The sequence below is a fragment of the Aythya ferina genome (assembly GCF_964211825.1).
Source record: "Aythya ferina genome assembly, chromosome: Z".
Lineage (NCBI taxonomy): Eukaryota > Metazoa > Chordata > Aves > Anseriformes > Anatidae > Aythya > Aythya ferina.
The window spans coordinates 13,328,100-13,472,278 of NC_140299.1; the positions used below are offsets into that span (position 1 = coordinate 13,328,100).

The window sequence follows — 144,179 nt, forward strand, 5'->3', positions numbered from 1 at the left end:
CTGTGCTAGAGCTGCGTGCATGGCCTCACTCGGCACAAATGAAACCAAGGCATCCATATGCTGTACATTAAGAGAAAGAGTGTTTGATCTGCAGTGAGCCCTGGAAGCCTCCTGCTCACTGGCTCACTGCTCACATACTCCCTCCTCCTCTCCTTAGCAGTTTTGAGGAGTTCACAGAGCCCGGTGTCAAAACCTGTAAATGCATGTGTTTATTGACACTATGATGGGAACTGCAGCACTTAAAACTGTTGAGAAAAAGCTGTTGGCCGCAGCCATAAAACCTGCCCTCATCTTTTCCATGATGGTGGCGGAAAAGAAAAATTCAAGTGGTATTTTCCTATTTAAAGAAGAAGGGAAAATGACTGCCAAAGTGGATGGAATTTAGTCCAACTGATGCAACGCCTGGGTTAGAAAAGCAAAATGCAAATCTCCCCTGAGCACAGGAATGGCAGCCGTGCATAGCCAAGGCCACCACAATGATGCCGCAGCCTGGCACGGGCAGGGCACAGCTCGGGTAACGCCGGGCTTCAAGCCTGCCACCCAGCCTGTTATTGTGCCACGTATTTTGGAGATGCTTATTACAGTCACATCACTCATTGATGTTATGTTTTACTAAGAGGTTACAGACGTCTCTGACTGACTGATGGTGAGACAGAAGAGGAAAGCTCCCCTGCAGAGAGGACTTCTTGTTTCTCCACACAGCTGGGGACCGGGCAGTGCTCTAGCTCAGAAGTGGTACAATGAGGAAGAAGCACAAGCAACAGCCAGGTAACAATAGAAATGAGTTTTATTTTGTAAAAAGTTATAAAATGAATATTGTACAAAAATAAAGTCTGTAGAGAACTTTGGTTGATTAACACAAATGACTGACACATAAATCGCAGGTGAAGTAAAAAACTCCAGAGAAGCACACTCCTGTTTTCAATAAGGTCTAAAAAAAAAAAAATCACAAACTTTACCCTTTTGTATTTTTAACATAGTGATTTGCTTTGGTGGCAGCCTCTTTGAGCTGCGCAGACAATGCTGTGGGGGTAAGTGCTGAGCAGCAGGGGCTGCCCTCCCCCGAGCACTGCGCGCAGCCAACCACCCCGCAGGGCAACTCAGCCCTGGCCTGGCAGGTTGGGCTGATAGTGCCCAAATCACACCGATGCCAATGGTGGCATCTCAGCTGTGCCCTGCCCAGCACAGGGGCTGAGGTATCCCCATGACCCTGCAGGTGGTCTCTGTGCTGCCTCCATCAGCCCAAGAAAGCTGGGGGGTTGGACCCAATGATCTCGTGAAGTCCCTTCCAACCCCTACAATTCTGTGATTTTGTAAAAGCAGCGGAGGTCGCGGATGAATTATATTTTGCAGACAATGCACATCTTTCTAGGTGTGTTCTGGACTTTTTTGTCCACTAGAGTCTTCTTGTCTGGTGCCCGAGGGGCCCAGGGCAAAATGAGTGAGGAGAGTCAAGTCATTGCACGCATGAGATAAAAGGTTGGACCATCCTTTTTGTTTTTCAATTGGGATTTTTTTTTTCTTACTTTTTTTTTTTCTTTTTTGGGTTTTGTGTGAGTTGATGCTTCACCGATTGTCAGGTATGTCTAGAGACCTGCACTGCTGCTCCTTCTAGGAAAATAGTCTCCAGAACGAGCAGGCGGTCAGGTACAAATGCCTTTGCTGTACTATCCCCTTCACTGTAAGGAAACTCAGACTGCTTTGCTGCATGGGTATGATCCTGTAATGTTTCAGTAAATTATATAAAACTCTTTGGTTATTTAACACAATTGTTTACCTGCAGACTATATTAAATCCAGGGCTAACTAATAAGAGGGATTTAACTTTTTCTATATGGAAATACGGAAGGAAAAGCTTAAATAAATACAACAAGAAATTATAAGGCTAAATGTGATTAATTTCCATTTGTCAATAGTTATATGAGGTCAGTTGGCAAAAAGTGTGAGAAAAAAATGTGGCTACATTTTAAATATGACTAGAATTAGTTTGTCTATCAAATGGCTAATGCTGAGCCAAGTGCTGCGACCCTCACTCATGTAGAGCCGTTTGCTCCTCCACTGGTATGACTGCAGTCACTTTCAGAAGTGTTGGTGAACAGGAGAAAGGGCTGCAGACTTTGGCACTACATTCTGTGAACATAATCAGGTTTTTGTTTAAAAGCAAAAAAGGTAAAGTAAGTGATTTTTTGCATTCAAGTTAACACTTTCAAAAGCATGGACCGTTGTTCCCAACTTATTTGTCTCTCTGTATCTTCCAAGCACCTTCTACTTTGGCACCTTTGAAAAGAAACTTTAATAAATAAGGAAAGGAGACTCATTACCGAACTGTAATAAATAACAATAACTTAATCTTAATAAATATCTTCTGTATATTTATGTCTCTGAATGGATGCATTGCATCAAGTAGTCTCTGCTCACTCACAATGACCAAATACAAATGTAGTTACCCAAGTAACATTAGTCCTTTGTAAACCAAAAGAAACACGTTTTGTGTAGGCCAGGCATGTTGTTTCTCTTACTATACTAGGAAGAAGTGCTTAAAAACTCAACTTGTTCTCATAGGTAGCAGAAGAATGAAATCCTACACTTGCTTTGAAGAAACACGAGATGGAAATAACCAAACTTAACCAGTAAGTGGAACTGTTTTGCTTTATACCGATACTGGCCCTGCAGAACTTGAGCCTGGGAATTTTGATTTTTGCCCGATACCATCTTAGATTAATCTCATTATAGTTTAGAAGTGGTCCTAAGTGCTGAGGAACCACCCTTCAACGAGCAACAGCGCAACGTGTCTTTTGGTAGAGCTGAGGGCACAGGGGATGAGCAGGGTACCCATAAGCTGCTCCTCAGCTCAGCTTCCTGGTGCGGGTGGGAGTGACCACACCGCAGTGTGGTACTGCAGGGTTGTGTTTTTAAGCACGTTCCTCATGGATCCGAGTCTCACTGGTGGTGGACTGTGTCAAATGGGAACGGGAGTGCGAACGCCATCCAGCCATTGGCTCTCCACCCAAGCTTTTATTTACTTTCCTGTAGGACTTCAAAAGCCTCCATCTTTTAGGCAGCCTCGCGCTCCCCTGGGCTCCCACGCCCCCTCGCTCTGCGTTCTTGGTCCTCTTTTCTCCATTCTGAGCAGAAGCTTCCCTGGGAACCTTGGTCCCTTTCTTTGCATCATGGCAGGAATGCAAAACTGGAGCTGCCTCCAGTGAGCAAGTGTCAGACACATCCACACCTTTTCGCGGAATGTTTTTTCAGTATGTGGTAAACCAGGTTATCGTCCAAAAAGGACAGGTCGTCATCAAAGGCTGTGGGTCTGCAACAAGCTTGCCTCACTTTGTCATTGACTAGTTTTTTCTTTCGGGTTAAGTTTTTTAAAATTTTGTCATATGTAGTCTCAGCTGCATCACAAGATCCACTGCAATACCGGAAGATGAGCTCTTCTTTGGTTTCGTATCCCAAATCCAAGTCAGTCACATTTAAATGTATTTCTGTTAAGACACATCCCCGATTTTTGCCCTTTTGATTCCTCCTTCCCTTTTTGCTGGAATTCTCTATGTTCATGGCTGCATTTTGCCGGTTCCTCTCCCGCCTGGAAAAAATTGGAGTCTGTTTATCTGGCGACCTCCTCAGTCTTTTAATGGTGGCTTGGATAAAGTCCACTACCTCATCAAACTGATCTGGATAATCCTCTGGCATATTAGCTGTTCGAGAAAGAGAGAAAATGCTTTGTCACATGTCAGTTGTCATGAAGAGAAGTTTGTCAGTTTGTGGCTCAAAAACACAAGACACATGCAAGCTGCCCTGCCCTCTACTTCAGACACGCTAAAACTAAAGGGAATTTGGAAACTCATTTGAAAACTCATGGGGAAAAAGGAATGAGATATGTATGTATCTCTGCAGGTGTCTGCTTATGCTTGGTAGCACTCTGGCTTGTCTTTCAGTATTGGATGAACCTTGTCAAAATTGAGGGAAAGAGAATCATGTCACGATATGAATATTAGTTGTTGGGTGGATGAAGCTACTGTGGAGAGTTACACAAGCTCTTCCTAGCAAGCAGCAAAGGGATGAGGTTTCTTTGAGGCAATTTTGTGTTTGTAATTGTTAGTTGTCTTTTCACACCAGCAGCGGTTAGTATTGCCAAAGCCACCTATTGATAAGGGTTTGGGGCAGGACAGAAGGAGAAATTTCCTGGGGTGCCAGGCTAAGCTATTATTCTTGGCTGGATGCCTGTTTTTTAATGCTTTTAGAGGATAATTACTATCAGAGCTTTTGAAAATTATCTTGTAGAACTATTTTGTATCACCAGATGCTTATTAGACTGAGTAGAAATAGGTTGGAAAAGAAGTATTATGTTAATTTTCAAGGGAAATTTTATTAATGCATTTTCTTTCTATGAAGTTAAATTACCTATTTCATTTTTCACTTGATATGTACTCTACCAGAGACAAATTATTCAAGTAAATTAAATGTTAAAGGCAATGAAATGTTTTGACACTAGTAGAACGAACCTCTTCAAGGAGGGTGAAATTGAATATGTTCTTCTGAAATGTTCTGAGATTTCAGTTTTTTCATCATGATTTGGAATAACATCATATCTGAAATCTTCCCATGGACTAAATGCCTCAGTGTGATTTGTTTTAGTGAAGACAGTGATTTAATGACAGGTCAGGCTGTCAGGGGCCCATATCTAGATGCCTTTATTTTGTATTATTAATGAATGTATCTTAAATACTTAAATAACATTGCAGTATTAAGATTTTTTTCTCCCATTCTTATTGCCAAAAATTGAGTCTTTGAAGACTCACTTCTTTTGCCGGAAAACGTAAGAAGATGCTTCTTTCTGTACTTAACTCCTAAGTGCGTACCTGCATAGTAGACTGGTTTCACACACCACAAGGGTCTAAAAGGGCTCCAGAAGGACCTCTACAAATGTCCCACGAACTGCAAATACTGGGAAAAAATATGCCTGATGTGTTGTTCCTGTCACACAGATGAGACAGGAACAGCTCTGCAGGCAACAGCTCTGTGCCACATTTCCCTAATGAGCACTATAACAGACAAGAGCCCTGGTGGGAGACCAGGCAGCAAATGTTCACAGCCCAGATGTGAATGCATTGACCCTGTTCACAGAAGTGGGGAAGGCACAAGGCTGCCTCCCATTGCAGCAAGATGTGAGCTCTGTTAGTGTAAAAGTCTGCTGAAACACAGCGTGTCTGCACTTAAGGATGAGTACAGATCCTTTCCCAAAGCAGCCACATCCCAGTGGCACCCTTCACAATCACAGAGGGATGGATCAGAAATACACAGCTTCTCATGGGTGGCTTCCACAAAATAGTGCAGATTGGTAAAAGAGTAATGAAGGCAGGTGATCGTGTACCTTCACATAAAGAGGGTGACACATGGGAAGTGGGATGCTATAAACTGAAGAGTTTGGAACCGGGAAAAGTGAATTCCACTTTGCTTTACAGGTATCCTTGCTAAAGGCAACAGCCACTAACACCTGTGGCTCTGAAGAGATGCAAAGAAGGGATATCTGCTAACCTACACAGCCATATGGGACCTGAACAAGGCAGGGTCCTGTGCCAAGCCCCATAGTCTTGTCCACCAATGGCAAGTGCACCCTTTGGGCACTCCTTTGCTGCTACCTCTGTATCAGGTACCAAAACACCCACTGATAGCCATACCTACTGGAGGGGGTAGCATGGGTAGGTGCATCCATTGAATGCACTGCCTGGTTCTTGCAGGACAAGCTGGTCTGTCCACGCCATATGAACACAGCCCTCCTGAGCAAGGTCCTGATCAAGGTGGTAGGTAGGCTACATTCCTTAAAGGCAAGAGGAGGTAGACTCCATGCTAGACCCAGTCAAGAAAGACAACCCACTTGGAACTGGCCCAACGTCCAATGATGAAATACAAGGATGTCCCTGGCACAGACGGATGGAGAAGGCTTTGGCAGGAGGCACTTGCTCTTGTTGCTGTGAGACTGGGCAGCTTCTAGGTTTCTTACACAGAATCTCACTTATAACCCATGGGGAAAGATCTCTCTCCCTGATGAGATAGCTCTGGCTGTGCCATTCTCTACTCTCACTCTGAAATTACCCCACTCGTACTACTGTGACTACCCCAGCCCATACATCTGCCACATACTCCTGTCCCAATCCTTGTAGCAAATGTGACATGAGACCAAAACACAACAATCAGGGAAGCATACCAGGGTTCAGCAAAACCCATGCAGCAGTCAACCATCAGGAAAAGGATGGGAGATTGTTACAGGGAAACCCAGCCTGGAGATCCTTGTCTGAAACCTTCAGCCTCATACTTATCTCAAGCCTGGTATGCTGCTGATGCAGCGTGGGAAGTGTTTCCTCCCATCTAAGAAGAGAGAAGCAAAACTGTGGATTACCTGAATAAATAAAACCCAGCTGGGCATACTGTTTTTAAACTGCTTGCAGTTCAGGTGCAAAGATGTCACTCACCCCTGTGACGGTGCTATGTGCAGGAGTCTACTTGGTTTACTAATGTTAACCTGATGGCTATAGGGTTGAAGCACTGTCCTATTCAAGCCAGTGAAATACACCCTGGAGAGCAGACAAAGAGGGGAAAAGGCCCATGCTGTAGACTGTGCCCCATTTGGAGCCCATGCTGTCACTTGTCCTGGTTCATGCAAGATGACGACCCCAGCTACAACAAGGGAGCTAATGTCACTGAAAGCCTTCTGCACTGTAAAGTGGTCTGTGATATTAAGAGGGAGGAAACATGCCGTAGAGGAGACCTATGCAACACTAACGCAGGCATGAGCTGTCAACACAGGAGAAGGTGGAAGCAGAAGAGAAAAAGTAGACAAATAACCAAGCCAACTGAGCAACAACTAGAGGAGCCCTACCTATGCACATGGACTTGCTGCAACCAGAACATGGGGTAATTAGCAGCATGACTGACTCCACTGATCTCACCAGGGCTCTAACATAAACCACACAGGAAGAAGGACTCTGAGCTGCAATCAGGGATGAAGTGTGCGTGGCCAATGCAGATAAAGGAGCTGGAGATCCCTGCTCAGCTCATCCCCTCTTGCAACATCAGGCCACTTGGGAGACTCACTGGGAGGGCTGCCAGCACTGTGAGTATGATGAATGCCAATATGCTGTCTCAGGGGTGGACTTCCCCTTCAGCCCAGGGAATTGGAAAACATCCCAAGCAGATATCCAAATCAGTCCAGAGGACTCCTGCAGTGACCATCAGTATTTGGGAATTACATCACCGGAAGAAGGAGGAGGCATGCAGGTGATATTTGGGAACCTGTGGGAATGGTGGGCACGTAGCCTTCCTTGAGGAAGTGTGCTGGACCTGTCAGCCCTGGACAGCGTCTGCCTACCTACCACTGCACATGCTGTTACAGGACTATGTGTCTACATGATTTTAAACACAATGGCAGCTGTGTTACCGGGCCATGTGGTGAATCCTTGCAAGCTGTCATAAGCAACAACACCCTCTACCTGTGGAGCCCAAACTTGTCACTATCAATGCAGTGATGTGCCTTTTGGCATGGACCTGTGCTCTTGGCACAGCATCAAGTGCAGCTGGACCCAATGACCACTAAGTGATGGGCCCAAGCAGTGGTAATTACACTGACTGGAGTGGCTTGGTGCTAGTTTTCTGCATATCCACTAAGAGTGGCTTGCAGGGTTTTGACAGCCAGGACAGCCTGTAAAAAAAAAAGCTGAAGTAGGATGCTGGGCAACCAAGCAGAAATGCTGTCATTAACAAAAACTGTGATGGGCTGAAACAAGGCACTAGAGGTAAGTGCTAAGTTACCACCAGATATCATACATGAATAAACAATAACCACTGACCAAGGACTAAGAACCATACAAGGCTAACAGCAGGGAAGGCAAAGAAAGACAGTAGGACAATCCCAGCCTGAGGTTCACTCAGTAGATGTGCTCCAGAGATGCTGAGAGAGCTCACCACACCACAGCCACTGCATGATGAGCACTTGTTTGGTCCATGCACTGCATAAGTGATGCTGGAGGTGAAGGGGTGCTGGGCTGTGCGGCCAGAGAACACCAGCACACTCTGAGGGGCTGCCTTGGCATCTAATGCTGGTTTGTACCCTGAAAACAGGCACTCGATTCAGACATGATCTCCTTTAGTTAGTCACCCCTCTGTTGCAAACAGTTTGAAAACCATTTATAGTCTCAGAACGAAAGTCTACAGCCTGGCAGCTTTGCTTCTCTAATGCACAACACTGCATAGACCGTGCTGGCTTAACTGTGCAGTAGGAAGGGCTTTCTGTGGGGACTTCACATCCCTGTGAAAAAAAAAAGATTATTATCCCTACCTATAAAACACACAGTTGGCACGTGCATTTGTGTGTTATATTTGCACATACACATGTACAAATACATATAATTACATACACACACATTTTTTTCAAAACAAACTGATTTACTGACAACACCTCCCTTCTGGTGGAAAAGCTGAGAGAACAAACATGACAGATGCTTGTCAAGCTGTACAAAGTGCTAGCAGAAAATGCTCAGACACTACGGCAACAAAAGCAGCAAAATCTTTTCTGAGCAGCAGTCCCTGGTCGCTGACTCCAGGGTGTAAAAGAATCAAAATTAAAAAATCTGAAGCCATCTAGGATAGGATAAAGTGGGACAGGATAGCCCACAACAGCATGTGCTCAATACAGGTTAGTAAGGTTGGCCCATATGTGCATCGCTGTGACAAACCTCAAAGCAGGCATTCCCTGGGGGAGAGACATCCTGGACATATAAAATTTCCCTTGGGTGTCACTTGGCCTCTGTGTATCTTGCCCACAGCATGGGAGAAGGGCTCACAGACCCCAGGGGGCAATGTGACAAGGCTGAGCCCCACTGTTTACAACAGGGTGCCACGAAGACTCACAAGACTGGTGTAAAGTCATGAGGTTTTGCTTGGGGTTTACACCATGTTTTTGAGAGCCGCTTCCTGACTGTTGACCTCTCGGAATACCAGCCTGCTGAGTCTCTCCTTCCCATGGCACTAAACCTCTTGTCCTACTTACTCTGCCCTTGACCCTCTCACATTCCAGTTACAGACATGCTTTAGCATCACCACTGCCTAGCACCCTGTCAGCAGGAGCATGGGGCAGGCAGCGGTGCCCTGGCAGGAGCTGTGGCAAAGTGCATGTGTCCTGCTCCTGCTCACAGTCACAGAATGGTTTGGGTTGGAAGGGGCCTTAAACATCACCAGTTCCAGACCCCTGCCATGGGCAGGGACATCTCCCAGGACACATCCCACCAGACCAGGCTGCTAAAAGCGCCATCCAGCCTGGCCTTGAACACTTCCAGGGATGGGACAGCCACACTTCACTCTCTTGCAGCTACCTCTTTCAATGCTGTCCCAAAGACCTGACCTCTCAGCTAGGAAAAGGCAGAGACTTCTCCTCTGCTGGCAACCACAGCATGAGTGTGCCTTCTACTGCTGGAGTGTCAAGAGCAGGGGCTATGAATGGCAGCCACTCTGCTTTGAGGCAGCTCTGTCTTCCATGTCCAGATGAACCAGGGCTGTTGATCTGCCAGAAGTTTCTCTAAGGATCAGAAAAATAGTAAAAATGCAAAGAAGGAAAGAATGAAACACCATAGGACTGCTAAACACAGGCATCTGGAAAGTGACCAGGCTGGGAGGAGAGCTGGTCAACATCAAATATCCCAAACCCTGGGAGTCAAACAAAAGTAAAGATGTGAGACCCATTTTAAGTAAGATGCTTAGAAAACAAGAATATTTGCACCTTCTGTTTGCTGTCTGCAAGCTGTCTGCTTTCTTTTTTAACCTTTAGGTTCAAAACACTTAGGACACAATCAGATTACAATTTTGACCCAGGTTAGGAACTTCCCAGTTGAATGCATGATGAAATTCTTGCCTCGCAGCTGCTCCCCAGAACCTGAGGCTTTGACCTTCCTGTCTCCAGCATGGTCCCGTGTCCCCTGGGCACAATAAAAGCTGGCAATGGGTGCAGGCTCCTGCAGCAAACACCCCCAGAGCTCCCCACCAGTCCCTGCAGAAAGCCAACCCATAACCCTGCATGCAGGGAAATGTGCCTTCCTCTGGGCACTTTCTCTGCTGCAGCCCCAGAGCCTGCTGTTGCATTTCCAATTAATTAGAGACACCGTGTGCCAGCGGGGCAGGGATCTGGTGCCTGCGCTTTTTAGAACACTAAACAGTGGTCAGACAGACTCACACATAAGGTAGGTCTAAATGAATATCCAAAGCAAGCTTGTCACATTCTAAGGAACACTGTTTCCATTAAGGAAAAAATGGACATTTTATTTCTTTCTGTTCAAATGGGATCAAAATTACATTTTGTAAAACTATTCCTTTGGTTTCACTAGCAACAGATTTATTTTAAAGCCAAATATTCCCCTGCAGTGGCAGTAACCCAGCATGGTAGAGCAAGAAACCCTCGGTTTGTACCTGACCACAAATTGGTTTCAGTGGGAACAGATGGATCTTCAGCTTTTGAGAAAAAAAAAAAAATCCAGTTACTCATTTTGGTGCCTGGTTATGGATTTAAAAGGCTAACTACAGTCTCTTCTAACCATGCTGTTTATTATGGCTTACAAGAAAGTCTGAAGTTCTATTAACTGCAAAATAATAATTATAGAAGCAGGTTTTCCTTTTTATTCCCAATCTCATAAAACTTGAAGTTTAAAGGTATTGGGAACTGTATTTATGGAATCATTTTCTCTACTGATCTTTGGAAAACATAATCATGTCACTGCAGGATCAGCTGACACTCTGCATGTCCTGAGTAAAAGTGATTGAATAAAACTCACATAAGGTATACTAAAAATGATAAAATTGTACTTTTGTTTTACATTGTATCTTTTATGCATATATTTGTGGTATTGTGTAACGACTACATCAAAACATCATGCTAAACATTTAATACAATTACCAGGATAATATTTCACTTAAACACAGCTGTCTTTCAGTTAGAGAGGTTCAAATAGCAGCATTCAGACTCTTGTTTAAAGTAAGATTTCAAAGTCCAAGGGATTTAATCCAGCTAATTATAATGATAAGCACTATTTAGAAAACCCAGATCCAGATCTGTGTTAACATCAAATGGCCCTTTTTCAAAAACAGTTCTGGTACTTTCATCTGGGCCCTTAACTAAAATATTTTAATTTCCTTTCTTTCCTGGTTAATTTTAAGTTTCCTCCAAAGTTATAATCACAAAGATGTTTGTTCTTAGATCATTTGTTGGTGGGAAATATACAAGTCATGTGCCTCTAATTATAACTGCAATGAACCAGCCTCATGTTTTCACTGCTTATGAAGATGACTCTGGTATACCATTTATTCATTAATTATTTTATTCTTAGCTTGCTTTGTTGCAATTTTTTTCAGGTACTTATCATAGTGGACAAGCCCTACAACACAGAGTCTCTCCATCTCATACTACAAAGGCATATTTTAGGAGACCCTTGGGGTAATCTGTTTGTGGAAGTGTGACCTTAGCGAGCCAAAAATACTCATGTTATGATCATTCTTCTTTGTAAATAAAATGTGAACTATGATGGGGATGAAATATGTATTTTACTGAAAATTAAGTACTTGTGAAAACAAAGCTTATCACGCAGGCTTTAAATGAAAGCCAGTTGCTAAAACTAGTTACACTAAAAAGTTTTCAGGATTTAAACAATTAAAACACCACTTCTTTGAAGAATGACTTTGCTTTCATGCCTTGCATGAAAATCTGTAAGGCATAATTGCCTTGTGAAGTGAAATGGAAACCAGTTGGTTGTGTCCATTAGGTAACAGAGCATCAAAGACAGCAGGTCACCTCATCTCTAAATGTTTAATACAGTTCTGGTTCAGTGCCTTGCTCCCTGCCAGCTCCCAGGAAACACCACGTCCCTGCTCACATGCAGAAAGGTCTCAGAAATGGAGCCTGCCGCTGGTGTCACTTGTCTCTCATCAGGGCAAAGGGCTAAGTAACTTGGCTAAGTAACCTGGCGCCACTCACACCAGTCAGGTATGATAAGGCAGTACTAGAAACAGGCACGGGGTTCAACAAGATGTGCTTGTTCCTCATGGAGCAGACAATTTTCTGTTTGTAGCTCACCAGCTCACCCTGCCAATTCCCATATGTTGGTCACAGTGCTGAACCTCCAGAGTACTTCATATTTTCACATTACCGTGCTTGGTGCTTCCCCTTGCATCTTTTTTCTTGCTTTCTCACATGTATGAGATGCTCAGTCTCCCCAGGGAACCTCACTCTGTGGTTCCCAGCAGGAGAAGATAAGGTAGGAACAACAAGACCATCACAACTGCTGCCAGTGGGGGAATGGTTTGGTAACAGGAAGAAAAAGCGAGGCCAGGTGAATTGGTTGAGGTGAAGGAAGCTGTCTTGCAAGCTGACCAGTCCACCAGTGTTTCTTACTCCTAATCTGGTCCAAATGGGAGTCATCCATAAATTTCTGCCTGACCTTGGGGCTGAGCACATCCTCTGGCCTCTCTGGGGGTGGTCAAAGGGGTGTCACATCTTGCAGTCAGGTAGCAAGGGACCAGCAGGTGGCTGTGGTCTCACCTCTGACTGAGAGCTTTGAACAACCAGCTCTGAGGCACCAAGAAACAGACAGCCCTTCATCACTTGCTTCCCAGGTTTTGATACAGCTCCTGCAGTAGCAGCTAGGACTCTGTCCTGGTCTTACTGCACAAGGACCATATTCAAGCACACAAAAGGCAGTCTCTGCACCTGACAAAGTTACAGCACAAACTGTGTAAAAAGGGAAAAAGGAGACAAAGTGGACACCCTCTGCCTGAAGCCAGTGACGGAGCAGGAGCCAAGGCTGGGTGAGGAACATACCTGACCTATTCCCCACCAAATCTCCTCACTAAGGCCTCGTACACCTCCAGATCTGTACCATGCTGCAGATCTAGAGCTTCCCTTGTAAGTTGGGTTTATGCTTAACTCTTGGTTCTGTTCCATCACTGAGACAGTCTTAAAGAAGCCTTAAAGAAGTACTGGGACATGAAACTTGTGACCTCTATTAGTAACAGGGCATGCAGCTAGCTAAGAGGCATGGCATGGAGACTTAAATGGAGGAAACACTGCTGGTAATAAAAAGAAACTCTCTTTGGCACTACTGGGCAGAACTGATCCAGGTCAGCCCTCACATGTCACTAGTAAAACTCCACGTTGGTCACACTGCACCACTTCGGTGCCAGCTCTCTGAACCTGAGCAGGACAACTGATCCAACAGCAGGGGCACCGCTTCCACAACAGCTCAACACAACTCTGACCAAGCAGCTGCACCTGGGATGCTCCTACACTGCATCTCCTGGCTTTAGGGCTGTGCCAAGGAACAAACACGGGCAGCAATGCAGCAGGAAGGGGCCCTGTCCCAGTCTCTGTCCTGGAGCAGAAAAGCACAGCCATGTGATCAAAGCCATGACTGATGAGCCTGCAAGGACAATCTCTGCTGTGGTCAGATTTTGATTTGGACTATAAGTAATAAATTTGCTTCCTGTATTTCGACTTTTTTTTTTTTTTTTTTTTTTCCAATAGGCATGATATGTAAAGTTTTAACATTACAGTTTTGAAAATGTTCTTATTATATTCATCAGTTCATGGATCTCAAGCAGGTGCTCCTGCTCTGCTGCAGGAGATGTCACAGTGGGACTCATCAGATGGTGTCAGTGGCTGCTCAGAGACAGCAAGGCTCTGAAAAGCTCTGCCTCCTTCCAAGCCACTATGCTGGACACATGCCTCCTTGTCAAAAAATTTGTAAGCTGTTGCTGGTTTTGTCAAAGAAATCTGATCTGTTTGGGATGGGAGCAGAGATAGTCCAGATATTTGTCTGTAGCTTGTTAGATGAAGGGGATAAGACCAGCTTGCCTCAAAAAATGTGGCCACCTGAGAAGTTCTGGCACACCTGCTGTACCACTGCCTTGCCCACATGCAGAAAAACAAGTATTTTGCAGAAAAACAAGTATTTTGAATCCAGTGTTTGCTTCTTTCTAAGACTCAATAATCATTAAAGCATTTGTACGAGTCGCACTGAATTCAAAGAAATGTGCCTGCAGTTTTCAGTGTAAGCGCTGTGCCAATAGATACAGACCAAAGCAAAAGATTAAATATCTGCTAAGTCATACACTGTGGCTTTTTTCCTTAAAAAATTGCTGATATTTGAAATGTCTTACATAATTCATTTTCTGTCCTTGATCTTAAAACCAGACATATTTTGTATCTTAATGCTTTGTTTGTACCTGCCTCAAATATATCTTTTTGATTCTATTTTCTTTCTTCTCTCTGTAAGCAAGACTGGATTGCCAAAAATCATTGAAATCTTTCCTTTGGTTCCCCTTACCAAGTAGTATTTGCTCAGAAACTACAGCTGTTTTTGTCAAAAAAAAAATGACCACCCTGCAGTGTTAACCATTCTACCAGCACTAGTGTGTCAGTGGACTCATTAGATGTCTGATGATCCTGAACATTGTTATGCCACAATATTTAGTATTCTCACTTATTACTTGTCATTAACATATTGCTATGGAAGTACGAGAATCTTCAGCAAGTGTCATTACGTGGGGTTTGGCCTGTGTACTCCAAGTTTTAAGTTACAGTTTCTTGGTAGTGTGTGTGTGTTGGGGAGGGACGAGGACTGGGTATTTGCACTAGATCATAGAATCATAGAAACATTAGGGTTTGAAAAGACCACCAAGATCATCTGGTCCTACCACCACCCTACTACCAATGTCACCCACTAAACCATGTCCCTAAGCACCACGTCCAACCTTTCCTTAAATACCCCCAGGGATGGTGACTCTACCACTTCCCTGGGCAACCCGTCCCAGTGCCTGACTGCTCTTTCTGAGAAGAAATGTCTCCTCATTTCCAACCTGAACCTCTCCTGCCACAGCTTGAGGCCATTCCCTCTAGTCTCATCACTGGTTACCTGTGAGAAGAAGTCAACCCCCAGCTCCCCACACCTTCCTTTCAGGGAGCTGGAGAGAGCAATAAGGTCTCCCCTGAGCCTCCTCCAGACTAAAAAACCCCAGTCTCCTCAGCCGCTCCTCACAGGGCTTGTGTTCCAGACCCTTCACCAGCTTTGTAGCCCTTCTCTGGACATGCTCCAGGGCCTTGATGTCCTTATTGTACTGAGGGGCCCAAAGCTGAACACAGTACTTGAGGTGCGGCATCACCAGAGCTGAGTACAGGGGGACAATCACCTCCCTGGTCCTGCTGGCTGCACTGTTCCTGACACAAGCCAGGATGCCATTGGCCTTGGCCACCTGGGCACACTGCTGGCTCATGTTCAGGTGAGCATTGATTTTGATGGGTGGGACTTGATGACTCCAACAGCTTCTCTCAGCTTCTGTAACTTTAAATATTCTATATCTGCCTTATGCAGGAATACTAAAACTTACAAGTCACTGCAGCCTATCATTTTGAGGATCCTGTTCTAGTGGACAAATACTGACTCTCCCAGCAATCCATCAACAGTCATCACAGAGCTGACAAGGATTTCTAAAATACATTCAAGAGGCCTATGAAAGGTGACCAAGAAATGCATGTTGAGGTATGTTATCTAGCAACCCACATCTGCAAAACATCTAAAAGGATCCACACTTCTACTGGAAAAATTTTGAGGCCCCTAAAATGAAAATGAGCAAAGACATAAAACTTTAAACAAAGGATAACTGTTAAAATGAGAATAAAACCAGATTCTCTTGCATTTCAATCATTTTCTCCTTAGGTCTCTGAACACCCTTCAAGGGAGTATATTCAGGAGATACACGTGACTGCAGCAAGAACAGCTTCTAGGGCTACGCGCATCTGGATTTACCCAGATGTGCCCTAGAATATGTCTTCTAGAATTGTGCACATGAAAAGAAGACAACTTTGAATGCTTGAGATTTCTAAATGCCTAGAAGACCTGGGCGTGCCCATGCACAAACTTTACTATATATATGCTGGCCCAGTGACATACGCGCACTCAGTCTGAGAGTGGCTGGATGCACCGGCTGCACTGGATACACACAGATCGAATGACAAGTGTGGCACCTGCTCGGCTGGGGCAGACAAAAACCTCTCTGATGTATTGCATTTACTGTGCAGGGGCAGGTTGCCTCTGTGGCTTATGGGTGTCTTGCACTAAAGCACATCTGCTGCACTGTGAGGGTTTGGGGCAGGAAAACCTGGACTGAAACATGAGAGTTCTGATTTGTAACACAAACTCTGTCTAATAAATACTGTAGGGAAGGAAATACAATCATTTGGAAGTATAATTTAATATTGTTTTTGCCTTTAGAAGCCTTATAATAGCACTGTTCATTCTAGATACTTCCATTCCAGCTAAATGCAGAATCTTAACATTAAATGCCCCTCGGAGGGGATATGAAGAATGTTTAACAGAGGTATATCGCACTTATAACATGGTGTGCTATGCTATAGCATGACAAAGGAACTCTCAACAACAGTTCACCATCCTGTGGCCATGGAGTAACTCAGTCATTACAATTCAGAGAAACATCTTCTCTGTCTATTAAAAAGAGATATTTTTCATTGATTTTTGCATATGTACTGCTAGTTCTTACTCAAGATGCCCACTAGATCAAGAGACTACATGTCATGTCCTGCATCTTGGGATACTCCAGCCCTCACACATGTGCTGATTATGGCTATACAGGGGCAAGCAGTTACAAAACGTATTTGCTGGGAAACACATATAAGACAAACTAAGTTTTTTTTTTATAGTAATTTAGTTTATATTTGTTCTGTTCATACTCACTATTTAAGCTAACTATGTCCTTCTAACTGCAGACTGTAGCATGAGGGTAACAAAGGAAGTGTTTTCTAACGTTACAAACTCCCCAAGTACTCTTCTTCATGTGAAATAAGCTGTCCCATGAGCACGGATGCCTAAAACACTTAGAAACACTGGGATCATCTCAAATGCACTAGAGTTACAGAGGCTACTCTCACCCCAGCATCCAGTCCAATGAAAAATGCAGAAGACTGCAATTGCCAACACTCTCTGCCCTCTCTAATTACTGTCCTGAACAGCAAAGGTCAGCACATTACACCTGATCAGCCTGGGAGGTTAGGACCTTGCCTGTAGGCTGGAAAGAAGGAAGATTTCCAGCCAACCTGAAAGAGATGGGGTAGCATCAGGTGACCTCAGAGTACTTTGCAGAGAAAGCAATCCCTTTAAATGAGAATGCAGAAAGGTGTCGAGAGCCTGGGAAAACAGATCTGTGCTCCAGCAAGGTGTTTGGCCTTCCCCTCAGAGTGGGGCTTGATCTCACAACCCACCACTGCCCGTGGCATATCAGAGACCTGAGCTACCCCACCCAGCCTGCATGGGGACCACTATAGGGCAGAGCTGTGCACCCCTCTTCAAACACCATAATGTGGCACCCCGTCCTGCTCAGCTTTGTGAGCTGTCTCCCAAAGATGCCATGCTGGCTACCAGCCCCCAGGGGTACCAAGGCATGGCAGGCCCACCAGCAGGCTGTGAGCATGCCTGACGCTGGAAGGAGAAACCAGGAGGTCTATGCAACACAGCTGCCACCCCTCTTATGTACATTGTTCTGTCTCTTCCCCGTTCCAAAGGGTGTGTGGCACTGAATGGTGAGCAGAGAGGAACAAGTGCACCAAGGGCAGGGCTGTGGTTACTCCAACATGGCGCGTAGCCCTTGTTGGCCTGGATGGGATTGGTCTCGCAGGCTACGTGCTTGCAGCCAGCTCTTCAGGCACCACACGCTTTTAAGTCAACAAAAACAGTGTGAAAATGAATCGAAGTATTTCTATGCTTTCTTACAGCTGCCTGTCTCCCCTGACTCACTCGGTTTGGCAACCTGGCTGAGAGCAGAGTCTCCAGCATTTGGGCAAGTGTGCCGTGCTGCTGCTGTGCAAAGATCACAGGAACAGCCTGCGTTTTTCTCAGCTTCTGCTGTGAAGAGCAGCACTGGTATTCTCCCCTCACAGCCAGGCCCATTGGATCCAACAGGATCCACATTAGGAGGTGGAGGCCGAGCTACCAGTCCTTTCTGGAAGGACTGTTCTAGTGGTGCCTAGGAGCCCCCTCTGTCCTGGAAGGAGAGGCTTTGGGACAAGGCTGGCTGTTCACACAGCCACCACACACGTTAACACAGCCCATCTTCCTCCTTGCTTACCCACTCCACAGAAAAAAAAAGGAGGAAACAGTGACAAATTCTGTACTGCTAGCCATACCCTCAAGCTTCTGGCGAGACACCAGCTCATGAGGAACTGTATTCCCAGAGGTAGCTTTTAAGATAGAAGTGGTATTGCATAAATACATCCTCCCTGGAAAGAGGGAGCACTAATGATCTCCTGCCCTGTGCTGCCTCCTCACTAGCACTCTTCTCACCAGAGAGCTGGTGTTGCTGCCAGTCTGTGCTAAAATCACCAGCACAGCACCCACAAAGCTGATCTCTGCCTCTGGTGGGACTACTCAGCACATCAGTACCTTCCCCACCATGGCCGAGCAGCAGGGGACTGGGGTTGGGATTGGAGAGGAGGTGGCAGCCACAGGGGGAAAACACAAGCAAAGAGACAACACAGAGGAGACCAAGTGGAGAACAAGGAGTGGGATGCTGGAGGGCAGATGCAAAGTGGAGCCACAGGGTACAATTCCCTGCTCAGCACCTCCATGCTGCACTAACCCAGCTGCTCCCAGGGAAATCAGCACGGGGCTGCCCGTGGTCAGAGCTGTGACAGCCGCAGGGAAGGACATACCTCCTGGTAAGGAGATAAAAATGAGCCTCGGTCATTGGATTCTCTCTGCTTCGAGCTAGAGGGAAAGGGATGAGCAAGGGCAAAGGGAACAACCTCCAAGCTGTGTCTCTGCCTTTGCCAAGTGGACATCCCCACAATCTGTGTGAGTATCTTGCCGCTTCTTATTGAGCCATATTAATTCCCACTTTAAAAAGCCACCAGTGTTAGCGTAACACTTGCATACCACTGTTAACATCCTGCATCTGCTATTGTAGGAGACCTATTATTAGCGAGGCATTATTATTATCTGTCATTTGGACTGTAAGCTGTCTTACTGTGAGCTAGTTCATGTGGATTGCTCTGCACCAAGCTCCTATCCCCACCACTGCTACTCTTCTGTAAATTTCCACACGGAAACACTGCTTTTGGGATAAGGATCCAAGGAGGATTTAACAAAACTAAGCTGCACTCCAGGATGTGTACAGTGCCTTGCAGCACGGCGCAGTGTCCACCAGGACCCGTGCCCACTGCAGACAGTGAATAACTGCACTGGCAGCCCTGAGCAGCGAGAGGAGGCTGAAGTGGTGGGGAGGGAGTTTCAGCGCCCGCATCACACGGTGCTTGACCCTCCCATGGCTCCTTTGCACAGAATTAACTTCCCCATGTCTCAGGGTTTTTCAAGCAAAGGAATCCTAACACTGCTGGGAAGGAAGGGCTGGACAGGGGGTCACTGCCATCTCCAGCTCCAAGATTTTTAGTATGACTGGGATTGGAGCTGCTGCAGCCAGACAGAGCTGGTGCCCCTGCCTGGGAAAATGCGAGGAGGAAAGCAGGGGGGGGTCCCTTCCTCACCCTGATGCCTGAGCAAAGGGGAGCGGGTTTAGCAAGACAGACAGCGGTGGCTACAAAGGGGAATGTTTCTTACAGTCACTGTGCACAGCATAGGGAGGCGGCAGGCTGATGGGGGAGAGATCGTCTTCAGGCCCCTCTACCACTGAAGGGGGCCCCTCGGGAGGCATCTTACCGGTGGGCAGGGGCGAGGTGGAGACCGTGTTGAGCAGCACCACGCAGACAGCCACAACATCCCATAACTTCATCTTAGATCTCCTTCCAACACGGGCCCCTGGCAGGGAGGAGAGGACGGGTTAGCTCCCAGCTGCTGTGCTCCCCCAGCCCTGTCCCTTCCCTGCCAGCCCTGAGACACCCGGGGGACTCAGCAGGGGCCAACAACCTGCTTGCAGCTGTGCCCCCCCAAACCCTCCTGTCCCCATCCTGTGGGATCTTCTGGTGTGGAAGCGGGGCTGTGGGGTGGCCACCATCCCCTCTAAGCCCAGGCATGCTGCCTGGGGGCAGGCTGGCAGGTCCCAGGGGCCTGCGCCCAGGGCCAGGTGGGTGTCACCATGTCCCCATGCTGGCAGCCAGGTCACCTTGTGCTCATCATCCCCCGGCACCAGGGTACCTGTCCCAGGGCTGAGACAGGGCGGACCCGGCTGGCCTGTGGTGCAAGGCTGCGCAGCTTTGCTGTGCTACGGGCAAACTTTCATTTCCCTCCTCTCTCTGTCCCCAGTCTTTTTCCTTTGCTCTTGCCTTTTAATTTTCCCTGTCCCCTTTTCTTTTTCCCTTTCCTGCTCTCTTTTCTTTTTCCTCCTCACTTTCTCCCCTTTAGTTTTCCCAGTCCACTTTGCTTTCCCCTTTCCCTTTTCTTTTCCTTTTTCTCCTTTCATTTTCTCTGTTCTCTTTCCTTTCCCTTTTCCTGTTCTCACTCTCTTCCTCTTCCCTTTTTCTCCTTTCCTTTTCCTTTACCCCTTATCTTCTTTCCCTTTCATTTTTTTCATTTCCTGCTTCTGTTCCTCTTCTTTGCCTTTCTCTTCCAGTTTCCCTTTCCCCTTCCATCTCCACATTTTCTTTTTTCTTTCCTCCTTCCCTTCTTTTTTTTTTTTTTCCCCCATTTCCCTTTCCTTTAATTTTCCCCTCCTCTCCATTTCCTCCTTATCGTTCTCCTCTCCTTTCCCTTTCCCTTCTCCTTCCCCCGTCCTTTCTCCCTTTCACCCCTTTTTCCCCGCTCCCCCTGCACCCCGACACCCACCTCCCGGAGCCGGCAGCTGCCCCGGGACCGCTTCAGCCCGGCCCGGCCCCGCTGGGCGGCAGCGGAGGGGTCTCACCGGGGGGCTCTGGCCGCGGGGCTCCGACCCCTGCCCGCCGCCGGGGCCGCTGCGCGGAGCCCGTCCAGGCTCGGGCGCTGCCCTCGCACCTCGCCGGCACCGGGGCGCCCCGGGGGGGCGGCCCCGTATCCCCCATCCCGACGAGGGTACCCCTCCCGCCCCGCCGCGACCCCCGCCTCGCCCTCACCTCCGAGCTGGTCTCGTCGGACCCGAGATGGACATCAACGCCGGGGAGCCGAGCGGCCGGACGGGCGATGCATGGGGGGCCAGGTCGGGGTCCGGCCGCCGGGACCCTCTTTTTGCGCGGTGGGGGCAGGCGTGGGGAAGGGGGGCGAGGTCGCGGGTCTGGGTGGAGGCAGAGGGGAGCCGCCAGCACAAGCCAGCCCCGGCGGCCTCCCCCGGCCGCCGCAGGTGCTGTGTCCGCGGCCGGTGCCGGGGTCTGTGCCCGCTGCGGCCCCGGGGCCGCGCTCAGCAGCGGCGGGAGCGGCCCGAGCCGCGGGGAGCGCCGCCTGGCAGCGGGAGCTGGCTCTGGGTGCTGCTCTTGGGACCCTGCCTGGAAATCTGAGAAAGACACTCCATCAACAACTGCGGGGAGTCAGATGAAGACATCAGGGCTCCTGTAACGCCAGCTGGTCCAGCACCGCGGGGAGCCGCGCACCGCTCGGACACGCACGCAACGGCGGGAAGGAGAAAAAAAAAAAAAAAAAAAAAAAAAAAAAAAAAAAAAAAGAAAAAGAAAAAAACGGGGAAAAAAAAAATAAGAGCAGCTGAGGAGGAGGGGAGGGGAAAAAAAATTAAAATCGCACCACCCCCCTCAGCCTGCTGGCAGAATCAGAGGCCGGCGCTGGGATTTGTAGCGCCGGTAGCAGCAGCAGCAGCAGCAGCAGCAGCAGCCAGGCTTCCTCCTGCAGAGCGGGGGTCCCGTCGCGGCGAGAGCTTAGATCCAAGCGGGGAGCGGCGGGGGGCCGGGCCGGTGCCGGGGCTCTCCCCAGCTCCCCGGGAGCCGCCGGGGCTCCGCGGGCGGGGTCGGGGGCGAGGCGAGGCGAGGCGCGGGGGGCTCCGCACCCGCGGGCGGAGGGGAGCGCGGAGCCGGACGCCGGGGCTTTGCCAGGGCGACTCTGCGCCGCAGATGGATTTATAGGGCCCTTTGGCAGTGACGCGCCCTCCGCTGATTCGCTTTCAGACCCAAACACACGCTGGCCCCCCGCACCGGACCCCGCGGAGCCTCCAAATATCTCCCGGCTGAAGTCACCGGCCCGACATACCGTGCGCTGCGCGCCCGGCGGCGCAGCCCCGCGGACACCCGCTTGGCCCCGCAGCGGCCGTGCCGGGCCGTGCCGGGCCGGGGTAACCCAACACCAAGCCTCGGCGGCTGCAGGGGCTCCGGCACGGCCCGGCACGGCCCCCCCCGGTCCCGCCGCCGCCCCCTCCTCGCCCCCCGCCGGCCGCAGGTGCCCCGGGTGCGCTGCGCGGCCCCTGCACGGGGGGCGGCGGCGGGGGGACGCGCGGGAGGCCGCGGCGAAAAGTGGCCGTAAACAGTCTCGGCTTACAGCCCCGCGCCCTGTATTTATGACTCACCCAGTTGTCCGGAGGTATGAGGTCCTCATGTCGCCGGTGCTATGAAATTAACGCGGCGGGCGGCTGGGGAGAGCGCAGGGATTGCGCGCCGGCCAATAAAGCGCTCCGTCTGCACTGCGCTTCTTCCTTTTTTCTTTATGATTTTTGTTGTTTGTTGTTGTTGTTTGGTTTGGGTTTTGGATTTGGCGTGCGGATACGGCTGGGATGGGGCGGCGGGACCCCGCGGGGCACCGGAGCCCAGCAACGAGGGACACCGGGGGGCACCGGGGGGACGAGCCCGGCGCCGGGCACGGCCGGGCCGGCGGCAGAGCTGTCACCGAAAGCTGATGCCCGGCCGCGGGATCCTTCCAGCCTCCCCTCCGCGGGGTGTGCGTGTGGCTCTGGCTCCGCATTCACACGGCTGTGTGCGCGCCGGATCGCCCCTCTCTACCGGGGAAGGCAAGAGGCTCCCGGGACCCCCCGACGGGGATCGTGCTCGGCCCCACACATCCCCACGCATCCGCACACACCCAACATCCCTGTCCGCCGGGGTTGCTGCGGTGGGGACGGCCACGGCAGCTGACGGGGGTCCGGCAGGGCAGGGAGGGGGGTACGAGGACCTCAGGTTTCCTTTCCTTTCTCTTCTCCCTTCCTTTCTCTTTTCCCTTCCCTTCCTTTCTCTTTTCCCTTCCCTTCCCTTCCCTTCCCTTCCCTTCCCTTTTCGCTTCCCTTCCCTTCCCTTCCCTTCCCTTCCCTTCCCTTCCCTTCCCTTCCCTTCCCTTCCCTTCCCTTCCCTTCCCTTCCCTTCCCTTCCCTTCCCTTCCCTTCCCTTCCCTTCCCTTCCCTTCCCTTCCCTTCCCTTCCCTTCCCTTCCCTTCCCTTCCCTTCCCTTCCCTTCCCTTCCCTTCCCTTCCTTCTTCCCCCCCCCTCCAGCACAGCCCCGGACCGCTCCCCTGCCTGCCCCGGGGCCAGCTGCACAGCCCTGACCCCTTGGTTAGGAAATCAGATGAGGTCCCTGGGCATGGGCTCCAGAGCCTGTGGGCACCGGCAGGGCTTGCTGGCTTTTCCTTCACCAGCGTGCAAGGTGCAGATGCCCCAGGTCTGGTGGGGATCTCAGACTGGGGGCTGCAAAGGGGATCACGGGTACCCCACTGGGTGAAATGGGTACGAGATTCCTTCCCTGTGCCCTCTGCAGTCTGCAGTGAAGTTCTGGAGTCATATTAGGGGAAATTCGGAGAGGTCTGCTAATGTCATTTGGACGGGTTATCAGGACACATATTTCTGAAGGTGGCATCTTCTAAATTCAGATGACCAGAGGGAGAGACAAATGCAAAACCTCCCCCTGAAGCCCATCAGGCAGCATGGCTTTTCCATTGCCATGGTTGTCAGTGCGTGAAGGGGGAATTTCAAAACTATCGTGAGGGATTTGTGATGAAGGGGGCAGCATTCCTTGGGAATGTGCCCCCCGCTCCACAGGAACAATGCACTCACTACTTGAATAATGTCTGAATGAATTATTTTATTAAATTTAAAAATAAATCAGGCTATTTATTTTCATAACTGTGCTGTTTGGGGTAGGATCAATTTGCACAACAGAGATGTGTCTAAGAACAGAGGAGTGAAATGCTTCCAGAATATGTAAACTCCAATTGTAAATCTGGAACAGCATTGCACATCAGCAGTCTTAACATCAGTCACCGTAACTTCTTTTCAGTACAGATAACCCAGTGGTAGGCACCTGGAATAAAAGTTTATGAGTGCAGCCTCCTCACAGACAGCAATGCACTGGTGGAACATGATGGAGTGATGTGGGAAGAAATGGTATATGTGGTATCCGTACAATAAAGACATGGGCATCTGATAAATGCATCTGTTTGTATATATGTGCATGCCAGGCATTACAAGAAGCAGTGGCCTGTTTGGCTCAGCAGCACTGTGCAGGTTGCGCTTGCCCTGCCCTGAAGGTTTTTTGTGCATGGCTGTGATGTGGGTGATGGCTGCACGTGCCACATGCTGCTGGAGCTGCACGCAAAAAGCGTCCATGCCCAAAGTGCTGGATGCACAAAAAGCTGGTCCCAGCTCCCAGCTGGAACAGAGAGGTTTTCAGGGATGGATGCGATGGACGCATCCCCTTCTGTTAGGGGTCAGGGACTGGGAAGCACTGAACGTCTTGATTACCCCAACACCCACTGAGACAGGAGTCCCGGTATTTTAACTGAGAGACCATTAGCTAAACCCTCGCTGCACGTACTGGATAAAATGAGCTCAATGTGTTATTCCTTTGTGTGGGTTTTGTCAGTGCAAAGCCACTAATTTCCTAAAAATAACATCAGGTGGCGAAGCCAAGACAGAGACTGTGTATCTGTAATACTGCAAGAGTTTATTTTTTTCTTACTATTGTAAGCTGCCGAGAGCCCAGTTTTAACATGCGCATTATTTAGCTCACGTGAGTCATGGCAAAAGGAAATGTTATGCAGATGTCCTTGCTGTGCTGATAGGACGGTCTAAATAAATGGGGAGCAAACCTGATGGCTCTTCATCACACCAGTAATGTACCTGCTTCCCCTGCACCGCCTCTGACAGTCCTGGGGCTTAGGAGGGTGACTGAATGCCTGGCGCACTCCTTCTTCATGGAAACCAGCGTAGTTGCTGGAAAATGTCCATAGTTCTATTAAAAGCTAACAGAAGATACAAAACCAAACCAAACCAACCAAAGAAACAAACAAAAAAACCTCTTGAGAACAGATTATATTTTTTTGCATAGAGAACATGAAGTTTTAAGCACAAGTGTTTAGGAGCTGCTTGAGATAAAAAAAAATGGTGAAGAAAAGAAGGAACTGCTGCTGTCAAAAAAAAAAAAAAAAAAAAGGAAAAGAAAAATGACCCATTCAGACCTAAATAAAGTGTGTCTTTACATTGTAAAGGTTGCCTCTTTTAAAACAAGCTAAAAAGCTGCTTGATATTATGCAGTATGGTCTCATTTTTTGTTTATATGTGTCAACATGATGTATAGAACTCTTAAGATGTCAAGCGCTCCACATTGTAATTTCCAAGTTACCTTTGAAATATGAAGCATGATTTCCTAGTCGAAGCATGATTTCCTAGTCATAGCATGACTGCTCGGGCAATAAGCAGTTGTTCCTTTGGTATCAGGAGAAGAAGAGGTCATTGCACTGCTGTTGAAGTGAGTTCCCCTGGAAGTCGCCCCAGGAACAGGGAGATGTGTTGAGCAGATTTGGGCTGCAGCTGCCTCAACCTGCCTGATGCCGAAAGCCCTTGGTCATCCCTCGACCTGCAGGAGCTCCTGTGGGATCAGGCCATCACCATGAAAGTCAGTTTTGAGCATTTATTTCCTTTTTTTAAGGTGATTCAGGTATGTATAGAGGTAGGTGTTCTGGGGACATGGCTGGTCATCCTGCTCCATGCTGACACCCAGTGCTGGACCTGCTCCCATGTACCTTTGTTTTGGGGACTCACTACCAGCAAGCAGTGAAACCTTCATTTAGGTAAGAATAGTGACCTAAATAGACCTTCATTTAAACAAGAAGCAGAGTGACAGCCTGGTGGCACAGACACCCTCCTGGCAGCACATGCCTCTTGGGGCCCTGAGGCTTTATCTGGATGCCCAGCCTGTGCTGCAGCCCAGACTACCTGCTGTTGCTCAAGCGACCTAGTTAAGGCTGGGGCTAATTGCTGTGCTTATGAGAGCTTCAGTGAGTGGTGCCAGGGCCTGTTCTTTAGCCTGAGGGCCAAGTGCAGCCGTTTGACCACATCCGTCCTGATCCCACCCGGAGAGGGGCTCCCGGTGGATGCCCGCAGCCACCCAGGGATAGGACTGCTGGCACAGCACAGGCCCCAGCATGCCAGTGGCCGCTCTCCCAGCCTGATAACATCGGTGGCTGGGCCTGGCAGCATCCCTCGTTGGTGTTTATTTGTCTGGGATAGGTGCAGCTGGCGTGCCTCCACCTGCTTCGTGCAAAGGAAACAGGCTCTGAGCAGGGGCTCTTCTTTTGCTGCAAGGAGGAGAGAAGACATCCTGTGTCTGAAATTGGTCTGAGACGTGGCAAAGCAGGCTTAAAGCAACCTTAACTTTTATTATCTTTGCTAGGTATTTGCAAAACTTTATTGAAAATACCTGCTTGCAGAGTTTAGCTTCTCTTTTCATAAAGAAGGTTCAACATTTATTACTGGGATAGGAAACACTCTAGATAAATTGTGATCCACTATCCCAAGTGGGGATACTTTGGGCAGTGTCCTGTGCTCAAATTACTGCCTTCCCTCCCTTCCCCAAAAAGTTCAGGTTCTTTTGTCCTTTAGGGGGAATTTTTTAGGGAGACACTAGCAAATTGAGCAAAGTTTTTGTGCTAAAGCCCTTCGTGCAGTAGTTGCATGGCAGAAGGCTACTCCGCAGAGTAAGGGGATCAAAGGTTCAGGGCCCACTGTTGCTGCATACTTCAAAGATGTGCCTGATAACAGAGTGTATAAAACTTGCTAATTAAATGTAATTGTAAACAGCTGTCACATGCTGCTACTGTTTTAATTGGCATTCATCACAGCTGCATCTGTACTGTGTTCCCACTGGGATCCTGGTGCATTTGCTGTAATCTCAGAATGTGTCACCTTCTGAGAGATTAGGAGATCATAAAAGCATGAGGGCAACATATTTGTCAGGGTTGAAGGTCACTAATCTGTGCTGAAAGCAGCCAAGAAGAGTGAGCCATGCAGAGGGACAACTGGAATCAGCAGCAAGGTTTTGTAAAACGAGTGAGATTTTCCATCCAGATCCCCCCCCAAGGATTCTTTCCATATTTCTGAACTTGTATCTCAGTGCCAGAAGTCAGTGGAAGACACAACAAAGGTCATTCAGAAGTATTCATTAGCTTGTTGAACTTAACTTCTGCCAGGCCATGTTGTCAAAAAAATCATCAGATTTTACAAGATACGTAGCAGAAGCCTGACTTTTTCAGCCGAACATCCCTTCTAGCCTGTTACTAAGGATGGAAATAAGAAGCATCTCCATGGTCTGAATGACTGCAGATGCATTTGGCAGAGTATCTGGCTGTTTGCTTATACCAGACTTGCAGCTGTAATTGCATTGTCCTTGTAAATCACTGGAATGTCAGATAGCAGTGGTTATCCCTAGCCTGGGTGGTGAGGCAGATGTTTCTGGCTGGGTGAGCAGAGAAACAGGGTAATTGAGATCCCTTACAAGAACAACTAGAATCTACATCTTCTGATCCTTGCTTAAGTGTCCTTCGTTATGTCACAGACAATTAAATGGTGCTCCTACTCCTCCTCTCCTTCTTGTGTGAATGTGGAATTATGGCAACTTTTGTTTTAAAATAATTTATGTAAGACAGTTATAATGTGTGCAGACTGTCCGCTTGCAATGCTTAAATGTGCTGGTTTACATTGAGAAAACTCTGGTATTAATGGAACTGGAAACATTTACTTGGTGTCTGTACTTAGAAAGAGGCATTCCTGAGTATACTTTCAGAGCAGAAGACTTATGATGTCTTCTTTCAAATTCAGAGGAAATAGCCCCCATGCAAAATAGGTACATCAATGATTAATAGGGCTGTGAACTTCCCCATCTGAAAGTCATCTTCAGCTGTTAGGAAAAAAAAACTCTGAAAACTCATGGCTGTAATCTGGGACAAAAATGCAAACTGATATATTTTATTTATAACAGGTTCATTTAAAAGTCACTCTGTAAGAGCCAGTCATTTTCACTTTGATTTTTGTGAAGTCTTCACATGGGTCATGCCTAGACCTCTGCCTCCTTCAGCAAGGAGAAAAATGGGGTACCGTACCATGCTCTTGTCTATGTCTCTGAGCTCTCCATAATCAGCAGGACTTTGAAGAGAAATGATGTAGATGATCTTCAAGGAAGTTCCTCCAAAGACTGCATTCAGCATCTCAATTCAGCAAAGCACTGAAACGCTGACTTTGAGCCAGGGATGATTAACATACTTAGACACATGCAGGCTTCCTGCTGAATTGGTTCCTGCATCTTTAAGTGTCTCAGCATAGAGTTATATTTATGCTGCTTTTGTGAGGGTGAGTGGGAAAAATAGACAGTATTAATCAGCAAACTGAAATAGTGTGCAACCATTGAGGAACGTAGAGGTGAGCAAACACATGAATCTGTGAAAAAATCCCAAATGCCCAGGAGAGTTGTCATCAGTTGTTTTTAGGCTGGAAAGAAATGTCAGAAAATTTGCAGTTTACAATGCACCTTCTAAAAAAACACAAAAGCAAAAAAAATCAGATTTTGATATCATACCATCCCAAGATACACAAGGCTTAACAGATAACTGTGGGTTATCTACAAAGCTTTCCAGCTATCTGCTGCCTTACATCTGTAAAAGTCAATACACAGTCCATATTGCGAACTCTCTCTGCTGTTTCTGCTCTGGCAGTATTTCCATTGGCTTCAGCAAGATGATTTCCTGAAAGACTGACTGCTGCCAGAGGGATGAGGGACAGCTTCAGCAGGCTTGGACAAAAGCTATTTTCTATGGAGAATTACTGTTCTCTTGAGCCATGTTGCCCCCTTACTCCTGCCCTTTCCTTTCCAGGTCATTTCCCAACATTGCTCTTTCTATACAGTATCTCTTTTATACAGTCCTCTCTTAATCAGTGTACCAGGCTTTTGAGAACACCTGGTGTTGCTGAAGGGATGGAAATGAGATATAGACACATTAAGACATTTTTTATTTTTGAAAGAAGAAATTCACTTTTGTGCAGGATTTAAGACTGTATCATAATTAGCTAAGGTCCAGGGGAATTCCATTTTCTGGGAATGGGTAAAAGGGGAGTTTCCCCACAGATTTCCCTCGTTGTTTCCCTTTGCATTTTTTCTTTTGGGACACTTAGAAAGGAGCCAGGGTAAAACTGGCAGATCTCCTCAGGAAGAGCATGTGGTATGGTGGGGGGGAGCTGTTAGAGGTTGTTGGTTCAAGGAATCAAGTACTTAACTTGTGTGTTTTACAGACACAGTTGCATTTTTAGAGGTGAGATGAACCCATATTGTAAAACACTTGCTTTGTTCAGAAAAGAAACCACTGCCTTTTGGGGTGTCCTTTGTGTGTTTATGTGTTTGTGCATGTCAGATGTTAGCCCAGCACAATGTGCGGGGGAAAATCTAGGAAGGTTTTAGTCAAGGTAGCTTTTAATGTGAAATCAGTTCATCCAAACCATCAACAGGTTCCTTAATTCAGAGACCCTTCCAAGATATCAACATTTTTCTTCTTGAAAATGAGGAGTTTTTGGCATTGTGACCACCCAGGACACAGGATCAAGCCCAGGTCTCAGTCAAGATCTCAGCAACGTCTGGCTCCTGTAGTAGACCACCCTTCCCATCTGTGCCCCTCTGCACCACCACCACATTCCCGTTCCTGCCTCCTCCAGGCGCTGCGAGCAGCACCTCCTCCCGTTCCTCCCTCCTGACCACCGCATTGGTTTTTCACCCATCCTTTTGTACGACATCCTCTTGAAGCTGTGCCTAAAATTTGATATTTCATCCTCTCTCATCCAGTCTTCAGCCTTTGATGATGCACTGTTTGGACAAGGTCCTTGGCAACATGCTCTAGGGGGCTTACTTGAGCAGGGGGGTTGGACCAGATGGCCTCCAGAGGTCCCTTCCAACCTCAGCTGTTCTGTGATGCTGTGAACTTCTGTCCAGGCCATGAAGGGCTTGTGTCCTGGGGCTGTTGGATATCAGGAACTGGCCAGCACGGGTGCAGCTGGGGCTACCTGTAGCCCTACTCATGGAGGCATGGGGCAGGCACAGGTCCTCTCTGCTCACGGCTCTGCTGGCAATACGAGAGGGAGCAATCATTAAAAAAATAATAAAAGATGTTTAGTACTGAATCCTCTGAATGATTCATTTCTGTTCTGTTTATGGGAATTACAACGGTCGTTGTCACATTCCCCAGTAGGTACCAAGGTAGCAACTATTTTAATGAGGTATTCTGTTCTGGTGTGTGGCTTTTGATTTTGTTGCTGTTGTTTGTTTTTGTGAATGGGGTGTAGTGGCTTTGTCCCAGCAGGCAGCTGAGTGCCATACGGCCACTCAATCACTCTTTTCGCAGTGGGATGGGGGAGAGAATCGAAGAGGTAGAAGTGTGAGAACTCATGGGTTGAGACAAGGACAGCTTACCAGGTAAAGCAAAGCAAACCAAGGAACCCACTCACTGCTTCCCATCAGTGGGAGGTGTTCAGCCCCTCCAGGACAGCAGGGCTCATCACCTGTAATGGTTTCTTGGGCAGACAAACGCCATCACTCCGAACGTCCCCCCTTCCTCCTTTGTTACCCCAGCTTTTATTGCTGAGCATGGCACCACACAGTGTGGGATATCCCTTTGGCCAGCCCGGGCCAGCTGTCCTGGCCCTGTCCCCTCCACCCCCAGCACCTTGCTGGCCGGGCAGCACAAGGAGCTGAAGCGCCCTGGGCTCTGTGTGAGTGCTGCTCTGCAACAGCTAACACATCAGCATGCTATCAACACTGTTTTCATCAAAGATCTGAAACAGCATCATATAAGCCTCTATGGAGAAAATTAACTTTATCCCAGCCAAAACCATGAGATGGGGGAGAGGAAGGAAGGGAATGGAAGTAAAACAGAGATGCTCATTTCCTTTTGCACCTTTCGCCTTACTTTATTTTTGTAGGAGCCCACTGAAAGAGGTTGAGGTGCTGCAGGTTAGCTGCTCCCCACCTAACTTTCTGCCGGCAGCTTTGGTGCCCACATGAAAAGCTGCTTTGTCACGGGTTTTTTCCACAGCCGATGGGGAGGAGGTGGCCTCTGCTGAGGCAACCTGAGGCCTGAGCAGCAGCTCTGTGACTTCTGCTGGTGCTGGGGGAAGCCATGTCATGGCAGGATCATGTCCACAAATGAGCTCAAATGAGGACAGATCTATGTGATGTGAATGGGGCATGAGGACCTGTCTTTGACTCTTGGACAGGTGTTGTTGTCCACAACACCTGTCGGTGTGTTTTTCCACAAAGAACATTCATTCTGTGTCCTGGGCTGGCTGATATAAGCACTTGCATACATGAGGAAACTCACACATCTGATGCAGTCTAGATTCCCTTCCCTTCCCTTCCCTTCCCTTCCCTTCCCTTCCCTTCCCTTCCCTTCCCTTCCCTTCCCTTCCCTTCCCTTCCCTTCCCTTCCCTTCCCTTCCCTTCCCTTCCCTTCCCTTCCCTTCCCTTCCCTTCCCTTCCCTTCCCTTCCCTTCCCTTCCCTCTCACAGCACCCTCCCAGCCCTCTGGGTTTTGCAGGTGTTTCCCACCTCTCTTTCTTCCACCACTATCCCTGAGCAGTGCCCTGGGATGATGCTCCTCCTGCCTGGCCATTGCTGCTTGCATGCACTGCATGTGCACATGCAATATACAGGTAGCATTTCCTCCATATTCCCTGGAGCTCAATGGACAGGGGGAACTTTGTGCTGCTTCTGGCCTCGGCATTGTCAGCTCTCCTTAGCAGAAAGCTGGCAGGCAGCTTCTCATAGAAAAAGAAAGGTAAAACATGGATTTTGACCTAATGGCTCATTCCCTGGCAGCAGGGAAACACATCACAGGTGCTTGGAAAATGCAGGGGCACTGTGCACAGCAGGAATCACTTAAGAACCTTAAGAACCACCAGGTTTAGTGATGTCTTGCTCAGCTGGTGATACCTCAAAAGACAACTGCTGACACTGGTGCTGTGAGCCTGCCACCTCTCAGGTGTGGTTCCCAAGGACATCAACTCCCAGCCGATAATGCTGGGAAGGAAGGGGAGCACCTCCAGCTCTGGGCAGGCATGGTCCCGATAACTGGCTGTACAGGCCAAAGCCGAAACAAGCTCTGCGTAACTTCTCTGGCTGCTCCCTGTGTATCTGCTGCAGCTTGTGCTGACTAGGAAATGGGAAACACATGGGAGTAGCCCGCCCCCTTGGCTCCATCACAGCTATATCAGTTTTCCTGCAAGACTTGGAGTTAACTCAGCACAAGCAATTTTAGCAAACTTTAATACAAACCATGCGAGGGTATTCTTGTCACTCCCTGCCTGTGAAGAGAGGGAATGACTGCAAAGGTAATGGTCTGAAAGAGCTGATCAGGTTTTGGAGGTGACTGCACAGGTTGGTTAATAGGTGGATTTTTACTGTTGTCTGTGGTCATTAATGATAATACTAAATCCTACTTTAAAACATGGTGAACAGCTGTAGTCCTGTTGTTGTCTTACTCAGGAAGAGACCTAAACCCAAACTTCTGCAGGGGGAATTGCTCTGTAATGAAGCCTTTGGAATATGGAAAATCAGGGATTGTGTGAGGGCTGTTTTTTTGTTCTGAGGATCCTGGGGCAGAATTCAGAGGAGCTGGTTGCTCTTTGCTGTGAGTGTTACGTCTGTTTCCCTGTGGTCTGGAGCATCCTGTGTTGGGAGGGAGGTTTGTTGGCTGCCCTATGTGTGAGGACCTGTGCCCTACCTGCTTGGCTTCTGCTCTCAGATCTAATTGTACTTCACCTAGGAAGACTTTGTATGTTGATATGGTGTTAGCTGGTATTTATTTATGAGCCTTTGTGTGGCTGTTTGCATTTCAAAACCCTTATTTTTTTTCTGCACTGTCAGGGACTAGAGCGCCTAGAAATTTGCCCTTGGTTTACATCTCCAGCTCCTGTTTGGGGATCAGGACTCCTTTTCTACTGTCCTGTGTCTTTGGTATAGTCTCCTAAGCCTCTATACCATTGAAATGCAGCTGTGGGAGGAAAATAATGTTCAAGTAATTGTTTTTCCTTAGTACAATCTCTGACTTCAACCTTTTTAGAAATATCATTGCTCTATCTCCTGGACCTGCATCTCTTCCATTTGAAGTATTTAACTCTGTATTTCTGTCATTTGGATACTTTGTAGTAAATGAAGCTGGCTGAAACTCCTTCCATACAATGGAACAGTAATTACTTTGACTAAGATAAGAAGATGGCTTTCAATTATATTCAGTATCTGGTAATTCTTGAAAGTGAAACAATAATTGCTTTTGCTAGCTCCTGCACTGAGAGCCTTTAAGCAGCTTGGGCACAGAAGTATCATGATAAAACAATCACCACAACGAGTAAGCCTTTTATTTCAATTGGAGTTTTCTCACAGCTGATAACTAAAAACTATTTTATTTTATTTTTTTTTAAAGGGGGATTTTCCCAAGCTGGATACAAGTTAATGAAATGCTGTTTATCTTGTCAGCGCTCTCTTCTCCAACAACAAAATTTTTTATTAAATGTTTCTAACCTCTTCTAACCATGATGCCTTTTATGCTGCCTTCCTGCACACACACACAAAATGTCATAATTTCTCTTGCACATGCTTCCAGGGCTGCACCAGCTGCTAGCAAATACTAGTCTCTTTCTCTGCTGGTGCTCATTTTCAATATTTTATCTGAGGCAATTTGCTTTTTGCTGACTCTACAAAGCCCTTCATGGCTTGAACTCTTTCTCCAATCACACCTCTCAGCCTCCAAAGGGCCAGCAGATAGCAGCATGCTTGTATCACTAGCTCTTAAATTTATGCAGACTGGGCAGCTGCTTCTTCATCCCTGCAAGCCCCTACCCAAAGATGCCAGAGATACTGCTGCCCTTTCACTCTTTAAATCAAAACTGAAAGCTTCTATCCCACCTAGCTCTCATCTGTCAGCTGGCAGCTGCGTGCTGAGCTATTGTATTGTGGATCACTTGGAAAGCATCTCCTGGCCGAGGTCCTCGGAGGGGTTGAGACCCCCCTCCCCCCCCAACCGTGACCTTTGGAGGGGGCTGAGAGGGCTTTGCAGGGATGAGCCCTGTGCAGGGTGCTGGAAGCTGTGTCAGGCTTCCCCCTGACCTAAGGAGGAGCAGGGCTGAACAGGTCCCTGGCTTTCTGCTTGAATGCCAAAGGTAGCTCATGATCAGGGTGTTTTTGAGAAACATAGCTATTAAAGGAAAAAAGTGTTTCATTGTTGGGCACAGGTGGCAAGAAAAAGCAGCCCAGCCACTCTTCCATTTTTAAGGGCAATTCCTTTAAAAAAATGTTTGCTGTCTTTTTGTGGTGGTGATAAAATCCTGAGAACTTCTTGGGATAACACTTGGGGTCTGATTTTCTCGATTATAGGGCAGTAACTATCATGTTTGTGGGTTTTCAAAGCATCACTACTGTTATAAACCCAGCAGGCTAAGTACTTTCATTTGGACGAGATGCATTTTTGAGCACTTAAGTTTTACTCATTAAATACAAAACCTGATGCAAACTGACCTTTAGCTCTCGATTGAGTCCAAGCCATTAGAAATTCAACAGTTACGCGTCCAGTGACGAAATTAATTGCCAAATGTGCTGGAATCACAGACACACACATACACGCACATGTGGATGAGAGCCTGTCTAATGCAGTGGGAGCTGCAGGATGGATTTTGTTAAGAGGAGAGGTATAGGGCTGGTCCCAATCCAGTGAGTTTGTTTATTCATTCTGCAACGAGATCAAAACAGTTTTAGTAACACTGTCAGCACGCTGCTGCTGCTGTTGACAGCAGGAATAAACACCACCTGAAGGGCATGGGATCTGCTGCCGTGCCCCACTGCTGCGGGAGGCAGGATCACCCCCATTTCTCCATCCAGGATCTGCATGGGAGAGCTTGTAGGCTTCTCTTATACTAGCTGCTATGTGACAACAGAGGGAAGAGATAGACAGTCTAGCTGTTGTTAGGGTGTTGTCTACTTCTGCATATTTAGCATAAGAATGTGTCTTATGGTGTGTTAAGAGAGAATCTGATAGGTTTTGGAAGTTCCTGGTCTGACCTTGAATGCTGGCCCTAGCAAGTGTACCAGAGAAGCTGTGAACTGGAGCTCTTGATAACTGTGGTGGTTAACCATGGGATCATACCCTCATTTTATTTATTTATTTTGAGTAAAACTGTTTGAAAACTATGTTAGCTAAGTGTTTTTTTTAACAAGCAGAGAAATGTCTGGTGGGTCTGGAACATGACACCAAAGCCAGTTGTATCACTATAATCAATTATTTCACATTGTGGTGAGAATGGGTGAAAAGGAAGGAGAAATGAAAAGTAAAGAGGAGCTCTGATTTGATGTGTGATGTTCCTATCTCTATTCTGATCAACTTCATACACTTGAAAGAACCCTGGTGGACAACCAGTGACACATATTAATGACACTAGATGTTGAAGAGATATTTTTCTGCATGTAGAGAAATCATTTTAGAGAAGTGATGAACTTTGCTGTTCTTCCAGACTTACCAGAGGTCCAATCATTATGCAGATGTTATTGGGACCAAAAATTTAGCCTGACTTGATCTGGTGTAGCACTACTGTCATACACTTTTTTTTTTTTTTGTGGAGTTTTTGCAGAAATTCCCATGTTTGTCTGCAACTGTCTTGAGGAGTAAGCCCTTAGCTGCAGCCACAACTTAGGGTGCGAAGACACCGCAGCGCTTGTGCACAGTGGCTGTGTGCTTGGTTTGCCCCCCATGACAGAGGAAGTTGCTGTCTGAAAACTTTTGTCTCTTAATTAAACGCAGGCACAGCTTGAATTCTGTCTTTTAAAACTATTCCCATGGTGGGGAAAAGCGTTGTTTGTGTGTGTTTGTTTGTTTGACTTTCACATTTTTGGTGCTTTTAGCTTATGGCAGTGCTGACTGCTGAATTTTGGAACAGGGCCTACATGCCTTGGATGGACACAGAGGAAAGGGATAAGGGGATGTGCAGGTGGAGAGCCATGCCGTGGCCACAATTACCATATTAGTTGTGTTCCTTCCCCTAAGTGTGGGGAGGAAGGCTGGCCAGCAGCAGCTTTGCTGGAAGTGGAGAAGGGAGATGGTGAAGGGATGTGTGTGTGCTGCAGCTGGAACCGGCGTGGGGTGGGAATGTAGCTCAAGACAGAGGATGTCCTGTCTGGTTACAGGACATATTACCGAGGCTCATGGATACTTCCTAATGTAGTGTCTGGTATCTGTGGATGTTTTTCCTCCTGAGGCAATGTATTTGGATGGAAAGATAAACACTTGAATACTTTCTACTGGGCCTGGGGAGGTGTCCTCCCGTCTGTTGTGGGCAGAGGGGTGATGTGATGCTCTGATCAGCCACTCCAACCTTTCCTTCCTCCTGCTCTGATGTGCTCAGCCTTGGTGCTGCTGAGAGCCTGGCCAAAGCAAAACCAGCCAGGGATAGTCTCTAAACAGAAGGAAGTGTCGGGGCAGACTGTTGATGGGCAGGGGTAAGCACTCCAGAGAGTGGAAAATGTGATTTTCACTGCCGTGGGGGCTGTGAAATGAAGCTCTGTGAGGTGAGTGATCTTGGCCAAGGTTGCAACATCTCCGTACCAGAGCATACTCGTCTAAACTCTGCTTTGCCTTTGTGTAAACTATCCCCTCTGGAGCAGCCTGCACTGCTGCAGCTACACGTTTGCTTTCACAGACCCTAGACTGTCAAGCAACCTCACACAAGCATGCGTTGAGCTCATGTGATTGAGCTACATATGTTTACTTTGTTATAGGTCAACCACTTGAGCCTACCCTCAAGATGAACTTAATGTTTGCGGAGGGAAGGCAGCAGCTATGTAATACGGGAACAGGCAGAAAACAGAATCATAGCTTCGAACAATGGGGAAAATGCTGGCTGGCTAAACTGGTTATATTATTGCATAAAGGTGTATGCACCTTTACAGAAAATTATTGCAATCTCCTGCAGATCAGAATATGTGGAAATCTATCTGGTAGAGGAGGTAGGAATCCCTTATAGCGCTGATTTCTCATAACATTGGAAATGGGATGGAGAGTGAATCTGATAAATACCATGGGAAAGGATCAAAGATCAGCCATTTGTAATAACTATTATTTTTGGCCTATTGAATACGTCTAAACTTTGCACATGCTTAACTGCTTTACCTGCAGCGGCTGAGTGTGACTGAGCCAGGGGCTGAGGAATGAGTTATGCAGTGGCAAACCCTCCTTGACATGAGCCTGACTGGAAATACAAATAAAACTCTCAATGGGTCTAAGTTACAACTACACTGAATTTAAGACTCTTTTAATGCCACGGGAACAGTGGTGGGGGATTTGGTATGAATTACAAAGTTGTAGGGAGAAAACTTAATATAAACTCATCTTGGTAACACAAATCTATTTGTTCTAAAATGTTGCCATTTTTACTAGGGAGAGAGGCTTAGTTAAACAGACAATTCCTGCTCTTTCATCTTCCAGCTTTAAATGGAAGAGTTGAAATGACACTATGTTGACTGGCTTTCTCATAATTAAAAATCACAACATTTACTACTGCAAACAGACGTTCAATCTCTTTCTATAAAAACCGCCGCAAAGATAAACACTGCTCACTCTGGTAGCTTTTCCTATTTCCATTCTAGATTTATAAGTAAGAAAGTGAAGATTTGAGAAACAAATACTAAAGTCTGAAGAGAGCCCATTCAAACAGCCCTAAGAAATGAGTACGGATGAAAACTTCCCCTCTTCCTAGGGCTCTGGGGGGAGAAAAATCTGCTGCATGAGGTTAGGAACAGAAGCCCTGGTATTCTCTGTGCAAGCTGCTTCACAGGCTTCCCACCCCTTGCTAGTCCATAACCCTTTGCAATCGCCTCCTAGCTGACCCCACGTGTCACCCCATCTCCCTGCATGCCCCATTCCTGGCACGGCGTGGTGACCCTACAGAGCCTGGTGGGGGCATGAAGGTTCCCTGTGCTGGGCTCCTGTGGCGCCTGTGGGAATGCGGCGCTGATGCTGGTAGGAGCTCCTGCTCCAAAGCGGCAGGGATAAGGCCCGCATTGTGCCCTGTCTGGCTGGACAGTGGAGTGCAGCCTATGTGTAACTTTTAGTCAACACAGGCACGCACAGATAATGGAGCATTTCAGCTGCCTCTGGGGAGCGTCTGTTATGATCTGCCAGAAGATTCTTTCTGTGGTTTAAACTTTGGCATATGAGGAACGCCAATACTTTATATACACAAAATGTCAGTTATGTGCCCTCAGGCAGCAAGCTAAAAATGATATTACCCTGATGATGGATCTTGGTCTAGATAATTTCAGCTACAGTAAGCTTCTTGATTTAAACTCTGTTGATGGCCGTGCCACTCAGCTAAAGTAAAAACTGCAGGGTATCATCGGTTTTTCACTGATTTCAAAGTGCTTTAGATAAATCACCAGCAAGGAAAGCCACTTTGTTGCAGGAGATATCACCCTGTGCACCAGCATTGCACAGCCAGCGGGCCTTGTGTAACGCAGTGGGGTGAATGAGCTCCTGCCCGGGCTCTGCTGACCTAAAGCCCATCCATGGTCCCGCTGGCTTCAGTGGCATTTGATTGTGCAGTGTTACTGCGTCTGCTGCCGGCATTGGCCCGTAAGAAGAAACCACTTGGTGTCTGCGGTCTTCGCTGCTGCACAATTGCTGCTGCCCTGGGGGAAAACTGTGTGCAACAATGAACTGTCAGGAAACACTAGTGGTGCAGTGCTGCTGCCAGCATAGCATGCTCCGGGACAGGCGGAGTCAAGGGAGGACAAAAATCTCAATAGCAGAAGCCAATTAACAACCATATGCATCTTATCCACAAGATGAAATCACTGTGCTGCAGAGAATTACTGACAATAAACAGCAAGAGAAATGCTAAACATAAAGTGCCCAGTTCTTACTTACAGTAAAGCTACTCTATATCCCTCTGGAGTGCACAAGAAGTCCTCAGAGGGGAAGATACTGCAAAAATTTACAACCAGTGTATGGCTGTGTTAGTTTATATATGGGACTTGGAGCCCAAACAAGTAGCAGTTTGCTGATTTTGAAGTTTCTTATGCATTTAGAGATTGTTTAAAAAATTCTGATGGCACTTTCATAAAAGCTTGAAGTTATTAATTGAAATTTAGGCTGGTGTTTTAAATTTCTTCAGCAAACAGAAGCTTTGTGGGACAGACAGCTGAGGTCCTATAGCTGGAAAGACCATGGAGCATCAGCCTCTGAGGAAAAGCCTGTCTCTGGTTTTAGTCAAATTATTAGCAGCCGGGGTTGTATGAGTGGCAAAGTCCAAGCTGAGTGAAGAAAGAGAAACTCTGGGCCAGATTTTTATCTTACTCATACCAATGTAAATCCAGGCAAAAGCTCCTCAAATCAGTGGAGTTATTCCAGCCTTATATAGGCTTAGCCAATATCAGAATCTGATCCTTTTATTTTGGGCTACTGGAATTCACTAAGAAAATAATGTGGACAATCATGCAAATTCCCATTATGGAATGAACAAGTTTTCTAGTAATAACCACATCAGTCAGACCTGGAAGAAAAAGGAAAAGAGACAGATGGTAGATAAAGAACAAGGCTAATGAGAGAATTTGTAGAACCGAGTTGGGAGACCAAAGACCACTCCATGCTATCTCAGTGACATAAACGAATTCCTTAAGAACTCAGCCAAGAGTAGCTTGGGAAGCAAAGACACAGATAAGACCTGGATGAGCCCAGTAAGTCTGTCTCTCATGCTGTCCCCAGTCTGGGCACTGTATATTTGGAATGATGGCATTACTGAAGATTTTATTACCTCATCCTCTCTAGCTACTGACTGTTGTGTTGTTTCTTAGGTCTGGATGCTTGCAAAGATTCTCCAAGGAGCAAGACCTGCATCCATGCCTGCCTGGTGGCTGGCCATAAAGAAATGCATGACCTCTTGCTGAAATAAGCACTGCAGTCACATGGGTTACTGGGCAGCTAGTGCCTAATGCAGTTCTGCCCCATAACTTTTAGCTGTGGGCATATGGCAAATGCGGTTCTTTGGTAATTCTTGAAAAGGATCTCAAGTATGGCTGTCTTCTAGAGATTGATATGAAATTTTCTGCCTGCCTCCCTTTTCACTAAAAATAACATTTCTCCAGTTTGTTACTCATCTGTGAATCAAGAAAATGATATAAATATACAATGTTCTATGTTCTAATATATGCTGAGTGCAAGGTCTAGAATTATATCTTCAAATAGTAAGTTATATTTTGGCTATGCATGTAGTAGCGTAGGAAGTATTTGCGTAGCATTTTTATTTAATTTGTGCAGAAGGACGTAAGTAAAATGGTGTTGCCAAGAAAATAAGTGATCCTTGGATTCATGAAAAACTCCTTCCCATGTAGGTAAGCAGGCACTCTCTCTGGCTTACTGATAGGTCAGTTGGGTACATTTTCCCCTCTCCAATAAATAATAAAGTAAAATTAAATCTGGCCACATCAGATGGTTTCACGCTATGGGATCAACACTGCAGTCCTCCTGTGAGGTCCTATGCTCTGAGCTCCTACAGAGTAGTATGCGTTGCCTCTGTCTGCATCTGCTTTGAGGAGTTTGTAAGTGTGGAGCAGGGCCCAGCAGAAATAAGTGCTGATTGATGTGGTGGTGATTTCATTGATGCTTTTCCAGCACTGGTTACCACAGAAAATGATTCTTTTCTGAATCACTTCCCTCTGTACGCAAAACTTAACTGAATGGAGCAAGAATTGGACAAGAAGGATGCTAGCAGGCTGTACTACCTTTGAAGAGTGATTTCACTTTTCTGAAATAATCTGCATACAGTAATGAAACTTGAGACCTACTCAAAAATCCCCTAACATTCACACTGCCACGTTGAATGCGTGTGTGGAGGGGATCTCATTTAAAATGAGGAAAGCTGTTTGAAGCTTCAGTTTGGAAAATTATCAACAAGCTGGAGAAAGAGGTTTCAGTCACCAATGGGTTTGCTGCTTGACTAACATAGGATACTGTCTGTTTTGCCTCAAAGATGATAGACTTGCTTTCTGATTTGAGGAGTGATAGAAGATCCTGTTGCAGTTTGGCTGTGTGGGACTGGAATAGAAACCCAGTCTTACAGGGCAGGCTGTGTGCACCTTCCAGTGGAGCTGTAGGTGGCTGAGGAACTGACCAACTAATTTTAGCATCTGTTTTCCACTTGGTACTTACTCTTGCCAAGCTATTTTTCCTATGAAGCAGCCGTAATGAGGTGAATGACATTCAGCCTTAAAAATTCTTCCAGAATTGCTATTATTTCTGAAAGTCAGGCAGAGATACCCCTTACCAACACAAGGGATAGCAGAACTTATTTCAGGGCCTAAAGGTGAAAAGGCTCTCCATGTCAAGCACAGCCAGAAACCTTTAGAGGACACCCTGGGAAAGGATATGAATCACAGCTTGGATGTGGGGATGGTGCATGAATGGGGCAGGACAAATGAAGTCATATCTACGCAGGAGATGAGGCACATTTAAGAGGGGAATAATTGTTTCCTCAATCTAATCTGGTGGCTGGGTTGGCAAGAACAAAAACAGAGTGGTTCTTTAGCCAGTGCAGAGCTATAGAGCTCTTCAAAGTTATCACTGAAAACACCCTTGTTCCTTTTTCATCTTCCTTTCTGGGCATTAATATTTTTCCGGGACATGTTTTTCAGATGTGTTAGGAAACATGCAAAAGAACAAAATGTGAGGTTGGTTACCAAAATGTTTTGTACACCTTCACATTTAATAACTCCTGTTGTTTATACACCTAGTTTTCCAGATCTCTTCCATGGAAGAGAAACAATAAACACAATGATTGTGAGAATTTATCTTTTAAACTCTCCTGGCAAGCCTGGAAGCAGGAAATGGGAGCAATTGTCCATTCCTTGCTGTGTTATGCCAGAGGGGTGAATGACCCAGGTGGACAACACCAGATTGCAAAGACACAGACCTGTTGTGATCCGTTCTTGCTGCTGTACCTCTGTGATCTGTTCACTTTCAGAGGTCTTTTTGGCTCTTTCTGGCTTTTTAGGAGTTCAGCCAGATGCTGGTAATATCAAAGGTATGCTTTGATTACCTATTGCAGAGAGGAGGGCTCAGGGAAGGCCTCACTCATTCCTTTTTACTGCTTTTGTTACTTATCATAATCACAGGTCTATTTTAAGGAAACGTCTGTCTCAGCAGCACAGACTGAACTGCCTGGTCTGTGTGCTTGTCTGAATCCATGGCAGGCTCTATGCTGCCTGGAGGCTCCAGAAGAGGTGCTGTGGGGAGGCCAGCTGAGGGCCAAAGGGTGGGAAGAAGGCCTTATCTTTTGGGATGGCAAGTCATCCTTTGAAACTTGGTAAAGCTAAGCAGCTTGATGTTGCCATGTGTTTATGAATTGCTGTGCAAACCTCACCCAGAGACCAAGATCAAACTTTTAAATTTCTGTAGCTTTAATCCCAGACTGTAATCTTTGTGTTTCATTTTGTGAAAGTGTCCAGAGAAATTAAGTTGTCAGTTTTGTGTGTGTTTATATACACTCAAATTTGGGCATGCAAGCTGCTAGACATTTCCCTCAAAGATTGCTGAAGTCCGTGATTTCAGCTCAAGGTAGAAGGAAAGGGTTTAGTCTCCATACAACACAAACCGTGAGAGGAAGCCTTTGCTGGTCTTGAGATTGTGATCTAGACATAAACAGTAATTTGGTTCAAGCACTAAAATATACACCAAGCTGAAATTTGGTTTTATTGCTGCAGGCAAAAAGTTGTTCTTATGATTTGTAACTACCTAACTAACCACCTCTTTTAACTCCCTGTTTAAGGGTTTATGAAGATTTATTCATTGTCATCTCAGTTTGACAATCTGACAAAAATGGCTATTTAACTTCAGTGTTCCTGTTAATTTGTCTATTTGCTCTGGTTTTAACCTCAGTTTGACTAGATTCTAAGTCTCATTTAGATTAATAATGTTAATAGCCATTTAGCCTTAATAGCTTTGTAACTCAAAGCTCACTGAGAATTACCTCTACTTCACGGTTAATGAATAGGATAATGAGCTTGATTAAAATAATTAAGGCTAGTGGAAACAATACTGCTAAAGAACATGGTTAAAAAAATAGATGGTTTTCCTCCTGGCTTTTAGCTGTTAAAGCTATATACAAAACTGGGCATCATGTGCCTTTTTGTCATATTAAGCCACCTCCTCTGTCTGCTCCCCAAAGACACTGCACCCTTCAGCTTTGCCAGCTACTCTGTTTACAGCCAATTTGTCTGTGTCTTCTCCGTCTCCTTGCCCTCCATTGCCTTTTCTTCTTCCCCCTGCATCTCTAGGTGAGTTTACTGCAAGGCAACATCTATTCATGTTTTGTTGCCTAAAGACCAGGTTCTTTGCTATTTGGTTGAAGAGAAATGAGTTCTATAAAACATTTTACTTCAGCAGGGATTTTTTATTTTTAAAAACTGGATATTTCTCTGATTTTGTCAGAGGACAATAAGGTCAGAGAAGTCATGTGTAGAGTTGTGAGTAGTGAGTTATATTCCTGGTCTTTAAGAAAATTTCCCCCACCCACCTTTAGCACATTGCCATTTATATATCTTAGACTTGGGAGGGGGGAGGCCTTGAAGATGATGATCAATACCTTGCACTTGAGCCAATTTATAGCATGCACAGGCTTGATATTCTTCTAGCAGCTTGTGTTGCTGCACTGTTCGGATTGACTGGTGTTTATTAAGACCTGAAGCTCCCATTTGAAGATACAGGAAGGTTCTGGTGTCTAGGCAGGGATACAGATTCGTGGCTGCTACTTTCAGAGAACACAGCAAATCAACCACAGTGTAGTCTGCTATTGGAAAATCTTCAGGCAAAACAATACGTTTATGCCTGCAAATGATTCAAGATAAAATTACCTTCAAGCACTGTTACTGGGTTATAATTGTTCTTCACTTTTAAACCAGTATTGGCCAGACAGTTCTGATGGCAGCAGGTGGTGATATTTGGTATTGACACTGGATGCTGACTGTTTTGAGTCCTGCTTGTGTACTGAATTTATTATTCAATGCAGTAAGATACAAAGGGGTGTGGAAAAAAAAGCGAGAAAACACTGACCAAAGGGAAATATTACAAAGACATGCTGTTTTCCATTATTATTCAGTTCACTGAATTACTCCTATTGGGAAAGACTGAAACTATCTTAGCATATTTCTCAGGACTTTCACCACTTGTATAAATCAAACCACAAATATCACGTCAGCTGCTGCAGGGAGGTCATGAAGAGTGTTAGGGTGAGGAAGATGGATACTTGTCCCCCTCTATCATGAGTGTTAAGATGACCTTTGTCTCCTGAATTGAGTCAAGATCGAGACAGTTTAGAATATAGATGGCTGTTTTTTAAAAATTATTATTATTTTTATCTATTTTCTTTTTATTTTTTTTAGGCTTTCTCCAGAATGGGATATTTCACATTAGGAGTATAGTTGGGTAGGACCAGTGCATCTGTGATGGGTGTTTGGTCTTTAAAGGAAGAAGAACTGGGTCCTTCAAATGATGCATTGGCTATTTTGGTCTGAAATTTCACCAGTTGCTCATGACCCTTCTCACAAGCCAGGAAGCACATGGTTTATATTCACAAGTCTTGGTTTAAGGCTCATGGATATGCAGTAGATCTGACATAAGCTGCTCTGTCATGCCTCAGATTTCATAATCGTGGGACAGTTGGATTCCTGACAGGCTGCTCTAGGCAGGAATTTCAGGTTCCAGTTTGTGCCGGACATGTCGGAGACGCACTGGCACTTTTAGCCGCTGATTTTATGACTGTCTCACGTAAGGATTTCTGGTTCAGTTATTGTGTTTTGTAAGTGATCTTTACAGCACAGGATTAACTTTAATACCTGCTACAGTAATTATCAAAGCATGTGGTATCCTGATGACATACTTATAGCTTCACATGAATTGGTAGAAGTTCTGCTAACTGGAGGCCAAGAAGTTAAAGTCCTCATACAGTCAGCTGGAAAGAAACTCCCCGTCTCTCCTCTCTTCAAGCATTTGCATAACTTTCAAGTTTGTAAAATGACTTGCTGGGGAAAGCTTGGAAGCATCAAAATTTGAGATTTCAGCAATGGAGCAGACAATGTGAGCCCTCCCTCACAACTCTTAAGCAGGTGGCGGGCTTCAGTATTACTTACATAGAACTTAAATCTGAAGTCAGACTGGGAGCCCACAGTGCCTCAGGGTCACTTAGTTAAGTGAATCAAAGGGTTTTCTTTGTTCAGGTCCTAGGAGCTGCTGGCACTCCCATGCATGGGGGAGGACCAGGCCTGCAAGGGAGAGGGTGGAGGATGAGGATGCAGCCTCACAGAACTAGGTAGAGCTGGTGTTGTGATGGGGATGATGCTTTTTCATGGTGTCTGGGAGACACCAGCACCTTCAGGAGCTTCCAGTTGAGTAACAGATGTACACATGCTGTGTGAGCTCATTTGGATGCACCAAGGGAGGTGTGAGGAAGGTATGTGTTCCCTTCATGCCCTTTCCAGGCACCTCAACCACTGTATTGCTCTCTCAGTGGACGTCTTCTACCAGATACATTCCAATATTTTGTACTGTTCTCTGCAGAGAGGAAAGGCATTTTGTGATTAATCTTTCAGCTTACAGAATAAAATGTGATCATTGATCTCTTCTGAACGTGGGGCTGTCACTTATTTCTGTTCTTCATATTGGACTTAGACAGAAATCTTCTCTTGTCCCAGATCTCCTTCATACATAGTCGTGGCTTGGTCCTGGCTTCACTGTGTTTTTTTGCATATAAACCTGTTTGTTAGTGGGAGAGTGTCCCAAACAGTGGCCTGCGAGGGCACAGTTTACAGCTGGCACACAAAGCCATGCTTTCCTAGGAGTTCGGCTGAATGTTTGACAGTAATGGTGATTGATGGTGTGTAAGTAATGCTTAGAGTTGACAGTGGGGCAAGGTCCAAAACAGTTTGGAAACCATTGCCTTGGAATGTGTGCTGAAAAATAAGGGCTGTGATTTATCATTTCCTTCAGTGAAAAACATTTTAGGCAATTCTGACATGAAACAGTTAGCTGTATCAAATACTCATGAAGATAATCTGGTGTTTGCTATCATATCTGTTTTCAGCAGATGGTAGAGGCCAGGTACTAATTAAGAAGGAAAGGGAGGGGGAAGCTTTAGGTTGACAAAATGCTGCAGCATGTAATAAATAGCATCTTATTATTTCTGCTAACAATTAAGGACTGGAATGAGACCTCTAATAAGAAATGGATCACTGCTCCATCTGTCTGCTGCTGGGTTATTCCCCTTGCATTTGCACAAGTTCTGCCCGTGTTATGGGCGCATCATGGAACAGTTGGATGATTAGGACCTAACTCGAAGAGCAGTTACCTTCCTATGTTGTTATTCGTGATGAGTGACTCTCTATTCCTGAGACAAGCTAGTCACCAATTGTAGCTTTTCTATGTCTTCTTTAGAAAAAGTATTGTTGTGTTCCAGGATAAACCTCAGAAGAGCTGAACCTGGTTTGAAATGTGAAGTCAAAAAGGAAATTTATGAATCAACAGATCAGAGATATTGAGTCTTTGCCAGAGAATATCTAAAAAATGAGCACACGAAGGAAGAATGTAAGTTGGTAATGAATAATCAGAAATATTTTTCAGTCAAGGGTTTGATTCAAAGTTTTCTGAAGTTTCTCAATATGTTTTTACATCTCAAAGATGTAAAACCAGACTTTCGCTGCCCTCCCTCTTCATAGGGGGCAAACTAGAAGGAGGTCATGGGTGTGGAAGTTGGACTGCTCAGAGGCATGGAGATACAGTGCATACAAGATGCTGTGAAGCTCTTGGTCAGCCCTTTGAATCCAGTTCCCAGAACAGGAACATGGCAAATTATTTGAAGACTCTGGGTTGCAATTTCAAGTTGTACCAATAATGAACACAGCTGAATCATGGAGAATACTGTTAAGATGGTGCAAACAGCAAGTTTGTGAGAGCCTGAAAAATGGATAGAGACTAAAGCTATGAATCACACAGCTGGAACACTGGAATTGAGGGCTACAAGCTTTGCAAAAGAGATAGGGCAACACTCCCACCCCTTCTTCCCTGCCTCTCTGTTAGGGAAGAGATTGATTGTGAAGAACTGCCCCTGGGAAACAGCCACAGACAGGTTGGGAGCTTGTGGGTGAATGCTAAGGACCACACCAATAAAAAGGATGCCTTGTGGTTGGGGTCTACTACAGGCTGCCTGATTAAGGGGAGCTTGTTGATAAGGCATTCTTGCTTCAACTATAAGAAGCAACACACTCGCACACTCTCATCCTGATGGGGGACTTCAACCACATGGACGTCTGCTGGGAAAGCTACACAGCAGGCTGTGAGCAATCCAGGAGACTCCTGGAATGCATTGAGTGTAATGTCCAGGTATTGGACAAACCAACCAGAGGAGAAGCATTACTGGATCTGGTGCTCATCAGTGTGGATGAACTCATTAAAGAGGTTAAGATGGGAGGCAGTCTGGACTGCAGTGACCAGGCCTTGGCTGAGTTTATGATCTGGAAGGATATGGGACTGACAAAAAGTCAGGACCCTGAAATTTCAAAAGAGCAAGCTACCAGCTGTTTAAAGACCTAGTGATAGAGATCCCCAGAATGCTGTCCTTAGGGACAAAGGAGCTGAACAGAACTGGCGACTCTTTAAAGATGCTTTTCTTAGAGCAATAGAACTCTACATCCCCTTGTGTAAGAAATCAAACTGGGAGGATAGGAAATTGGGATGGTTAAGCAAGGACCTGCTGGTCTAACCAAGGCAGAAGAAGGAAATGCACAGGCAGTGGAAACAGGGACACGTGGCCTGGGAACACTACAGGGTTGCTGTCTGGTTGTTCAGGGATGGGATCAGGAAAGCCAAAGCACAGATGGAACTGAGCTTGGTGAGGGGTGAGAAGAACAAAAAGAATGGATTCTGTAAGTACATAGGCCAGAAAACAAAGGCCAAGGAAAGTGTGATCCCTCTGATGGATGAGAAGGGAGAACTGGTAAGGACAAATGTGGAGAAGGCTGAGGTGCTTGACTTCTTTGCCTTGGCCTACACAGTCAGTCAGGCTTCCTACGTCTCTTGTTTCCCTGAGCCGGTACCTGAGGGTGGGGGAGCAAAGTCCCTCCCAGAGTAAGTGAAGAGCAGGTTCAGGATGACCTCATGAAACTGAACAGATACAAGTCTATGGGCCCTGATAACCTGTGTAACAGAGTCCTGAGGGAACTGGCTGATGGAGTTGACAGATGACTCTCCATCATATTTGAAAAGTCCTGACAGTCAGGAGAACTCCCTGTTAACTTGAAAAAGGGAAACATCACTCCCATTTAAAAAAAAAAAAAAAAAAAAAAAAAAAGTAAAAAGGAAGACCTGGGGCACTACAGCCCCGTGAGCCTCACCTCTATGCCTGGGAAGATCATGGAACAGATCCTCCTGGAAGCAATGTCAAGGCACATGCGGGAAAAGAAGATGATCTGAGACAACCAGCATGGCTTCACCAAGGGCAAATCATAGAATCATTAGGGTTGGAAAAGACCACCAAGATCATCTGGTCCAACCATACCTCTACCACTGCTATCACCAACTAAACCATGTCCCTAAGCACCACGTTCAACCTTTCCTTAAACACCCCCAGGGATGGTGACACCACCACCTCCCTAGGCAACCCATTCCAATGCCTGACTGCTCTTTCTGAGAAGAAATGTCTCCTCGTTTCCAACCTGAACCTCCCCTGGTGCAACTTGAGACCATTCCATCTTTTGTTCTATCACTGGTTATCTGCAAGAAGAGGCTGACCCCCAGCTCCCCAAACCTTCCTTACAGGCAGTTGTAGAGAGCAACAAGGTCTCCCCTGAGCCTCCTCTTTTCCAGGCTAAAATCATGCCTGACCAATCTAGTGGTCTTCTATGATGGAGTGACTGTGTCAATTGACAAGGGAAGACTGACCCATGTCATCTAACTGAACTTCTGTAAAGTCTCTGACATGGTTCCCCACAACACCCCAGTCTCTAAATTGGAGAGAGATGGATTTGAATGGTGGATAATTTAGTGGATAAGGAATTGGCTTAAAGGCTGCAGCCAGATCATGGTACTAGGTCAATGGCACTATGTCCAGGAAGAGGCTGGTGACAAGTGGTGTGCCTTAGGGGTCCACCTTGGGACCGGTACTATTTAATGTGACATAGAAAACTGGATCAAGAGCACCCTCAGCAAATGACACCGAGCTGAGTGGTGCAGTCGATACAACACAAGGAAGGGAAGTCATCCAAAGGGACCTAGACAAGCTTGAGAATTGGGCCCATGGAAACCTAACAAGGTTCAACAAGTCCAAGTGCAAGGTGCTGCAATTGGGTTGGGGCAATCCCAGACACAGAGAAGACTTCTTTCCAGACTGGGAAAAGAACCCATTGAGAGCAGCACTGAAGAGAAGGACCTGGGGGCTCTGGTGGACAAAAAGCTTGACACGAGCCAGCAGTGTGTGCCTGCAGCCCAGAAGGCCAACTGTGTCCTGGGCTGCAGCAACAGAGGGGTGGGCAGCAGGTGGAGGGAGGGGATTGTGCCCCTCTACTCTGCCCTTGTGAGGCCCCACCTGGAGAGCTGCATCCTGGGCTGGGGCTCCCAGCTCGAGAAGGATGTGGGGCTGTTAGAGCGGGTCCAGAGGAGGCCCACAAAGATGCTCAGAGGACTGGAGCACGTCTCCTGTGAATACAGGCTGAGAGAGCTGGGGGTGTTCAGCCTGAAGAAGAGAAGGCTCTGGGGAGACCTCACTGCAGCCTTTTGGTACTTACAGGGTGATTATAAAAAGCATCCAGAGCAACTCTTTACTAAGGCAGATAATGATAGTACAAGGGGGGATGGTTTCAAACTAAAAGAGGGGAGATTTAGATTAGACATTAGGAGGAAATTCTTCACTGTAGAAGGGTGTTGAGGCACTGGCACAGGTTGCCTAGAGAAGCTGTGGCTGCCCCATCCCTGGAGGTGTTCAAGGCCAGGCTGGATGGGGCTTTGGGCAACCTGGCCTGGTGGGAGGTGTCCCTGCACAAGGCAGAGGGTTGGGACCAGGTGATCTTTAAGTTCCCTTCTAACCTGAGCCATTCTATGAATCTTTGAAAACTAAAGAAGGAAGGAAAAGAATGGACAATCCTGTACCAGCTAATAACGTCAAATGAGGCAGTTAAAGCAAGGAAAAGTCTCTGGGTTTGTGCAACAGTCTAGACCATTGAAATCGATCAATGAGGGCATTGCTACAGTAAAAGCTGCAAAATGTTATCTGATAAGGGCTCAAGAGAGCAAGTTTAGTTCTATGTATACTGATTGTTACACCAGAGACTGATATGACACTTTCAGCTAAAAAATAATAATAATGCAATTAAAAAAAAGAAAAGAAAAAGAAAACCAGCTTGGCTCAAAAGAGAAACAGAAATAAAATAATCTGCTTAAAGTTTCTCAGTATCTCTACTGAAAGGATGTTTTTTTCCATGGGAACTATTAAGAAGTGTTCTAAAAATAGAGCTTAAAATGAGTTTCTTGTGACTTACCTAACAGACATTCTTATTTTGGAACGTGTAGAAGCAAATTCTGTTTTATCTCAATAAATTGCAAGCAGATTTGCTTGGTCATTAAATATGTTTTTATTTTATTGTACTCTGATCTATACTTTAAACAGATTACCTTTTAGAAAGGATTTTTTCCCCTCCTCTCTTAGCTTTCAGAAACAAACTTTTACTTTTTTTTTGTTTGTTTGTTAATTAATTTATTTTTGTGCATTATTACAATTGCATGCTAGTATTTGACTCATTTTGGAAAAACTTGGTATACCAAGAAGCACTTATCAAATGTGATAGATCTTGATCAAATAAACATTTTTTCCTTGTACAGTAAATTGTTTTTGTTAATATTAAATATGCAATTTTATTTCACTTAGCTATGCCTCCTCTAACTGCCCGTATCTATGGGCAGACTTAGTAAACCCTTCCATGGTTTCCAGCAGTTCCAGGACGGAACACTTCATTATTCTTATTCTTATTATTCTTATTATTTTTTATTATTATTATATTTATTATTTTTATTAATTAATCTCACAATTATTGGATTATTTTGTGTGACTTAACTAAGACATTAAAAATATGTCTGTATGTATTAACAAAAACAACAAAAAAGGATCCCTTAGCTTCCAGTATATCTTTCTTTGTCACAAAAAACTTGCATAACACAAGTTGTAATTGTAATTCCCACTGAGTAGTGGTCAGCTTAGGCACAGAAATCTAGGTTCAGAGTAGCTAGTAATACTAGCACTGCAAGGAATTCCTAGCTGGCCATGGTCCTCATGCCCCGCCAGTCTCCTCATAGGCTTTAAAGGTATAAATAGAGATACCCTGGCATATCTCTCTTCCTGCCCTTCCAAGCTTCCAGAAGGGATGACTCCTACTGTGCTTTGTTGCTATAGAAAGGTCTGGCTCATGGTTTGGCAGCTCAAAAGACTGTATAGGAAAACATGTCTTTGGTGGGGATTAAAAATGACTATTAGTCTCCCTTTCTAAATGAGAAGGGAGAAACCTAATGGCATTGATGGACAAGGTCTCAGTATCAGAAGTGACTTTGGCTGGAGATCCTACATAAACTCCAAACATTGGATGATTTGAGAAAAGACATGTTCTTACTTCAGTGTTGTTACTGGCAGTCTCCTCCTTCCTGACCTGTTACTGAGTACGGGCTAAAATGCCAAATTTCTGAAGTGTTAGTAATGCCACAGGATGATAAAAATTTAAACGTATCAGGCTGGAAATTCAGAGCAAAACCACTTTTATTTAGACTGCTACTTGAACTTCTGCATTTTCTTCAGTGCAATTTTTCTGTCTCAAAATTCTCAGCCATCTTTTCATGCTGTGCTGCAAGGCTGGTACCTGTTTCAAGCGAGTAAGAAGTTTAATAAAAATAAGATGAAGATCTTTACAGAAAAGACATTCTCAATTCTGCAGTATTTAAGGATCATTTTAAACTCTCTCTCTTTACAACTCCTTTTGCATTATTTTTAGCCTTTTCTCTGGCTTATCTTTCCAATTTTTCATTTTCCTCCTGGCAAAGATTCTATTCTTCAGCTTCTGGTGGTGAGTAATTTCTGGTGAAGATGTTGAAAATTTCTGATTTCTTAGTGAGAAAGAACAGTACTCTTAATATCAAATCCAATGATATCTTTGCTATGTGAGGACAGGGAAGAGAGAGCTAAATCACTGCCTCAATGCTTTGCCTTTGTCAGCTCTTGGTAGGCATCAGCAAATATAAGTTTTAAGGGGTTGTTTGAAGGAGGACAGTGAGGCAGCTTTGTGATTGGTTGCAGAAAGCTCCTCCTGAGGGTGAGGACCAACAAAGTGAGTGGCACAAGAAGGTACTTGTTTAAAAATTTGACAGTGGATTATGGCAGTCTGAAAGACGGCTGGTAGAAAGGGCCCATCTCCTTTGTTTCATTTGATCTCTTGGTATGGGATGGGAGATGCAAAGCAAGCTGGGATAGGTGGTGGTCTTGAAAATGCAGATAAGGAGTTATAGGTGATCACACAGAGCAATGTGCAGGTGATGTAATCTATAAAGATTACAGGAAGGAAACAGCAGAAGCTTTGCCAACAATCACGGCTGTCTCCCATTTACTCCTTTCTGCTTCTATTTTTTGCTTCTTTTCTGTGTGTCTGAAAGTAATAAAGGTGATGCCAAGAAATGGTGGGGATGATGGAAATTTTTCTTTAAAACTGAATGCACTCACTGTAAATGCATTAGTGTTTTTGATAGGTACAGGTGTAGAGGACTTAGTGCTTCCTTATTTTGGCAGTGTATTTAGCACATATGCTATCCAGTAAATGTTGTTTTCATGTTGGGGTTCTTTCCTTACATGGGAATAATAGTGTGGCCATGGTTTCCTAGGGCTTCTTTTCTGCCTATAGGATTAGAGCTGTAGTTCAGATCATCAGCATCCAGACACTGATCTGCATTTTTTCTATTGCACTAGTAGGGACAATATGAAAAACAGCAACAAAACAAGAACAAAAACCCTTGACTGATATAAATTACTTTGTAATCTATCTTGGTTCTTAGTCATTCAGCATGGATAGCCCTGAACAGAACAATGCACATATAAATTAATAGAGAAAGCAGAACCACTTGTGAAACTGAAAAAAGGGGGTAAAAAGTCACCTTTATAATGTGTTTACAACACTATTAATAAACAGTTCAGCTTAACCATCCTGAATTTCTTTCTACCAAATCTGAGTTCCTCTGGGAGTATATAGGTATCCAGATGAAGTTCCTTACTGGGTCAGTGAAGTGATTCCAGGTAACTGAGATAAAAATAGCCATAGATTCTCAGCAGTTTTGTGACCCCAACAAGTGACTTCTCTGTGGTGTCCACAGTCAAACTGCTGACTGGATACTTGCCAGCTTGCAAATGTGCATTGGAACAATATTTTTCTATTTAATGTTGTTAAATATATATTCAGTTGTTGCCATAATAAAATGCTGTAGAAGTCCCAGTTGTAGGATCTGCTTAATGCAGTCTGTCCTGTGCCACCTGCTGTGCTTGCCTGATGGATGCCATGCTTCCATTCAGGACTTCTCCCTCGTAAGTACAAATGTGTGAACAGAAAAGCTTTTCCAAGTGCTCTTATTTACAGTCCTGGAAAATGGACTGAGATCAACACACAAGGTCATGAAGTGTCTAGGGAAAACAGTAGTGCTTATTTCCAGACATCATAGTGGCATAGTTTTTTACTCGCTCACAAGTTGCATGTGACATCGTCATTTAAAATGTATTCTCTGATCTATCCAGAGCTGGTTAGCAATTCAAGGTATGTGCCTTTCATGGGGTTGAGTTGTTCATGTGCTTTGTAGAGCACTGATTTTAATTGGCTTGAAACAACAGGGCATTTGGTAGTTGATTCGTATTTCATAAAAATGATACACATGCCTGAAAGAGTAGGCTAATGGTGTGGTTGAGCAGGATGAGAGGAGTAAATAAATGTTCTCCCAGCATGGGCTATCCCACTGAAGCAAATATAGCAGAAAACCAATTGTCTGTACTTTGTGGCTTTGCAGGAATAAATCTTACCCAGAAAAATAATCATACTGACTTCAGTAGTAGTAGCAACACATGTAACAGAATTACTCTCAACAGAGTAGTAGAATCAGACCTGAAGTGTTTACCTGCTATTTTTAATCTCAAGAGACATTATCTAAAGCAACCACACCAAGAAAAACATGTAAACATGTTTTCTAGGAGAGGAAAAAAAGAAAGCCAGGAAAAGAAACGGGTTTATTGCTAAGTTAAAGTCCAAGTGTATCAGTCAGTAGTCTCAGAGATGAGAGTCTGTGTTCTTGCAGGATTCAGCCTATTTAAAGGAGCTATGCTGATCGCTGGCTATGGTTGTGTCTCCTCATGGCAGATTCTACATGAAAACCTGCAGCGGGTCATACATAGAACATATCAATCCTTGAGTACATATGTATGTTATGTGGATTATACAAAATAGGTGTTTTCATAATTCCTGAAATGGAATTTTCTAATGTGAGGAGAAGGCCATACCACCAAACAGTTTGTACAGAGATATTGTAACAAGTCAAATGGACATGTAATATGGATCCATGGTTGTTCTAGTGCTGGAAGTCTGCTGTCCCAGGTAGGTGTCTACTCTGCCTGTATCTGGGGCTGATCCTCCTAACTGTTGCTGCAGGTTTGAGAAATGCTTGGTTAGTGCATGCTGTAGCCCGTAGCGTAACCTTCGGCTGGAGAAATGTTGCAGCTCTGGCTCTGCAGCAGGTTTATTTGTCTGTCTGGATCTCAGACAGATGCTGACTTGTTTGCTATTTGGACAAACTGTCTGTCTGTAAAACTCTGCATGAACAATATTCTGAAGAAAACAACCTGCTACCATTCTCTCATACACCAGTATTTCAATGAGTAATGCTTGCTCGGCTTGTCTCATGTTCAGTGATACTTTCCTCTATGCTATGTGCATTCCTGTTGCTTAGTATCATTTGTTTTTATTTTGGTCTTTCTAGGAGAAGCCGTGTAGCGATCAGGCCCAATCTGGCTTCCTCTGAAGTCTGAGAAAATATTGGCCTTGAACCAGCAAAGCACTTACGGTCCGATAATGCTCCTATAAAATTCAATGGCAAGACTCCCATTCCCTTCAGCAGAGCAGCCCAAAGCACTGGGATTACTCAGTTGCTTAAAGTTATGCATATGCGTGAGTGTTTTGCTGTTTGCAGCCCTAACCAATAAAAACAGGTCTGGAAACCTGAATTTCCATGGAGAAGGAATTTAAATATTAATCACCAAAAAGGAGAATGGAAGTCAGCTTTTTTGTCTAGACAGCATTCTAGAGAGTCCTTCTAGAGAAGGACCCAGCCTTTTGACTTGCTTCAGGAAAAGTTACTGTTTTGAATTGAATGTTATTGAATGGTTTTGATATCTAACAGAAATGAGTTGTGGGATATTTCAGGAGCTGAATGGAAATGGAAGCCTCAAAAATTCTTTCCTGAACCTGAAATTCAAAATTAAATTGAGTTCTGTGAGAAGAGAAACCATTGGAAGCATGTACAGAGCTAGAAATGTAGCACGACATTGAAATCTTGTCTGGTTTACCTGGCTATATTCAGCTCCTTTGGCTCCAGTAGTATCAAAATCTGTAAAGAAAAGTAATTTTTAGCAGTTTCCTGTTATTTTGACATTTCCTCCCTTCCCTTTACTCTACAGAGCAGATGCTCGTTCAGTATGTTTATCAAAGTGTCAGCCTAGCCTTGTGCTCTGCTGCAGCTCCCAGGGAAGACCGTGCAGAAATGCAGACTTTGGCATTGAAGGGTTTGGCTCAAAAGCCACTAAACTCTGCAGAAACATGCTAGATTTTGGGCAGGTCTGGATCAGTATCATTTAGACAAAAATGTAGTATATTACAGCGAGAAGTTGATTGCTCCAACCCTCTCTCATTTAAACCCTGCTTAATAACATATTCAAAATGAGAAACATTGTGTGCACAGGTGTCAGCAGAAGCTTTGCCACTGAATTCATCTGAGCCATGATTTTTCGTACAGTATATGTTAATGTGTCTTTCAGGTAACCTTGATTCCAGGTACCTTACACCATAGTGTCTCCAGACTTGTTAAAAAGACTCTGTACGACGTATTTTATTTATTTTTATTTTTATTTTTATTTTTATTTTTATTTTTATTTTTATTTTTATTTTTATTTTTATTTTTATTTTTATTTTTATTTTTATTTTTATTTTTATTTTTATTTTATGTGCTAATAAACAAAAATGCATGCATGCAAAATAATCCAGTTCTCATATGCACTTACTACCATATTGAAATTTTGAATGGCGACACAATCATTGGATACAACTGTAGTACCTTCCACTCTATATCTGATGAATGACTGTAGCTGCCACTCAAAGTGAGGCCCTTGAGCTGGTGAACAACATGCCTGTAAAATCTGAGGCGACCAAAAAGTAGTGCTCTAAGGAAAGTGCAGGATGTTCTGATAGTCATCAGGTCCCTTTCAGCAACTGTTCAGCTTTGCATTCTGCCCACAGAAAATGTGTATTTATAAAATAGGAGTGAAAAAGATCAGCATAAACAAATACACCTAATCCCTAATAAAAGGACTGCCAAAAATAAAAAATCTACCAATTAAAATTAAAGAAAAAAATGTTGCATGGCTGATGCCATAATTTGCTTGCATAATGGCAGCACTACAACTCTGCACATAAACCTTTTTTTTTTTTTTTTTTTTTTTTTTTTTTCAATGGAAATGTTGGCCCTTGGAAATGTAGTTTAATAGGAGCTACGAAGTGTTACACCCCACTGTGCTGGCAGTTAGCTACCAGGCAGGAACTCATGACTTTGGGTCCCAGCTGTATTTCTGTCTTGCTGTGTCCTTGGGTAGGGTGCTGAACTTCCCCCAAAGTCAAAACTGTGCTCAGTTGTCCCAGGCTGTAGTCTGTCTGCCTTTGCTATGGCTGGCATTTCTTGGTCCTCAGGTAGCAGTTTCTTGAAGCATCTGCTCAGACTGAGAGGTGCTGGGCTACATGATGCTGCACTGTTTGAGCATGTCCACTCACATCAGTTTTTGTACTTTAAAAGCCTGGGTGTAGCCAGTTAAGATGAAATTCAATTGACCCTTGATGCAGTTGTTTCCTTCTATTTGCAGTTACAAAATGCAAACAATGTGTTACTGTATGGTACTTGCCTCACTGTATTTATTAGTATCACTAATACAATGTTTACAATTTACTGTGTAAATTGATAAAATTGCACCTTGACCTAGAACAGTGGTTTTCAACCTCTTCTTCCTAGACTCCTGGGGAACATGTTTTACTTCTGAAAGCTCTGCAACTGCAAGTCTTCTGATGGGGACTCTAAGTCATAAGTGCTCGGAAGATGATACTGAGTAATAGTCTGTCTTTCACAAGAGTGAATTTTGTGCTGCATGTATAAGAAGTACTGCCCTTCCCTGATGCCTATCTATCAAACCTAAAAACTGCAACAATAAATCTACGTTGGCAAGCATTTTAGATATTGCGTTTGTGGGTACCTTATAAAACCAAATCAATTCTGCAAAAGCAAATGCATTTTATTGAAATGTTCAGGAAGCAAAGACAAAAGTGGAGAGCTTGTAAAGAGGACAAGCTGTGGGTTTTAAGGCACCCTCTCCTCTGCATTTGGTTCCTTTGTATCTCCTTGTTCAGTAAGGAGTAACATGGCTCAGGAGAACCCAAGGGACTTCCCCATTGCAGGGGCTGCATTCTTCAAGGCAAAGAAAGCTGTGTACATAAATTATGTGTGCTAATATACTGTTCATCCCACACTCCCCATGACACCCATAATCACCCAGCAGGACTCAAGTGAACATGAGCCATCCTTGTTAAAATCAACATGTTCGGTCGCTTTGCAATGTCTCAGTATTGACACTCACCCCATCGTGCTGCATGACAGTGAACAGCTGACAGAATAAATCAGGGTTCCTGGACATGACAAGAACTCACTTGACCTTACTTGACTTGACCTATAATATCTTGTTGGCGCGGGAGGAGAGCAGTCTTTCTCTAGTAAAGTAATTGTATCCTCACTAATTTTTCTTCGTCCTATTCAGAGCATGCTGTAGTGTGTGCATAGAGTGAGGGGATTTGTGAGGGAGGAAATACCTTTTCCTTCTTGAGGATTATTCTAGGAAACCGCAATATAAATCTTTATTCAGTGGAGAAGTATTTGTCCTGTGAAAAATGTTAATAGAAAAAAATCGTGTATAAACTGAATCAGAGGAACAGTAAGAAAGATTCAGTGCTTAATTCCTGAATCTGATCATTGCTTTGCATGGGAGAGACTAGGGAAGTGTAAATTTAATTAGTATATTTCTACAAATTATCACAGGGGCATAAACCTTGAATTCTAATCAGAAAATAATAGCAATAGCCTGCTGCAACATGACTAGTAAACAGGACGAATTTCTCAAGCTTACACAGTCTGGCTCTTCTTGTATGCATTGTAAATCTGATTCAATCAGCACTGTTTGTTTTGGGGTGTGCATGTTCAAAACCTAGAGACACAAGAAGTCTTTGCTCGTTTTGTTCATATAAAACTTCCCTGTGCTAGAATGGAGGTTATTGGGAGATTTCATAGAGAGCTAGGCATCTATTTCTGCATCTTCAATGGGCAGATATCAAATAGATGAAAGAGAAGCTAATGAACTGCTCAGAAAATATATGGTAGATGCAAAAAAATAATGTAACCTCATTCAAATTTGTTTGCATTTTCCAACAGTGTTTTGCTCTGTTTTAAGTAAAGTTACTACAATTGCAATAGCAATGTAAATTAATACTTATAAATTGATAAGATGAGTTATCTTCAGTATGCTAGGTCCTGAGAAAACTAAGACCTTACTGTAAAATATATCTTGTTTTAGGTTTTCATTTTAGGCAGTTCTTACAGGTGCAGTCAGACAGAGAAACCACACATTTACTCATTTACTTTCTTGTGCTGTTTACACTGACCAGACAAAAACAAAACAGAAGATCCACCTTTTCTCTTAATTTAAGCTCCATTTCTGCATAATTTTTGCATGAATTAAATAATAATATAATCTGATAAGTAATTTCCCATCCCCGACTACCGATCAATTATTAAATAATATGTATTATTTATTCTTGACTAGAAATTTCTTACTGAGGTTCACAGTATGCTGGACTTAGCTCCCAAATATATGAAAGATGTTGGTACTCATATGTTTTATATATAAAATTTTGGCATGATTTTTTAACTTTGTTTCTAAGCTTGCATGCTCATGATCTTATATAAAACCAAGGCAACAGGTTTATTCTTTATAATATATTCTGTATATTATATATATTCTGTATGTTATGTATTATATATTGTATGTATATATTCTTTATAAGATATTCTGTATACCTACATACTTTCTCTGTAGTAATCTTGCCAACATATATGAATGTTTGGTATATTTATGTTTCAGTCACATAAGTGCCTTCAGCTTATGGAAACAAGATGCAGTGTGAAAGTACTTTGACACAAGATCAGTTCTCACTTATCTGAAGTGAGTCACAACTGTGCAAGGTTGATTTCAGTTTATTTGACATAAATGAGCCATGCCATCCTGAGAAATTTATACTTACTTTTGAAGAATCAATTCTTTAGCTTCATTCAGAATGAGATAATATTATGGCTTTGATAAGAGAGAGTCGTGCATGCGGAACATCACCTGTTACCTTAACTAAAATCTCCAAGAGTAAAGGCAGTATTCATTATAAAGATTATATCAAGGTAAAGGAGAGGGCTTACATTTTCGAGGTTCTGATTTTCTTTCAAACACTTATTCATCCCAAACATCGATTTTCATTAATTTATTTTGTCCTGTTTTATCCCAGCATACCATCTTGGTACTGCAGTGAGGAGAAAGACAGGCTCTTACTGAGTTTTCTGCTGGCAAGCCTCCACCAGCTTCAGTGAAGTTATACTTGTTTACATGCACTGAAAATTTGGCTCAGTGCCTGGATGTGTGATAAAAGTTATCTACCTGCTCCTACTTTTTCAGATAGAGACATCCTGTGCATATCTTGGCTTTCTTCTTTCATTCCATTTAAGTCAGAGGAGGCCTCCAGATAAGGAAAGGCTGGCAGATATGAATAGTGCAGAGCATTAAACTGATACAACATTTGCAGGAGGCTGCTTTGAAAAAGAGTACTTGGAAAAATTTTCATAATGGCATAAGGATTGAACAATCTAAAATAGTGGCTCTCTTATGCAGGAATAGGTGCTGAGGCCTCTATTTGTAACCACTTCATTTGCCCAAATTTTTGTAAATATATTTTGTAAATACACACTTTCACATTTATGCCATTTTATAGAAAAATAAAAGACAGTTGACTCCTGGAAAGAGCATCTCTTTCTCAAAGTGTAGTGCCACATGTCAGTGGCAGGCAGCACTCTCTAGATGGCAGGTCTGCCTAAAAGCTTCTTGCGTCTGTGTCCCAGCTGTCTAACAGTCTGCTTTTCTAGCCTGCACTCAAGTTGTCAGGAATTTGCTAGCATTTTCCTTTTAGGTTTGTTATTACAAATTGAACCAGGACATCTTCTTTATGTTCTGCCACTGTCTTTCACTTTTTCACTTCCTTTTATTTATTTATTTATTTATTTATTTATTTATTTATTTATTTATTTATTTTAAATAGCCTGAGATTGCACTGTAAGTCTCTGGCAAGTAAGAGTCCTTACATGCAACTGGTGCAGTGCTGGGAGGTATGTGCCCTACATGTCAGGGAACATATTTTGCTAAATTCCATTTCCATGCAATTTACTTTGGAATTACGTGTTTGAGTTTTCTGTGGAGCTTCTTGAATTACTTGTTTATAGCAATGCTGTAGGGTGTAAATCATAATTCATTTTCCAGACATTTTTTTTCTAATGCAGCAAAGCTTACATGTTTAAAGTAGTATTTTCAGATGCAGGAAGGGTCTCTCAGTAATGCAATTCCATGCCTTAAGACTTAAAAAGATTGCTCTTACTTTGAATGATTCAGTTCTAATGGGAGTTCTTATTTTCTACCATGAAATCTGAATCTCAGTATTTTCCTTCTGAGTCTAAATATAATTACCTGTTATATTATACCAACTTTAACTGATTTTACGATAGGGAATTTGGATGCAGGTGCTCAAAGAAAAGGGAAAAAACAGAAACACGATGTTATTATAGATACATGCTAGTGTTACATTTCAGAACAGTATTTTACCACTAATATCCGTGAACCTCAATTCTGACAGACAAGAAATTAACATTTTTCAAAAAGATCACTATGTTCTTTTATTATGTATTCCAAATTAAGGGACAATATTGGGCAAAATTAACTTCATTGCTAGAAGAAATATTTTTTTACAAGAAGTGATATGTTTTAAGGACATATGTTTAACATCAAACCTCACTGTTAAATGTGTGTTTCTTTTTAACATGGAGGTTATGACAGGTTAGCTTTTACTTAACTCTGTTTTGTGTCATAAAATATATTCCTTTGTAAAAGCCATGGCAGTTACTGTACAGGTGTGTTTGTTGTGGCTGTAAGATAAAACCGTAAAATTAGCAAGAGACAACTGACAAAGGCCATGGGGTGTTTGGGTGGATTTTCCCAAAATATCAATAAATACTATTCTTTTATACAACAGGACAAAATCCAGAGATAGTGCATTTTGGTTTTAGTGGGTGAAACCTGTGTTATGGGTAGAAGGAACTTTCTAGGATCTTTCCTAGAAAGAGGATGGTGTATCTGATGCTTGCAAGAAGCAAATGAAAGCTCGTAGCAAACTCAAATAATAGTAGGGTGGCCATGGGAGGTCCACCTGTTTTCACTGAATGCACTCAAAGTACATTGAATGCACTTTGACCTGTTGCTAGAGTCTTCACTCAGGTTAGAATTTCCAGGGGAAGTTAAAGAAATCCAATTCACATTCTCCACATTTACAGCGAGGTTGGAAATGTCCCACCAGTGACAGAAGAGCCCTACACCTTGTTTCGGGCGGGTGCTGCCAGTGTCAGGGCATAATGCAGACATGAATGCCGACACTGCTTGAACATCCTGGCTGGGTTTTAGAAAGAAAACAGAAGCCTCACGAGGGCTGCCCGCTGGCTGGAGAAGGGTCAGGCTCTATTTGGAGCTGTGACACGGGCGGATGCCGCAGCCCTGGAGAGGGGACAAGAATTCGGCCACGTTCCTGCAATTAGCATTTCCAGCTCCAAGTGGCTCCCACTATACATGCACTTTCTTGGATGGCTCTTCTGAGAGGTCTAACTTTGCATGCCCTCAATGGGGAGGCTTAGCACCTACCTCAGGGTTTTGAATTTCACAGAAGGAGCCAGATACTTAGAAGCCAGGTATTCAGTGCCTAATCTGCATGGGTTAACTCTTTTATTGGATCTACCTGCAGGAATTTGACCTCGAGGATCACAGCTCCAATTAGATGTCGTAGGAAATGGAAACCCAACCCCTCCTCTCCCCCCGGCATGCATTTTTAAATAGTTATATATAGGTCCGTGGCAATTCTTTGTGCAGGCACGCGTGGGGATTCAAATGATAAGCCCAGGCAAGCAGTGTGCATCGAGGGAGAGGTTCTGCTCTGGAAGGCCACAGGCAAATGTAACTGCATGCAGCAAATTTCTCTTCCCTCACTGGAAATATTTTCTTCATTTGCCCTTGATTTTAAATCGACTAAGAACTGTGTTGTAGAGAGAACAGTAAATGTTGCTTAAATTAGTTCCTTTCTTTCCTTCTTTCTTTTATTTTTTTTTTCCCCTAAACTTTTGCTAATGAGTTTTGCATTGTGATTATCTACTTCTTTGTATTCTGATAATGAAATTAATGAGACTTTCTGCAGAGAGCTGGGGGCTTGGGCTGACAGAATGCAATTTTAATAGGAGGGAAGAACAGCAAAGACTTCACATCACGGCCTGGATTTCTGCTCATCCACCTACATGTGGAGAAAACCGTAGAAATGAGAGTCAGTCAAATTGCTCCTAATTTCTGCACTGTATCAGTGTTGTTTTCTACCTGCCACCTGGGCTTTTAATGTTGGGTTTTATCTAAGCCCCATCCTGAGGTGACTGAAGTGAAGAGAGAGTGTTGCCTGGGGCGCAGGAAGCTTTCCAAGCTTGTGAGTCAACAGGAATAAAATTCACACCCCATTGCTGGGGGAAGATCTGGGTTTTGGTGCAGAAAACCTAGGTGTGCATAAAGAATGTTGGTGTGCTGTCATTCCCATTAGGAAGGCACGCCCACATGTGCCACTTTAAGGTGTTAGAAAATATCCTACTGACCCTGTATCATGCAGGAATCTCCCAGACCTTTGCTAGGACTAGATGCAAAGTGTAGGGGCACTACTTGGGACTCCTCCTGGGGCCACTCTCTGGGGTCTACAGCGCCCCCTGCACTTGGCCACTTGTCCTGGCCTCGGCCTGGGTTGCTAGGTGAGTGGAGGCCGCTTAGCAATCAGCTGCCTGCCCACCAGAGGGCTTGGCTGCGAGTGCCATCTTGGGCCATGGGGCAGAGCGTTGCATGAAATGGTGGCTGCTTCTTGGGTGGGGTGTGTGCCTGCCCTACTGCTGATGCTGTGCTTGTGCTGTCCAGGGCCACCTGCAGAGAGGCGCACACAGCCCTCACCACAGCAGGCTCAGCTGAACCCAGAATGTGAACACAGAAAGTGGCTGGTGCTGTTCTGACCCCACCCTGGTGACCTGATGCTCTTGGTTCAAATGTGCAGCACCAGTGTGGGGCTAAGAGGCTATGCACAGAGCTCTGTGCAAGGCACAGAGTACTCCCTCATGGATCAGGCACACTAATCTGGTTCATAGTATGTCAAAAGTGGCAGAATCTGGGTTGTCCTGCATACAGAATGTTAGAATCATTAAGGTTGGAAAAGACCTTCAAGATCATCTGGTCCAATGGTCACCCTGCTAACAACATCACCCACTAAACCATATCCCTAAGAACAAGGTCCAATCTTTCCTTAAACATAGGGATGCTCTGAGACACTCGTAGGCCTCTTCCTCCATTTTCCAGTTCATACCCTGCTTAATTGGCTATCATTTGTGATGCTCACAGGCACAAGTGAAGTCTGCTTCCCTGGGTTGGATGAAGCAGTTTATTTGGCACACTGGGGCCATCTCTTCTGGGAACTTGGGGTTTCTAGGAACACATGGGAGACAGGATCTTCACTGGTGTTTCAAGAAGGTACATGGAGAATTCCCAACTGAGAGATTTGACTCGTCAGATGTAAATGCTGTCACTATCATTGTTGCTACCTAACTGAGAAATGCTATCAATTTGCAGCATGTATTTTCCAGGCCACGATGACAGGAAATGACTGAAGATTTAGCTTAGTGTAAGGCAGTATTTAACTAAAGGATTTGAAACAGTACTGGGATGAACATTTTATAGAACAGTTTTAAGATTTGAAGATGTAATATAATAGATAACCTATGAACTTTAGTCTGAGACCTTCCAACCCCAAACAATGAAGGAATATGTGAACGTATCTGAGACTTGAGGAGAGTGATCTGTCTCACTTGTTTTGGAAACCAGGTCACCTGAGTCTCATTAGTCCCAGTCAAGGGCTATAAAAAGTATAATTTGGAACAAAAGAGAAAGTTTGTGAGACAGTATGCCAAGTGGGAGCATGTCATACCAAAACATAACAACATTAGAATGTATTTGCAGTTATTTTCCATAGCTGTTTTTATGCATCCTAATATTTTCTTCACTTTGATTAAAAAAAAAAAAAAAAGAGAATAGGAGGTTGATTGTTTTCAGCTTTTTTTTTTTTTTTTTTTTTTTTTTTTTTTTTTATGGGGATGTTACAGAAGTTCCTGTGATTTTTACTGTTTTTTTTTTTTTCTTTTTTTATTGTTGTTATATAAAATTCAACATAACCAGCAAACTTTTTTTTTTTTTTTTTTTTTTTTTTGATGTTGCACAATGTGGATATTTGTCTCTGTCATGTCCCATGCAGTCTTAAATCTTTACTCACTCATCTATCTCCCATGTTACCATTTCTCATTATGTAAGATCTGGAGGATTATTTATTTAGAGGTGCTCTCTTTTATTCACATGTAAAGCATCAGTGGAATGCTATTTGTTTAAAACCAAAAACTTCTGATGGCTTAGAGGTTATGCTTATGAGGATCGACTTGGAATACAATGTACTAACTGGGCTGCCATTTAGATTTATTTCCTAAAGCTGCCCAGTGATAGTTATCTAAAACTTGCTTCAGCAGGTTGAAATGTATCATAGAAAGTGTTGCATAAACTATTTTACTATTATTATTTGTTTTTATCTTGAACTGTAATTTCCTTTGATTTTTACATTTTTAAAAGATGTAGAATTTACATTTTTGGAAAATGTAGGTCTCAAAAGCGTGTGGAAACTTAACCTGACCAACAGAGGTGTTTGCCGACACCCTATTGTCACACATTCAGTGCTTAGTGTGATCTTAAGGAATGCTTTAAATCTTGGTAGGCAACATGGAATCATGAGAATTATACTAATTTGCAGCAGATTTGATGTTGGCATATTGTGTAAAGAGGAAATCTAAGCATTAAAGCCTTGGTAATGACGCTGCTCCAGAAATATTACAGAAACGGAAAGAATCTCATTAACTGCAGTGAGGTTTTGTTTAGGAACTGTATCCTTTCCAATCTCTAGAAACAAGCATAAAACCATTGGTTACAACCTGTGCACTGCTGATCCATGGAGCAGATGAGATATCTTGGTGGGAAACTCAGAAGATAAGTTGGCTACAATGTTTAAATCATATTTCTACAAAAGATATATGTGAGAAAATAATAAATACAATAATATACAAATATAATGTTTTGTATATTAATTTTGAGCCCTGGTCCTAAGGAAGTGCAGGATTTTAAGATGGAGCCAATATACGTGACAGCACAAAGTCACTTACATTGCTGAACACTAAAAGCTAGAGCTTTGAAATATGGTATATGTTTGAGACACTAATTCTGAGGTCTAATTCCAGGTGGGTTTGGGTTACATAGAAAGTAAGTGTTTTGACTTTATTTTTGTAATGATACTGGGAAAAAAAAAAAAAAAAAAAGTGGTATGGCAGTAAAAATGAAAATTTCTGCTGTTACAGTAGCAAGAAATTGGTGAATGTTTTGAAATATAATTTTGTGATAAAAAGGAGATAAGTATTTTCTGCACTCCACCTTTCTGAGCAGTTCACTTAGTTACAAGGAATAAAATCACCACAGGAGAATAGAGAATAAGAAGTAAAGGGTAATAGAAGGTGAGAACAAAATCATTGGATCAGTCTCGGATTACAAAAAAATCCAGTTTATTTAAAGAAAAGGCACAGCAGAACTCAACATTAGTTCAGAAATAATGATGAGCCAGTCAGTCAACGTGCATGTTGTCTCCATCTTTGTTTGCAAAAGACAAGATTTTTTCTCATCCTGATTTTAGCTTCAACTTCAGCCTGGCCCTGGATAATACCAGGTATATGCAAGATCTTCATATTTTGTGTACATACCATCCTGCAAAGATCTACAGCCACTGCACAGACACACGAGAGTGAGCTCTGGGACAGAAGCAGATGGAACAAAATTGATGAGATACAGCAGCAGGATCATGTGAGCCAGCCTTAGTACACAGTGTGATACTGCTGAAAACCAGGGCTGGTTAGCTCAGGAACAGCAGCATCTTGTGGTGGGCTCCAGGGAGATTTTATTGTGTCCTTTCAATATAGAAAGGGAGCTTGAAAGAAAGATGGAGAAAAAACTTTTTACCAGGGCTTGCAGTGGCAGGACAAGGGGCAGTGGTTTTAAATTGAAAAAGGATAGATTTACATTTGGTATAAGGAAGAACTTCTTCACTCAGAGGGTGGTGAGGCACTGAAACATGTTGCCTTGAGAAGTTGTGGATGCTCCAGCACTGAAAGTGTTCAGAGTCAGGTTGGACAGTGCTTTGAGCATCTTGATCAGATGAGTGGGTGACACAGCACTGAAACAGGTTGCTCAGAGAGGTTGTGGAGTCGCCTTCTCAGGAGATACTCAAAAACCGCCTGGATGCCATCCTATGCAATGTGCTCTAGAACTATGTATGTGATTTTTCAGAGGTCACTTCCAACCTCAGCCATTCCGTGATTCTGTGATCTAATGGGAGGAGGGGTTGCTCTAGATCTTTAAGGTCCCTTCCAACTCAACCATTCTTTGCATTTGTGAATAAGCTTGCATAACTGGCTGGTGCTATGCTTCACTGCTGGCCATATCAGTGTGAATCAATGTCAATTCTGTATTTTGTTGCAGAGGTGCTCAAAGTCCGTGAAGACAGGAGAATACTATCCCTGAGCAGAGTGTCCAGCCTGTGAATCTGGAGCTGTACACTGCTGTCATGAAGTGAGACTGCTCAGGAGCACTCCCATTAGAGTTTTCCAACCCACTCTTAGAGTTCCTTAGTCCATCATAGATGGTTTTGGCTCTAGGTCATCTGAAAATTTTGGTTTTAAATTTTACCACCAGGATTATTTTGCCACCCAAGTACAGCACATACTCTCCAATCTGAAGTTTAATAACAACATCTGAAGAAGTGCAGTAGAAGACTATTGCAAATAGTTAAGCCCAGATGAATAATTAAACTTGTTAGTAACTTGTTCAATTAATCTTTGCAGTATCCTATGTTGTATTAATTCTGAGGGAACCAACAAACAGGGAGATGCCCAAGCAGTTGCTGTGGCACTGCATTGTGTTCTGAAGTCTTTGCGTACAGACATTTCAGTTTGCTGAGAGCCTCTGAAAATCTTTTCGACTTCAATAAAGCTAAAAGAGGAAAATGAAGGTAGCTAGATCATTTACAAAGCAAAAGAAAACTTTCTTTCAATGGTATTCTTATTCTTTTTCCCTTGAAGTGTGGAAGGTTTAGTTTGTGTATGTACATCTGTTGTTCAGTAGTCTTTCAGATGGTAGCAGCAATAGTTATTATCTTTTCTTTTTGGGAAAAAGATATGGTTTCTGCAATGGGACTTGAAGTTGTTTCTGTTAAAGTCTGATACTGTTTCCCTGAAAGCAGAGCAAGATAAGCAGTCCAAAGATGCAGAAAAGAGCTGTGGAAATAGCAAACACAGATTGAGTTTCTGACTCTCAGAGAAACACAGAGTTACTTCAAAACTTGGCAAACTTACTAGCGTCAGCTTGTTCACTGAATATTGCTTTTAGCTGCCTCTGAAGATGCTGAATCACATCAATGCTACATAAGACACACTGTGGGCTATCTAAGTCAGACTTTTCACAGATGGCTAAAAAAGGAGACATAGCAAAGGAAAACAAGATGTGAAGGAGATGGCAGTCAAGATGTGTATGCAGGAGAGAGTTGGCAACAGGAAAGAAGGAATCACATCAGAGGTTGAGTTTGGGGTCTGGTGTCATGTCTATTGTATAATAGCCGTGTCCATCATCTATAAATCTTGTTCTCTTCCATCCGGAGTGGATGGTTTCCTTCATATGGCAGATCATAACTTCTATGTTAAGGGTTATATGTCAAATGTTTCAATTATCTCTCTCCTAGAGTTTTTGACTTTGATCCCAGTGATAATGTGGTTTGTGTTACAGACTCAGCCTGCTATACTTTCTCCTCTTCATTTTTCTCTATATTTCTTCTTATAGTTCTTCAGGTTTACATCAGCCTCAAAGTCTTCTACACGTTGGCTTTATTTCTATACTCTGTTTTAAAGGTCCTCTCTCACATGTTTCATTTTTATATGTAATGCAGCACTGTTCATATTTCTTAAGCACAGTTTCATGGTTATCCTTCTCTGTCAGAAAAAAAAATGAAAATCAATGAACACAACAAGTGCTTCAGAAACCGCTGCTCTCTGAAGTTTGCCTTTTTATGGACCCCTCTGCTGGCAGATACAGAATGAAAAACTATAAATGCTTTCCAAAAGTTTTCCATTTTCTGGAGACTTTTAACTTGGTGGTGGTCGTGATGGGAGGAGAGAGGAGCTGGAGGTGTGTTTAATTGTAGTCTTATTTTTCCCACACAGGATATTGGTGTGTAAAGGGGGATGCCTTTTTTTCCCCTACTGTTATGGGATGTTCAGTTACCCATCAATGATTGCAAGAAATCTGCTTTACTCTGTGTACTGCATCTGTACTTGAGGATAACAAGAACTTCTTTGCATGTGTTCCAGACTGGAGTACGGTTTAGAGATATGCAGGTAACTTTGCACATGCCAGCTCAGGTGCTGAAAGAGATCAACAGATGGAACACAGCATTGGGTTAATTATATCACTTTTTGTTGGCTTGGACAGAAGAAGAAAGTCTCAGAGATGTTATTTCTCACCAACTGATGTCCTTAAATACTGCACTTACAGAGACCAGAGGGAAATCTTAACAGAGGAAAATAAGACAATGAAGAGAAGGTAATGTGGGTCTATTACAAATGACTCATGACAAGCTAAATGATGTGTTTGGTGGTTATTTTAATGAGTGAAGGAAATGCAGTGCCCATTGTATATATATATATATATATTTTTTTTTTTTTACTTGGGTGAAGTTTTCCTCTGAAAAGCTCAGAAATGTGATGGAGGCGTAGTTGCTGTAGTAAGACTAGTCTTTTCCAGTTCAGGTTAATTTAAACCAATATAATTGGTAATTCTTTTTTGTTTATTTTCAAGGTATTCTGGTGTATGAAGAGCCCATACTGAAGGGGTATTCAGTGCTACTCAGAACTTTCATTAACTTATCATTAAAGTATAATCTAAGAAGAGCCAAACATGTTTTGGAGAATAGGGCTTAAAAATACTGGGTGATAACTGTAGAAAAGGACTGAAGTCAATCAAGTAAAGTTTGAAATGCAAACATAGCATGTTTCACATAAGAAAGAATAAATATAGATTGTGGGAAATCTTTTAGGCCATATATATAAGACATGGAGAAGTATCTAGGGATTATAGTTGATGGTGATTTGAGTATGAGTTGGTAAACAATGCAGCACTAATGAGAAAAATACCTACTATTGTATTTCATTTTACTACCAAGGGTATTATATGTGAGTCAAGTGTTCTTAGTTTGCTGCAGTCAACACATGATTTGTAGTACTGTGTTCAGTTCTGGGCAACATATTTTAAAAAAGACACAGACAAGCTGGAGAGAGATCAGAGGAGAGCAGCTAATATGATAGATATTTTGGAAATGAAGACCTATGTGGAAAGAAGTGAGAATATGTAATGCAGAGGTGACTGATGGGAACACAGGACCTGACTGTCTCACATCTAAACAGTCTTACAAGGAGGAACAGCACCATTGTTCATGCTCGACCAGGAGGATGGCAGAACTAGTTACAGACGGAAAAGGAATGAAAATGTAAATTCAGCAGGGAGGGTATGTTAGAGGGGTGGAACAAGGAAGGCAGCTGCCAAGGGAGGGTATGAAATTGTTGTTGTGGGAAGCATTTCCAGCTAGAATAACTGTCCATCCATCAAAAACAGCTTCTGGGCTTAAAAAAATATTTCTCTGAAGATGCAGGTGGATAAGTTACACAGTCCATAACCCCTGCCAGATCCTAAAACTGACTTGAAAATAGCTTTCTCCTTTTCATCTGGCATCTTCTACGCTTACCTCTCCTTTGTGCCTCTGTCATAATGAAGGTTTGTATGTCCTCAGTTATTTTGTTTCAGCAAAACGTGGCTTTGTGAGTGGCATAAGTCCACAAGGAGTGGCATTTGTGAAGGCTCTGGAACTGATCCTGGGTTAAAAACTGGGCACTGCTTAGAGGTGCTGGGAAATATTTGTGCAATCTTTTGGGTGCCTAAGACAGTGGAGGGAAATAACCAATGATTAAGGAAGTTTTGCAGTCAGAAGCAACATGGCTGATCAGAAGCAGAACTTTGCAGCTATGAGCTTCACAGCCTGTCTAATTAGTGCAAGGCTCATGCCAAGCTGAGGAGGTTGTCTGGTTTGAGGACCCAAGGTATCATTTCTTCACAGCTTTGCCCCATTCTATGGCTATATGCTGGCAAATCTGGTTCTAGTTTAGAGACCTCTACCTCACTCTCTGTTGCACTGTGTAGACTTAACCTTTATTTTCCTGAAATCACTGAGAGTTAAATGCTTAACTATTTTGAGAATCTCTCTGTCCTATTTGCTATTTTCCAACCCATTGCAGCCTGGTCTCCATGAAACAGGGATCCCAATGCTTTACAGCAAAATGTTGCCATCACACTGCAGGAATGGCTGATATGCAATCATCTAAGGCTGTATAGGACCCCTTATTAGGCTATTTATATAATTCGACCCCATGAATAAAAACTACAGGCCCAGGAACTGGATTTGTGCATGATCGTAATCTGTGTGAAACTTGTCCTTTTGAAAATACTTAAAACTGATAGATTAATCCTTACATCAGCTCAGTCAACCAGGGAAGAATTTTGTCCCAAGTCTCCCAAGTGGAGACAGCGTGATGAAATGGTTTAAGGAACTGCTGGCTCTCTAAACAGTGTTTTGGCTCCTACATCTCACATTTTTCCCTCAAACATTCGGAACACTTGGATAGAAGGAAAATATTCAATAGGGAAAAGAAAAAGTGGGGAACAAATGCTTGTCTGATGTAAATCTGCATTGTGAAGGAATAATACTGCTGTTCTCTGTTCAGTATCCTACTCTTTCTTGGCAGTATTATTCCACAGAAATGTGCTGGTTTTCCCTTTTACAACATTAAAACCTTTCTCTATGAGCATACCCTAACCCTATATTTCTGACTTTCTTTTAAATTTTAATGGAACTGTAAAAGTTTTTTTTTTTTGGATAAAACCTGGCCATCAACAGTTGAGTGCAGGAAATACAAGGAGGTCTGAAGACATCTGAAAAAGGCAATTTGATTATTTTTGAGATAAAAGAGTACAAACAACAATAAAAAGTCAAAGGCATTTTATGAGCACTTTTCATTGACATCTATAACTTCAAAGCAGTTTGAGGCATTTTATTATTTAAATTTCCAGGTCAGTAGTCAGGAGGGTGAATTATACTACGTATGAAATACTTTAAAAAAAAAAAAATAAAAAAAGGAAAGGAAGGAATTACAATAAAGCATTGAGTCATTCATGTGCATGTGCAGACATATTTAAATTTACCCAAAAGTTTTGAGTGTTTTTTTGGCCTGCTCAGAGTATTTGTCAGTGCCAGCACTGGTGTAGTCTAAACACCATAAATTGTCTTCTGTTCAGCTGCATTAGAATCACTTTACTATGGCTTTGACCAGTGAGCTCTGCTTGTTACTGCCAGTGATATATTACTTTCTCTTTCTGGGTTTCACTTATGCATTCAGGGATATGTTCTCTTGCTAATCATTGATGCTAAGTATGTGGACTCCCTAAGCGTAAATAAGACTTCACATTTGACTACCTTTTCACAATGACAATATGTAAAGTGCAAATAATTACTGGTATTACTGCTATCATTTATTTTGCTAGATTGCCAGGCTACTGTCAGAGACAAGATACAGACATGGAAGGACTTTTCGCTTGAGTAATTATGACCATTATTTTTTTCAGAAAAAGAAATAAAAGGAAAGAGCATGAAGATGTCTGGGCATTAAGATGCCAAGCACTAAGACCAGCACAGGCAAGATGTAGTACATCCTGCTCACATGCTGCCTGCATAAACTGAGGTTCTTCCTACTGTTTGCAGAATTTATCGTGTGTGGCCTGCTATGGCTCTTGTCACGGGGTGTGCTCCTCACAGCTCGAGGCTCCATTTGCCTTAGGAAGAAGTGTGTTGTTGAGCTCTTTTCTGTTATCTCATCAAAGAATATGTCAGCTTCTGTGGGAAAAGCAATGACATGTGGTTTGCTCTGATCATTTTGCTTTGTGAGCTGCTGACTGTTGCAGTGGCCAGGGTAATCATGAGGTGAACTGGAGTGCCAGAAATTTGTCTTTTTGCCTGCTGCCATGAAAGTGCTGCTCTGTTTTCCCTCAGCCCAATTGTGCAATATGAGACAGGGTTTGCTCATAAGTTTGTTGTTTTCGTTTTATCCTGTTCCTTAGTGGTCTCTTATCAACTTGATACTTCCCTAGTAAAGCTGTCAGATCAGCTTTTGACTTCCACGCTCTGGTTGGTGAGTTCCTGTGTAAAGGTCAGAGCAGCAGGTTGCTGTGTCAGAAGGAAAGAAGTGTTCAAGACCTGTCAATGCTAGAATGGCTCCCTGGGTCCATAAGGACACAGGCAGTAATTTGGACACTCCTACTAAAAACTTTGAAGGGAAGCCATTTATACAGCTTGAGGTAGGCTGTAAAGGTATCCTACTTATTTTCCTCATGTGCCAGCTCCTGAGCTTTGTTCATTTGTACTTCATGCTCTGGCTAGGGTTAAACCTCAGGTTGTCTCTTTATCTTTGGAAACTATTCCTTATGTAGGAAACTGAGACATATGCATAAGGCTTTAGATTTTAAGGGTCTTCCTTAGAACAGCCTCATTTGTTTCAAGCCATCATATTAGATTCCATGAAAAAAAATCCCATTGCACGCACTGACGCAGTTGCCATGCAGGCACCACACAATCTTTTGTAGTTGTCTTAAATCAAGCAGTTTGAATCAGCCACAGCCTTTACTCTGTAAAGAAAGTTATCTGTACAAAAATGAAATGTTAATAACTGTTTGTATGCAGGCTCTTATTTTTCATTGTAGTCACTGGCTGGCAAAACTGATCTCTGCTTCCCAAATAACATTTTATTCATTTTCTTGTTGCATTTTTGTTAGCATCCCAGTTCAGCCCGGAGATTTTGTACTGATGGTAATTAGTTTCAGCTGATACTTACTGGCAGGCATTTCTCCAGATCAGTGAAAATAAGCAGAAACAAGATAGTATTTATTAAAAGGTGCAGTGCTTTTTTTTTTTTTTCTTTTTTTTTCTTTTCTTTTCTTTTTTTTTTTTTAAAGGTTAGAAAACAAAACACTCCTGCACTACAAAAAATACAGCAAGACATCAAGTGTGTAAATCCAGTATTATAAATACAACAGAAAAATATTGCAGACTGTTTTCAACCTCAGCTAGCTGACTGCCAAGGATTATATCTTTTGCATTAACATCTTTTCATAGGTGAAAAAAAAAATCTTTCTATAATAGGGACTGTAGCTGACAGCTTAAAGCTTTTGCAGTGAGAACTGAGAAAAGTTCTGGATGTTAATAGAAGCTTTTACTGATAATGGCTTGAAGTTCATGAATGCTAGAAGTATGTTATTTCTGGTGTAAGGTTAAAAAGAGCATAATATGGTATTCATTAAACAGTGTAGCCAAAAATAACATCTGTCTCTCATGAATAACGGATAAGGTCTCATTTTATATCTCTTCTCATTTGAAAACAGTATTTTTGCTAGAAAATTAGAGTTTTTGTACCCTTTAGGAAAATAAAAACATTAAGCATGATGGTAATATGATCACAACATTTTAGCAAAAAGTGATAAAAATATAAAAATGTTGGTTGAACTTGGCTATAATAACTTTGGAAAGTCACGATTCCCCCTGTCCAATCAAGCCTTTGTTTGGTTTTCCAGTTCACCACATGAGTATTTGCCACATATACTAGAGAGGGATCTGCATCTTTTCATCACTGAAGACTTTGGTTACTGTGGAACATAGTTTGTCCACTAGGATGTAGGGCTCAGGCTGCTACTGTAAAGGCCTGAGTATCTATGGAACCGAATGCCTTTTGGGATGTTCTTATAACCTTTAGGATCCTCTGGTTTAGTGCATGGAACAGGCCCATTATCAATGGTATTACTTTGTCAAATTCATACATTTCAGTTGCCTGAATATTATTTACAAGTTCATCTAGAATTCAGCTATTTGTTTTATATAGGAAAGGCAATATTTTAGGAAAGTGTTAAAATTTTACAGCTTGATATCTCTGAGGAAAAAAAAATTCAGCAGTCAGACATGTTCCATTCAAGAATGTTCGTGGATTGACTGCTACTGAAAAAAACCCAAAGATTAGCTTTCCCTCCCTTTGGCAATGAAGAGCTCTGTATCACCCAAAAGACATATTTCCTTGCTTTGTTGGACAAAAGTTGAAGGCTTTGTCTTAGGCTGATATTTTTTTTTCTTTTATTATTATTATTTTTTTCTTTTACCTAGCTCTCCTAAATCCATTATTCACCTTGATCTACTCAAAAGCACTGTCGCTGTACACAGTGGTTCTGATGCTGTGTTCTGGTGAAGGTAAAGACTCCTGCATACATCTGCACTGGATCCCTTCAGCAACAACATGTCACTGTGAGTGTATAGGCATCTGCGTGCCTTTTGTTCTTGTGAAACCATCATGCCAGCATGTTTTCATGGCTAAGGTTATCTTTCTGCTAAGTTAGATTTCAAGTTAGATTTTTCAGGGTAGCCGTGGACATTTTCAAGATCAGACCTAGACCACACTCTGTACAACTGAAAATGTCCTCTGGAAAATGCCAGATCTCGTGATTGAGTTGCATGGTGTGTACCCTCAAATAGGCAGGCTACAGGCATTCTCTAGGCTGACTGTGGGTCTGTGGGTGGCCCAGAGACTGCAGTAGCTTCCTGATATCCAACTGACTTTTAAAAGTGGGCATAGAAGCAACAATTGCAGATTGTACAGTACCTGATCTGCTGAACGTGTGTGAAAAAATGTGCAATAAAAATGATGGATAGCAAATGCCATAATGTGTTATGAATATGCATTTTTCATGAATCAAGGCAAAAAAAAAAAAAAAAAAAAAAAAAAAAGCATGTCTTGGTTTCAGCTTGGTTAGAGTTAATTTTCTTCCTAGTATCTCTTATGGTGCCGTGTTTTGGATTTAGAATGAGAATAATGCTGATGTGTTAGTTGTTGCAGAGCAGTGCTCACACAGATCCAAGAACATTTCATCTTCTGGTGCTGCCCTGCCAGTGAGGAGACTGGGGGTGCACCAGGAGTTGAGAGGGGACATAGCCAGGGCAGGTGACCCAAACTGGGCAGAGGTTTGTCCCACATCATTTGGCATTGTGTTGAATAATGAAATTGAAGGGGAGTTGCTGCTTGGGGAGGGTTTGAGCATCAGTCAGCGGGTGGTGAGCAGTTGCACTGTGCATCACAGCATCTGGCTGATCTGGGGGAAGAGAGTGAACTGCAGTGTAGAGCTTAGCTGCCTGCCAGATTAAACCAGAAAATAATCAATCAATAATAAACACATTTTCTGCTTGGAACACCTGTTACAATTAATTCTGGACAATTACTTATATTTTTAATTAAAAACAACAGCAACATGGACATCACTTGTCATCAGCCTGATTTTTATTTTGGTATCACACACACCTTTTTAGTTTGGACTAAGGTTTGTAAGCTGTACAACAGGTCCAATAACATAGGTCAGAGAATTTGGCTGTCATGGGAAGAAGATGATGTCTAAAGAAAAGGTTGTCTTGATTTGTTAGTTGATTTTTTTTTCTTTTTTTTTTTTTTCAATAGGAATTTAATTATCCTGGGGTGGTTTAGATACAAATGTTACAAAATAATGTTATGAGTGGATAGTTTTTCTTTTATCTCAGTGACCTTTTGGTAAATAAAATATTGTCCTATAAAAATGCTTAGCCTAAATGGAGCATTAAAGCCACATGTTACTTTTATTCAATTTTACAAATCTAGCTTTCATGTCATGAAGATGTCAAAAATTTTCTTATTCATATGCTAGAGTCTTCATTATCCACATAGGACGAGTTCAGAAGTTTGCACTGCTGAAGAGCCTCTGAGGGCAGTATTAATCTTCTTGCCTTGATATTGTGGTGTCCATCCCTGAGGCATTGCCCCAGGGAGCAGAGTTTACAGTGCTGATGTAGGCAGCTAGAGATGTCTGCCCAGAGTGCAAGGAAAGGACAAGAACATTAACCTAGGACACTAAGCAAGGAACTGAGTGGAGAAGCTGACGATATAGGAAGCCTTTCATCCTATTATGTCTCAAAGAGGCTTAGGCAGCTAAGTCAGAAGGAAGGTGCCTCTCTTTTTTTCTTGGCATTCACAGCTATGAATCCTTTCCTGCAAGTAGGTGGGTGGCCGGGCCTTTCTCACATAAAGTACAGCTGGAACAGGAGGAGGGGAAGGAGCTTGTGGTACATTTGCACTTCTGGCAAATAGCTCAGTCAGCAGAGATCTGTCTGAAATAAAGGAGGGTAATGTTCAAGCTTCTTCTCCAGTGAATATTTAATTATCTATGCAAAAATAGGTGATTATCTAGCTTTAGTCTGGTGGTCTTTTGGTTCAGCAAACCATTCCAAATCAGTTATTCACACAGTTCTCATTCGCTCCAGTGTCACAACAGCTTCAACAGGGGAGACAGCGTTCCTTCAGATGTCCAATAGCCTAATGGTTAAATAATTTTCTTGGAAATTGTCTTCATATATCTGCTCCAATTTGTCCTTCATGTGGCCTTGAATTTGGTTCATTCACCTGCTGGTTCTTTAGTACTTTATTTGGCATCTTCAAGCTTCTAAAAAATGAGGGTGGTTCTGGCATCAAGCGTGCCATTTTGTGAATGGTAAAGTGTGCTTACAGAATGCTTTCTTCTTTGAAATTCAAAGACCACCTCATGTGAAATCCTATACCATGCTTTAAATCTGAGGCAGGAACTGAGCTGCACAGTACAGTCATTATCTATGCAGCTGTGTGTATAGCCAGCAGCAAAAATAGATTTACCTGAGAGTTGTTTCAGGGTTGATAATATACAGAACAGTGCAGACATGCATCTCTTCTACACTCAGATATGATAGTTGGTGTGGTTTGTGCCCAGAGAGAGTACAACAGCAAGAACATGGCCCTCTTCTTGAGCAAAAAGAAAGTGCTTATTAGAGCATTGAAAACCTAAATTTTGCATGTACATGTGCATCTCTTCAAGATCTTTCAAGAATGATTTTGAAAATATTGTTTTGCAGCGTGTCCTAAGGGTTCTGAGAAATTTCTTGTAGGATATCCAGGTAGGGTTTGGTGATATTCAGCATCAAGATCCAGAGTGCATAGCAGAAGAAACCTTCTCTCTGCTCCAAAACACTCTCCAAATTTAAATATAGGATAAAAACCTAAGTAAGAGCTGTCATGGTTGTGGCACACTAGTTTACCTACACCCAAACACTATTTGAAGTTCTGGTAGAACATGTAGAACACACTATGATCTGAAGTAGAAAAACAGGTTGTTTGGCTTGTACTTAGAATGTGTGTGAGATGTGCTATTGGTGTAAGTGTAGAGATTTAGAAATGTGAAGAAGCAAATCATGCTGGCTGACAATCTGTGCAAACTGAAGTAGACACTGACGTCTTGCTACTGAAGGAGATGGTACTCAAAGGATGTCATAGGGCATTTTCTTTCTTGGTGTCTCATGTTCTTGTTCCATTTGCCTCAATATTCAACCAAGCAGAACTAATAAAATTGGAAATTGTATAGCATTTTATGAAAGGTGACTGGTATATACATACTAAGTCATTACTTTAATATTGTATTAACTTTTGAGACTAACGATAGGGTTCATTAAAGGCAGCATTTTGTGCAAAGAACTAATAAGAAATACCATCATGTAGATTATATTTTATGCCTTGCTTCCAAGGGGATTAGAACTCCCAGATCTGGAGGAAAGGGCCTGTGTTTCCCACCACTTTATTAATACTTTAAATCACAGTCTTCTAATCTAATCCATATCAGCTGTGCTCTGAGCAGGCAAAGACTCTGTCCTTTGATAAGACTCATGGCTGTAACCTGTAGCCCAGCTTGCACAGAAAGAATTAAGGAATTGTTCTTACTGCCTGTTTTAGGTCTTTGTTCACCCAGACACCTGGAAATATGCTTTTCATTGAAATCAAAGAAACATTTCCTAGGAGCATGATGTATTGAAAAGTACTAGGGAGAAAATGTCAGCATTAACTTCATATTTTCTTGGATTTCTCTGTTTGTTGCAGATTTAGCATTATCCAGAGATAGATTTTGTGTTTAGTATGTCAAGAAAATTAGTCTTGTGCTTGGTATCAAGATGTGGAATTACAGTATGTTCAGCTAACTTGTTCTTAGGATATGGTCATTATTTCAAATCTAATTTAATAAAGATGGGTCAATTGCAGTAGCTAATATGGAGTTGAAGTTGCACAGGAAAGGGTTGAGGATATAATCTCTGAAATATTCCGCATGGAACATGAACCTGTTTTCAATCTACTGTAAGACTGGTTTTCATGTAGTTTTTAAAAGAGTCAATGCAGCATATTTTCCATTTAATTAAATGAACCTTCTACACATGTACAATGTAGATTCCAGATTCTTTAAATTTTACAGTACTAAAATCTGGTAAAATGCCAGAAAAAGTTAATTGAGAAGGAGAGATACATCTTTGGAAAACACGCAATATGGTATCTGCATTTTAAAATACTAACCCATTTCTGGTCCCTGATCAAGCACAAATTCAACAGATTCCACATGAATTCAGAGCATTTTCTGACAAGGCTGCAGCAAAGAGTAAGGCAAAAAAAAACAAACCAAACCAAAACAAAAAAAACAACAACAACAACAAGATTTGACTGAAAGGAAAATAGGAATTAAAAAGCACTTAGTCTGCATGTGCAAGCAACCATGGGATGACATCAACATACTTGTCAGACATTTAAAGAGGCTTCCCAACAAATTCATGAGGTTGCTTATTGCATTCATTTTACAGACGGGTTAAACTGAGAAAGCATGAAATTTCAATGGCTAGATCCCATGAGGGATCATTGGCAGAGCTGAGAACAGAAGCTGTCCCACCCAACTCCTTCTCAGTATTGACAAGAGCAACCATTTTCAAATCAAACTTTGAATTTAGCTTACAAAATTGCAACTTCTAAAAAATACTGAGATAAAAAACTCAATGCTGGTTTAACAATTAGAGAAAGATGTTTCTATGCCCAGAGAGATGGAGAAAGGGTATCACTAGCTGAAAAGAAATTATTAGGAGTTTGTTTTGAAGCCATTTCTAACCTTTATGCTAAAATTTCTGGTTTTACTGAAAAGACCAACTTTTTCCCATAAACTGGCGTGTTGGTACATCTGAATATATACAAAGAAAAAGATGGGAAATAGAAGGTCAGCCTACCCTTGGATTCAGAGAATACCAGCAAAACCACAATTCTGGTGTGGTGCCAATGTAAGCAGTTTTACACCAAATATGCTATTAGGAGTGTTCATAACAAGTTGTTCTCTGAACAGAGGAACTGAGGATTCCTATGAATTCATGATCTGTTGTCTGTATAATGCTGGCCCTCCTGCAAGATCTCTGGTTCCTTCTCCCTGCCCCAGATCATCCACTGCCGTACCTCTGTCTTTCTTTATGTCGGCTTTTGTACATTATCAGCGTACCCCCAGCTTTGCACAGTTCCCCATTTTCCCTCCTCCTTTAACACCCGCAGGCGTGGTCCCTCCCTTCTATGAGCACCACAAACCCTCAGCTTCTCCTCTGCAGTACAATGTCCTCAGCATCCTCTCCCACCTTCATCTCTCCCTCTCCCTCTCAATGGCAAATGCTGTTCTTTCTGCTAAATTCAGCTGGAATTGGTAAATGAATCTGGGTAAATGAATCTTAGGGGAGACCTGAGAGGCAGTTTGATATGGACATTTTTAGACACATATCATGGCCAAATAAGTGTAATTTCCCTATGCAAGATAAAGAACCATTCTGTATTATAAATGACTTGAATCAATAATAACAGCAACAATAATCATAAGTTACTTAGCCTATAATAACATAGGTGTGCAAAAAATAAAAATGGCAGGAGTAAGCACACCCAAGCAAAAAAAAAAAAATAAAAAATTAATTGTCCTTCATACAAAAACAGGAGAAAGGAATCTCAGAGAAACTTTGAAAACCTTTTTGATGCTGCTGAAGCAGCTAGAAGCAGAGGCAGTCATTTGCTGTCCAGCAGGTCAGTGTTGATGTCTAAGATACAGCTGATGTGCAATTACTTCTGAGGGAAAGGACCCAGTTCTAACTGGGGACTCACAGCATATTCAGGAGTCCAGAAGAAAACTCCCGGTCACCTCAGCAGGCTTTGGAAAGGCACAAAAAAACTCCTGTTACTTTCCTCCACGCTTCTGTCAGAATTCCCAATGATCTTGCTGCAGTAACAAACTCTGGATGAAGAAGAACTAAAACTAAAATGAAAACTAAAAATCCCACTAGAACTATTTTTAAATCATGACTCTGCTGCCATGGATTTTTTCCAATAAATTTTTGCCCATCTGTCCATAAAACAGTTTGCCCTGGCTGTATTTCCATCCTCCCCCTAAAAGACATTTTACATCCAGTTGAGTGTCATTAGCTACCCTTACTGCAGCCGAAGTTCTGATGTTTTCTCACCTCCCACGCTTGGGCCAGAAAGAGACCCCATCAAAAACATTCAGAGACTTTAATGCCTCCCCTGCTTCCTTCCTTTTTATGTTGTACAATTATACAGGCAATGAAGCACAGCTGTAACTAAAAAGTAGAATTACCATTATACCATTGCTTAGTGATTTGACTTCTGAGAGAAATACTCATTTCAGGACCGTGAGACTGCAGTAGGCCTCAGTCAGTTTATGCATATTTTGCTTCAGTTTCCTATTGGGAATATTTAAGTGTATGGTCTTCATATAGCTTTCTGGCTTACAGATTGCAAGGTCACTGGTGGAAAAAGATTTAAACCTAAAAAGCATGCTTAATCTATATTTTGACAGAGTTTTATTTGATCTTGGCAGGTCAAACCTCTTTGGGGAATAGTTAAAAACATCTTTCTAAACTCATTATTGTCATACTAAAGCAGCTCTCAAAAACTACATAACTGCAAGCTTCAGGGTAAGGCAGCTGTATGTTTATTAGATGTAACATTACACAGCAGTAGTACAAGGTCTTAGATTAGCTGGGCTGATAACGTTTTACACTATTCTGATACAATAAGTGAGATTATGTGATGTCTGCTAACAAGGCAATGAAATGTTTAACTGATGCAATGCATTTGTAGTAGATCACACACAGATTAATGTTAGAGTCTCGTCAAAGTCGAGAAGCATTATGGATTTTCTGGAATAGCACTAATGCAAACTGGTAGAAAGGGACGGGGCATTGAGAGAGACTGAGAATGTGCAAAAGGAAGGCAGAGAGCTAGTCAGGTCAGTTCTCTCTCTAATCAGTAAGAGAAAAATAAGTATACTGCATGTGAAGGTTAACGTTAAAGAAATAAGCCTAACCATTGAAGTTAAGCTTGTGGAATTGGAGGGCAAGTTGTACTGGAGTGAACAATATGTGGCCATGATGAGTCCCACGTATCTGTGAGACCAGAGCAGAGAGAGCGCAAGTATTCGAATTAACCAAAGTGTTCAAACACACTCAAGTTCAGCCTGTGATGCCATTAATATTCCTAGACTTAATGTATACAGAACTGGCACTTTTAAGGATAATTATAGAAGGTCTGGACTTTGTAAGTTAAATAAACTTCTTTGCATAAAGGATACAAAGAACTGTAAGTCCAGACAGGACCCACCCATGCCATACAAGAAGACCTAGGGTAAGCAGGAGGCTGAATTGCCAGGTCCTGTGCTCAGACAAATCTCAGATGAGTTAGCAAAGCAGCAGTCTCTCCTGTTCCACCTCATGTGATGTCTATGTTGTGTTTCATCTTGGGTGCACAGGGGCTAGCAGGAGTGTTCAGGCTGTGCACCCACGGGTGTCATTGTCCAGAATGTCTGCAGCTGATGGGACACAGTATTGCTGTGTAAGACACTGCCTGTAAGATGTTAACCCTGCATTTGGTGTTAGCTGCCTTCCCTGGCAAGCCTGTCTGTGCTGACACATGCTGGGTCCCTCGGTGTCCTTGGCTTACTGAAGAGCTAGTCCTGAGACATCAAGGACGCTCCTGCATGGTACAGACAGCTGCATGTCTGCTCTTGGGAGGGCAGGATTTATTGCTCCGGACTCAGCATCACGCTGATGCAGTCACATGGCATCTGGATTGCAGCTGGTTATGCAGTAAGCAGAGGGAGAGAGGGACTGTTGGTAGGACTGTAGGTGTGGTCTATTTGTGTACATGAAGATGATTTTAAGGAGTTGAGGTAAAAGGGTTAAAAAAATCTCTGAAAGAAAGCAAATGTAACAAATATCAGTTATCTGTTTGCTTTGTTGGCTGCACTCCCAGAAGGCCAAAGAGCTGCTATGCTATCTGTGTGTTTCTTCCACGTCACCTGAACAAAAATGAAACATCGTAAATTAATTACACTCAAAAAAGCTCCTGGGTCTGGGCAAGTTGCTCCATTTGGTGTAAACTCCTGGGTTCCTGACTATCAGCACTGTCCTCTGACGAATTCAGGAAACTCTTGCTGTACATCACGTATCTCTGTGGAAAGGGAGAAAAACATATACACAAAATACATGTAAATATTCCTGAAGGGATTACCTAACCAACCCCTCATGGTAGAATTGGTCATTGGAAATAAGTTTTCTTTTCTATTTGGAGTTGTAAAATTGCTTTTAAAATTCTAGGATTTAGAAACTATTTTATATTACTTACAGAAAACATCCATGTGATCCATTTTTTAATTTTACCACTCATCTGTACAGCTCAAAGGTTGTTACTTCTGAACAAATTCTGTTCAACTCAGATTTCCAAGTGCTACATTATATTTTAGTATCTACTTTAATATTATTTTGAAGTTCTTTGGGTAATTGCATCTAACTAATTGAATCATGGATTTATGATACAGTTTATGTGGTGCTTGTTCCTCACAACTGCCTCCTCTGCTAGGAATCATTTTGCTCTGTTCAAATTATGTAGAAGTATTGTTTGGTACAACTTCCTTCCCCATCCAGTTCTTAAGGAAACAAAACCTTCACTTTGATTTTGTGCATTTATAGTCAAAGACTTTCCAAGTAAAGAGCATTGATCTGAAAAAGGCTTGCAGCAGCAATCATCATTTTCGAACTACTTTAGTACGTAGACTAATACAGAGGCTTAATGTATTGGGTATTGTGTGCATCCAGTTTTTATGTGTTTTACTTCCTTGAGTTAAACTCATGAGATTATCTTTTAGAAATCTATTTCATTAAATGCCATTCTGCAGCCTTAACTGAACCTATCAATGACTAACAGGTTTTTTTTTTTTTTTCTTTTTTTTTTTTTTCTTTCTTTCTTTCTAAATAGACAAATTCAGCTAGGCACTAACTGTGAAGCAGATCTGCTCAAGATCTGCTCAGCCTGTGTGTGTGTATAAACTGCTTAGAATTTGCTGGTGTTTTCATTCCTGTTATTTGTAAGTCACCCTTATGTATAAGCATCCTCTGAAAACAAATAGTAATAGCAGTATAACCACTTGTTTATGGTTTGCACAGAGATGCAGTTGACACATCAGCTTGCTAGTCAGTTGAGTCTGCTATTGCTTGATAGCACACATGAAAGGGATACCCATATACACCACTTACCTTTTCACAACAGCAGCATTAATTGTTTGGTTCTCCAATTAGAAATCTCTCCCATTGCTTAGGGTGATTGTATTGAGTTGGGCTCAATTGCTTGGAAGGCAATTGAAAATAATTAGAAATTCAAAGATTTGGCCTTCTTCCTCAAAGTCAGTCCAGTTCCACTGTGGTCTACACTGGGGTACCCCCATTTGTGCTTTATATGCTTGACTAATATAGTATGAGCGTATTTCTGATGGCATCATCACTTAGATATTAATGTTTATCTTTACACAGGCATACATGTATTAATTGGATTCAAATAAAGAAAACTGCATTGAAATCCTAGCTGTTAACATTAAGATAATTGCTCAGGATTTTAGAGTCTTTGTCACACATTGAAATGTTATCTTTTTTTGGGAACGGTATTTTTCAGAATCAAAGATAACATGATTTTTTAATTTTTAAAACAGGAAAACAATAAAACTAAAATTTGTGCAGAAAGACAGTTAAATATGTGAGTGGTCCCACTGCATTACTACTTACATGCTCAGAAATAGGCATTTACTGAAATAACTTCTTGAAGGGTTCCAGAACTATTGCTTGTGTCTGTGTATGTAAAATGTGGGCAATAGCTATAATGTGGGATGTGCTGTCTAATGCAGAGGTGGCATATGAAGCTTCCTATTTCCTAAAATAACAGCCCACCCTGAAACCACAGGAGAAAAATGCACAGGAGAAATGGGAGAGCTAATTAAACTGGCAGATTTACAGTGTAGGATGAAAAAGCAGAAAGAAACAAAAGGGACTGTTAATATCTGAAGATAAAATCCTGATGCTGCATTTGTATTTGCACAGGTTAATAGGTAATTTTGGAATAAAAAGTTAAGCCCTAATCTCCACTGAAAGTGACTGTAAAGCACAGTACAGTTACTTTTATGGGCTAGGGCTTGGCTCTGCTTTCCAAGGGCAGACTTATGTCCTGGCTGAAGCTGTCTGGGATATCTCCTGAATCAGCAGTGAGAGCAGAAGTTCCTACTCCCTGACCAAGAGTTGCTTTGAGTGTAGGGATTTTTCACTGGGTTATTCTGCTTGTTACAAGGTGAAAGAGGAAGAAGTGGGAGAGAATTCAAAAGCAGAAATCCATCTCCTGCCAGAGGTCTGTTCCTGGGTCAGCTGCAGTCCTGGGCTTTTTATAGAAAAAAATAAGTCCTGGGCATGGCAGGGGTGGAATCGAGCATAAAGATGGTTTAAAGCATGAGAATGGCATGAGCTTGGTATGATCCTATTCCACATACAGGAGGGTCTATAGCACATGCAAAGCAGATCTAGAATGTACACAGTGGTCTTTTGGTGTACTGCATGCCCAGTCTACTTTGAGCATGGTCCTGTATGTCCTGTGGGTCCATGCAGTAAAATGACACTGAGAAAGGGTGCAAAGGGGAGGGAGAAGTCTTCTCCCATATTACAGCTGTTGCTGTAATTTGCATTTGCCTCATGAACCTGTGAAGATGTTTGTTGTTTGCAGGGAAATCTTACTCTTTATATTCAGCAGCCTTATCTTCAGATCTGGAAGGAAATCCTGCAGTGTCACTACTGTCAGTGCAGAGAGCTGCAGTCAGCCAGCGTCAGTCTGGCTGCTGTCACCAGCACTGGTTTTCACATTAATTCCAGTGACTTTGCTGGCATTACACTGATCTGATTTTAAAGTACTCTTCTGAATATGAATTCCATGTGCGCATGGTCTGGGCAGAATTTGTTTGTTTGTTTGTGTTTTGATGGTTTGTTTGTCTAGGAGGTTATTACAGGGCAGGGCTGACATCCTCACCCTGCCCAAAGCAAAGGCAGATCGAGGCCTCACTATTGCAGCGTGACGATCCCATTTAAATCCTTCTCCTTTGCCAGAACAGGCAGCCATATTGTAACATGGAGTCTGCAGGAACCAAGACCAAGTTTTTTTTTTTTTGTTTTGTTTTGGTTTTTTTTTAAGCTATCTTGAAAATATGTCTCCCTGACCATAGACATACAGTGGAGACTTTCAGTGTTCTGCATTCAGATTTGTGCAACATGTGTATCTCAAATCATGATTTGAATTATGAAGTTTTCTTTCTGTTTTGAAAGAACACATACAAACACAGCAGAATCAGTTAGTCTTAGGGAATAATACTTTTTTTTTTTTTTTTTTTTTTTTTTTCCCCTATGGTGCTTTGCACTTGCAAAACACAGAAGTTACCTTAAATATTATGAGTGTTAAAATTTTTCGTACCATCTTCTTGATGAGCATGGATACATTTCAGAAATAACCATTTGCTACACAAGGCTGTTATAACACCCAGTCTGAGTGTCAGCTCTGCGTACATAACTTTGCAGCTCTCTACAGGTTTGCAATTGTAGAATTACAATGAACCTTTCTTAGTGTGAGTAAGAAGGGAGACCTTCCAAGACCTCCTCAGGGATCTTTAAACATGAGAATTAGGAAGGTTGAATGTCAAAGTCAGTGGGCTTTGTTGCCGTCTCTGTATCAAGGCTGGGGAGCAGAAGTGAAGGCTGTGGTACTTTGCTTCCCAGATTTCTGAGCAGTGGAAATTCTCTCATGGCTGGGTCTGCTAATATTGAATGCTTGCTTTCTCATTCAGTGTCTCTTTCAAATGAATATGTTGTTTCTCTTTTCAGGAGCATGCACTTTTCCACCCCCGTCTATAATGCTGCCGCAGTTTGAGATTATGTATTCTTTATGACAGACAGATAATTTCTGAATATTTGAGAACAAGATGGTTTTTCAGGACTTTTCAACCACACAAATTCATCCGCAATATGCTCTCCTGTTTTCTGATGGAAATGAAAGCAAATCCAATGTATTTTGTTACTGTTATGAATCACACTAGACACAATTTGATTTTCTTTATATATAAAACAGACTCATCAGTTTATTCTGTCAATGAAACTCTGTCCAACAATTCCATCTGCTACACCAACACACAGTACACTACCAGTTTGACTATTTCTATTATCTGTGGTGACTAACTACTTTTTTTTAAGATCATTAACCCTTTCTACTGATGGATGCTGATGGAAAACAATCTCTATTATTAACACATTATTTTGGATTATTGTCACATAATTTAGTGGTTTGATGTGTAGAACATTGTATCTTCAAGGGAGAAAATTCACGTGAGAGTTGCAAAGCCTACAACAGAGTGGTTTTTGTGGTGAAGAGGTCAAGGCTCAATTAGTTTCACATAATTTTAATTTCTTACTCTGATCTTAAAGTGTGATTGTATTGACTTTTGGTCTTCCATCTCAGTGACTGCAGCTCTAGTCTTAGTAATTAAGCAGACATGAAAAGCAACAGGGATTTGGAAGGCATTTAAGACAGCCAGAAGGATGCAGACATTTCTGGAAATGGATGCAAGTGAAGCATGAAGCTAGACTGTAAAACCCAACTGACCTTGTTAGCACTTACTGTCTCTCTCTTCCCCACTCAAGCAGACTGTAATAGATTAACAGAAGCCAAAAACCTGATTCTATGTATCCCAATTTATTTTAATTTGTAGACAGGATCAAACATGAAGCACTTCAAGAATAGATTGAATTTTGGTTTGAATTTCCACTGTTCCTTGGTATTTGAAGAGCAATTAATCCATTTTTCTACCTGCATTTGAAGGTCATTTCCCTGTAACATTCAATACAGCATAATTTGGTGTGGTGTCCATTTTTGCAAAGCATTTTCTGATGTGAACATGGATTGATGAAATGTAGGTCAAATACAATCTGAAATGTTGAGAAGCAAACTCCATGATTTATTGTTAACTTGGGTTATGCTGTGCCCTAGGTAAGCAGAGCAGGAGGCAATCACAAACAGCTTACTGCCTAAATACCTGAGATGGGAAAAGGAAGCAGTAAAAGTGCAGAACAGCAGAGCAGTCATATAAGCGTCATCCTAATTACATGAATTTTTAGCCCATGATTTTGGGTGGAATTTTCTTTCTTTAAAGAAACAAACAACATAAAAGTCGGGTCAGTGAAGGTAAGGCACTGATTGTAACAGAATGCTGAGAATCTCAATTTGAAAATATTAATTACTTTGAGATACTGGTTTTCAACATGATGCTCCAAATTTTTTAATTATTGAAATGCAAATATTTAAAAGCTCCAAATATATAGTAACCATTGTTTTTTGTTGCCTTTCTTCATTGTTCACTTCTGTTGCCTGATAGGAACAAGCTGAGTGTGGCTTTCTGTTCACAAGGTTCCTTAGAAACCTCTGCACCTTGCAGTGCATTAGCTTTATTCATCAGGTATGTCCAGTGCAACATGATACCTGGAAACTCAGTGAAGTCTCAGATAGTTTTGTTTTGTTTTTTTTTTTTTTTTTTTCTTATAGAGTCCCATTTCTTAAATCGGGACACATTCTCTCTGTGTTTTCATTTATTTACGCTTTGAAATGTGAGCATCCACACTTAATACTCTACATGCATCTTTGTTGTCCTGGTCACAAAAGACATCCCAGAGCCATCACAATGGCAAAGTAGATTTCTTGTTTCAAACCTGCACTTGTCTTGGTTAAAGAGCAAAGGCCTCCTCCCAGCAGAGACAGCTGAACATCCATAGAGCATTAGCCACTTGTACTTGAAGGGAAATTAAGAATAGAATGAGCTTCCAAATGAACGATTAGAATGTACGAGCTCCATGCAATGGTTTAAACTGGTTAAACGACAGAGCACTGTGGAGCATTGTCTCTTCCACTGACTCATGGTGTTTTCTATTTCTAAAGCATGCCTGAAAATACAATGGACTGAACTTATGTGATCAAAATTGCCTGCTAAGAGTAGGGGGGTATGTTTTTTTTTTTTTTTTTTTTTTTTTTTTTATGATATTGGGAAGCTGCAACTCACATTGGTCCATATTTGGGCCCCTCGCTACAAGAAGGACATGGAGATGCTTGAGTGGGTTCAGAGAAGGGCGACGAAGCTGGTGAGGGGCCTGGAGAACAAGTCCTACGAGGAGCAGCTGAGGGAGCTGGGCTTGTTCAGCCTGGAGAAGAGGAGGCTCAGGGGCGACCTTATCGCTCTCTATGGGTACCTCAAGGGAGGCTGTAGCGAGGTGGGGGTTGGCCTGTTCTCCCACGTGCCTGGTGACAGGACGAGGGGGAATGGGCTTAAGTTGAGCCAGGGGAGTTTTAGGTTAGATGTTAGGAAGAACTTCTTCACTGAAAGGGTTGTGAGGCACTGGAACAGGCTGCCCAGGGAAGTGGTGGAGTCACCATCCCTGGAAGTCTTCAAAAGACGTTTAGATGTAGAGCTTAGGGATATGGTTTAGTGGGGACTGTTAGCACTAGGTCAGAGGTTGGACTTGATGATCTTGAGGTCTCTTCCAACCTAGAAAATTCTGTGATTCTGTGATATCTTCAGAAACAAATCAATAGTGTGCTAAAATCCATATCAGTATCTCCAGGGAAAAGAAAGGGATCTCTGCAGTCCAAATCAGCATCTTCTCTGCCTCTTCAGAAACAAAAGCAGAACAACAGAATAGAGGAAAATCTGCTGTCAACTGTGCAACTCTTTTCTTAAGCAATGACAGCTTATGAGATGAGAGCTATTTTAACCAATAGAATTATTGTTCATTGCTGAAACTAAAATAGGAAATAGAAGATGAGTAGATCCTGACTGCCATTGAAACCTGTGGAGTGATGAATGTACAGAAGTTTGGTCTTCATCCCTATGTCTCCTCCCAGAATCTGAAACTGATTTGTAGCCCTCTGAATATAAGTCTGTTAACTTTTTTAATTGCTCAAGATTCACATTTTGTGCTCAAAGATACATTGCCATCATTGTTGCTCCTGTATAAAGGAAGACCAGGGGTCTGAAGACTTGTACAACAATAGGTACTAAAATTGGAATTGAATGTTGTTCAAGTGTTCAAAAATTCTGTGCAAAATTCAGGGGCTTTTACTCACTGGTGGCTTGACTGCTAGGGCTTCTATCTTTGTACCTGCATCTTGTTTGGGTCATAACTTTTATTTCTGGTTTCAGAGGACCATACTTTTGCCCACAAAGCACAATCAAGCAGCTTTTGAAGGGTGAGTTCTCAAAGATGCAGTTGGCTATCTGGAGTAATAACATTAAATCCTGATAACCCTTGAGTTAACTAGCACTGACACTTTGGTGCAATAGGATGCCAGCCAGCCTTGGTTGTAGTGCAGATGATTACAACATAAGGAATCCTTAGTTCCTAGCGTAGGTCTTCAGAACTGACAGAAGGTCAAGGACAGCCTGAGACATAGTACCTCTGGAATTCTTCCCACTCAGGTTGAGACCCTATCTGGATGAAACATGTCAGCTGTAAATCAAACAATATTAGTAAATGTAAGGTCTGATCCTGGTGTTATATATTGCTATAATTAGTTCTCCTTCAAATATAAGTTAATGCCTATCTAAGTTATACTTCCTGCTAATGTTCATGGGCTTGATTCTGATTTCAAGATGATTTTTGTCAGCAGTCAAACATATATGCTGCTTCTGCAGTGTCAGTGTTTCATTTGTGCAATACTCCTCTGAAACTTCACAGTTCAGCATTTTACAGCAACATATTGCACGTGAACAACATGAGCAGGGGAAGGTGCCTTTCCCACAGCACAGCACTGTCAAGCAGCTGAAGTGGTTAAATGTATCACAGGTGCCTTAAAACCCTGTTGCTCCAGCAAGGAAGGCTCTTTAATTTCACTGGAACATTTATGAGAGCAAAGATATACCTAGTTATGAAATGTTGCTTTTTTATCTATTTGTATAATCTGTTGTGTTTAATAGCTATTTGCAGTTAAGGAAATATGTTTAGCTTTCTAGTATGTGCCAAAAAAAAATCCTCAGTATTTAATTTTCTCAGGGCGTTAATGTTCATTGGACACATTTCTTTGTGGTGAATAGACTGCTGCTGCCTTCTGGGCTCTTTTTTATTCACAGACTGTGTTTGGGAAGCTTTTGCTTATTTCCAGTCCTCCTGAGCCTGCAGCTGATTGGATCTCTGTTGTGCTTGTGAAAACAAATTCATATAGTCATTGTTCACTGCTAACAGACAATACAATTTTATGTTGTAGTGCTGATCGTTCACTGGCTGGTGCCTGTTATCACAGATCCCTGCAGTCTGGGTAGATGCATACATTGCCTGGTGCATGGCAGCATATTACTTTGCCTGGTGCTAATGGGGAATAGCAGTTACATCTGCAACTCCTTTGCAAGAGCTACAGCATTTCTCTCCACAGCAATAGCGTCCTCATTCATCTGTGTGTGTTTGGATCAGCGTGTACTGCTGTCAGCTCAGGACAAAGAGCCCTTTCTCAGTTCTTCCATAGCTGAGCCAGGCCGTGCATCTCGTGTGCACAGTTAGGTAGCTGCATCAGCGCTTTGGTTACAAGGCTACCGGTGTGGGCCAAGATAGGAAGTCTGATTGTGTGAGCTCAGATGCTGTTAATATCCCACTTTCCAGCAACCTGCCTCTCCAAAGAAAAGCCAGCCAGTGAAAGACTCTCAGGCTTGGCTGCCTGCATCCCTCTAGCATTTTTTTTTTTTCTCACAAAGAGACTCTAATTTGTTGTATGGGAACTGATGGGCTTCGAAGAATATAACTTCTGGCCTCCCTTGTTGTGGGACAGAAGCAAGGCCAGTGCCTGCCAGCATTTATGGACCTGGACTGTTTCTTATTCATAGTTCCTCACACTGGGCTTTCTTGCTTCAGCTGGAATTTGTCAATGTTCTGACTATAAAACTGTGGTCAGAGACTCACTGTGTGTGAATACTGGAAAGGAAAAAGGAACTGTGCAGGAAAGGTCGTGTGATATACAACTCAACCAAGGTGTATGGGTGGTGGATTCTGGTTTGGTCTGTGTGACAAGTAGAGGGCAGAAATTTTCTTTACAGAGACCAGAATACTTATTGTGGTAAACAGGGTTGGAGTTCATGGATCCAACTTTACTTTGGGCACTCACTTGAGCCAGACATTGAAAAATCTGCCAGGGGTTGATAACACAGAAATAGGTGAGAAGGGATGCACAAGAGACCTCAGTCCAGGGATGGAACCAGTGGCAGAGGTACAGGATTTCAGTAGCCAGAGTAACTCCAATGAATAGCTGATGTTGCTGCAGAAACTCAATTACCTTAATGACAGTGATATAGAATGGATTTTCCTGGGAGATCTTCTTTCTGTGTCTATGTAGTAGGTGAAACAGTCCTGGGCACTGAACCCTGATCATCTGCATTGTTAAATTGTTAAAGCAATCCCAGGCTTGAATTTTGCCCAGGCTAGCTCGCCCAAACACTGTGCGGTTTGGGAGTTAGTACAAGAGAATGATAACTCCCAGTAAGCAGCTTGATGGTGATGTGGGTTTGATAGTATAGACTCACATCATTTCATGGCAGTTGCTCTCAGCTCAGACAGTGTACATTAATCCAACAATTGTACATTAATCCAACATGGCACATTAGAGGAAGTTCTGGTGGGGCTGTCTTGTCAGACTTGAAGCAGGTGGTCTATGAATACCTGAAGACTGGCAATGAGGAGGCTCTGATGTGACTGAGTCATCAGATATCTCTGCATTTCAGTTGTCTAGACATATATAGACAGAGCAATATGTAATATAAAATATTTAAAAGTAATTTTAACTGTCATATATGTGTATATATATACCTACATCAATTTTTAATTAATAGTTTTTCTCCCTTTTTGCTTTGTGTCCCTCAGAATTCCCACATGTTTGAGAAAATATATATTAACCACAGTTAATATATATTTTTATTGTAATCATCCAAAGCCAAAACTAACTGAGCAGAGGAAAGCTTAATGGCCCTGGAGGGAATCCTAGAATATTGTTTTATTTATATTAGAAAATAATCCTTGCTGCAGCTATGGAGTTTGCAGGCTCTGCTGTACGAAAATGGGTATCCCTGTGTGCTCACAAATACATTCAGTGCCGCAAGGCAGTAAAGTTTTGTAGGTGATCTCTGGGGGACATTGAAACTGGAAATTCCAATGACTCAGGGACTTTACTCTTTTTCATCTTAACCCTTCTGCCCATTATTGAAAAATTGGCTGCTTTCTTCCTAATTTTAAGAGATGACATGCTAAAAGTGTTTTGCCCCACAAGCAATTTTAGGCTGAGTTAGTTGCCAGCCAGATGCAGAACATTGTGTGAGGAGCTGATGGCAGTGCAGTTGGAAATGGTAACAGCCTGCTTGTGATCAGCAGGCATGCAGTGATTGGGATGCAGCTATCTGACAGTATGTACTTCTCTTGGAAATGTTGCTTCTCCTTTTAGACTGATGTACCTGTATTGACTGAGCTGGTCTGACAAACTTGAGACAGCAAGTGTTCTGCTGTAAGTTGTTCACTATGATGGGAATGAGAATTTTGTTTTATCCCTATTTTGGATAATGAGGGGTCTACCCAGTCTCCAAGCTGTTTTATCAAGTTCTAATCCAGGACCTTTACCTGGAACATCCTAACCTTCCCTGGAAAATTATAAACCAGCAATACATCAGTCACTACAGAGTTTATACAGCCTGCTTGTGTAGACATTTGGTGTCTCAGGATACCAGCAAAACAGATCCTTGTAGTCACGTTAAGTTCCCGTGTTTGGAGAGACTCAAATAGCTGTCTCCCACTGATTCCTGTCATCTGCCATGAACATGCCCCTACTCTTGTTGCAAAGAAGGGCCTCATGATGTGTAAGCCTTTCACAGCCTGAATACCAGGGTGTGTCTTGAACTACAGTTTTCAGTTCTCGTTGGGGTATTACTGGATTTGGGACTATTGACAACAGCTGTATGGCAGATTGCTTGGACACCACTCTAGCAAAAGCAGCACTGGCTGTGAGTTCCTACATTCCCCTTAATTTGTGTCATCTTATTTTGCTGAGAATCATCAGGACCTCTCACTGTGTGACATCTCCTCTACTTTCAAGACCTCCAATTGAAGCTTTGCATTTAAATGTCTTTATGTACTATGAGGGAATTTCATCTCACCTAACTTAGCTGCACAGAAGTAAGACATCCATTCTTAGGTAGTAGTTAGGCTCCCTCTATGGTCAGTATCAGATACCTACTTTAGAAACAGATAATTTTCTTTTGTAAGTGCCTGTCTACCTGCCTTGATGAGATGCCCTCTGTGACTACCATAGATTTTATAATGGAAAAAAAACCACATCTAACTCTTAAGATACTAATTCTAGTAGCTCTACAACCCTACATTAAGGTGCTAGCTATAACTTACACTCTGCAAAATCCTAGGAGGTTCTTGATCCTCTTAATATTTTTGTTAGGATAGGAGGCAAAAATGGGTTTCACTGATGTGTGTTACCTCCATAACTGAGCTGCTTATAAAAATTCTGAAAAGAGACTTTATATCAGAGGGAGGTTTGCTTTCATTTTCTAGGTTTGCTTGTTGATATTCAAGCACAGAAGAAGTGCCGGTTGGTTAGAGACCCACTGCAAATTTGTGAGTGGTCAAATTATGGCCCAGATCTCCCTCTAGCTCCTTGGGTCAGTAGCACGGTTACCTTGATCTACTAGCAGATGCTGGGCAGCTGTGACCACATCACAAGCTGGAGTACCACATGCTGGAGCAGGCAGTAGACACGGGCAGCTGAGACTGTAGACACTCAAACATGAGCTGGCAAGCAGCAGACTTCAAGGGACCAATTCCAGAAAAACAAAGGATTCCAAGGAACCAGTTTTAAAAGGCATTTACTGAAATTATTGATTTCTGTGAATGATTCTAATTGACACAATGCACATATTACAGGAAATAAATACTTAAGCAATACAACTGCATAAAATAAACAGGAAAAAATAGTCATATTTAAATTTCTATATGTGTTATGATGCTGAAAAAATAAGCAAGTTTCTAATAGTTGGGTAGTAGGTGGGCTTTAAATATGAAATTGATAGGAAGGGAGAATCTATTGCATCTCCAAGAGGGCAGCTCTGTGTGAACATGAAATAGGCAAATACCAGTGCTTTTTGTTTTGTTTTGTTTTGTTTTAAATCTAATCTCCAACGTAGAGGATTGTTTCTCAGTGCTTCTCTACAAATATGGCATGTGGATGTACTTAATTTATCATGCTATTTCTAGGCATGCTTGGTCAAGCTTTTTGCCTCATTTTTTTTGTTGTGGGTTAGGTTACTTTAGCAGTTCTGTTCTGTGGTCAGTTCTAGTTGTATAAGTAGTAAAGTTGTTACTTCTGTCACCTCTGACTTGTCCCTATTCCCTGTGAATCTTCCACTTGTATCTCTTTCTGGCCTTAGACTAAACCCCTTAATTTATACAGCATCCAACAAAAACATTTCCAGAAGTCTGTTACCATTATTATCTTCCCCTCTAGTGAACTCAGTACTTGTTTGTACAGCACGTACTGCATAAAGTCTAAAAGATGTCAAATATAAAGGCTTCTTGGCTTCCAGAAAAAAATCTGTATCTGTGTATCTAATCAGAGCTGTCTTTCTCACTCCAGCCCGGTAAAAGCTGAATTGCCATAGATCTCAGTAAGGACCACTATTTTTTTTTTTTTTTTTTTTTTTTTGCAGGTGCATCTTTTGTGGATGTGTGGATATGCTTGTAAATCTGTTTTCTGGATTGTTTGGAAGGTGGTCCTAAGAATGTCCAAGGAAGTAAAGCATTACAGTGAGCAGAGATGAATTCAAATACAAATGTCCCATTGACTGCTTAGAAGCCATGCTATCTGGCAGCATTTTGGTGAGGTTTTCCATATGTCGACATAGTAGAAACTGCAGATTTCAAAATTGAAATTTTGTGAAAGTTGAAAGAATTTTCTGCAGTATTTTAAAGGATTTCGAGGATACAGTGTTGGGATCTAATTTGTACGTTCTCAGAATGAAAATATGCTTAACTCTGGCTACAGCAAAACATTTATGAAAATGTTCTCTTGCTAATACAGATCTTCTAGTTCTTTGACACATTTGCACCAATTTTAAATATGTCCAAGGAACTAGGTAAATACAGAGACCATTTGGCCAGACCCAGCTTTGTCTGCTACTGAGATTCTGCTGCCAGCTATAGCCAGGTGGTAAATTCAAGCCCAGTTTAAGGATATTTTTATAAGATGCAGTCAGTTCAGCAAAGACTACCTGGGAGTGGAGCAGAGATTGCTGTTTAAGGAATTGAGCTGACATAACAGCTCCAGTATATCCCCCAGTAATTGAACTGGAGATGCTGTCCTCTGCTTTTAGGATTTACAGAAGGTTGGTTTGCTTTGATCTGATGGCAATTTTAAATAGTATGGTTAAGTTTTTTCGGTTTCCACAACCAAATGAATGCAGTCATGTGGCAGGGACTACAGCCAGTGCCTGTGACCTCCTGCATATGTTACCGGTTGCCCATTGATTAGCGGCTGACTTACATAGAATGTTAACGTCATTCCTGTAAGTTCCACAATAAGCTTGACTGTATGTAGCCATGTGTAAACAAGTGTGTATATGCATCTGATTTTAGCAAAGACATCCTTGAACTTCAGTATGCAACGTGAAGTCAGCCCTGATTTTAAGTATGGTGAAGTTAAGCCCTCTTCTCCCTCTCTAGTCTGCTCCCCTTGAAAATAACCTGTACATTACCACATTACATCAGTATTTAGGATTCATAGAATAATAAATAACAATTGTGTCAGGTTGCCTGCATGCATTTCGTGCCAAATTTGTGCAACAATTGCAAGTGAAAACCAAGTCTTTTCAACTATCTAGTGAACTCTTCAAACAAACAAACAAACAAACAAAAAAACAACTCAAAACTTGATCTAATAGAACTTTTAAGAACTCGTTTAATCCCAAGTATGTGAATAAAACAGTTGGTTTTGGAATATTTGTAAGTGGACTTTAAGGACTTGCTTAAATGATTTGCTGGAAGGATCATCAGGGATCTGAAAGACAGTGCCCTTTCTCTGTCAGTTCTCTCAGTGACATTTTTAAAAGCAGCTTGCTAAGAGTTTATGCTGAGCCCCGTGCTGAATGGATACAAATTTTTAGAGATTTTAGGTAGGCAAGACATATGGTGAGAGAGCACAGAAATCTGATAGTTTCCTGAGACATTATATTCCTCCAAAATATTGAAACAAAACTATTTGATGTGTGTAGCATGAATTTTAAATAAATATGGTAGTCTGGCCAATCCAGAGATGTGGATATCCTTGAATAACCTTTGACAGCACTCCCAACTGTTCTTTGAACAAGCACAGAAGTATGTCAGAGGCCTTAGTTTTTGCTCATGTTGGGCCTCCTCCAAGATACCACTTCTGGGCTTCTGAGTCAGTGAGGCCCCTGCTCGCTGCAGGGTATCTGAACAGCACAACACACTTGGGCCTCCAGAGCCATTCTCCTAGTGAGGAACTGCATTTGTGGCAATCAGGATGGTAGAGTGAAAGACAAAATTAATTGCCTAAGAAAGTAATCTGTAAGGAAACTGTAAGGAAAATCCTAGTTTAGGCTTTTAAAAACATTGTTTATTTATTATAATTTTTTATATCCAGGGAAAAGGCAGAAAACAATGCAAGTCTACAAAGAGGTGGGCATAGCATATGGCAAATGTACTGAGCCCTGATGTAGGAAGCAGTTTTAGTTAGCTGACAAAACTCCACTATGTTCATGTCTATCAGAACACTGACTGGGAGACAATCATAACACAGACTACATAGTTTTGTTGTTGTTTTTGTTTTGTTCTTCCTATGCCCTTCATCCAGTAGAAGGTGTCCAGGCACTGAAGTCAACTGATGTGTCAAATTCACAAGAAATCCAAGACATTCCAAAAAATGTTGTTGGAGGGTTAACGTAGTTTTTACTTTGAAGACAGATGGGCTACAGTCAAAAAAAAAAAAGTCAAAAAAAAAAAAAAAAAAGCAGCAGCAAATAGTAGACAGTTTTGTTTACAAAGACTGATGATACCAGTTTTTAAAAAAAGAGTAAATGAAATCAAAATACTGTACTCTGCCATCCCTCTAAATAGGATAAATGAGGTATATGATCAATGTATTTCTTGAAGGGTTTTAATGATCTGTCATTTAGATAAGGACTCTGATTGTTGTAATGCAGTACATTTTCTAATAGCAAAACAGAACAGAGAAATAATGTACTTAACCCAATCTGGTCCTGTGCTAACCCCAAGAGCATGCCTTTATTCCTCAATATGTGTTTTATAGGTATCTGAGTGACACAGTCATACTGTTTGTGTGGCCGTAAGTCTGACAGACAAAACTCCAAACACATTATGCAGGTACATAAATCATAAGTAATATATTGTAGATCAACATGAAGACTTAAGATAAGTGAACATGAAGACCTGTATCCTATTCTTTTGCCATATTTTACAGACTTAGTTAAAGAGAATTGCTGTTTATATGTAATGTGCTGGGAAACAAGTATTACAAATGTCTATTACACTATATCAAATCAAAACATGTTGGAGTTGAACAGCACAAAGCATATGCCAGATTAAGAAGTGAGTTAATTATGTCAGAGAATACTGATAGAGAAGATAATGAAGAAGAGACCAAATCTTGGCAGTCCCAGTAAACTGTGCTGCTCACAAATAGAGCTTTTTTTAGGTGATTCTTAGATACAGAGTCCAGTGTTTTTATGTGAGAAAAATGCATCTTAATTTAAGGTTTGGCTGAAGAGACCATATTAAAATTATATGATGGCAGATGCCAGCTGTGTTTCATACAAAGAAATCCTAGTAGCATAACCTTCCTGTAGGAAGAACATATAATATACCACAGAGGATTAAGTAAGAGAAACCTTGAAATGAAAGCAGAATTCCATGAATAGACCCTTCAGTCAGAGATTACAATAAAATGTCAGCTGGCTTAATCGGGCAGGTCATCCTTTGCTTCCAGTAAGCCTCCTTATTCAACTTGTTGTCTGCAGACAAGTATTCTTGTTCAGGGGTCACTACAGGAAAGGGAAAACTACCTGTATTGAATTTCTGTTACTTTAATATGCAGTTCTGGAAGGTGCATAGTTCTAAATAAATATGTGGACTTGAGTGCAGAGTAGTCACATTAATTACCTCCAGCATATCACAGAGTCACAGAATGGTTTGGGTTGGAACAGACCTTAAAAATCGCCCTGTTCCAACTCCCCTGCCAGGGAAAGAGATGTCACCCGCTAGACCAGATTGCTCACCCTCAGAGTGAAGAATTTCCTCCTAATGTCTAATCTAAATCTCCCCTCTTTTAGTTTAACACCATTCTCCCTTGTCCTATCATTATCTGCCCAAGCAAAAAGTTGCCTTCCATGTATTCTATAAGTACCCGTTAGGTACTGAAAGGCTGCATTGAGGTATCTCTTCACTTGAGGGTTCAGCCTTCACTTCCACAGGCTGAACATCCCCAGCTCTCTCAGCCTGTCTTCACAGGAGAGGTGCTCCAGTCCTCTGAGCATTTTTTGTGGCCCTCCTCTGGACCCGCTCTAACAGCCCCACATCCTTCTTGTGCTGGAGGCCCCAGGCCAGGACGCAACACTCCAGGTGGGGCCTCACAAGGGCAGAGCAGAAGGGCACAATCCCCTCCCTCCACCTGCTGCCCACCCCTCTGTTGCTGCAGCCCAGGACACAGTTGGCCTTCTGGGCTGCAGGCACACACTGCTGGCTCGTGTCGAGCTTTTTGTCCACCAGAGCCCCCAAGTCCTTCTCTGCAGGGCTGCTCTCAGTGGGTTTTTCTGCCAGTCTGTGCTCATGTCTGGGATTGCCCTGACCTAGGTGCAGCACCTTGCATGTGGACTTGTTGAACCTTGTTAGGTTCACATGGGCCCAATTCTCAAGCTTGTCTAGGTCCCTTTGGTTAACTTCCCTTCCTTGTGTTGTATCGACTTCCTTGTGTTGTATCGACTGCACCACTCAGCCTGGTGTCATCTGCAACCTTGTTGAGGGTGCACTCAATCCCACTGTCTGTGTCATTGATATAAACAGTACTGGTCCCAAGGTGGACCCCTGAAGGACACCACTTGTCACCGGCATCCACCTGGACGTAGAGCCATTGCCCACAACTCTTTGGCTGCAGCCTTCAAGTCAATTCCTTATCCACCAAGTGATCCACCCTTCAAATCCATCTCTTTCCAATTTAGAGATTGGGATGTTATATGGGACCTTCATAGTCAGAGACTTTACAGAAGTCCAGGTAGATGACATGGGTCAGTCTTCCCTTGTCAATTGATGCAGTTACTCCATCATAGAAGGCCACAAGATTAGTCAGGCATGATTTGCCCTTGATGAGGCCTTGGTGGCTGTCTTGGATCACCTCCTTTTCCTGCACATGCCTTGACATTGCTTCCAGGAAGAATGTATGAGGAACGTCTTAAAACGTATTAAAATGTATAAATCCTTTACCCCACAGCTTCATGTTTGATTCTTTAACCAGAATTTGGCAGGTATTGAACATAGTATCTCTAAATATGAACTGTGATTTAAAAATTGGTATCAGTTATGATTTTCTGCCACTTTAGCTTTTTTTTTCTTTTCTTTTCTTTTCTTTTTTTTTTTTTTTTCCTGGAGATACTCAAGTGAAAATAGTTGGCTGGAGCAAGCAAGAATTTTAAATGCTGTATTTTGAATTGCCTGTTGAATAATGGTACCAGGTTCAAATGTTTCCGCATCTGGCTTCCTATCCCAGTTTGCGTGTTTAGGCTTTCTGGCTCCAGCTGCTTAGACCAAGTGATCTTATTCCCCCCCATACTCATTTACATTTATTTTTATTTGTTTTTAAATCCATCTTTGCTAGTTCTGGTTCTGACCTTTGGATCTTGTCTGTTCAGGTTAAATTATGTGCTGCAAGGATACTGGGTCAGGAGCTGGTGGGCATACACTTGCTAAGGTTGCTAAGGTGCAGCATAGGCCTATTTTTTCCCCATTTCTTAGATTACTCTGAAGGAGTAATCCTGAGGGCTAATAGCAAACCTTTGGGTTGATTAATTGGGAGGTGGCTATTGGGGAAATGGGATGCTATTGGCTTTCGTGGCAGGCTGCTGATTCTTCAGTCCGGTTGGAGAACTGAGGATGTAATCTGTGACTGCTCTGACTGTGAGTCATGTGCCAGGAAGCTCCAACTGCTATCCTCAAGCTGGAGTATCCAGGTCAGTGGTTGTGGGGCCTGTGGAAGGTAAAGAAAGCTGGAAGGGCCCTGCTGGGCTGGGTAAGACTGCAGGTGGTGCCTTAAAATGCACTCCTCCCTAAGCTTCCCAAGCTCTGTCTTAAATGAAGGAAACTTTTGTGCTTGTGCCCCTCTTGTTGGAAGGTTGCTGATTTGTTCTGGACAGGGAGAGCAGAGTAAGTCAGATCCACATGTTTACATGAGCATCAACTTCTGCAGTATCAAAGAGGGATATTGGAGTATTATTGCCAACTGACCGACTTGTACAGAATAAGCAAGATTACAATGGGAATGTTTGTTATAACTATTTTGTTTACTAAGTGATATGGCTGATTTTCTGAAGGTGAGGCAATTCCTCCTGCTGCTTCCATGTAGGGATTTACATATCATACCTCTAAGGCTGAAAAATGCAAAATGTTTCTTCCCTCTTCTCTGAAGATCAAACAATACACTTAATATAATCTCATTTCTTCTTGTGTATGTGTTGGGTCCCCAGTGTCATTTTAAATCAGATATTTTACACTTGTTAAGGTTCAATTTAAACCAGTTTCAAATTAATTAAAATCCTAAAGGTAAATATAAAAAAAAAATACAATGTGTTTACTGACTTTTGAGAACCTTCATATCTGGGCCTGGGTCTGAATAGCTGCAGGAGCTGTGACTGACTTCAGCAGAGACCAGGCTGTCTACTGATCATTGGCTACGTCAGCCTCAAATGTGATTCCACCATGGTGTTTATGACCGTGTTCTTCTAAAACCAGCGGAGAGCTCTGCTGCATAGCTCTAACTGCACTCTTTTTTTTTTTTTTTTACAGCTTTAATAACTGTCTACTTTTAAACAAAGGATTTCTTTGTGGTTTTTAAAAAAGCAGGCTTTTGAGTTCTCGTATGCTTCTGCTTAGCTTGGTGAATGCACGTGTCTTTTCTCCCTCATAATCCAAGAACAATGAGGAGAATACAAAGTGTTTTGAATGCTTGGGTGCTGAAAGAGAAATTGCTTTATTTAGTCAACTTTCAGTTAGGTTAAATAGGATGGTTGAATAGCTAAATCCCCACTGGGGAATTCACAGGTGTTATCAGAGATCAAAGACTACCTTAGCCACATCAATGTCGATTAACAACACCATAGCTGCTGCAGGAAAGAGCCCTACATGGCCAACTGGCACATGGCATAGGGTCTCCTCCTGGTGCCTTGTCCTCTGCTGCCCTTTAGCTGTATTTCTGTTTCTTCTAAGTAAGCAGGCTTGTTGCTGTTATGCTCCTGTGTCACAGGCAGCAGTTACTCACCTGAGTCATCTAAGAGCAGGAGCCCTCTTGCACATCCCTGCTTGGATCACTTTTATAGATTTTTTTTTTTTTTTTTTTTTTTTGTAATTTGTAATTTAGCAGTGTATGTAACTCTTCATCAGGAATCTAACAAGGAGATGGAATGTAGTTAATTCTTTTCTTGATGCTTTTTATGTGATGCTTTAAAGTGTGCTTGTGTTCGTTTTCACTTTCCAGTTGTTACTTTTGTTGCTGCTAAAGGTTGGGGTTATGATTAGTTTTGATACTGGCTAGCTCAAAGTTTGATGTTTCTCTATCTTAGGAAATGCCTAATTAGCGCTTGCTGGAATGAAGGAAACACCGATCTTGTAACATGCAATTCCATGCATTTATGACAAACAAGGTTATTTCAGAATTTTCCTTTGAGTTATAGTAATACTGCCTGTTAGCAGGAAGACTGAGCCGCAGTAGGATTCATTTACAGCAGCAGATGAGCTTGGATGTCTTTCTATCATGGTAGTGAAGTTTAACCCTTGACTTAGTTAGGCAATATTTTTGTTACGTGCTTTTATACAAGCATTATTTAGAAATGGAGCAATGCCTGTTTTCTCTAGCTACAACCCTTCCCTTCTGCTTTAAATGAGTATATGTAAATAAACTTTAATGTAATTAACTAAACATAACTTCCGTAGACTGTGGTGCAATGGTTATGTGTCATATGCTTTGAATTTAGGGGTGGGGGTGATAAGACATGGGGTCACGTGTTTGGTTTTGTAGACTCAGTCCAGACATGAAGTTTCAGCGATTCATCTGGTTCATACTAGCATTCCTTGTCACTTAAGAGAGTAAAGTCTTTACTGTAAAACTTACGTAAGATAAATCAGTTCCAGCTCCCTCCTTATTTGTGAAAGGAACAAATCTTGTGTGACTGTTTCCCATTTTACAGTTCAGTGACAAAAAAAAGGAACACAACTGCCAGAAGGGTAGGGCCAGATGGCCAAGAGGCTTTCTCCTCCCTCCTTCCCCATCCCAGCCCTGGCTTGGCACTAATTAGCCAGGGAGAAGCTGAAGGCACCTTCTTCAGGTAGCCCGCTGCAGATGTTCTTCTTTGCTTTAACATAACAGAGGTAAATGCAAGTCATACTTAGTGAACAGGCTTTGTTTTTCATTCCACCTTTTATTGAATAAAAAAGAGAAAGCAAACAGTTGATACAGAGCAACAATCTTGGGCAGCCTGGTGGGAGGAGTGTGCTACACTCTCTTGTTGGCCATAGGGAATTTCAGGGCTTGAAAGTATAGATAGTTAGAAGCTGTGGGTGCATCCCATGAGGTAACTCTTCTCTTAAAATATCTGGGGCAGCCCCAAAGCCACTGGGGATTTGTGCGTTACCACTGACAGACAGGCTGTCACACAGATAGCCCTGGTCAAAAGTGGATCCTTCACCTGGCTAAATTGTGAATCTTGCCCCACACCACTGTTGAATTTATCTATCTGGTAATAACGCCTGTTTGACAAACTATATAAAAAGGTATAGTGGACTCAGCTATGCAACAAACCTATCAGGCTTGAGTGGGCTTGAGTGGTTACTTTTGCTCAGTTAAAAATTTATGTTTATGTAGGAAAATATATCACATACCATGGCAGTTTTCTAATGGAAAAAAAGAATACCTGAATGATGTAATTAGGCTTTGTATCTACTTTTACTTTTCTCTGCTTGGGAGGAGTTGAGTATCATTTGAATCCTCATCTGATAAAAGGAGGTGAAAATGAAGGATTTCTTGAATGCTTTTCTGCAATTTACAGGAAAAGATAGCACAACTGAAATTAAGTACTATGAGATCTCTCAGTGAAAGTCACAATCAGTAGGCAGTCATCAGTTTTGCCCTAGGAAATAAATCTTAGTTGTATTCTTGTCAACAAGATCAATTGTGAACATAGGCAGGTTTAATTATTTTTTTTAATTTTCAAATGTAAATGGGTAAAAATGTGGAAATACTCTGCATATAAAACCAGCTACCTAGCTCCCTCTTGAGTCAAAATCCCTGTGGTCAGGACAAAACGAAGTATCATCTTTATTTTGGAAAATATTTTTTGACTTTGCTGGATTGATTTGTCATCAGGATGTCAGATGGTCAAAATCACAACAAATTGTTAGAAATGTAGTGAAAACATCCTTGGCATGGTTCCTCTTTTTTTTTTTTTTTTTTTTTTTTTTTTTTTAACGAAATGCAGATGTTTTAGATGGAATTACATGCTGCTTATCTGTTAGTGAGATATGCCTGGGCTCATAGGAAGTGCAGTGTTACACTGCCTACCTGGGTGTGGGGATGAATGGAGGTACTGCTGGTGTTGCAGACCTGTTGTTTCTCTACTCTGGGGACAGAACTGTGTGGGAAGGAAAATCATACCTTGACTGTGTAATAGGGGATAATGCATGCAAGTGAAAACAAGAGAGCAGTTTTTCCTTCCTCCTTGCAAAAGGAAAGGATTAGCCTGTGAAAAGCATCTCCCAGGGTGCGAGACAGATTGAGGGGGGCTGGGGAGTAGTCTTCTTCCCTGAGTGAGTGAGCAAGGCTCAGACTTCCCAGCTGCGTTGCTTCATAGGTGCTGTCAGAGCACAGAAGGGGCATCTTCTGGTCATCTTCTCTGTTATTTCTCTTTGGCAAGAGATTGAACCTTAAACTGAGTCTTTGAAGACTTCCAAGGCTTTTTTTTTTTTCTTTTTTTTTTTTTTTCTTTAACTTCTTTTTTATTATTATTGTTATTTTTTAATTTTGTTTTTGCTTTCGATTTGTCTCTTCCTCCTTGCTAGCTTTCCCACCTCCACCTGATTTTGGCAGCCTGCAAGGGTCTGTGAAGGGATTTTCTGACATGGCCAGCTGAATCAGACATTGGCTGCCTTTTGAGCATGCAGAAGATGCAGTGCTGCTTTCCCGAGGAAACAGGAGGAGAGCAACTCAAGATGGTTGATGTTTACTACATTTGTTCTGTGATGAGGATAGTCTTGAGAGGTGCGACAAAAAGATCCTTCCCTTCTGCTGGACAGTTTTAGTGTTCCGCCCTAACTTAACTTAAGACGAAACCTGGAGTTAATTATCTGCTGTGCCTGAGTCCCCTTCCAGCCTAGTTTGAGACAGGCAAAACAAGCTTCTGAGAAGAAATGCCCTTCCTATACAGGAAGGTACTAGGATCTCACCAGTGGGCTCAGCCTATGTTCCAGACAGGGGAATCTACTATTTTTCTGTTTGAGTTATGTTTGCTTATTTAAGTTTCTTCTTGTAAATATTATTTCCTGGGGAAAAGGCCTTTTTTCCCTTACTGAACCTTACCACCAGCTACTAGTTTGCCCTATAAATGTAATTTGTATATACAATAAAAACAGGACCAGATGGAGTAGACACATCAGTGTTTTAGTCCCTCATTCTCTCATGTGACAGCTTCTGCCTAGTAAAGCTAATGTCTTCTGGGGAGGCTACACTGTAGTGGTATTGTACCTGCATAAATTACCTGCATAAATCTTTTCCTCATTCATTTTGCAGTACAGAAGTAATGGGGACTGTTAACAGAAGGCACAGCACTGGCGGGATTTTTATTCAGCATTAATTGTTCTAAAATGTGAGATCTAAACTGGCCGTGATTCTTTTTTTACTTCGCTGATGCTCCTACAGCTGGTTGAAGGGAAGCTGGCTGGTTTTGCAAACAGATTCCTGATGGTTTCCATACTAATTACCTTCTCGTCTGTTACTATCCTGTCAAGTGATTGTTATGAATTACTTTTGACTGCATTTAAGGAAATGTTAACTGCATGCATTTAAATACACAGAAGTCTGGATAGTAAAAAGCTGTATACCTTTGCACTTCCTGTGTGTATTATGGTATATATGTAATATAAGCAGAAATGTATTAATGAACACAGTTAAAAAGGAAAAGCGGATATAAAAAAAGCTATGTTGTACAGTTGAAAGAAAGTGGGTCTGAGAAGCTCAGCTTTTTCAATTCTTTTCTTTTGGATATTTATCTTTGTATGTTCATTCCTGTGTGTTGAATTCTGGAAGTTACTTGTCTGGCACAAAAGTGCTCCTGGGTGTGAAAATACATACAACAGCTATGTGGGTACTCCAAGATGTATCCAGCAAAAGAAAAGTGCACAAAGGGGAACCTGTTCTTACCGCTTCCAATCCCTACTGAAAAAAATAATATATACCACTGAATCTGTACAAGTACACTTAGGAAATCAACACACATTCAAATGTATGTGATTAACTCTGAAAATGATAATTTTTTTCAGAAGAGGCTTGTGAGTATTCTACAGAGTGGAACTAACATGAGGATGGTCACTTGTGTTTTGCACTGCTATAAATTTTTAGCTGTCAGGGAGTAGTTTCTAGCTTTTATTTTTTCTTATTTGTGACAGGTGTGCCTGCTGTTCTGAATTTATTTTTATTTCCTTCCCATGCTACATTTTTTTTTGCCAATTTGTTAGATTTTTCATTTCTAAGTAAAGCTTTCAGTGCCATGCTTTCAACAAATAAATTTTAGAAGTATATTGGCTTTAATGATCTCATTCACTTGTGGAGCTGTTATTTGTGTTCTAGAAATGATTTGTATGGTCTAGCAGAACTGGTGTAACTGTATTTAATACTAACTTGATTACCTCTTCTGTGTTGCTTTCCATCTAGAGCCTACACTCAAATTTACCTACTTGCTTGCATTGACTTCACATGCTCCCATTGACTATGTTAGGATTTGCAAGCAATATATCTAATTGCACTTTTCATTATGTAATCAATAGGCATATAAGTTAATTGCATAGTCTTACTCTTGTCTTAGGGAAAAAAATAAAAATTGATTTTCCGTCCTGACTTTCACAAAATAGGCAGCACAAAACTGTTTCAATGCAGATGAATGTCCAGTGCTTTCAGTAACACACACTCTCATTGCTCAAATGGTGGAACCAGTTTTACACAGAATTGTTTGGGTTGGAAGGGACCTTAAAGATCATCTAGTCCAAACCCCCCTTCCTTTGGTAGGGATGCTACCTACTAGAGCAGGTTGGCCAAGGCTGCATCCAAACTGGTCTTGAATACCTTCAGGGATGAGGCATCCACAGCCTCTGTAGGCAACCTGTGCCAGTGCCTCACCACCCTTCTCAGTGAAGAACTTCTCCCTTATATCCAATCTAAATCTTCCGTCTTCTGGCTTAAAGCCATTACCCCTTGTTGTATCATTGTCTGCCCACGTAAGTTGCTCTCCTTCTTTTTTATAAGCATCTTTTAAGTACTGAAAAGTTGCAATCATGTCACCTCAGAGCCTTCACTTCTGCAGGCTGAACACCCCCAGCTCTCTCAGCCTGTCTCTATAGGAGAGGTGCTCCAGTCCTCTGAGCATCTTTGTGGCCCTCCTCTGGACCCGCTCTAACAGCCCCACATCCTTCTTGAGCTGGGGGCTCCAGCCCAGGACGCAACACTCCAGGTGGGGCCTCACAAGGGCAGAGCAGAGGGGCACAATCCACTCCCTCCACCTGCTTCCCACCCCTCTGTTGCTGCAGCCCAGGACACAGTTGGCCTTCTGGGCTGCAGGCACACACTGCTGGCTCGTGTCGAGCTTTTTGTCCACCAGAGCCCCCAGGTCCTTCTCTGCAGGGCTGCTCTCAGTGGGTTTTTCTGCCAGTCTGTGCTCATGTCTGGGATTGCCCTGACCTAGGTGCAGCACCTTGCATGTGGACTTGTTGAACCTTGTTAGGTTCACATGGGCCCACTTCTCCAGCTTGTCTAGGTCCCTCTGGCTGGCATCCCTTCCTTGTGTTGTATCGACTGCACCACTCAGCTTGGTGTCATTGTAAACCTGCTGAGGGTGCACTCAATCCCACTGGCTATGTTGTTGATGAAGATATTAAACTGTACTGGCCCCAGAAGAGACCCCTGAGAGACACCACTTGTCACTGGCCTCCACCTGGACATTTTTGGTGTGATGTTGTAGTTAAGTGATTTACTTGCAGATACGGAGTTGTGTTCTTTCTTCTTTGAAGTTGTATTCTTAGTAAAGCAGTGGATTTGTGCAATACACATATTGGTTGTCATTCTTTCCCCTCCTATTCCTGTGTCATCTTGAAAGACCCAGATGGGTGGCAGTTAGCAGTAGTAGAAAAAAAATTAATTTTGTCTTGTGGTTATCTTCTGGGCACCTCTCCATATTATTGATATAACATGCACTGGAACAGTTCTCTGAAACTGCTTTGAGGCTTCCTGAAGATAATCACCTCATATACCCCATTAAACAGTCAGTATAACATGTATTTCTGTCTCTTGCATCCCGTCAGAATGCCTCTGCCTGTTTCCTGGCTTAGCCACATAAGCTCTTTCTTGTTTGCTCACCTTTCTTGACACTTCAGTGTGCCGCCTTTCTCCTAGTTTGGCCAGTCAGACATCCTGCACACAGTAGCCAAGCTACAGCTCCCCTGTGACAAGAAGTCGACTTGCCATAGCCACAGCTGACATACTTTGTGTGACTGTATCCAGGAGGCCTCAGTTACTGGTGTGTTTATTGCTTTTTCCAGATTACATATAGATATGGAAATTAAATCACTTGATAATTGGCAGTAAACAACAAATACACACATTAGCTACTTGTGACATACTGGCCTTTCGAGATTCCTCTGCATTGTCCAGTCCCATCACAGTAAGAGGTAATGCTTACCTGACCCCTTTGTGCGGGAGTTGTGCTGAAAACTGTGTGCATGTATAGATCTTCAAAACTTCTGTCAAGTTTAGGTGTGGCAAACGGCAAAGTTACTTGCACCATCTGTCTGATCCATTAATGTGGTGGATATAATTGCCCCTAGTAGGAGGGCCAACAGAAAGGCAGTCAAGGATACATAACTGTGGGTATATCTGAGACTGGGACACCTGTTAAGAGATTTGTACAAAAGTGAACATTTGCAGGAAAGAAAGAATCATAGATCTTCAGGGAAGAAAAGAGCACAAAGTGGACTATGGGCCAAGGTTAAATATTCAGCTGATCTGAAATCAGGTTGTTTGCCAAGTGGCTGTACAAGGGCAGATATACATGGCTCTATTATTCTAGTTAGCCTGGAAGAGCTGGGAGATGTTTTTGCTATCTGTTTCAGCACAGATTTTAAGAGAAGTTCTGAATGTTAATGATATGTTTATCATAGGGCAGCTAAGAACCAAATGCGGATTTTCTTGTACCTCTGTTGACCTCTCAAAGCCAGCAGAGGAGATCATGAGGAAACTATTAGCAGAATTTCCTGAAACCTCCAGCCAGGTTATCAATCACATCTATAGTGGCAGGATGGCTACAGTGACTGAAGATGATATGCAACCAATTATTTTCCTTTTCTTACAGTCACAGTGTGCTGTATTCCAGCCTACTTGGTTTAGCACCATTTATCCTTTGTCATGCATATACCTCTCAGATGGGTAAAGAAACAGGAAAGCTATGGGATCAGCTGTCAGTACCATGGGTAAGGAAGGTGCATGTAATTGAAGGAGGTGGCTGTGATGCCAAATTAATGGCACTTTCCCCTTTGAGTTCAATAAAAATTGAAAATGTGTGGGTTTAGTTAAACCTTGGCACAAGCAGAGATGATGGTCATTTGGATCTTAAGTTTGGACCAGCTTCTCTTGATGCAAGATACCAGTAGAAAAGTTTAGAACTAGAATCATGTCTTGGAAGAGTTTCAGATCTGGAGCATCTGGGCAGACACTGTGAACATTAAGAGGTAACGTAACCAAAACAATGATAAAATTTCATTGACAGTTTTATTGATCAGTGAGGTCCCTGGAGTCCTGTGGTCACACTGATGCTGAAGGTTGCCTTTCTCAATGTTATTAATATCTAAGAAGTGTTATTTTTGTCACTGAAGTCCTCTAAAAGAGGCTCCAGGGGCTGCATGGATGAATGTTGTGAGGCATATTGAGAGACATTACTGGAAGTCTCAACTGGCATATCCAAAATAAAGTTTGGGTGGAGCTGGGTTTCAAAAGCTGTCTCAGAACTACTTTTTTCATAAAGACAAATAGACTTGCATAATCTAGCAATTAGGTGCTTGCTGATTTTTCTCTCAAAATAACCAGTGTTTGGGAATAAATTGTGCTAGACATACGGACGTTTTCATACTAACTAAGTGGGAGAACGTTGGGAAAAAAGGATAAACACTGTTATAAACAGGATCTGTGATGAGCTACAAATTTTCACTGGCATGCACTGGGGTGATGCCATTAATCATCAGCAGTGGACTTGTGTGTGTCGTGCTGATGGCCAAATGAGTGGCAAAAACATTTTTGCCACATACAATCACATTTTCGGAAAGCTGAGTAAGTTACACCCATGATCCAGAGGGCTCTTTGATAAATTGCACTTCTGAAGCTGCTTGCTGTGTGCTAATATGCCAGTCTTCTAAATCACATTTAAAAGGTGTCATCTTAAAACAGAAATGAACAAAAACAAACCAATAATCTGTTTTTCCTCAAAATGTGGACTTCTAAGCCAAAATCATACCCATGTATGGCAAACAATAATGGTTTAGGAGAGGGGACTTTGACACTTATTACAACTACAGATGGAAACAATATGTAGTCAAAAATCCAAGAGGGCACATTTCCAATAGTATTAAAGTACTTGTTCCTAGACACAGTAGATCATGAGATATTGGATCTTAATCTCCTAGCATTCCCATATGCAAGAACACTATTTCAAGACATATTAGGAAGCTTTGAGAATGTTTTAATGATCGTTCTCCTTTCACTGACTTTAGTTCTGGCTGATTTCTTAAAAGCACTCTCAGGCAGTTGTTTAAATAGTCGTCCTTCAGCATGAGTGCATACAATAAATACTGGCAGGTTTTTTGAGGGAGCCTTAACCTGTCAGTACAGATACCATGACTAAAAGGTAGTCTCATCCCCATTTTTGCCAGTTAAAATTTCTTCCTTCATACCAGCCTACTACTGGTGTCTCCACTGCTGTTAAAACACGTGTCTTCTGCAGCTAACTTGCTTACTTGTCTGTAATGGCATGTGACTAAGGTATCACAGCTGCCAAGCATGCCCAGGTTGTAGAGATGCTTTGTGCACTGTACTTGCAGCTGTCTGAGAGCGCAAAGCCTCTCCTAAGTATGTAACTTGTAGCTGGCAATGTTGCCCATTTATTTTGCACATCAAGAGTAATCTTAAGCACCTGGACAGTGAATACAGCCGCTGTAGAACTGGAACAGAACCTGTGAGATTTGAGTATGCTGCCTCTCCAAGTCTGATGGCTTGTGTAGCTGTACCTGAGCTATCAGTGAAGTGTTGAGTAGTTATACACAGTGGGTTTTCGACAGTCTTCTCTGAGACCTGTTCTGCTACAACCTAATTGCTTCGAGTGTCCAGGATAGCCTGGTACATCTCTCCCTTGCACTGAAGGTGAGGTCACCACTCCAGGCTGCAACACAGATGCACTGGTGCTTGAATACTGCAAATGCAGAGCAGCGCAACAGCCCTCAGCCCCAGCTTTCACGGGACTGTTCACTGCTCAGTACATTTGGAGCTTGTTTTCTTAGCCAGTGTCAATGATTTAAACAGGTCTGGCAGCCAGGCAACCGTCAAATCCCTGAAGTCAAATTTTCTTTTCCCCTGACAGAGGTTTTAAGAATAAAACACAACTCATGGAGGAGTGGAAATCTTTCAGAGGAATATGCATGTTCCTCTTCAAGACACGCATCCTAGTGACAAATTCATTCCTTTTTCTAGGCCAGGATGCTTCAGAGGTGCAGGCTGTTTTCATATTTTACAGTATAGTTCATAACTCGCACTGTCTTAGTTTTAGAAGTTATTTGCAAGCTCATTTGGGTGAATAAAATCTTAAACATATTAAGAATTTGTCCCTGGTTTTCAAGTTCAGTTGATGCATGGTTATCTACTGATGTCAAAATGGTAGCATTAGCTTCTTTTGCAAAGAAGTCTGAGTACCTGTGTTGGCTGAAGGAGCTCACACAGGCAGTGATCACAGCTGTCTATGCAGAGCAGTCCTGATGTAATTTTGGAAGTGCCCATGTAGACCTGAAATGAACTTCATAGTTCTATAAATGTCTATACATCTAGCTACACCCACAAGTGAACTAAGCTACTGATCAAACCAATAAAGGCTGGGATTGCTCTGACGTTGTCAAGGTTAGTGTACAGGTCTCATGCCCAGGGAATGGCAGCTGCCACGTGAGGATGACCTTTTGTGTTAGCTCGGTTTCCATCTCCTAAACAAATGGCAGTCTGGGAGGGAGGGCAATGGTCCTTCTGGTACAAGCACAGTGTGCCAGTGACAGTGAGATGGAAAACATACCTACCACTTTCTCCCCCCCAAATAGTACCCATGTCACAAAAGACTGCTGAATTCAAATCAGTATGGTTTTCAGTAGAATGATCCTAAGAGTGCTGAAGGCACAGAATAAAGTTGCTTTGGTGCAGGTGTCCTCAAATACGGGGTAGTGTACCCTTGCAACATTCCCAAGAGCTGGAAGGTTGTGCCTGCTTCTGAAGGACATTGAACAAGAAGTGAATAGAGCCAGCTGCCTTTGTATTTCCCAGAGATCATACAAGCAGTAAATTTTACAATATCCTAAATAAATCCATGCTCCTCCCCCCATAAAACAAAACAAACCAAAACAACAACAAAAAAATAAATTTCAGCAACCATGAAATTGCTAGGAATTATTTAACATATGTGATACTTCAGAAGTCTGAAGTACACTGACAGGAGCTGAGCCATGGTATAATCTGTAGGAACTGATATTTTAATGGCAACTTCCAGAGAAGGGGGCAGATGTGGTGTGAGGAACTGCAGGACTGTTACATATTAGGTAAGCACTGATTTATATACAACTGATTCTTTCTCTCTTTCTCACTTTCTTTCTCTCTCTCTGTTTCACTCTTTTTCTTCTTCTCTGAAGAGAAAATAATGACACCCACACAGTTCCTTTACAATAGCACTGGAAATGTTCTGTTCTATTTTGCATTGCTGGCTGCCATGCTCAGTATTTCCTGTAGGTTTTTAATGCTAAGTATATTTTAATGAAATTAACGATTTAACCACATTTCAATTTGAATCAACTGACTGGAAAGAATTTAGTTTCCATGTCTGCTTTCCTTAATCCTGTTGCATAAACGGGTATTTGGACTTTTGCAGTTCAGTGGCAGAAACCTTGTATTCAGCCATCTTTAGTCTCCATTTGAATGTACATAAATTCTTGGAGTATATAATTGTCCTGACTAAGATCTTGACTCTGAATGCCAAGTGTTGTACAAAGCAAGTCTCTGCTCTACAGGATGTAGAATCTAAAATAATTCCTGTCAAACTGGATTTACCTCTCATTTTTTGTTGCTTTTGTTTCAGAGTATATTGTGTATTAAAAAACAAAAAACAAAAAAACTTTTGTTTGTAGAGGGTTACAGTTTATCACCTTGTTCACCTTTGATTTAATTATGGGCATCATCTGCTTTTTTTAAAACCAGAGCTTCTGGAGCCAGGCTTGCAGAAGAATTAAAATGTGCCAGTTTTTAATGTGAGTTTCTGTTGCATGTAATTAGGAAGACTTGGAGAGGGCATTCTCAGGCTCAAAACTGAGAAAACTCAAAGTTCATTGACGCTAATTTTGATGTTGGGCCCTAGCTTGTGATTTTTCAATGGTTTGTGGTGCAGAATAAAATTATACAGCTACGAATATACATTGCTATATTGAAAGTAACCTAAGCTAAAATTCCAAAGAATGAAATGCCATGAAAAGGAAAGCCCCTGTAGACATTTCATGTAACATGTTGCATGCATGTCATCAATGTCATTAACTGAATCATTAAAGCTGGCAGTCCCTTTGGCTTTAGGGAGCTGTGGAAATACTCCTGTTCTCTGTATGTAGTCCTTGTTGCATCTGTTAAGTCTACTTTTTATTTTGGGAGAGCAGAAAAGAGACAAAACACAGGCAACCTAATGTGTAGGAATGACTTTTCAAGTGGAAAGGAAGTTTCATGGTTCCAGTTTTACATCTCCAAAGTTCAGATTTGTAAGGGCTTGTAGCTAGCAGCATGATTATAAGTCCTTGCATCTGTCCTGTCTATAGTGAGTGCAGCTTTGAAGGGAGGTGGAGTAGTGAGAGTTTTAAACTTGCTTTGTGCCTCTTGATGCCATCTGAGGAAAAGGTATCGCTCTGCATGAGACTATGTTCCAGAAAAAAAAGATCATCCCTATTTATAGGAACAAATAATGAAAACGAATATCCACTCGAGTTGGCAATCTCATATCTCCTCTGTTATTCCAAGAGTATTTGACTTCCAGGATTTGTGGAAAATACAGCACCAACATGAAAATGTAGTTTCAAACTGTCAAACTCCAAAGAGTGTTGCAGCTGATAAAGGACATACGATAGCAGTGTTATGCTTGGTTGAGTTCAGGCTATGGACTAGCATTCTGCGCTTAGAGATGTAACGAAGATAAGAGTAAGAATTGCTAGTTAATTTCTCAGCATAGAAGATTATTGACCTTGACTTTAACCAAATTTTCAGACATCTTTCTTATTTCTAGGGCCTACATAAACCACATCTAAGATACCATAATTCTTGTCTCCTCTCTGTATATTGCCTTTGCTAGGTACAGAGTATTGTTCCAAAGTACAGAAGCTGCTCCCCATGTCCCCTAATCAGCACAGAGAGGTCTGACTGCTTGGTTCAGTTCACCGAGGATAGGAATGGAGTAACACAATCGTTCCAATGAGTCTGCAGTTCATTTTTACCACTTTTTTTCCATTTTTTTTTTTTTTAAACACACAGAATAGGTAATACCATGGAAGTCTGAGATTCACAGCTTGTTATTAATGTGCTCTAGCCACACCTTTCTAGAGCTGAACCTAGGCCTTCTCAACTAGAAGCAGATGATATCAGTGTTGTGGTAAAGCAAGAGGCCACACACAAAGTAAAGGAGGCAGGTGCAGCTGTGGAAGGAAATTCAACCTTGTGCAGCAGTCAGAGTGAAAACCTGTGTGTACCAATGCACAGGAAGGAGATACAATGATGATGAGCTTCACTGATGGAGCGAGGTTGTTTTCACCAGTATAGAATCTGTTTTTCTCTTTTCATATCCAGATATTTGCTAAGAAAATACAGAAAAATCAAAAATGGAGATGAGACTTGATCTGGAACATTTGCAAATTCAGCTCTTGCAAAGCATTCTCCCGTTTGTATCCTCATGTCATTTCCTCTGCCTTGCGTCTTCTATTTTCTGGGTCTGCAGTGTCAGGTTGAGATACCTGAGGTAACTTCAGTGGTCTGGGAATGCCATGAAAGCAGGCTCAATGACGGCAGCCCAGTGCGCCAGACTGTCTCCCTCGTTCTGCTGAGAAGAAAAAAAAAGCCTGTCCTTTGCCTCCAAATAAGTGTTGATAACATAAAGCCTGAGGGACATGATCCGTCTCTGTAGGGCTCCCAGATCAGACTCTGCTTGGTCTCTCACTTCCTCAACCACGTCCGTTCTTAGTCTCATATGCTCACACCTTCTTTTTTTGTCTCTTTGGGGACATGCATGACAGTAGGGCTAAGAATACTTTTGGCCGAGAGCTTCAAAGCTACCGCAGGAGACAGATGCATCGTTCTCGCTGAAGTTCATGGGAGCCGTGTGTCTAAATTCTCCATGCTGCTTCAAGAGTTTCTTTGTAGTGGCTGATCCACCAATACCACTGGAGTACTGCCATCCAAATAGCATGTGTGATCAACGATATCAAACTGACGAGCTGCTGATGTTATCCTGAATGCTTGTTTGACTCCTGCTTTGGGATGCCCTGGCATGGGCCAGCTTTGTGCTGTCCTCTGCCCTTCCCGTCCCCTGCCTCACCTGAGCCGCCCCCTGCCTGCCTGCCTGCCAGCTTCCGCTTGGGGTGAGGATCCTCCCCTGGCCCAGCAAAGCCCTTGCGCAAAACTGCTTCACAAGGGGAGTTCTTCAGGGTCAGGGCAAGCAGGGAATGGGAAAGTTTCCTCGAGGTGATCCCATGTCCTTGAGATGAAGGGGGAATATCACACCTCCTTGTGCTGCAGGTCCCACTCACGCTGCAAGGTCAGTAAAAGATCTTGGCCTCGTAGACGGAGAATGGGCATGGGCAGATGCCGACCTGGCTTGCGGGACACTGCAGACTACCTTGCTCCTCCCAGAAGTTCAGTGGTCTTACAATGCCTTTTTTGGTATAGTAAGAGATGGACAAGGTACTGGCCATCGCTGGCCAGTATAATTACATAATTAAACTGTTTTCAGTTTTCTAACTGCTTTTACCTGTGTGCTAATCATTATGTCTAAAACAGCTGGACAATGTACTTGTTCCCATCACTGATCCTTTATGGTTTTCAAAGACTCCATTTTATTGAGAATAATAAAAGTGGAATTAGGATGCAAGTGTCTGTGGTCTAGGTTTTATGCATGGATTTAGTGTACACTGCTGTCTTGTATAAAAATCCTTGTACTGTAGTAGTAATGAGAGTAATACTGGTAGGAGAATTTAAAGGGAACAAACTCTAATTTCTCCATTAATAACATAATTGGCATATGGCCTGGCATTTCTCTTCTTTCAAGTCATCCTGACTTAAGTTTCATCCAGGTTTATTTTCACACTCATGAAAATATATACTAAGCTTTTGTTCTGAAGAGTAGGGACAGAAATACCTACATTGCTTTAAGGCTTTAAGTGTGGGGGGTTGTTTGCCTTTTTTTTTTTTTTTTTTTTCTTCCTTAGTGCTGTTTGAAACTAAAGGATAAACCTTTATAATCTGCGGTGGTGGAAACCTGAAAATCAAGCCAACCTTGATTTTGCATTTTCTCTCCCTTTTGGACAACATAAAATCTCCTTCACCCCTGTTCAACAACAATTAAAGAAAAAAAAAAAAAAAAGGTCCTGAATGGAGAGCATGACTTTATGAGAAAAATATTTTCCCTTGAACTTCTTTTCTAATTATTATAAGTCTTTCCTACCATTGTGATGATTTTGTTATTATTATTATTTTTTTTTTTCCTGTTTGCTTATCCTTTAATTTAAAAGCTGCTTAGATTGGGAGATTTTGTCTGATAAGGTACAGAAAGTGTTCTGTGAAAAGGCAACTGGAAATTCTGCATGCTTATGGAAGACTTCTAGGTTTCATTGAAAATGTGCTAGTGCCAGCCATAATTAGTTGCTCTAAGGGAACCACAGCTGTATCAACAAGGCACTTCTCTGTGCCTGAGGCCTCAAATGCTGCAGACATTGTTAAATATATTTGTTTTCTTTTAGGATTTTGTTTTGGTTTTCTGTGTGAAAAAAAAAAAAAAAAAAAAAAACCAAAAACCTGCAACAAAAAATGTCATGGGCTGATTTAGGTAATACTCCAGCTGTATTCATCATTGGTGCAAATAGTTATTTAGTTGCTGAGAAGGAAGTCCAGTGGAACGTCCCAGGGAAGGGACAAACTGAAAGTGACTTGGACATATTTCAGAGGGGATACTAATTTGTTAATGTTATGTAGATTTAAGGCACCAAACTTTTAGTCTTTAATACTATATAACCACTCTCCTGTAGAGCCGGTTGCCCCTTGTCTATAGGGATGAGGGGAAGACATATTTAGGGAAGTTTTAAGTGTCTTCCATCACGGAATTACCCAACAGTGAAAGAGTAGTGGCTGGAATTAAATTTGTTTGTTCTGTAGCTGATTTACTGGGAAGTTGCTATATACGGTTGTTGTTCTGGGAAGTGTCACTACTGTGCACTGTCAGAGACCAGCCCATTTCAAGACTGGAACACCCTAAGAAATCTGATCTACACTTGAAGTTGGCCCAGCTTGGAGCAGAGGGTAGGACTAGGTGACCTCCAGAGGTCCCTTCCAGCCTGAATTATTCTGTGATTCTGTGGAAGGTTCCCTGATCTATTCAGGGACATCGTCCTGTAAAGCCTCCATCTGGCCATGGGCTAATCTTTGACTCCATCGGCTGCACAGACAACATCAGCCTCTCCCATGCTACATGCAGCAGGTGAAGAGAGAGAAGTTATGGTATGTGTGCAAATCATATAGTAAAGCCACGTCTTCTACAAAATTCTGAAGGGTTAGAGATGGTAAAAAAGAGCATATCTGCTCTGAGAGCAAAGCCATCAGGAAACACAGGGAGCTGGCTTTGCTGTGGAAAGCAGTGTACAGTGGGATTTCATTACCCTGCACCTGACTGAAGGTGCTGGGTCAACAATTGATATTCATTTGTCATCACTCTAACTCTTTAAGTGGTGGTGGATTAGAAGCATTCTGCTTCTTCATCTGCAGCGAAGGAGAAAGTATACATGATGGTGGTTTGAGTTGGGAATAGAGTATCCAGCATTTATATTTGGCATACAAAATGACAGAAAAATAATGACTTTGGAGCAAAGCCTCTCTTCTCAAATCTGAAAATCTGTAAACTTGCAGCCCAAAGTAAAAGCAATAGCTATAAAACTCTCTTTCCCATTCTATGGTATTTACTGATTTATGGTAAGGTATACGGATCTTAGCTGCCATTCAATAGATTTAATACAGCTGCATAACCCTGGAAAATGTCATGTCCTGAACCTTCTTTTTTTTTGCTCATCAGATTGTGGGGGAAAAATAAAATGTCCTGTAATTGTAGACAGGAAGGGAGCATCTGCCTAAATTAGGCAGGCTCACAGTCCTAGTAATTTCTTTTCTGCTCAGTTGAATGCTTGGTATGTTGTAGCAGACTCTTATCAACTAAATAGGCCAGGCTTTGAAGAGGATTCCCCAAGGAACTAGTTAAATATGGTTCTCAAAGGAAAGCTTTAAAAAAATAATCAGAATTGTGTTTGTTTTCTTTAAACTGTTAATCAACATCATCTGTTCTTTCTAATGGGCAACTAATAAAGACAATCTTAATTCCCAAGAGAATAATGCATGTGGCATCCAATAAAGGTAGTGCAATAGATGTGCAAGTGCAAAAACAAATCAAAAGCTTTTCAGTCTGTGTGACCACTGCAATGCAGCAGAAGAGACAGGGAAGGCGCAGGTGACAGTAAGAAAAGGAGGAATTCCTTTCATGGCTATGAAAGGAAAATAGTCTTAATTTTTATCATGACGTGCTAATTATTTGTCTCTGGTTAGCAGGACTTGCAAAACTAAGAAGGATGGATCTCTTTGGAATTCCATATTCCACAGTAAATTTCACACTATGTATTTTTTTTGGTTTGTTTGTTACTAAGGTATTACTTCAAATTTCAATTATCAAATTAAAGCTGTAATTTAATTTACTTCAAATTGCCTTTTATGGTAGAATGGGTCACACTCAAAGCTCTGACAGAACTGTCTAAGACAAGATAAAGGCAGACATGTGATGAAGAGGGGAAATGTGCTATTCAAGTGATAGAAATGAGACCAGAATGATTTATGTGAGAAAGGAGGTTTGGAGGAGGATTGGAAGGAGATTGGTAATCAGGATATATATCAGGATGATATTGTCAAGCATTGGAAGTGGTGTAACAGTGTGAAGCCAACAGTGGGAGTTAATGAAGGGTATTCTCTTTGGTTTGTTTTAATTTTCCCAGTATTTAGTTTAAAAACAAACAAACAACAACAGCAAAATAAAGAAACAAAAAACACCAAAGCTTTCACATTAAAAAAATATATATATCAAAAAATGAAGTAAAAATGAACTACCTTTAAGCAAGTTTGAGGAAACAGTTAAAGGCAGCGATGAGCCAGTGATGATCATGCAGTTGATGCTCAAGGGCCATGTTATGAATCTGAGTTCAACCTTCTGCTAGGAGAATTGAACAAATGGCTTCATCTCTTCTTGGCTCCCAGACGACAGGGTTGGGTCCATTATTAGTAGCCTTTACAAGACAGTATTTCCTCAATCCTGGATTACAGCCAGTGGTCTATTGCACATATTGCACAGGATCTATTGTGCCAGTGATCAGTGCAAGCTCTTCGAGATCTACCCTTTGGTTCAGTAGTACAATTGTTTCCTTTTAGTGCACTGAGAATGTCTCCTGGGGCAAGATTTTTTTTTTTTTTTTTTTTTTTTTTTTTTTTTTTTCCAGAGCCTATTAACAGAGCTGGGGGAAAGACAAAAGTTGCCCTGTGAAGGAGCAAGTGAGATGTTCTCATTGGGAAAAAGGCTGGAGATTGTCCAGCACAAAGCTGTTGAAGGGAGAAACTGAAGACCACAGTAACTTGAGAAACAAAAAAGAGAAGAATATCAAAATCCTAGGTCAGACATGGATGTTGTGAGTTACTGTAGAAACTCAATAAAATGCCCTGGTCTATGGTTTCTTCGCAGTAGCCCCATTTCATTCCCATTCAAAGAGCATTGCCCAGGTATTGTCATACAGGTGAGGTAACTGGGTAATGGACTATGGTTGTACAAAGTGGAGTGTTCAAGAGCTGCATGCAGGTACAGGCAGTTTTCTGATACCATAGTTAATAAATCATTTCTAGCACTCCCATATGCAGTTGTATATGTTACAAGCTGGCAGTCAACACATGCTGAAAATATACAGTACCTAATATATATGCTTCTATGATTTATCTGTGTGCTTTTCTGTATCATACAACACTTTGAGACATTTTTTATAAATTATGACACTCAAAGCAATACGTAATAGTACTTCAGTATTTGCTCTCCTGTAGCATCACCTTGGGAATCCAGGGGATACAATACTTCCTTTGGAGGAAAAATATCCATCTATAGCTGCATCTGTAGTAGGATTTGTAGCACTTGAAGGGAATGCGTTAAAAAAAAAAAAAAAAGAAGAAGAAGAAGAAGAAGAAAAATCTATCTGTTCAGACTTACACTTAAATATTTGGTTTTCCACTATATTTAGGACCGACTGGCTGTCAGCCAAGACAGCCTATCACAAATCTAAAACACTAGTTGGAAAGACCATGTGACTGGCAGTTGAAAAAGAAAAAAAATGTTTTTGCAAAATGCTTCTTTTGTCAGTACATCACTTGGTGTTGTGCTATTAAAGTGTATGGGAAATCCGTTTAGTGCAGTTTCTTCAGAAAAATCTATCAGTCTTTTTAAGTCATGTTAAATGACTGTTAATGGAATATTGGTATTTCCATCAAGGCAAAATGCATTGTGTTACTGTGAAATGTTACAGTGCTCAGCAGTGTTTTACAAGCAGAGCCTCATACAAGAGTAAAGGTAAGATAATGGGGTGCCTCCCCAAGTCATGATGGACCTACATTCAAACAGTTAGTCCCACAGCAAATTTCAGCGCAACTCTCTTTAACTTGATTTGCTGCTTTTTCTCAGTGACATGGAGTAGACGTAATTCAAAGGTGCATTGCCAGGCCAATAGTATTAGAGACATCAAGGTCTAGGCACTGGGAAATGAGGAGGTAAATATCAGTAATATCTAAACCCTCCACCCCTCCCCTGATGTTCAGTCAAATAGTTGGATTAAATAAGTAGTTTAACTTTCCTGATGTACTGGTGTGGGTCTGCTGTTTGTTACAAGAGCTGCTGCCTCTCTGAGCAGGAATTGCTGTCCCCTAGATGTTCCCAACCTTCAGAGTCACAGCCAAGGCCTCTTATTAAGGAGCCTGTTTCCTGGTTTCCCCATGTGTTTTACTGTATTGTCCAGGGTACTTCGCCTCTCTCTGTGCTATGTTCATGTTAATGTGTGTGTACCTTCTTCACTGGAGTGGAGACCTAAGTTAATCAATGCCTCTGAAGAACTTGGAGGTGGAAAAAGTTATGGAAATACAAAGTCTTAGGATGACTTCAGATCCACGTCACTTGCATAGCAAAGTTAGACAGGAACAATATGCCTTGAACTGCATGACAGATGCTGGTTCTTCTCTGGCATATATGTATCTGCTCTTTTTCTCATGTACATATGATATAGAAACTAGAGATTAAGGGGAACATTTTTAGAAGAGTAACTGCAGGAAACTACATATGTTAGTCTGGGACCAGTAATCCCACTTAATCATTTGGCTGCCTCCAGCACCTTTTGCACTAAGATGTTTTACAAAAGTATTTTCCAGGTGTTATGGGCCAGGCTCTGGTTTTAAATGCTTGGCAAAGGCAAGGGAGTTCTTGCGTTGCCTGTTGGAGATGCTTTGTTTTATGAAGTTGAGGCACTGAGGAAGATTTCCCATGGAAGACTTGGGCCAAGAAAAAGCACTCTCCTGCTGCAGTGTCTAGCCCAGATGATGCTTTTCAGTGCTCGAGCACTGAGCACTATCTGCGAGCACATGGGGCTGTCAGGAAGTGCTCCCCGACCTTCCTAAAACTGAGATGAACCTACGCAGGAATGGTCTCAACTTGATACACCACCACCTTTCTTCTAGAGCCCCACCCTATGCCTGCAGCCATCTCTGGGTAGAAGGCAGCAGCTGGTTAAGAGCGCAGAGGAACAGTACATGATTGTTTAGGACAGGAAGTTGCAATATCCACTTGCAAGAATGTAATTGCTTTAGGGCTGGAACAGGGCCAGGACGGTTGATTCCAGCTGGTAGGAACAGCTGCAGCTGCGAGGGCCGCCAAAACCGGGCCTGCTGCACGGAGGGGAAGGAGTGAGACGGGGCCTGCCAGCAACCTTCTGAACCCAGAAGTGTGCAGGGGAGGACCCTGCCCAGATGCCTCGTTCTCCCTGCTCCCCAGCCCGGCCCTCGAGGAAATGTGAAGAGGAGCTGGCCAGAGACTGCAGCCAGCCCAGGACCTCTGGCATTCACAGGACTCTCTGGAGTTTTGCCTGGACTCCAGCTACCCTGTGCTGATCAGCTGTTTGCATTTACCTTCCGATTCCTTTTTGTTCAGCTTCTTTAGCTCAGTGCTGCTTTTATCCCCTTTCCTACCTCTTTTTATGGCAGCTTTCTCCCTTTCATCAGCTAAACCTTCTGACTGATCTCCCTCTCCAATACCAAGGAATTACTGTTTTGCATATGTTGTGATACTGTAGTGTTATACCCTACCAGGCAGCTGAGCTCCACCACAACCGCTCTCTCACTCCCCGTCCTCAAAGGGAAAGGGGGAGAAAATATGATTGAAAGGGCTCAAGGGTTGAGATAAGGACAGGGAGATCACTTATTATCATCAATTATCATCAGGGACAAAACAGACTCAGTGTAGGGAGATTAACATCATTTGTTGCCTATCACTTTCAGGCTAGAGCAGTGAGAACTAAAATTAAAATCATCTCTCCCCACCCACCCTCTTCCACCTTCTCCCCCTGAGCAGTGCAGGGGACTGGGGGCTGTGGACAGTCCCTGAGGCTTCGTCTTCGCCGCTCCTTCAGGTCCCTCTCTGCCCCTGCTCCATGCGGGGTCCCTCCCACGGGATGCTGTCCTTCCCGAACTGAGCCTGAGGGGGCTGCCCACAGGCAGCCTCTCTTCAAGACCTGCTCCCACATGGCTCCATCCCACGGGGTCCATCCCCCAGGAGCAAACTGCTCCAGCACGGGTCCCCCACAGGTGGGCGGCAGCTCCCCCCAGCCCCCCTGCTCCTGCGTGGGCTCCTCTCCACGGGTTGCAGCTCTGGCCCAGGGCCTGCTCCTGCAGGGGCTCTCCATGGGCTGCAGCCTCCTCCAGGCCACATCCACCTGCTCCACCAGGGCTCCTCCACCCATGGGGGGGCTGCAGCGTGGAGATCTGCTCCATGTGGGACCCATGGGCTGCAGGGGGACAGCCTGCTCCACCAGGGGCCTCTCCACAGGCCACAGGGGAACTGCTGCTGTGTGCCTGGAGCACCTCCTGCCCTCGTGCCGCACTCACCTGGGGGGCTGCAGGGCTGCTTCTCACTCCTCTCTCCCAGCTGCTGTAGCTCAGCAGTTTTTTTTTTTTTTTTTCCCCTTTCTTCAATCTGCTCTCACAGAGGCCCAACCAGCATTGATCACTGGCCTGTCTGCTGGCTAGCAGTGGATCTCTTTTGGAGCTGACTGGAGCTGGCTCTGATCTGACATAGAGCTGCTGGGCTCTGCTCACAGGGGCCACCCCTGCAGCCACCTGCTATCCATCCCTTGCCATGTAAACCCAATACAGCTATCCAAAGGTTCATGTTTACCACTCTTAGGTCTCTATTTGAACTATAAACTCCTTCTGTGGTACCAGTCTGCTCTTCTTTTTGTGCAACACCTATCACAAAACATCACTTTCCATCTCTCTCTTGGTTCTTAAGTAAAATGGAGGTGATAAGTAACAAAATACTCAGTCTGCTTCGGGATAGTGTCTTGGGAATCCAACTGCGGATGGAGCCTGCGGGCTTAAACATATGCCAAAACCTAACTCTGTGGTCAAAGATTTTGCTGCTTTTGATACTAAAAGTTCCCTATGATAATTCCCTAGAATAATGACTGACCACACAAATCCAAAATACAGATTAAATACAACTGTGTAAACAGCTACTTTTTTTGTAGTTGAAGTCCTTATTTGAAAACCATAACTGAAAAACTGCAGGACTGAAATGGGTATCAAGCCACTCTGGCACAGCAGTGGCTTAATTTTGTGGCTGGGCTGTAAAACCACAGGTTTTACACACTCAAGACTTTACCAGGTTTTCTACAGCTGTACTTAGATTTTCCAGGGTTGCTTTTGCTAGTAAAGGGTATGTGTCAATTCTGAAAGTGCTAGAAAACTTGTCAGGTCTTGGCAAGCATGGAAAATAAAATAAAAAAATCCCCTTAGAAATATCTCCTGTATTGCCTGGAGGCTCCTGGTATTCATGACTGCTTCTCAACACTTTGCTGCATGCCAGAGAAGGCTAGGGTCACAGGATTGCTTCTCTTTCCTAATAGTGCCAAGTCTTGAATTGGCCAATATAGCTTTTGTAAGGGCAGGTCCTTTACCCTTTGGCTGTCTTGGTGTATCATGGTGGGGGAGCTGGGTACTTGATATGATTTCCTAGTACTTGGATTTTTAAATTCGCCGTAGTCTAGATGAAAAACACTTTGATCTTAGCCAGCTACCTTAGACTGGTTTAAATTAAAGGAAAGTTTTGGGAAGAGTGCCAGGAGAAGTACTTAGAGCATCCAATATAGGCAACACAGTTACAAATGTTTATAAAAGAGGTAGGTGAAGAAATGAAAGAAAGAGCATGCTTAATCTACTCACAGAAAGCTCATATCTATCAGGATCTTTTGGGTTTCAGCTGACTTGTTAATGCCCCAAAATCCTCATCAGGGTTTTTGCTGCCTTTCATATCTGTAGCTCAGGGAGTGCTCTTCGGGGCCAGCCCAGTCCTGGGTGAACAGATCAGCTCTGTAGCAGCTCTCTCTGGAAGACTTTCTTTTATTATCACTCTTCCCTTTACCCTCAGGTGTAGACAGCTTTATCGTATGTCCTCCAAGGGTTTTACACTGCTCAGACTGGTGCTGCGGCTTTAGTTCTTCATCTGGCAGCAGAGCTGGCAGTGTGTATGCTTCTGTGGCTCACAGTTTCCACCCACTGTGCCTCTGTGTTTCCTGCCAACCTGTACAATAATAAATGTACTTGCATTAGACCCATAAACAGGATCTGTGAGGATGGTGTCTAGCTTGTGACTGAGACCCAGAACTGGAATAATCAGCAACATGGAAGAAACAAAGGTTGTAAGGTGCTCAGCCATGCCAAATCTAATCCTCAAAAGACAATCTAATATTCACTTTTACTCAGATTAAAAATCAATCTTTATTCTGTCAAAGAAAGTCCATGGCTAGGTTCTTCAAGAGTGATACAGTCCATTTGAAGATAATTCATTTTCTGTTATTTATGAGAACCTCAAAACACAAGGCTGAGTAAGATACAGAGATAAAGTTATTAAAAAAAATAAAATTGTTGTACCTACAGGGTTGATTTACCTAACTGGTCTGAGAGCCGATATAATTAGGAAGCTTTTCTTTTGTATTTGGATGACAGCAGGTGATTCTGTGATGTTCTTGCACACAGAGGGACAGAATACTTCATGCTCTCAGAGAACACTCATGCAGGCATGCTGGCAATACTTGCCGCAGTCTCCTTGGGATAAGGCACTGGATTATCCTCTCTGGCATTATCAGCTGCAGTGACTATTATGAAAATCATCAAAAAGAGTATTTATGACATTTCTTGATCCACTGTCCTGAGCCACAGTTGAATAATTTAACTGTCCTGAGCCACAGTTGAATAATTTGAATAGTTTTTGCTTATGTAGTTGATGAAAATGTCCATTGATACATCCTTGCCCAGATCTCATTCCTGTATTCTTTGCCATAAGTCCTGAGGCCATAAGGCCTCACTCTAAGGCTGGGACTGCTCTTACGTGGTGGAAAGATATAAGTGCTTGTCTAAACTGCAAGGCTGTAACCCACTTGACCTCTACAGTGAGCTTCAAACATAAAATATCTCTCAGAAGGAGTTTGTTCTACAGCTGATAGCACTGACTGACTTCAGTTAATCATTTACAGAGGTTTGTAAAAATGACCTGACGACACACTATGACCCATTAGATATCTATTAGATATCTATTGCAGCATAATTTTTGTGAGAACTCAGAACAAGCTCTTCTATGGTTTAAGCCCAATTTTTAGGCTAAGTTTTTTTTTTTTTTTTTTTTTTTTTTTTTTTTTTTTTTTTTTTTAACTTAGATGTTCTGCTTTTCAGAGGAGCAGGGGTAGTTTATGGACAATCTGGACAATCCGGATGAAATTCGCTGTAGTGTTGAATTTACAAATGTGAATTCCCACTAGTGCTTCTCCAAAGGTTTGGTTACCACTCTTTCTGCATTTTCCTGACTACTGAGAGTCCAGCAGTCAAGCCTGCACTTGGTGGCTGCCTCCTGTCCCTCACTGACTGCATGGCAAAGGCTAAAGGCATCAGGAAAGAGTATCTTTTCGTGAGAGCATGGAGGTAATTCAGATCACGTCTTTATTAGCTTTGCACAGTTGGTAGTTATCAAATCGAATCATAACCATTTACATGCGAATGAAAACGTAGTAGTGGAAATTAACAACAGTAAGCCCTTTTGTTTAAGTTATTCAACATCAAAGCTGAAATTCAGTTCAGCCTGCTTTGTGTGTTTTATTTCAGGGATCAATGGGAGACTGCTATTTGTAAAAACTTATGTGAATGAATGACACATTGGCTTGCCTTTTTAAAATAACTTCAAAAAGCAGTTAATAAATTGCAGTCAATGGTATTGTTTTGAAATTTGTCCTACAATGGATATGTACAAAGTTTTCGTAGCAGGTAAGTAAGAGAAACTCTCCACAATTGATATTCTAGCACTACAATGTGAGCTTTTAAATAGTCTATTTACAAATGTAATTCCAACTACTTTGCAAGCTATTTGTAGCTCAGACATTATTTGCTGAAGAAATTTTACCCCAAACATGAGCCAGCTTGTTCTGCTGGGTACACAAATAAGCAGGAAGGCACAGCAGAGGTTGTGGGGAATAAGATGCTGGGGCACAGCAGGTCATTGTGTTGTGAAACCACAGCCTGCAGAGCACAGAGCATATATGGGTAGTGGAAGAAACAATAGATAACTGTTGTTGTGAAATGTGGACTATTTTAGATATTGCTTTATGGATTGCTTTCTTTTGTGTACCATGGGATAGCTTGATGGTGAAATAATGGCTTTAAATAAGATCTATTTTAATCCAGTCTTCCAGCATGATAGCATACAACAACATGGGGTGGAGACAGCTTCAAAACACACTGTAATAATAAACACCTAGAACATTTGCATTTACCTGAGAAACACTTTCACTTCAGAAGACTTATAAACATTTTACTGTAATATTTCACTGTTTTACTGAACACGTGTGTGGAAAATACAATAAGAGAGTGTTGTAAGAGGGTTCTTTAGGGACAATGCCATAAAACGTTACTACAAATCTCATTGTTCAAGCAGAGTGATGCTGTTGTTCTTCACCTATCTGTGAACTTCTCTGAAATGCCTCTTTGTGAACATAATTAACTAAGAACTGACTTTTCATGGTTTGCTTAGAACAAAAATGGCCAGTATGAACTGAAGGATAAATTATTTATTGCTTGCACCAGTCAGTTTTCCTCAGGTTTAAAACATAACCATTTTTTAGCAAGGGAGACAGTCTGTTGACAGTTTCGTTCTGTGAAAGGCTTTTACAGTGCTTGAGAGGAAATCTGTCCATTGGCATCTCTTCCCTGCAATATTTGCTACCATCCACAGCTAGCAGCAAAGCAGTCAAAGGAATAAATCTGTAAAAAGCAGAATGTCTGTAAACAGCTTACATAGAGCAATAGGGTCCATGGGCCATGTTCAGATGGTAAAGTGGTTTGACTAACTCTGTAATTGTGCAAGGCAGAAAGAGTGAAGTCTTAACCATGGCAGCTGGGGAAGGAGGGAGGGAAACTGGAAGCACTTTACTGATGCTATGCCTGCCAAAGCTCATGTGTGCTCATGTTGCATTCTTGCAGCTCCCATGCCATGCTCCTTTCTTAGGGAGTTGGCTGTGGCACAGTCCTTCTTCTGGGGTCCACATGCGAGTCATTGGCTGGCAGGATCTGGCCTGGTGTTCCAGGTGGGAGCAGAGCCAGGCAGTGGACCCATAGACACAGTAGCCTAATGACACTGTCCTTCTTTGATGAGCATGCTCAAAGATGTGTGCACCCAGTGTACAAATGAAAGACTTCACTTGAGCTCCTCATCTGATCCAAAGGGTGAATTGCATTTGGCAGGTTTCTGATAACTCACAGCATTTGCAGTAATCCTCTAATGATGCTCACCAGGAACAAATCTCAGGGGTGGGGCTGCTGTTGAGAGATGGGGTAGCTGGAGGCCTATAATGTGTCTTAGGTTTGGGCTGCAAATGACTTGAGGGAATTTACTTAAACAGAAATCTATAACAAAACCTGGTGCAGTCAATGAAAGATTTACATTGACTTCAGAGCCTTTTGGATCAGGCTCCAAATGATTAATTCCTCATAAACAAAGGAAAAATTAGATTCCAAAGAGTTAGGCCTGGAAGAATGACAGAATTTGGTCCTATAACTGTCATACTCATTATAAACTGAGTTACATGGTTATATAGCCCCTAATTATCTTGTAATCTTCAGTGCATACAAAAGCTGTGTGAATATTAATATTTACATACCATCTGGACATGTAGTATGATTGCCGTGTGCTATAGTTCTGTGAGTACTTGCCCTTCCAAGAAATGCCTGTTCAAGAGTGGAACAAAAAAACTCATATGGGAGAATAAAATTTAGCCTTTAGGAGCAACTTCCAAGTGCATTGCTGAAATGCCAGAGTTGAGTATGATATAAACTGCAAAAATGCTGACTGGGAGGGGGAGGGGGAAGGAAGAAGACAAGATATGAGATAGAAAAAGAAGATAAAAGTGACAAAGAGACGGAAAAAGGTCTTAAGTTCAGATGTGTATCTGCAGCTCTCAGCTGAATGCTTGTAGTATAGTCTTGTTTAATTCTGTGCTGTTAAAATGGTGAGGGCATGGCCACCCAGAGGAAAGCCCAATAGGTAGGTCGTCCTGCAAGAAGAAGAGAATATTTATGAAGTCTGCTCCTGGCTTTTTCTGTATTTTACATTATGCGATTGATTTGGCCTTAATTCAGCTTCTTGGTACATTGATCCCAGCCCTGTGATCTAGAAAAAGAAGCAAAGCTGCTCCCTTCCCTCCCACTGGTGAACAGGAGGTTGTGTCCAGAAGGAGGCAGCAAGCTTTTGTCTGCTTGGGTGACACCAGCAAAGGCTCTCCTCCTGTGAAGTGCAAAGCCAGTATGCCAAGTGCATCTTGTCTTTATCTGTAGGGGGCAGTTATTGCTGTGTGCAGCAAAGCAGTAGAACTGAACTCAGTCTGAAGGACGCTTCCATTATTATTTGGGCTCTTGTGTGCAACTCAACGACGGACAAGAGAAATACTTCTCTACTCTGAGCCTTTCATGGAGGAGGAGCTGTATTAGAGGAAGAAAGTGAGGTAGGGTCCTTCATAAGTGAATGAGCAGAGATTCTAGTGTGAACATCTACCTGAAACTCACACAGAGGTTGTCATTATTTTACATTGTTTTACAGCATTATGATACATTATGGCACTGATGTTCTTGAAATGTGTTATGAGGAGGAAGTAGGGCATCATGTATTAGCATGGCATCCAGAGGAAGTAGCAAGGAGAAGAGATGATATTGTAACTAAGGCCGTGCTACAGAAACCAAATACCATGGAAAACCTCTTGTGGAAATCAGACATCATCTCCTTCCAAAACAGGGGTTCTCTGCATGCACCTTTTTTTTGGCCACAAGAGTCCCACAAAGCCCTTTTATGCTTGCAAAGGGCTTTCAGCTGGGGATGTTTGTGATGGAACCAGCAGATCGTTAGTTTTGCAGTGTCTTCCACTCTTCCTGGGACTGGAGCCAACTACAGCTTGAACTGACCAGCCAGCTTGGAGCTGTCAGCCAGCTGAGGCCCAGTAATGTCCTATACTATATATAATGGACTCTGGATACAACTTAACATATTTCCAAGAAATTAAAGATTTCTTGTTCCAGAAGGCCAAGGCTGACCTATTTGCCTAAGTATTTTTTAAAAGGAATATTTAGAAATCCTGATACCAAGCACATACGAAGGTGGAAAGAAAAGCTCAGACTGAATACTGACATTTTACAAAGTGTTTTTTGGGGGTTACCAGGATAGCAAAGTGCTTACTGACTAATCTTAAAAAGGTAAAGCCTTTCCACTCTGTATATGTTACCACAGACAGAGAACAAATGAAATACAGATACCACGGCATTTGTACAGGCTGTGCCAGAGGTAGATAGTGACACTTGTCAACAGTATTTCTTAATTTACATTATTACTACTACACACTTACTCGTCTGTTTGCTTGAGGCTTCTCTGCATGGTTATTGGCAAGGCTGGGAGAGAAGGCAATGGCACAACTGAAGTGCATCTACATTAATGCACGCAGCATGGGTAACAAACAGGAGGAGCTGGAAGCCATCGTGTGGCAGGCAGGCAACGACTTGGTTGCCATCACAGAAATGTGGTGGGACCACTCTCATGACTGGAGTGCTGCAATGTCTGGCTATAGGCTCTTCAGAAGGGACAGGCAGCATGGAAGGGGTGATAGTGTGGCTCTCTATATCAGAGAGAGTTTTGATGTCGTGGAACTTGAGGCTGGGAATAAGGTTGAGTCCTTATGGGTTAGGATCAGTGGGAAGGCCAACAAGGGAAGCATCCTGGTGGGGGTCTGTTATAGACCACTGAACCAGGATGAGGAGGCTGATGAGGAGTTCTACAGACAGCTGACAAAAATTGCAAAATTGTCAGCGCTTGTTCTTGTGGGGGACTTCAACTTCCCAGATATATCCTGGAAGCACAACATAGCCCAGAGAAAGCAGTCTAGGAGGTTTCTGGAGAGCGTGGAAGATAGCTTCCTGATACAGCTGGTTAGTGAGCCTACCAGGGGAGGTGCCCCGCTAGACCTTCTCTTCGCAAATGGAGAAGGACTGGTGGGAGATGTGGTGGCTGGAAACTGTTTTGGGCAGAGTAATCATGAAATGGTAGAGTTCTCCATTCTTGGAGAAACCAGGAAGGGGACCAGTAAAACCACTGTATTGGACGTGCGGAGGGCTGACTTTGAACTGTTCAGGACACTGGTTGGCAGAGTCCCTTGGGAGGCGGTTCTGAAGGGCAGAGGAGTCCAGGAAGGCTGGGAGCTATTCAAGAAGGAAATCTTAATGGTGCAGGAACGGTCTGTCCCAACGTGCCCAAAGACGAGCCAGCGAGGAAGAAGACTGGCCTGGCTGAACAGAGAATAGTGGCTTGAGCTTAGAAGAAAAAAGAGGGTTTACAATCTTTGGAAAAGAGGGTGGGTCACTTGGGAAGACTATAAGGATGTTGTGAGGCAGTGCAGGGACAAAATTAGAAAGGCCAAAGCTCATCTGGAGCTCAATCTGGCTACTGCTGTCAAAGACAACAAAAAATGTTTTTACAAATACATCAATGCTAAACAGAGGACTAAGGAGAATCTCCATCCTTTACTGGATGCGGGGGGAACTTAGTTACAAAAGATGAGAAAAAGGCAGATGTGCTTAATGCCTTCTTTGCCTCAGTCTTTAGCGGCAAAAGCAGGTGCTCTCTGGATACCCAGTACCCTGAGCTGGTGGAAGGGGATGGAGAGCAGAATGTGGCCCTCACTATCCATGAGGAAATGGTTGGAGACCTGCTATGGCACTTGGATGTATGCAAGTCAATGGGGCTGGATGGGACTCACCCAAGGATACTGAGAGAACAGGCGGAGGAGCTGGTCAAGCCGCTTTCCATCATTTATCAACAGTCCTGGCTATTGGGGGAGGTCCCAGTTGACTGGCGGCTAGCAAATGTGACGCCCATCTACAAGAAAGGCCGGAGGGCAGACCCGGGAAACTATAGGCCTGTCAGTTTTACCCCAGTGCCAGGGAAATTCATGGAGCAGATTATCTTGAGTGTCATCGTGTGGCACTTGCAGGGCAACCAGATGATCAGGCCCAGCCAGTATGGGTTTATGAAAGGCAGGTCCTGCTTGACAAACCTTCTATGGCTCCTTCTGTGACAAAGTGATGTGCTTGGTGGATGAGGGAAAGGCTGTGGATGTGGTCTACCTTTACTTCAGCAAGGCTTTTGACACCATTTCCCACAGCATTCTCAAGAAACTGTCTGCTCGTGGCTTGGACTGACGTACACTTTGTTGTGTTAAAAACTGGCTGGATAACCGGGCCCATAGAGTCATGGTGGATGGAGTCAATCCAGTCACTAGTGGCGTTCCCCAGGGCTTGGTACTGGGGCCAGTCCTCTTTAATATCTTTATTGATGATCTGGATAAGGGCATCGAGTGCACCCTCAGTAAGTTTGCAGATGACACCAAGCTAGGTGCGTGAGTCAATCTGCTTGAGGGTAGGAAGGCTCTGCAGGAGGATCTGGATAGGCTCCACCAATGGGCTGAGGTCAACTGCATGAAGTTCAACAAGGCCAAGTGCCAGGTCCTGCACCTGGGGCGCAATAACCCCAAGCAGAGCTACAGGCTGGGAGAGGAATGGTTGGAGAGCTGCCTGGCAGAGAAGGACCTGGGAGTATTGGTGGATAGTTGGCTGAATATGAGCCAGCAATGTGCTCAGGTGGCCAAGAAGGCCAACAGCGTCCTGGCTTGCATAGGAAGCAGTGTGGCCAGCAGGTCTAGGGAAGTGTTTGTCCCCCTGTACTCGGCTCTGGTAAGGCCGCACCTCGAGTACTGTGTTCAGTTTTGGGCCCATCGCTACAAGGGAGGGTGCTTGAAAGAGGACATCGAGGTGCTTGAAAGAGTCCAGAGAAGGGCAACAAAGCTGGTGAGGGGTCTGGAGAACAAGTCCTACAAGGAGCGGCTGAGGGAGCTGGGTTTGTTCAACCTGGAGAAAAAGAGGCTCAGGGGCGACCTTATTGATCTTTATAAGTACATTAAAGGAGGCTGTAGCAAGGTGGGGGTTGGTCTGTTCTCCCACGTGCCTGGTGACAGGATGAGGGGGAATGGGCTAAAGTTGCACCAGGGGTATTTTAGGTTGGATATTAGGAAGAACTTCTTTACTGAGAGGGTTGTTCGGCATTGGAGTGGACTGCCCAGGGAAGTGGTGGAGTCACCATCCATGGAGGTCTTTAAAAGATGTTTAGATGTAGAGCTTAGGGATATGTTTTAGTGGAGCACTTGTTAGTGTTAGGTCAGAGGTTGGACTCGATGATCTTGAGGTTTCTTCCAACCTAGACAATTCTGTGATTCTGTTATCTTTGTGCCTGATCAATGGATTGAGACCATGTACCTCATCAAAAAGTTTTGCTACTCTGGTGTTAGCACATAAAATAGGCTGTGATTTAGTCCATGCAGGCCCAGGAGCAGCCTGATCAGAGGCCATTTTTCCATAGTATCAATCAATGGAAAAAGTCTGGAAGTGGGAGAGGTTTGATTCCTACATCTCCATCCAAAGGCAGTGAACACTGAGATGACTAAATCTACTGTCTGGGGTATTCCAGCTTTTCAGTTAGCTCTTCTCAGCTGAGACTCAAGAGCAGAACAGTGTCACTTGTGTTGCCACTTGATTTGAAACTGTTCCACTTTCTTCAGAGTGGGCCCAGAGCTCACAGGGCAATTGTCTCGTCCTAGCTGGGAACTGGAAATGTATAGCTGGAACATGACTTAGACAGCTGAGCTGTCTTACACGTGAATGTGGGGTTTGATGCTGCACATGAGCACCTTACAATTAACACAGCAGTTGAACAGAGAGCTTAGGTACTCTTTGTAGGCCTGGCAGGCTTTTGGTTCTTTGGGAAGTGTGAACTTCCTATAGTGCCTGAAAACATGACCTAGCTAAAGCCAAGAGTTTTGAGTGCTGAATAGTTGCTGGGTCTGATACCTGGCCTCAACCCAGGCCAATGTGAATATGCCCTTATTAGTGTGGTTTGACAGGAATCCATCCTAGTCTCTGATCTCTGGTCTCAATACACAGACTCTCTAGCATGGAAAAACTCAGCTCCAGAAGAGCAGATTAGGGAAAAGTGTCAGACAACTGCTCATCTAGTAATATTAGCTTGTGTTCCTACGCTATTTTCTCTGTTCTGCACATGTTCATGACAGAAGCACAATAAACTATATGGATAAGCAGAATATGAGTGGCTAATTCAAACCTATTCACTGTATTTAAAGATACATCATTGCACAGGACATACAGACTCTGGCTGACTGGAGATATGTTTTCCCTTTGTTTCAATTACAGTACGTGGTATCCTAATTCTACAGTTAGAGAGGAGGCAAAAGATCATGCCATCCTGGCCAACATAAATCAAGTTTTAGGCCCTAGACATTTCCAGTTGCAACACTGAATGCCACCCATCCCCTGTCCTCCTAGGTCTTGTGAGTAGTCTGGAAATATCTGTAGTAGAATTATTCATACACACTCGATTCTGTCCTAAGTCACCTGAAGCCTTACAAATTCTGGACAAAACTGCAAGGCAGAAGAAGATGAGAAGAAAAAAAACTTTGTAGACAAGGGATCCCATCTTGAAGGTGGTCTAAGGGTGCCTTTCAAAATGTGGTGGAGGAACATCAGTTTTCTGGTTCCAAATACTGCACTGCTGTTTTCTATCATTGGTAAAGGCAGATTCATTTTTACCCTAGAGGGTGGGCTTCCATTATTTTAATTGCAACAGTTCATATGCTACACAGAGTTTTATTTTTAACATATGTTCCCTGGTTCATCAGTCAGAATGAATTACACTCCTTTAAAAAGTCATTCGACTCAGTATGGGACATTTCTTTTTATACTAGTTGTTTGGAAATGTTAACACTCAAATGATCACAAGTATCCTTTGAAGTAAACACTGGCCTGGAGATCAATTGCTGAAATTAGCACCTTGGCTGTTATTGCTTTAGTGTGTCTGATTGAGGTCTCTACAGGACAGGAGTTGATTGCTTTACAGCTTGGAGGTTATCTTTGACATCTAAAGGGCCAACATTTTCTTCACAGAATTTCTAGGTTGGAAGAGACCTCAAGATCATCGAGTCCAACCTCTGACCTAACGCTAGCAGTCCCCACTAAACCATATCCCTAAGCTCTACATCTAAACGTCTTTTGAAGACTTCCAGGGATGGTGACTCCACCACTTCCCTGGGCAGCCTGTTCCAATGCCTCACAACCCTTTCAGTAAAGAAGTTCTCTCTTTCCTTTCGTCCCACTTGGGGCTTGGAAGTAAAGAAGCCCTCAATTTTGAGAATCTCCAAGCATCCCTGACAATTTTGATTGTAGCAGTTTTGTCACAGAGCTGTGACAGACGTTTTAGGCTTAGGTAGGAAATGAAACATGGAGGACTCTGAAGCACCAAGATTGTGGGTTATCTGCTATACAGTATCACCAATAAACTGTGCTGGAAATTGATGTAAGGGAAGGCTCTAGTGAGTTTGACTGCCTGTCTATGAGGTTGGCTAACACAAGGCACCAGCGAGGCTGCTGTTTTCAGACAACACCCTAAGCCCTAGAAATCAGACCTCCTTATGGAGTCTCAAGGCACCTACAGTCATCAGTCACTTTACAAAAAATCCTGACTCCTGTTTAGATAAGGCTTAAAGGATACTGCAAGGTTATTTGCTTTCTTGCTCCCTGCTCTTAGAATAGAATATGTTCCTGCAGAGCTTAATCTTATGGAAAAGCAACGTGTTTGCTGGGCTGCAGATCGCTCTTCAGACAATTCATACGCACCTTTTCAGGAAGCCAAGAAGGAATTTTACCCCCCACAAACATTTTCCTTCTTTTGCTAAGAATATTTTTTAATCATACCTGTGTATATACAAGAAGAAGTAAGACACACATACTTCATTGTGAAAGAGACATTAAGGAACTTGGGGTGTGATCTATTTCCTGCATATGTAACACAATATTCTATGAACTGTGTCCATTTTCTCATGCTCTGAGATGATGGCAGCCTGTGCATGCAAGAGCAATTAATCAATAAACCTTTATCTGGAATGCAGCAGGGGATTTGCATACAACAGTTTTGTAAATGTGTCAGAAAAGACAACTTTGTGAGAAATACAAAATATTTTCCCAAAATAACAGAAATGAAACCCGCTTAGTGCACAAATGGAAAGATTCCTTAGGATGTATCTAAGTTCTTTCAAATAACATGAGGAGATGTCTAAATTTCTGGCAAGTTATCAGTGTCAGAAAACCACCACAAACTGTTCTGCAGAAATACCAGGTCCAAAGCCTAAAATAAAACTGATCTGAAGAGACCATCAAAGAAAGGTGTGATTACCCCATGTTCTGAGATAGCAGGAGGGAATGCAGATTATTCATCTGCAGTAGTTTGAAAGGTTTTAACTTTCTGCTAAAGCTTGTGGAGCTTTTTGGTATTGACAACAACCACTTTAGTTTTCCTGTGACTCTGATGCATTGTGTCCTTGGCAACAGTTAAGGAAAAAGGACTCATGACTCATTTGAAAGCTCTTCTGAAGGACCCTGATACAGGAAAAGACTTTCTACCATTGCACTAATGCTGAGATTTTTGGAAGGGAGTTGTGCAGACCTGCTTAGCTTTTTTACTTCCTGGGCTTAATGTTTAATGAACAAGGAAGGAGCTTTTCTTGTGATTGCGTCCCTCTAGAACAGATTTGTTGCACTTGAACAGTGCCTCTGGTCACCATTGGAAACAAGATGTGAGCAGGATGATTCATGGAGGCAAAAATCTTTCTCCATGTGTTGCACTGCTGTGTTTATATGTAGGTCATACAAGAGGCAGTGGTGGCTTGGTTTTGTTGTACAAAACCTTTGCACAGGATGCAGCTAGCTAAGACCAGGCCAAAACTCCAGAAATCTTTAATTTACCAGTCTCAGAAAAAATATATATAAAAATAAGGGGAATGATTCTCAGGTTTCAAGCTCTCTGAGCTGCTCTTTGATTGTTAATTGACTTTGGTGGGACTAAAACCAGGCAAACACTCAAAAATTTTGCTGAATAAGGGTCTGAGGAATGTTAAACTGCCAGCTGGTTCTGATCTGAATTACTGACTTAATTAGTCATTCAATTAATTTGGCATATCTAAAAGGTGTCCTCACTCAGAGTAGCTTTCTTTTTCTTTTCACTGGCCTCTGTTTCTCAGTCCTCCTCCGCAGTTTAATCTGTTCTTCAAACATTATTAACGCACAAATGAAGAACGCTCTGCCCTTGTCAAGACTGAACCCTGCATAATTTTCCTCCCTTCCTGAATCATCCTTTGGAAGGATGTGAATCTAGGAAGTTATTTTTAAAATATTATCTCTGTGATGGAATATGGCATTTTTGATGTGGGTGACCCATTCAAAAAATACATTCTGCTGGTAAATTTTTAAGCCTCTCATTAAAGTTTAATCGTGACTTCGTGATATAGATGTCAATACACTTTATTTTAAGTTAAATGTCATAGATGGTTTAAGAGTTAGAAAAGTAGCTGACATTTCAGTGATCACATGTAACTGTTCTGGAAGAATAAAGCCTCAATGTTTTATTCTTCCACTATACAAGATTATGGTGTAACATCTGAGTCCTTTTCCACAAAACTCTACATGCATACATCATTCATGGGGCTGGCACAGGAAGGACACATTCTGTGATGACGGGAGGGTCTATGTCTTGTTCTCTTGCGACCCTGGTGAAAATCCTATGTGATTCATTCCAAGTCCATTTTTATTTTTGTGCCCTGTGAGCACTTGTACATCCCTGAAAATTTCAGAAGGCTATGACATAGGTGGGATTTGTTATGCAGTTAGATGAAACTATTCAGAGGACAAGGTATAGGAGAGATGAAGCCAGACTCCAGTCGTTTTCTCAAACTGTTTTTCTTAAAAAATCATGACGCCATGGATTCATGATCTTTAATGATTTCATGATGACCTATACGAACTGCTTAGCACAAGTCACAGAATTTATTCAATCAAAAAAAATTTTTTTCTTAAGCATGCAACTCAGGTGTATCTGTCTGAAGGACTATGGTAAAAAACTTCAAGTAGGAGAGAATTCATGCAAATATTCCTGTACAAATTATTCAGGTGGATAATTATAACTGCTGTTTTGGCTAAAGTCACATAGTTAATTTTTAGGAGAGATTTTTCTGTTACTGGGTACATGCAAACAGTAGGCTGAGGAGACCATGTGTGAGTTTCCAGTACTGTGTGGTCTTTCCTGTGATGCCTGACCTGATAGACTGTTTTGAAGCTGCCTTTTCAGTTTCATTCAGTAAATCCTCTAGGTGAAATATATGGTTACAATTCATTACTAGGCTAACTTCAGACAAGTAAATGGAACTGCACTATGAATAAATTTTACCCATTGTTTAGTTTTTAAAAACTTACTCCTCTTTTGATTGAGTACAAAGTTCACAAGGTTGCGGCAGTTCCAGAAAGAGCAGAGGCTGAGATTCCTTATGTTGTCAAGTGCCATGGATCCTGCAGTTGGAAGACAGCTTAAGAATATATATTATGTTTTGCAAAAATCCATTTGTTAACTCGTTTATCATCAGTTGATCTCTACTACAATTTAACTCGTGAGTCTTAACTGAAACTCTTTCCTAATGTTCCCTTATCTCCATCAGTTTTGGACTTTTAGCCTATGTGGCCAAATTTAAACAGAGAGGCTCAAAAGGAAAATAGTTTAGTTAGTAGATTAAGTTAACATGCAAGAGTAGGAGGAAGCTGTCATTTTATTTTGTATTTTTAATTTATAGCCATATCCTCAAGAATATAGCCTAGGTTTCACCAATAAACTCATCTGGGGTACATGTGTAAGCAGTTAAAAAAGAATGCAGGACTTTGGCAGCACAAAAGTCCTAAATAGTCAAGCAACAGATTAGAAGTTGCTTTTTATTATTTTTTCACTACAAAACTTTTAAGATGAGAGCCTAAGAAGAAAAAAAAATCAAAGTTTTTAACCATATAAATGAGTTAAATTTCTACTGAGATTTGTAATCCCAAAAGTCAGAGGAACAGTCAGAATATAAATCATTTTAAATCTGCTTTTCCCCTCAGTCACATTGACAGCTCAATTTCCACAAAGTCACCTCCAAATGTACCATTTGAAGTAGAACTACATTCAACAGAAATCTAGGTACTTGGAGCTGTCCTGTAATTTTTCAAAAACATGATGATTATTATTATTTTTTTTAATAAAGACAACTTTATTACTGTTATATACTTATAGGAAACAAAAACAAACAAACAAACAAAAAACCAGCCATGATCCTGGAATAAGAATGAATTTTACTAGATTAGAAAAGCATCCACATTGAAGGACAATCATTTAACTAATTCAGATCACATTTTGTTTGTGTTTTTTTATTGCACTGGATTTTAATTGACCTAAGTTTGTGCTGGCTGCTATGTATTCAGATGGGTGTTTAATGGAAAAATAGTTTTTTTATGAAGACACATGACATTTCTCTTTGGATTACTGTTGACACTTGATAATTAATGTTTTCTGTTTTTATTCATCTTTCTAGTGTTTTTTATATATATATATATATATATATACATATATATATATATATATATAAAATATTTTTTTTTTCTAATGCTGGCTTTGATTGTGCACCCCAGTAAGGAGGAGTTAAAATAGGAAATTTCTGTAGTTTGGGGTGGGGGTCAAAGGGCTTTTCATGTGATTCTTGTAACATTTATTCACAAACATAGAAGAAAATTCCATTGACAATTCTGAAAAAATCCCATCACATGAGAGAGAGACAGAGAGAGCATGCAAATAACATAGAAGTCATTTACTAAAATATACATTAAGATATTGATAAACTTTAGTCAGCTCCTTATAAAAAATGTTTTAGCAGCCAACATCACTGTGATTCACTGAGCTACCAGTTTTCTTTTTGCCTGCTTAAACCCAAGTGTGTTACCATGTTCTGGAACCAGGAGTGATTTTTGAGACACTTTTCCCTTGTACTCATTGTTAGAGTCAGTTTTTAGTACAGGAATTGTATATACTTACATCAAAACAACTTGTTGGATAATTGGGTTAGAAGGATAGAATCACACAGTATCCTGAGTTGGAAGGACCCACACAGCTCATCGAGTCCCATTCCTGGCTCCACACAGGAGCACCCGAAAAAACAAACCAAGTGTCTGAGAGCACTGTCCAAATGCTTCTTGAACTCCAGCAGGCTTGATGTTATGATTATTTCACTGGGGATCCTGTCCCAGTGCCCGACTATGCTCTGGGTGCAGAACCTTTCCCTAACCCCCAGCCTGACCCTCCCCTGTCCCAGCTCCATGCCGTTCCCTTGGGTCCTGTCACTGTCCCCAGAGAGCAGAGCTCAGCGCCTGCCCCTCCGCTCCCCTCCTGAGGGAGCTGCAGGCCGCCATGAGGCCTCCCCTCAGCCTGCTCTGCTCTGGGGTGAACAAACCAAGAGGCCTCAGCTTTTCCCATATGTCTTCCACTCTGGACCCTTCACCATCTCTGTAGCCCTCCTTTGGACACTCTCTAAGAGTTTTATCTCTTTGTTATACTGTGGCACCCAAACCTGCACACAGTACTCAAGGTGAGGCCGAAGCAGCGCAGAGCAGAGCAGGACAATCCCTTCCCTCAACCAGCTAGCAGTTCCGTGCCTGATGCACCCCAGGGTGCGGCTGGCCCTCCTGGGTGCCAGCCAAATGGCTGGTTGAAGGAAATGACTGTGCCTTTACCTTGTCCTTTGTGTAAATGCAGAAGATTGCCTCTGCATTTCCTATGAGGTGGGAGAGGCCAGCTATTGTTTAGAATTGAAAAGAGTTTAAAAAGTCAAAAGCTTTACAGCATGAAACCTGAAGGCATCTGTGAGTCAACAGTGGTTACCTCCCTGTTTTCAGCTGTGTTCAGTGGAGTTTTAAAGGCCTTTCTTTTGATGGACACTGTCTTCAGTGCAGGTTTCCCTCTAACAGGTACTCTACCTTAGCGATGCCTTGGGAAGGACTGTCATTGAAGTCATTAAAATCTCAGAGCTGTGCTGAAAAGACCTGTGAATAATTTCCTAACATCTGATAGTAGCTACCTGATCTCTTGCTACTGCTAATCAGTTGTCCACATGGAGACAACTTTTATCATTGCCATCTATAGCATTTCTTCTCTAGTCTGAATACTTTGCAGGCTGCATCAAATAGTAAACAGTGTAAAAGCAGGTATCTCCCATTACATAGCAGGTACAATCTCTTTCAAGCCTCTACAGTCTGTACATGTGCTCAGACAAATCAGACTTATGTACGTTGCTACAAGTACACGAGCATTTTTGGCCAGGTTGCTTAACAGGAATGTGTTTGTCAACTGATTCTGTCTTCTCTTCTGTTTGAGTTGTCTTCTCTTCTGTTTGAGTTAAAAAAAAGTCCCATCCCCGTCCCGCGTCCCCCCCCCCCCCCCCCCCCCCCCTTTTTTTTTTAACTTGGAGAAAACAACACAAGAAGTCACCCTTTGTAACATCTGCTTGTCTAGATAAACATCTCAGTGACTCTGGCTGCTTTGCTCTGTCTGCTGGGCCTCTGCTGCCACCCACTGTGGGTTGTGGTGGAGAAGCTCCTGGTGTGTGGTCAGCTGGAAGTCTTTTGTATCTGTTATCCGGACAAATTGCAAAATGAATCACCAAACGATGTGATTTACTCAGCATGCAGAATTTTGCAATGGAAGAATTGTTTCTCTATATACAAGTAAATCTTCAAATCTTTTAAAGGGCTGTTTGCATTCAGAGGGGTTGCTGGATAATACTGTTTAAATCCTGTTGAAATAGAATTTGAAACCTTCTCAGCTAAACTTGAATGATGATCTCTGGAAATATAGGTGAACAGAGGCCAACTTTTTCTTACATTAGTCTCTGAGATAGCATAGGCATCTTTGAAAACATCATTCTGTGGTAAACTCCCATCAGTTGTCCCTGTTACATATGGAGCTGATATAAGTCACCACTCTGCTGTGATGTGACACAGGACTTTTCAACTTGAAACAAGTTTGGGTAATGATTGAAAACCATTAATGTCCAATAGTACTGAGACAATTACATTAGTTCCTGAATTATTAACCCTGTGGTTGGGGCCAGCCTGTTCCTCAGAAGTCACACCTCGTTTGTCATTAGTGGTATTCATGCTCCCCGTGTCCAGCTGAGCAGGTGACAGCTTTCACCCTGCCTGCGGTGAGCCTCTGTGGTGAGCCTCTGAGGCTGCTGGGGCCAGGGCGGGCTCCTGCACCACTCTGCAGACACTGCTCTCGTGAGCAGGTCTCTTCAGAGCTGTTCCCACGGCAGTTTTCCCAAACAGTAAATTCCTCTGACATAAAACAGTGCCGTGCAAATTTTATTATCTTGTGTCACTAGCACATGCCAAAACGGTGTTAGTGATGAATCAGTTAACAAAATCCTTCACCCTTTCCTTTTAGTGTCCCATCTTCCATGTAATGTTTGGGTATATGGGCTTTTTAAAGGCTCCGGTGATAACTTGCATGAGCATAGGTTTGTGCACAACCTTAGATACATGTGGCAAGAGAAGGTCACTGGCATGCTGGGAAAATATGCTGTCTCTTCACAAAGGGCAGTCCAAAAATAATATCCTAAACGGTTTGTATTAACTCTTTAATAACTTCATCCCTTCTCTTG

General features: G+C 42.5%; 1 protein-coding gene and 2 long non-coding RNA genes across 4 annotated transcripts; 1 reads left to right on the forward strand and 2 right to left on the reverse strand.

The window, feature by feature from the left end:
• Nucleotides 1-1,491: 1,491 nt before the first annotated feature.
• Nucleotides 1,492-22,603, reverse strand: GDNF (glial cell derived neurotrophic factor). Of its 2 annotated transcripts, XM_084503671.1 has the most exons (4): nt 22,473-22,603; nt 21,082-21,455; nt 19,658-19,855; nt 1,492-3,697 (listed from the first exon to the last, which is right to left on the reverse strand). In XM_084503671.1, the coding sequence occupies exons 3-4, from the start codon at nt 19,827-19,829 to the stop codon at nt 3,213-3,215; spliced, it is 657 nt and encodes a 218-aa protein (XP_084359797.1). In that variant the 5' UTR covers nt 19,830-19,855; nt 21,082-21,455; nt 22,473-22,603; the 3' UTR covers nt 1,492-3,212. The 2 variants fall into 2 exon arrangements, with proteins under 2 accessions (XP_084359797.1, XP_084359798.1); XM_084503672.1 differs by having other exon boundaries at nt 19,757-19,855; nt 21,082-22,589.
• Nucleotides 22,604-29,935: 7,332 nt separating this feature from the next.
• Nucleotides 29,936-31,851, reverse strand: LOC311427535. Its single transcript, XR_014687408.1, has 3 exons — nt 31,749-31,851; nt 30,616-30,704; nt 29,936-30,265 (listed from the first exon to the last, which is right to left on the reverse strand). It is a non-coding gene; the product is annotated as an uncharacterized lncRNA (long non-coding RNA).
• Nucleotides 31,852-32,258: 407 nt separating this feature from the next.
• On the forward strand, nt 32,259-70,583 carry LOC311427573. Its single transcript, XR_014687433.1, has 4 exons — nt 32,259-32,530; nt 69,313-69,486; nt 69,581-69,691; nt 69,947-70,583. It is a non-coding gene; the product is annotated as an uncharacterized lncRNA (long non-coding RNA).
• The last annotated feature ends 73,596 nt before the right edge of the window (nt 70,584-144,179 follow it).

Coding starts and splice junctions, on each gene's coding strand:
- GDNF (XM_084503671.1), bottom strand. CDS start 19,829: ATGAAGTTATGGGATGTTGTGGCTGTCTGCGTGGTGCTGCTCAACACG. Junction 3,698..19,657: donor CTATGCTGTGCACAGTGACT/GTAAGAAACATT, acceptor TTTCTCGAACAG/CTAATATGCCAGAGGATTAT.